Source organism: Bufo bufo, chromosome 1 (assembly GCF_905171765.1).
Source record: "Bufo bufo chromosome 1, aBufBuf1.1, whole genome shotgun sequence".
NCBI classification, from domain to species: domain Eukaryota; kingdom Metazoa; phylum Chordata; class Amphibia; order Anura; family Bufonidae; genus Bufo; species Bufo bufo.
In genome coordinates this window covers 162,403,256-162,536,105 of record NC_053389.1, presented here as the reverse complement: position 1 = coordinate 162,536,105, position 132,850 = coordinate 162,403,256, and the positions used below count along the sequence as shown (strand labels likewise).

Below are 132,850 nucleotides of genomic sequence, written 5' to 3'. Positions count from 1 at the left end.
TTTTTTTTTTGACGGACCCATTGATTTGAATGGGTCCGTCCTCCATTTTCCACTGACAAGAATAGGACAGGTTATATTTTTTGGACGGACTGGAATCACGGATCATGGACGCGGAGAAAAAACTGAGGACTATCAGTTTTTTTTCACAGCTCCATAGAAATTAATGGGACCTCCGCTAAACTTCTGGTAGAAGTTATAAGCATGGAGGAAGATCGTTTGGCCCGGGGAGGAGCACCTGCTCAGACCCAGAAAGAGGCATGGAGCGCACGTATGCGACGCATTACGTGACGTAGGGGGAAGTGCATATAAGAGCACAGGACCCAGAAGTGAGCTGCCGGCGGGTGATTACACTGAATTCAGTGTCTGCAGCAGCGTTCCTAAAGAGCGGGACCGTTTGAATTAGGAGAGCGGCAGCCACTATGGAGGAGGAAAGGAAGGACACAGCTGAAGATCCAATGTCCACTCCGGCCTTGGTGACTATTGGAGGGGTGAGAGGCCTTTGGCCATGTATATTTATAATTTTTTTCATGGCATTATATATATATGTGTTTTCCAGGGAAAGCCTTAAAAAGATTTGGCTAAAAGGCGAAATAAGGAAGGTGGTATATGTAGATGTTCCCTGGCTTTTGATTATGAAAAAAGGCTATGCCAGACCTGCATTGATAAAACGGTGGCGGAGGAGTCGCCATCATTTTATAAAGGTCTCCGCTGGTCAGATCTGAAATTGAGTCGTCCCTGGCTTCAAGAAAAATCAGTGCATCTAAGGAGCAGAGGCCTAAAAAAATGCAGGCTTCCAGTAATGTGGTTTCCTCAGATTCAGAAGAGGGGGAAGTTTTCCAATCGTTGGAGAATCCTTATTCGGATGACACGTCTTACTCTTCTGAAGGTGACGGGAAGGAGATAGGAAAGCCCTTTTTTCCAATTGAGTTAAATCAACTATGGGAATAGAAGATTTTAAAGGAACCAAAATCAGTGAAGAATATAATGTTTGGCGGCCTTGAAACAAAACATCTAAGATCTTTCCCGGTTCATAAAAATGTGTCGGCATTGATTAAAGGAGAATGGAAAAGGCCTAACAAGAGGGTTTATATTTCAAAAAATATAAAGAGAAAATATCCTTTTTCTGAAGAGGTATCAGCAACCTGGAATAAAGCTCCTAAAATAGATGTAGCTATTTCCAAAGTAGCAAATAAGACATCCCTATCCTTTTGAAGACATTGGATCATTAAAAGATCCCTTAGGCCCCTTTCAGACGGGCGAGTATTCCGCGCGGATGCGATGCGTGAGTTGAACGCATTGCACCCGCACGGAATCCTGACCCATTCATTTCTATGGGGCTGTGCACACGAGCGGTGATTTTCACGCATCACTTGTGCGTTGCGTGAAAATCACAGCATGCTCCTCTTTGTGCGTTTTTCACGTAACGCAGGCCCCATAGAAATTAATGGGGTTGCGTGAAAATCGCAAGCATCCGCAAGCAAGTGTGGATGCGGTGCGATTTTCACGCTCGGTTGCTAGGTGACAATCGGGATGGGGATCCGATCATTATTATTTCCCCTTATAACATGGTTAGAAGGGAAAATAATAGCATTCTGAATACAGAATGCATAGTACAATAGGGCTGGAGGGGTTAAAAAAAATAAAAAAATAATTTAACTCACCTTAATCCACTTGTTCGCGCAGCCTGGCATCTCTTCTGTCTTTATCTGTGAGCAATAGGACCTTTGATGACGTCACTACGCTCATCACATGATCCATCACCATGGTGATGGATCATGTGATGGACCATGTGATGAACACAGTGACGTCATCAAAGGTCCTATTGCTCACAGATGAAGACAGAAGAGATGCCGGCTGCGCGAACAAGTGGATTAAGGTGAGTTAAATTATTATTTATTTATTTTTTTAACCCCTCCAGCGCTATTGTACTATGCATTCTGTATTCAGAATGCTATTATTTTCCCTTATAACCATGTTATAAGGGGAAATAATACAATCTACACTAGAACTAACCCAAACCTGAACTTCTGTGAAGAAGTTCGGGTCTGGGTACCACAGTCAGTTTTTTATCACACGCGTGCAAAACACATTGCACCAGCGCGATAAAAACTGAACATCGGAACGCAATCGCAGTCAAAACTGACTGCAATTGAGTACCTACTGGCGCGGGTTTGCCGCAATGCACCGGGACGCATCCGGACCTAATCCGGACACGCTCGTCTGCAAGAGGCCTAAGATTAAAAAAGCAGACATTTTTTTAAAGGGGACCTGGGAAGCATCTACTTCTTCCTTCAGACCTTCTATTACCTCAACCTGTACTGCTCACTCCTTAATAATCTCGTTGTCGGAGCTAGAAGATCAATTAAAAAATAAATGTCCTAGAGAGAAAAATTTTAGCAGGACTTCCAACTATTAAAAAAGCAGCAGACAAAAAGAAGAAATTTTCTGCACAGAACTTCTTTTCCTCCAGAGGAAGATTTAGTCGGTCCTGTCAAACCCATAGAGAAGGACAGAATAGAGATAAGGACTTTAAACTTAGATCCCAGAGAAGGGGGGGCAAGCTTCTTCTTTAACAAATCCTTTAGAGACGAGAAGAAATCAAGTCAACAATGACGCCAGGTGCCATGTGGGAGGAAGACTAAAAAATGTTTTTCCTGCATGGAAACTAATTTCCAGGAGTCCCTAGATTTTAGACACTGAGTCAAGGACTAAAACTGTAATCCCGCTCTCTCCCTCCGTCGAGATTCGGAATAACAAAATCCACCTGGATAGAAGAAAAAGCTATAGTGTCAGAAGTTCTATCCCTAAAGGAGAAAGATGTACTGGTGCCAGTACCAAACTGTCAGGATGAAGAAGGTTTTTATTCTACTCTTTTTCTAGTAAAAAAAAACGGATAGGTCTTTCAGAACCATTAGAAATTTAAAAAAAGCTAAAATCGGTTCTTGCTGGTAAAAAAAATTCAAGATGGAAACTATAAAATCAGTGATAAATCTTCTTTTTCCAGAGTGTTTCATGGCAGTTTTAGACTTAATAGACGCTTATTTTCATGTCCCTGTACATCAGGAGCATCAAAAGTATTTATGGGTAGCAGTAGAGATAGAAGGAGTTATCAACCACATGCAATTCCAGACCCCTCCCTTCGGGTTATCAATGGCTCCCAGGATTTTCACCAAAGTGGTGGCAGAAATGTCGCCTCACATTCGAGAAAAAGACATACTCTTTATCCCATATCTAGACGACTTTTTATTTGTAGCAGAGTCCAAGGAGGCCTGTAGCAGAGCAGTGCAAGAGGTAATCCGGTTCCTGGAGAAATTGGGTTGGATCCTGAACAAAGAAAAATCGAAACAGAATCCTCTTCAGCTTCAACAATTCCTGGGTCTGATTCTGGATTTCAAAAGGCAGATGTGTTTTTTACCAGAAGAAAAAATCTTGAACATGACAAAGATACAGACCTTGATCAATTGTCCAAAAATTTCATTAAGGAAAGGTATGTCGATTCTGGGAAGCCTAACTTCATGCATTCCTGCGGTCATGTGGGCCCAATTTTTTTCAAGGGAACTTCAATGGGAAATATTGACAGCCTGGCAAAGGGGAAAACAGCCCTTAGAATTAAAAATAGAGATCTCAGCTCAGACGTTACGCAACCTGGGATGGTGGTTGAATGTAAACAAATTGAGTCAGGGAACACCATGGATAATAATAGATTTACTATGCTTGACGACCGATGCAAGCCCTTGGGGCTGGGGCACCCATATTCAAAATCTATCCTTTCAGGGATCATGGAAGGGGATTCTGAAATCCGCCTCCTCAAATTTGAAGGAATTGATGGCAGTGAAATTTGCAATTCTGGAGGTCCTTCCGTTAATTTCAGGCAGGATCTTGAGAATAATGTCAGACAACAGAACAGTGGTATCTTATATAAACAAACAGGGTGGTACCAGATGTCGAAGTCTGATGTCAATGCTCAGCGACATTCTTCAGATAGCCGAACAAAACTACAAGTCTATCTCGGCAGTCCACATAAAAGGGAGGGAGAACGTACAGGCAGATTTTTTAAACCGTCATTTAATTTCCTAGGAAGAATGGAGCCTAAATCTGAAAATATTCAGAAAGATAGCAGACAGTTGGGGGTCTTCAGTGTGTAGACCTTTTTGCTACGATTCAGAACAGAAAGGTGAAAAAAAAGGAAGTTGTCAGTGACGGATTCATGGGTTCTCTCAGCAACCCACGACCTTTCTTTCTCAGGGGCTGGTATTTCACCCTCAGGTAAACAGTCTTCATCTGACGGCCTGGAACTTGAAAGACAGCTTTTAGCTAGGAGAGGTTTTTCTGATGAATGAATAAATGCTCTCTTGAAAAGTAGGAAAAAAGTCACATTTTCAATCTATGCTAGAGTCTGGAATTTTTTTATTTCATTTGCAGGGTTACAATTTACGGACCTCCCATGTCCGGCGCCAGTTACTAAGATCTTGGAGTTTCTTCAGAATGGGTTGCAGTTAGGGTTGTCCCCCAACACCTTAAAGGTTCAGGCTTCAGCACTTTTGGCTCTTTTTAATGAACAGATTCCAGCAAATACATGGGTCATAAGATTCTTTAAATCAGTCACTAAAACAGCTTTGAACTTGTCCCCAAGAGTAGCTCTGTGGGATTTGAATCTTGTTCTGAGTGCCCTTACTAAACCTCCTTTTGAACCCATTGAGCAGATTGCGATTAAGATGCTATCTCTTAAATTATGTCTCATAGTGGCTCTTACTTCAGCCCGTAGAATTAGTGAGCTTCAGGCGATCTCTATTATTGCACCTTACACTACCATTTTAGATGATAGGGTTGTTATCAGACCTGACCCAGCATTTATTCCAAAAGTGGCAACTAGGTTTCATAGGTCTCAGGAAATTATCCTTCCATCTTTCTTTGAAAATCCAACCTAAGAGGAGGAAAAGGCTTTCCATTGCCTAGATGTTAGGAGATGTTTACTCCATTACTTATCTAAGACTAAAGATTGAAATAAGTCCTCCTCGATGTTTATTCTTTTTCAGGGATAGAATAAGGGTCAGCAAACATCTAAAAGAACCTTGGCAAGATGGATTACTTCAGCGGTATCTCTGGCCTATTCATCTTCGGGAATTGAACCTCCAGAAGGCCTTTACACTCATTCTACTAGAGCAATCTCTACCTCTTGGGCGGAAAAAGCTGCTGTATCTATCGAGGATATCTGTAAAGCAGCAGTCTGGTCTTCACCTTCTACCTTTTTCAACCGCTATCGTCTGCAGTTGAATTCACCTTATGATTTATCTTTTGGTTCTAAGGTGCTTTCAGCTGTTATCCCACCCTAGGAGTTCCTTGGTTTTCACTCTCGTGGTGCTGTCGTGGGTGAGGGGAAAAATGAAGATTACTCTTAACGGTAATTTTTTCCATCCCTTTTTTTCTAGGTGATGGGGTGATTATTCACAGGTGTTGCAGTAAAAATAAAAATAATAATATATATATATACACACACATGATACTAACCTTAAAGGATAACTGTCAGACTTAGACCCTAATTTCAATTTTCATATATGTAGTTACTAATAACATGATATTCCAGAATCAGTTACTATTAGACTGACTTACCCCATATTTAATAGGATTCAGCCCTTAGCAACCAGTCTGCATAAAACTGCAATTTCACTATTCAGTTAAGATGGCCGCCACTGCCCTCACCCTGAGGCTAATCCCGCCTGCCCTCACTAGCCAGTAACAATAGCCCCCCAAAAGTGTCAGTAACCAGAGCCCTCCCCCTAAAGGGTTAATCTCCTGCAGCACAAAGGGGTCCTCTTACCACATGTTGCTTTCATTTATACACTGAGCAGATGGCAGATCTCCCTTCCCTGGTCTGCGCTGGTTCAACTCTGCCTTCTCCCAGTCTGCTGAGTGAGGGAGCGTCTGCCAAGCGCAGGGACAGGGAGAAGTGCACACAGCCCAGGCACTGTTATCAGCTGCTGGGGAGGACCTGGCTTTAATCATTTACTTACAGTCCCTGGCTGTCAGTAATCTGACCTTGCACGCAGCCTGCTTCTGCGTCCTCCGTCCTTCAACAGATAGACGGACCATGCCTAGCAACCCTATTTTAAGCACAGGTAAAAGTAGGCAGTGCAGGGAACAAAAATGTGGAATTAAGGGGTAATTGTATACACAGTGAAAAGTTGAAATAGGGCCACCAACGAGATATTAATCTCCACAATCCAATACTCCAAAAAAAAAAAATACGACAGTTATACTTTAAGGGGCGGAGTTCCTCAAATTCTTAGAGAAAACATACTAAAGTTGGAAGGAAGTCTCCGCCAATCTTCATTTTTTGGCCAAAAATGCCTAAAAAAAAAGCAGTTTTTCAGCAGTTTTTGTAGCCTTTATTTTCGGGCGTTTTTGAGTCTTTTTTTGCCCATATTGTGTGTTTTGTGTGTTGGCTTTTTTTATTTATTTTTTATTAACCCCTTTAGTACCGAGCCACTTTTCTTTCACCTTAAATCCCAAGCCGATTTTTGCAAATCTGACGTGTCACTTTATGTGGTAATAACTTTGGAAAGCCATTCTTAAATTGTTTTCTCGGGACACATTGTACTTCATGACAGTGGTAAATTTGAGTCGATATATTTCACCTTTATTTATAAAATAATCCCAAATTTACCAAAAATTTGGAAAAATTCACAATTTTCTAAATTGTAATTTTTCTGCTTTTAAAACATATAGTAATTCCTCATAAAATAGTTATCAGTCTACATTCCCCATATGTATGCTTTATGTTAGCATAATTTTGTAAATGTAATTTTTGTTTTTTAGGACGTTAGCAGGCTTAGAAGTTTATTTTTCAACAAAATTTCCAAAACCATTTTTTTTAAGCACCAATTCAGTTATAAAGTGATTTTGAGCGGCTTACGTAATGGAAACCACCCATAAATGACCCCATTTTAGAAACTACACCCCTTAAATTATTCAAAACTGATGTTTCAAACTTTGTTAACCCTTGAGGTGTTTCACAAGAATTAAAGGAGAATGGAGGTGAAATTTCTAAATTTCACTTTTTTGGTAGATTTTTTTATGTTAATCAATTTTTTCTCACACAGCAAGGGTTAACAGCAAACTTCAATATATATTACTCTGATTCTGCGTTTACAGAAATACCCCATATGTGGCGTAAACTTCCCTATGGGCACGTGGCAGTGGTCAGGAGCGCCATATGGATTTTAAGGGCAGATTTTGCTAGAATGGTTTTTAGGCACCATTTTGTATTTGAAGAGACCCTGACGTACCCCTACAGTGGAAACCCTCAAAAAGTGACTCCATTTTGGAAACAACACCCCTTAAAGAATTTATTAAGGGGGGTACTTTGACCCCCTAAGCGTTTTACAGAATTTAGAAACACTTGGCTGTGAAAATGAAAAGTTGCTTTAGCCCAAAATTTTTCATTTACACAAAGGGTAACAGGAGAAAAAGCACCCCATAATTTGTTACCCATTTTCTCCTGAATACGACAATACCCCATATGTGGTGGTAAACTGGTCTGGGGGCACATGGCAGGACTCAGAAGGGAAGGAGCGCCATATGGCTTTTGCAGTGCAGATTTTGATGGATTGGTTTACAGATGCCATTGGTTTTTATTTTTTAAGTGATTGTCTTATGTGGGGGCTCATTTTTGGCGAGATAAGGTGATTTTTCCATTGGTACCATTTTGGTACATAAGACTTTTTGATTGGTATTGCACTTTTTGTGAGGCAAGGTGAAAAAAATTGCATTTTTTTTTTTTTTTTACAGAATTCACCTGAGGGGGCATATAATGTGAAATTTTTATAACGCAGGTTGTTACTGATGTGGCGATACCTAATATGTCTATCATTTTTATTTTTGTTAAGTTTTACACAGTGAAAGCCTTTTTGAACAGAATAAAATCTTGTTTTTGTTTTGCCATTTTCTGAGAGCCATATTTTTTTATTTTTTGGGCGATTGTCTTAGGTAGGGTCTCATTTTGGGCTAAATATGCCTTTTTGATCACTTGGAATTACATTTTTTGTGAGGCAAGGTGACCAGAAAAAGGCTGTTTTGGCACGGTTTTTATTTATCTTTTTTTTTACGGTGTTCACCTGACGGGGTGGATCATATGATATTTCTATAGAGCCAATCGATACGAACACGGCGATACCTACTATGTTTACTTTTCTCTTTTTTTATTACAATTTTATTTTAACTTGAAACTATAAATTTTTCTTGTAAAACTTTATTTTTATTACTTCTTTTTCAACTTTATTTTTTGTCCCACACTGGAACTTCAATTTTTTCGGGTCTGGTCTCCTTTACAATGCATTACAATGCTTCTGTATTGTAATGCATTGGCTGTAAGTGTCCTTACCAGTGAAATACACTTACAGCTTCCTGCCTGTGAGATCCAGGGGGCTGGATCTCACAGGCTGACACGGATGGCAGCCACAATGCCTAAGGAAGGCATTGGGCTGCTGTCCAAGCCCGATAGACACCCTGCACCCGGCAGGATACTGCACGTGCCACGGTCAGCGCTGACCGCGGCAGTGCAAAGGTTAATGCGCCGGCATCTGTGTTTTCACCGATGCCGGCGCATACAGCAGGGGTCCAGATATCAGTGACTGCCGGACACCTGCAGCTGATTGGGCGGGCGCAGCTCCTGTAGCTGTACGGCGCTGGTATCCTACGGGTTAAAGGGTTTTTCTGAGATTTTTATACTGATGACCTATCCTCGGGGTAAGTTATCAGTACGTGGTCGGTGGTGGTTGGACAACCGGGACTCCAACTAATCAGCTGTTCGAGAAGACAGCGGTGCTTGCAGTAACGCCGCAGCCTTCTTGCTGCTTTCCCTAGGCCAGTGACATCACATTCATCGGTCATGTGGCCTAAGCTGCTATACAATGTACGGCGCTGTGTTTGGTGAGCTGCGAGAAGGCCGCAGTGCTACTGCGAGCGCCGATGCCTTCTCAAACAGCTGATCGTGGTGGTCCCAGGTATCAGACCCTCACAAATCAGATATAGATGACCTAGCCAGAGGATAGGTCATCAGTATTAAAATCTCAGAAAACCCTTTTAAAGTAGGTGCGATGTCACTTCCTCTGTATAGTTGTATGGGAAGAATAGCATTGTTAAAAAAATGCCATTAAAAACTGCCAACACACACATGATTCGATTAAAAAAGCCTATAAAAACCCAATGGAGGTCTTTGAGAGAAAAACACCAGTCGCAGAGTATATAATAAACATCAGCAAAAAAAAAACATGAAAAATCACAAAATGCCAGCCTAAGGGTACCTGCACACAAGTGCAGGTAAACATGCAGAAGATCTGCACAAATTTCAGTGCATTTCCGCACACAAACCATAACAAAAACGGCATGTGTTACTTGCTGTTTTCAGTGCGGAATTACCGTATCTCACCCTTCCATTGCAAAGGGTGAAATCTACACCAAATATTGCAAACATAATTAACATGCTGCAGATTTCTAAATCCGCACAGAATAATGGCTCATGCACACAAACTTATTTTTTCTGCGTCTGTTACTTTTTTTTTTTTGTAGCCTGTACGCGGAACCAGTCACTTCAATATGGCTGCAAAAAAAACGGAAATGACTCCATGTGCAGTCCATGTCCATATGTCAGCATGAAACGGGGCAGTAACTACTAAAATATCACTTTTATTAAATAATAGGAGTAAAACGACGGCCCCTACAGACAAAACAACAAGTAAGACACGTACATACACGAACTGGTACAGAGAGACCAGTAAATACAAATATTGGTAAGGTGTTATAGGTGGGCTGGACCATGGATGGCAAGCCGGGCACGGCTATGTCAGAAGAAGTTAGCAAACCCTAGTGACTCCCTGCTTGGCCTGGTCCACCCTGTAACAAATATCCTCAGGACGGGGTCCAAAAAGCCCCGCAAGGGGTGGCCCAGACAGGAACTCTTAACCTAAATAGATGACCCTAGTGAGGCCCTCACACATCAGGAAGAAAAATCCGTCCAGAGGAGCAAAAAAACACATAGGTGTACCAAAATAAACGTAACCCCACCACAGAAATTATCCACAATGGGGGATAAAAGTGAGAGGAATACTCAAGTGTCCCGACGCGTTTCTTCACAAAGAGTATGCCCCAGGATTCATCAGGGGACACGGGGCAATACTACAGTCAGGTTACGGCTGAGTCTAGAAATCATATCAGAAACAAAGACTGAATAAGTAAAACAGCATATGCGTGCTTCCATACCATCAGCCCATATCGGGCCATGAAGGCAGGTTACTTACTTTTGTATGGCAGCGGTCAGGCGTATGGCTATAGTGCCACCAGCAGGCTGTGACCCAGGGTGGTGGTGTCCGCAGTGGTGGGGTGACCGGCAGCCATTGTGGCGATTAACGCCCCTTTTATAAGGCTGTGGGGCCCTGTGCGTTATCCAAACAAGCCCCCGGCGCCCCCGTATGACGTCGCAGCCAGTGCGCCCGTCATCCGGTCTTGTGGCCGGAAGTGACGCACTTGCGCATGCGCAGAGAGCTCTCCCTGCGTGTCACAGGCCCGAGGTGGAACGCACAGAGGCGCTTCCGCATCACGTGACTGCCGCAGACTGCCCGCATCACAGGCCATCATAGCATCGCGGGGGTCACGTGATCGGAGCGCAACAACAAGCAATTCCAGGTGAACTGATAGGAGCCGTGTCAGGCACCATGCCCAGACGGGATAGTATCACCATGGAATATTTACAATAATATGCACGACCACTCCTCCGGTCTGCATGCAGTAGAAACTTGGTTACCCCCCTCATTAGGGATTACCGATAGGAGGGGCTTATGAACCCAAGCATTACAAAGCTGGGATTAAGAATCTAACATAGGAATAGGGGGGAGCGATGCATCGCTCTTTGGTCTGGTAGGACCTCAACCTCCCCATCCTTCATATCTGAGGGGGACATGGCAGTGTCTGGCCACAGTTCCCCTAATAAGACCAATGATACAGAGGTTATATGACCAGGATAAACTGATACCAGGAATATGACTAGGAAAAATTGGTATTTACAGAAAGCACGAGAAGTTTAATTGTTCATTAAGGCCCTGAGGGGTGACTGTGTTGAGGGTGAAGGTCCACAAGCACTCCCTCTGTAGAATACGCCTATTCCAGTCTCCCCCTCGTAAGGGTCTTGGCACCCGCTCAATGGCCATAAAGGTGATGGCCGAGGTGCGTCCGTCATGTGCCGTCTGTACGTGGCGTGCTACGGGGGTATCTTTGTTGTTACGGATGTCCCCGAGATGTTCCCCCATGCGTTTGCGTAGCTCCCTAAACGTTTTTCCTATATAGCGGAGTCCGCAAACGCATGTGACCAGATAGATCACGCCCGCCGTACGACAATTCATAAAGTCCTTCACCTGATACACAGTATCATTAGGTTCCCCAGTGAAGGACTTACCCTGTGAGAGGCTGCCGCAGAAGCTGCAATGTCCACATCTGTGGCAGCCCGTCACGGGTGTGTTCAACCACATCCGTGGTTTCGCCAAAGGGGCAAAGTGGCTGTGCACGAGTCTGTCCCGCAAATTGTTGCCTCTTCGGAAAGTTAGTGAGACACTAGGGCCCAACACATCCGAAAGATCCGGGTCCATGAGAAGTGTCTTCCAATGTCGTGACAAGATCCCCCTCACCTGAGAGGCCGCGGCATCAAATGTACCTATCACCCGGACAGTACCTTGAGATTCCTTCTCCCTGGTGGTAACAGGATGGAGAAGCTCTGTCCGAGTCCGTGATTTGGTCTTCTCATACGCCAGTCTGAGGGTCCTGTCAGGATACCCCCTCTCCTGAAATCTCGCTCTTAGGTCCCTCGCCTGGCGCCTGAAATCACCGGACTCAGAGCAGTTACGTTTTAATCTCAGGTACTGTCCGGTCGGAATACCTCTCTTAAGGGGCACAGGGTGGCAACTATCCCATCTGAGAAGAGAGTTGGTGGAGGTGGGCTTACGATAGATGGAGGTGCTGAGGCCGCCCCTCCCGTCCCTACAGATCACCACATCCAGGAAGGGGAGGCGGTCCTCCACAATCACCGAGGTAAACCTCAGGTTGAAGTTATTTGTATTCAACTCCGAGATGAACCTCTCAAAGTCGCTCTCTGGTCCGCTCCACAACACGAAAATATCGTCAATGTAGCGTGACCAGAGAGCGACCATATCGGCGAACCATGGTGACGGTTCAGCAAACACAACAGACTCCTCCCACCAGCCCAGGAGCAAATTAGCATACGATGGGGCACAAGAGCTACCCATCGCAGTGCCCCTGAGCTGGTGGTATATACGTCCATCAAACAGGAAGAAGTTGCTCACCAATATAAACCTCAAAAGTTCAAGAGTGAAGGTATTATGCTCCACATATTGTTGGCCCCTGGTCTTCAGGAAATGGCTGCTCGCTTCCAAACCTCTTTCGTGTGGAATGGAGGAGTACAACGCCTCCACATCCACAGAGGCCAGAAACCAGTGTGGCTCGATGCAGATGTCCTCCAGTTTTCCTAATAGATCCCCCGTGTCTCTGATATGAGACGGCAGAGATGACACAAAGGGGCGTAGCACCTTGTCCACGTAGATACCGCAGTTTTGGGACAGACTTCCCACCCCCGAGACAATAGGGCGTCCCCTGATTGGGGTGGTTTCCTTGTGTACCTTCGGCAGACAATAAAATGTAGCCGTGACCGGGTGGAGTGGATATAAAAACTCAAATTCCTCACCACTAATGAGGGAGGCTTTCTTTGCTCTATCCAGAATGTGTCTCAGAGTCCCCTGTAGGCCGGTGGTAGGATTACTGGGAAGTATTTCATATCCCATCCCATCCTGGGACATCCCATCCCATACTGACGGACAACGGTTCACGGACCCATTCAAGTCAATGAGTCCGTGAAAGAACACGGATGCACACAAGATTGGCATCCGCGTTCGTGATCCGTGGCCGTAGGTTACTTTCATACAGACGGATCCGAAGATCCATCTGCATAAAAGCTTTATCTGAGCTGAGTTTTCACTTCGTGAAAACTCAGATCCGACAGTATATTCTAACACAGAGGCGTTCCCATAGTGATGGGGACGCTTCTAGTTAGAATATACTACGAACTGTGTACATGACTGCTGTGATCCGCACAATTAACCCCTCAGGTGCTGCACCTAAAGGGTTAATTGTGCATATCATAGCCCCCTATAAGAGATTAGGGGCTGCCAGGCAGCAGGGGGCAGACCCCCCTCCCTCCCCAGTTTTAATTTCATTGGTGGCCAGTGCGGCCCCTCCCCCGCCCCCTCCCTCTATTGTAATATCATTGGCCACCAACACTGGCCACCAATGATATTAATACAATAGAGGGGGGGCCGGGGGGGGCTGCACACTGGCCACCAATGATAATACAATAGAGGGGGGGGGGCCGCACACTGGCCACCAATGAAATTGCAATAGAGGGGGGGAGGGGGGCCGACGGAGGCCGCACACTGGCCACCAATGAAATTACAATAGAGGGGGGCTGACGGAGGCCGCACACTGGCCACCAATGATATTACAATAGGGGGGGGGGGGGGCCGCACACTGGCCACCAATGATATTACAATAGAGGGGGGGCGGGGGGCCGCACACTGGCCACCAATGATATTCAAACTGGGGAGGGGGGGGGGGGGTCTGCCCCTGCTGCCTGGCAGCCCCTGATCTCTTACAGGGGGCTATGATCCGCACAATTAACCCCTTCAGGTGCGGCACCTGAGGGGTTAATTGTGCGGATCACAGCCCCCTGTAAGAGATCGGGTGCTGCCAGGCAGCAGGGGGCAGTCATGTACACAGTTCTCAGTATATTCTAACTAGAAGCGTCCCCATCACTATGGGAATGCCTCTGTGGTAGAATATACTGTCGGATCTGAGTTTCACGATGTAACTCAAATCCGATAGTATATTCTAACATAGAGGCGTTCCCATGGTGATGGGGACGCTTCAAGTTAAAATATACCATCGGATTGGAGAAAACTCCGATCCGATGGTATATTAACTCCTGACTTTACATTGAAAGTCAAAGGGGGACGGATCCGTTTGAAATTGCACCATAATGTGTCAACGTCAAACGGATCCGTCCCCATTGACTTGCATTGTAATTCAGGACGGATCCGTTTGGATCCGTTTGGCTCCGTACGGCCAGGAGGACACCAAAACGACTTTTTTTTTCATGTCCGTGGATCCTCCAAAAATCAAGGAAGACCCACGGGCGAAAAAACGGAACCCGTTTTTGCGGACCGCAAAAAAAAAAAACTGTCGTGTGCATGAGGCCTTACGCTGTGGTTTTTCTGCATGGAAAAAACGTGCATAATCCGCAACATGTGCAGGTATCCTAAAGGTGACAATGCAAAAGATATACCTATCAGGAAAGTATGTGAATCTAAAATGAAAATAAAGGCACACTTCTCCTGTGTGTATACAGCTCCTGTACGCCATAGTGCCCACGGAATTTAAAGACAAACTAAAATGCTACATAAAAAAAAACCTCGATTTTGACACCTGGTTGATACATGATAGACCAACCAATCACTGACCTGTTCAGCAACCCTTTATTTAATCAGTTTATTAATTATCGAAGAGCAGTTCAAGGTGAAAGCTACACGGTGCAGCCACAAAAGCAGAGGGGCACTGGTGTGAGTGGCGTGAACAGGCTAGCGATCAGACCTATCCTTTTAATAGAATTATTAGTAATCTGCATAGTTGTCATTGTGTGCACCCACTGCTTCCAGCAGATCTTTCAAGGTTTTCATTATTCCCTCAATTACACATTTAAGAATTTAAAAAAGATGAAAAAATTAATTTGCTGAGACCCCCCACCGTTCCCCCGCCCCAAAAAAAAGGGATCAGTTGAAGTACTTGATGAAGAGCGGTGCCGGGAGCCTCCCATGGACACTGTATATTGGACACTGTTTGTATTCACAGGGCCAATCGGACCAGGCGTAACGGACCGCAGAGATGTGACTGCATCCTTTGAATGTGACTGTGACTACTTTAGAGGATGGTGACTCTGCTGGAGCCGGGACCCAGGTGTATTGAGATTCTCCTTTCACATTGACCCCATTGCTGCAAAATACCTGTTGGCAGAAATTGATAAATCTGTTATAATAACTGTAGGGGAGGTGACACCCTATCTACAATGGTTGGTGGATCCCGCTGATAGCATTTGGATCTTCTGACATCAGCACCCCTCCCTGGCCCAACAACTGCTACTACTTTGATGATTCTCTTTTCTTGCCCGTAGTCACCTCAAAAATTTGGTCACAGGCGTGGGTGATGAGCAGCTCCTGGTTGTAGGTTATGTTCAAGTATGAATAGTTGTAATAGATATCAATCGTCTCTGGAAATGGACCCTGGAAAGGGACGCGTTGATCACCATATGCGATGGCACGTGCCCCCAAATACAGTCTGAACGCCACAGTCTGCTTATCCCGTGGGTGAACACTGAGAGAGAAGAGAGAAGAGACTCAACATATAGTTATATGTATGATATATACAGTGGTATAGGACAATGACACACTGACCCACGGAGTACAGGACAATGACACACTGACACACGGGGTAAAGGAACCATGCCATAGTGACACTCGGGGTACAGAACAATGACACACTGACACTTGGGGTGCAGGGCAATACCACACTGACACTTGGGGTGCAGGGCAATGACTCACTGACACTCGGGGTGCAGGGCAATGACACACTGAGACTAGGGGTACAGGACAATGACACACTGACACTTGGGGTACAGGACAATGACACACTGACACTTGGGGTACAGGACAATGACACACTGACACTTGGGGTACAGGACAATGACACACTGACACTTGGGGTACAGGACAATGATACACTGACACTCGGGGTGCAGGGCAATGACTCACTGACACTAGGGGTACAGGACAATGACACACTGACCCACGGAGTACAGGACAATGACACACTGACACACGGGGTAAAGGAACCATGCCATAGTGACACTCGGGGTACAGAACAATGACACACTGACACTTGGGGTGCAGGGCAATACCACACTGACACTTGGGGTGCAGGGCAATGACTCACTGACACTCGGGGTGCAGGGCAATGACACACTGAGACTAGGGGTACAGGACAATGACACACTGACACTTGGGGTACAGGACAATGACACACTGACACTTGGGGTACAGGACAATGACACACTGACACTTGGGGTACAGGACAATGACACACTGACACTTGGGGTACAGGACAATGATACACTGACACTCGGGGTGCAGGGCAATGACTCACTGACACTCGGGGTGCAGGGCAATGACACACTGACACTAGGGGTACAGGACAATGACACACTGACACTTGTGGTACAGGACAATGACACACTGACACTCGGGGTGCAGGGCAATGACACACTGACACTTGGGGTACAGGACAATGACACACTGACACTTGGGGTACAGGACAATGACACACTGACACTTGGGGTACAGGACAATGACACACTGACACTTGGGGTGCAGGGCAATGACACACTGACACTCGGGGTACAGGACAATGACACTGACACTCGGGGTGCAGGGCAATGACACACTGACACTCGGGGTGCAGGGCAATGACACACTGACACTCGGGGTGCAGGGCAATGACACACTGACACTACGGGGTACAGGGCAATGACACACTGACACTCGGGCTACAGGGCAATGACACACTGACACTCGGGCTACAGGGCAATGACACTTGGGGTGCCCACAGTTCATACAGTACATAGTAATCAGGTTCTTGTGATTTTACCTTCCATAAGGAGAGGTCTCATCCCCAAGGTCAATGGCCACAGCCATGAATGTATTGGGCATCTTGGGGTTCGGCGCGTAGCCGTAGTCTGCTGTTTGATGCCATCTAATTACTGGGTAGTTATCCTTTGGTTGTGTTTTTTGGCATGTGCTGAGCTGGAGAAGAGGAACAGAATTTAAATCTCTTCATGTCTGGCCCTTCCCACAATATTCGCCTATTGAATGTTATTACCTGGACAAATCCAAAGGGGAAGTTGGGGTCTGTTTGTCCCATAGACCCCTCATGGAAGGAGCGTCTCCAGTCCTGGATGAGAGCCGGGAAAGTGCAATTATAGAGATCGGTGTTCATGCCAGTGTTCTGCTCCCCTGAATACAAGCGGACAATGTAGCAGTAATGTCTATCAGATGGAGCAGAGAGTTGTGCAGCATCCATCAGATGGAGCAGAGAGGTGTGCGGCGTCCATCAGATGGAGCAGAGAGGTGTGCGGCGTCCATCAGATGGAGCAGAGAGGTGTGCGGCGTCCATCAGATGGAGCAGAGAGGTGTGCGGCGTCCATCAGATGGAGCAGAGAGGTGTGCGGCGTCCATCAGATGGAGCAGAGAGGTGTGCGGCGTCCATCAGATGGAGCAGAGAGGTGTGCGGCGTCCATCAGATGGAGCAGAGAGGTGTGCGGCGTCCATCAGATGGAGCAGAGAGGTGTGCGGCGTCCATCAGATGGAGCAGAGAGGTGTGCCGCATCTATCAGATCAAGCAGAGAGATTTGCGGCATCAGATGGAGCCGAGAGGTGTGTGACATCTATCAGATGTATCAGACAGGTGTGCGGCATCTACTTGATGTAGCAGAGAAGTGTGCAGTGTGTAACAGATGAGACAGGTAGGTTACAGTGTAGTGTGCTTGAGATGATTTGGGGATTTTGTACCTTGATACCATATGGCTCCCTTTATCGTCATGTTCAGGAGGGGGTGGATCATGGCGTTCCACAGCACGGAGTAGTCACATGGACCGGTCAATGTATCTGTAAACTCATATCTGTAAGAGCATAGAGAATAAGTATTTACCTCAATGGCGACTTGTGACAGAATTGCCGGTTACTTCAACTGTCACCCAGTGAGTGTTATCAGTCACCTCTGGATCATCTCTTTGGGGGTCTCAGAAAGCCCACATTTGGAAAGCGCTGTTTTTGATGACCAAGCTTCGACCGGTGTTCCTCCCCACACCGATTCCACCAACCCTATTGGATACTTCAACTTTCGCGCCAAATGTCGTCCAAAGATCCAGCAGACCGCAGAAAAATATGTGAAATCACCACTTCCAAGGTTTTCTGTCCAAAAAATAATAATGTGATGAAGACTGGATAATAAAGAGTGTTTTCCAATGCTTTTGGTATCTCATAATTTAGTAAATCTGACAGTCCTATGGTAGCCACACTGTCTCCCGTTTAACCCTTCATACTTAAAAAGGTCACAATTTCTTATGCACATACAGCTTGCGCCAAAAATTTTTGATAAACAGCCCAGACCCCAGAAGGATGCATTGTACCTGCACTGATACATTGTGACAAAATCAGGACAGGAGAGATATCTGTGCTGCTGATGTGTTTAACCTCACAGAAGATTGTCTAGACTGGATACAAACTGTAACGAACCCCCAGCTGCGAAAAATCAGGATGTGTTTTCAGCCTTTGGATGTCAACAAAAATGTTCCCATTCACTGACAGCACAGATGACTTTATTGCCATGATCAATCATTATGTACAGAACACCGGTGCCTATAAGAGTCCGGCATTTTTAGTTGAAAGAGGAGATGCTTACTGGGTGTGGGTACCGACCACTCCAGATCCACCTTGGCAAGGTCCAGCAGTTCTGTATCTGATGTTTCTAGTGAGGTGGTGAATAGCCGGACATAGGGGTAATGTGCGCCTCGTGCCAGCTCCTGACTGGCATTAAAAATCTGAAGAAAAAAAAAGAAAATGTGAAGACAATGAGATACCAGGGAGCTGACAATTGGTTTTAGGAGCCACCTACCTGGGACACGGTCATCTCCATATTACTTTGTCCCCCGCAAATCCAGACATCACCGAACAGGACGTCATCCAGGTGGATGCTTGTAACTTCTTGCTTGAAGGTTTGTTGGGCGATCAAGTGATAAGGCCCCCCGTAATCCACAGGGTCCAGCAACACCTTCCAGATTCCAACATCACCTGGTGGTCACAATGACAGGCAGGACATTAAGGGTTGGACCACAGCTTGATATCAGTGAATCGAAACCTGACCTAGCCCAGTTCAAAGCTGAGGGGTTGTTACAGTTGACCAGTGGTGACAAACAACCGTCTATGAGCTATACACATTAGCAGCTGTACGCCAGCTCCTAAAAGGGTTGTGCCATGATAAAAATAGAGGAGTAAGTATCTCAATGGTGGTAGTCTGACAGGACCCCCACCTATAACGAGAACTGGGGTCTTGTGCTCCATATGAATGTCTCTATGGGAGTTACCCGAGCGTTGTTGCTGGGTTTTTAGGTTCAGTTCTGAAGAAGTTTTCTGTTGCAGAAAGTGAACAAGAAAGGTTTCCTTTTACTGACAGCAAACAGAAATCTTGAGAGGAAACACAAGGAATGAGATTCGCACTACAGAATTCTGGCCTCAAAATCACAAAATAGTGCTTTAAGAGTTTTTGGGTTTACTTGTGCAAAACTTGTGCGACATTATGCATGCTAACACCACTCACTCCAGTCCATGAGAAAGAGGCCATGGTTAGCCAGCCGTGCTGATTTAAGCCAGATTTATCAACAGCGACTTTTTAAAAAAGTCCGAAAATTGGAGCAGCAACTCAGGCGAGATATTTGACTACTATTAATGGATTAAAAGGACACTATTCTGCACCAGAAGAGATACTGCCTTTGCTTTCTTTTTTTCTGTGGATTTAACAAGAAGCCTTTGGACACGGCCCCAAAAAGGCGTGCATCTGGAGACGCCGGAGGCAACTAATGGTGGGTGCTGTATATACACATCTCTTTGCATGTACTCCAATCTGGGGCTAGGGAAGTTTTCACTCCAGGCGCATGGAGTGCTGAAGGTGCGCTTAATTTACGAGGAGGAGCACGGCTCGTCATAAATTAGGCGAATCCTCTGGCAGTGCAGGGGGAACAAAGACCAGCTTAAAAAGCCGCTTTTTGTAAATGACCCCCATGCTTCTTTTTCCTCCATTGCCTGACATGACACAATCAGGGCACATGGCTTGTTTCAATGCGTTTCTCTAATAAATACTTTTTTGATTTCGTATATTTGTTTTTGTCAGGACGCCTGTACATAGTGCGAATTATGCACAATTTTTCTGTGTGGAAAAACTTCGATAAGGGCTCATGCATGAGACCGTGTGCCAGCCAGGTCCGCAATATACGGGCCCCTGCTGTTTTTGCACCGCATCACGGATGTAGAGTGCTTCTGTGGGGTTTCTCTCCGTGCCTCCGTACCGCAAAAAGTAGTGCATGAACAATTTTTTTTTTGGTGCGGACGGATCACAGACCTATTCAAGTTGAATGGGTCTGGATCCGTCTGTGGAATCTGCATGGATGGTGCCCGTGCATTGGGGACCGCAAATTACATTCCCCAATGCACGGAACGGCCGATCAACGGCCATGTGCATGAGGCCTAATACAGTACCTGCAAACTGTATGAGATTAGACAAATCTTGTGTCTACTTTTCTATTTTAAATCTGTGCAGATTTAGGGCTCATGCACACGAGCGTATTTTCTTTCCGCTTCCATTCTTTTTGCGGACCGTATGCGGAACCATTTACTTCGATGGTGCTGTAGAAAATACAGAAGTTACTCCGTGTGCATTCCATTTCCGTTTGTCCGCATGGGCGTTTCGCAAAAAATGCATGTCCTATTATTGTCCACAAATCACGGTCCGAGGCCCCATTCAAGTCAATGGGTCCGCAAATACGGAATACACACAGAACGCATCCGTATGTCATCCGTATTTCGCGGATCCATACTGTAGAAACGCTATGCCCAGCCCATATTGCTCATGTGTTTGGTGATTAATAAGTTACTGTTTCTGTATACAATCTGCAAAAAACGGATCAAATACGGAAACCATACGGATATGTTTTGTGCAATAACGGAACGGAAGAGGACTTAAATCAGAAAGATAAAAACCTCAGATATTGAACAACGGATCAGTGAAAAACGGACCTGCCATGTGGATTCAGAAATCTGCAGCATGTGAATTGTTACTGAGATTTGTTGTGTGGATTTTACCTTTTGCAATGCAAGAGAGATCTACAGCACATCTGCATCAAACCAGCAAGTAACATATGCGGTTTTTGGTGTGGAAATGCACAGAAATCCACATGAAAATCCACCCAGGAATTCTGTTACACAACCCACACCTCTGTGGCAGGTGACCTTAGACTCTTGATAAATCTCCCCAAAGTATATTGGAAATAAAAACTTAAAGGGGTTGTCCAGGATTAGAAAAACTTGGCTGCTTTCTTCCAAAAACAGCACCTCCCCTGTCCATTGGTTGTGTTTGGTATTGCAGCTCAGCTCCATTGAAGTCAATGGGGCAGAACTGCAATACCGCACCCAGCCTGTGGACAGAGAGAGTGCTGTTCTTTTTAAGAAAGCAGCCATGTTTTCTAATCCTGGACAACCCCTTTAAAAAATGTGCTAAAATGTTCTAATATCATTACCATTGACTTTCACTGCCGTCTTTGAGATGGTGTCTATTCCTTGTATAAGTGACACTGTCACCAGGGCCCCCACTTCTCCATACCCCCACACAACCGCCTGGGTTGGCTTCTGCTGCAGAACCATGTGGTCTCCATAATAGGACGCAAATCGGAATACAGCATCTGGAACAAACAGAAACACAAAGTATCATGTTATTATACCGTTCCATGCGCTGGTTTACCACTTGTTACTGCAAGGGTTAATCATTCGTTTTCAGCACCAGCAAACCTGTTTATCAGACTTGTTTTACAACTGCAATCTCAAAGACGGGAGTGTTTCACGGGCGTCTGCATTCCAATAATCCTTTTTTTTTTAGGTCATATGAAAATCCTCCTCTATTAGCTCAAATTTGGGGCCACTGCCACCCCATTTATCAAAATGAAAATTTTTATGATTTCTATGCAGGATAAACATTGTAGCCCCCCTTCCCCTCACCACCACCACCACCACTACAAAAATTGTGTCGGAGGGATAAAACAGTGGGAATCATTCACAAAGACAAGCTTTTTACACCGTTTTTTGGGATTGCTGTCTAAAGCTATGTTCACGTAGCGGATTTTGACATTGAATATTCCATGGCGGAAACCACCACCAAATTCAGTGCTGCGGACCCAATCGTGTTTTAGCCCCATTGAAAGGAGTTAAACTGTAAGCAGGAAACCGTGCCAGGAATGGGAATGATGATTCTTGCCATGGTCTGGAAGAACCACACATAAATAATCTGCAGCCACATAAACACAAACAGTGCGGACGCCCACTGAAAACAAAGTGAGGCCTGGAGCAGCAATGCGAAAACAGGTTACCCTAATGACACCTGTCACTGTGGGGAGGCGTCCGAATGGCATGTAAAGGAGCATGGGACTGAAAGAGTTAAATCTATAAGAGGAGGCCAATGGTATAAATCAGGCTCATTATTATAACTTGCACAGAAGACCGGCACTCGCTATGGTAATAATTTTAAAGTATTTTAATGGTCACATACAGGAGGCAAGTGACGCGTTTCGGCTACTATGAGCCTTTCTCAAACATGATGTGCAAGTTTGTGTGGATTCTCCCTGGACGCGCGCACCGCATCACTGATATATACGGAGTGCCGACTGTATCTTCTCTTGCTCATTATTATAACATGTTATAATCCCATTAGAGGCAACGATCTGGTCACTGGCTACAAGCAGGCAGGAGCTGGAAGGGTTAACAACGATCATGTGATCTTCCCCATCGGTCATATGACCCGGGCTGTGATTTTTCTTCCGCAGTTACTGGGTGGATGCAGAGTTATCCCAGCGACAAATTCACTCACTCTAAACCAGAGACACTTTCCAGTGACTTTACTCCTTGCTGCAGAAGAGCTTATAGTCTATTATTCCATTTCTGAGTCTAAGGAGGAAACACATAATTACAGGAAAATCCCTATCCAAGCACTGCAGGCAGCGGTCTGCAAACTGCAACTCTGTCAGACTACAACTCCCATTATGTCATGACAGCGGGATATAATTCTGGATACATCCAGTGCATTGTGCCTGACTGAGCCCCAGGTATCCCCAAGATCTGCTGTAATCCTGTATCCTGCAGGAGACAGCTCGGTACCTGCACTTGTGAGCAGCAGCAGCAGCAGAACTTGCGGCAGCAGAGGCATAGCAGTCATATCACCGACACTGCTGCTACATCAGGAAGTGCAGCCTTCTAAGTAGAGATAAGAGGTGGGGCCCCAGCATAGGGACACAGTCCAGGATACTAAAGTATGAGGATACTCATAAAGCTGCCTTCACCACTAAGAGCGTGTCCTACCCCTCATCTGCATACAATAGCAGAGCTTCAGCAATGAAAGGGACACCAGCTCTGCCACATTTCCCTGTGCATCTACCTGAATACAGTCGCAACTCTTGGAACAATAAATAGGGGGGCACATAAGATACCACAGTCAAAAATGGGGGGAGTGTGACGAATACCACACCTCGTGCCCGCTTGACGTCACCTACGTCGAGCTCACGAGACGCAGTATAGTCACTTGTGACCAAAGCGTGACGTTACGCCCTCCAGAGGAACATGTAAGGTGAGCTTGGTACAGTTTACACAGACACCTCCTGTCCACACGGGCACAGAGAGGCAACAAGCTGAGAGAGCCTGGTCACTGCCGCAGTGAAACAGCGCTTTCTCACCTCGGGTAAATCTGCCACCAGCTTCTCGTTTGATATAAGCCCGGTCCGCTAACGGGATTATATAGGGTGAGAAACCAACCCGCAGTAGCTTATAACTAGGCCGAAACACGGACATAGGGATTCGTGATCGAGATACAAGATAGCACAAGATTAAATTATATATTTAATCGCCTTAAGGGCGCACTAGATAACACAATATACACAAGGAATATACACAGTGGTCGGAGGTTACAGATTCAGGGGATATTGGTACAACAGGGATAGGCTGAATGCACACGGCCGTGTTCCGCGGCCGAGAGCGGTCCGTGGCAACCGGTCCGGGATTCCTGCTGACAGCAGGAGTGCACGGCATCATTGGTTGCTATGACGCCGTGCGCTTCATGCAGCCGCTGCTGTACAGTAATACACTCGTATAGATCATACGAGTGTATTACTATAGTGCAGCGGCGGCATGAAGCGCACGGCGTCATAGCAACCAATGACGCCGTGCTCTCCTGCTGTCAGCAGGAATCCCGGCCGGGTTACCACGGACCGCTCTCGGCCGCGGAACACGGCCGTGTGCATTCGGCCTTAAGTAGAGCAAAAGTCAGTTACCGGGTAGATGAAAGTTCCTTTGGGTAATAATGGTGGAATAGTCCTTGGCTGCAGTCACGTGGGGGCAGTGAGGTCAGCTGGTTCCTGGTCTCTCCAAACACATTGGCACGATGTGACCCCCTTCAGAAAAGACACAGCCCGCTGGCTTGCACAGGCTTATGACCTGTAGCTGGCCGCTTTCCTCCCCGCCTATGGGTAGGGTCCACCCCTCCTTCTCTGGTGCTGACAGCAAATGACCCATAAAAACCCTTAGGGCTCATAGCCCCAGACCAGAATGTCGCAGGAAGATGGTTCCGGGCACAATTGATCTGCCTGGGTTACGGCTACAACTAGAGTTCAAACATGGTGCCGCTATTTGGTTTCTGTAGGGAGATATGTATATCTCCCTTCCCAGGCATCTTAGCATCAAGCCAGGACCACGTGGATGTTTGGCTTTGCCCCAGGATCGCAGAAAGATAACCGAATTATGCCTGGGATGGACGGACGATTCATAATTCCTTATGAAATGTAGGTGCCAACATGTCTGGGAGGTATCATTGATCCTGGGCATGGGCTGAGACCTCCTGCTGGGGGTTTTCCTGCAGGATTAGCTTGCCTCCAAACTGGCTGGTTGAGGTGTGACTTTATCCACCTGGGGCCTCCTTGAAGCCTGGACCCCTGGGGCTTTCTCCCTTGCTGGCTGACAGCCTATGGTTGGGGGAAGGTACACTGACTGTGTACATGCCAAAAGGTGAAACAAATGACAATCAGGGTTGCCAGTAAATAATAATCCATATTTCTGACACCTCCCCCCTTTAGAGGGGGCGCTAGGGGAAGCACATTCCTGTGTTTCCCCGTGCGCCCATCCGCACCCTCTCCGGTGGCGAATGGCAACGTGGTACACCCAGACTGAGCGTGACACCAAGGCTGAAATTACTGGCGTCAGTTGGTACTATTAACGGCCGCGTTAAGTCGGCTGCCTGTAGTACCTGGAAGCTGAAAAGGGCAGCCTTCAGCGCCTGGAAGGCCGTCTCGCATTCGGTTGTCCAATCGACTGCAGCGGGCAGCTTTTTCCTGGTGCGGTCTGTCAGGGGCCTCACAAAGGCTACTATAGTGGGGCATGAACCCCCCATGGTACCTGGCGGTGCCCAGGAAGGACATCACCTGGCTCTTGTCCTGGAGGGTGAGTCAGGATGCGCTGGCATCCACTCTCCCGGGCTCCGGTTCCGAAGCGTCCCCACCTGCCCGGGGCTCCTCACTTATGCCCAGCTGGCACTTTCCTGGCATAATGGTCAAGCCTCCCTGGCAGATCTGCCCGAGCATCTGAGCCAGATACTTCCGGGGATCCTCCCCTGTGGGACCGAAGACGGCAACAATCTCCAGGTATGCGGCCTTGTACCCTTCGAGTCCCCTAAGCAGGTGGACCATCCGCTTAGAAGTGACAGGGGCATACTCCATGCCCAAGGGTATCTCGGTGGACTCCGTCCTTACGGGCTTTTTGGTTAACATTTCCCAGAAGGGGTGGCATTCCGGGAGGGCACCTGCCTCTAGTTCCTGATGCGCCTTCAACAGGTTCACGGGGAAAGCCTTCTGCCTTCCCCGGGCGTGGTCCAGGGTGACCAGGTACATCCTGGCATTGAGCCGCTGGTGCGCAAGGTACGGGCCTTCCCAGGCCGCCTGAAGCTTGTCCTGAGGTACGAGAACCAGTATCCACGCTTGCTGACCCACGTGGGGGTCCTCTCACAAGCCTCCTGGTTGTACCCCCGCTTCTGGTCGGTATGGGCCTGCCCCATACTGTCATGCACCAACCGTGACAAGGCCTGCTCCTTTTCATGGAAGCGCATGACACACTCGATGACCGACGCCCCAGGGGTGGCTACGTCTGCCGTCCAGGCCTCTGTCTTAGCGGCCCCTGGGTATTTGGTCACTGGAATCTCATGCGCAGCCCACAGAAATTCTACCCTGAACGGATAGGGTACCACAAATTGCCGGTCCCTAGGCCACTCCTCCGGTGAGCCCTGCTGGACCATGGCCCAGCACAGCCGTCTTTGTTCCCAGGCCACCTGCTCGAGGTATGAGTCCGAGGGAGGCAGTGTCGCTTGCTCCCTGAGAACGTACAGGCTGGTGTCAGCCACTAACGCCACCTGAAACCCCTGACCGGGCGTGGTCAGAATAGACGAGACTGCCACGTCCTCTGTCAGGTCCCTGGGAACTGTCTCCGGGCCTCAATCTGACTCGGCAGCCACTTGGTCGGAAGTGGGAAAGCCATCAGAACCCTGAGGGGACCCTAGGGCCCCAGCACTCCCACTGTGCGTGACAGCAGCTATGGCCGCTGCCACCGCTGGTAGTGCCTGCTTCCCCTCGGCTTCCGACCAAGTCGCCAGTCCAGACGGACTAACCTGGCCCTCTGACATCCCAGTGGTGGAGGAACCCTGCACTGAGGCTTCACCTGGCAGCCCTTCTTCTCCTGGGACAGCCCTGAACTCATTTGCATCCTCCTCCGCCACAGCTGTCTTCCCCCTGAATGTCACCTCAGCCACCACACCGGAGGACAACAGAATCCAGCAGGCTTGCTGGCCACACCCTGGGGCTTCAGCACAGCTGGCAGGAATGCCCCCCCCCCCCCCCCACATTACATTACATCCCCCACCCCCACATCTACATCAACAGGCATGTTACGAACATTCACAGTATCATCAGGGGTGGACATGCACTGTGTGCGCCGTCTCCTCATACAGCTGATCGGTGGGGATGTCAGACCCCGCCGATCTGATAATGATGATCTTTTCTGAGGAGAATCCCTTTAAACATAGAAACATAGAAACATAGAATGTGTCGGCAGATAAGAACCATTTGGCCCATCCAGTCTGCCCAATATACTAAATACTATGGATAGCCCCTGGCCCTATCTTATATGAAGGATGGCCTTATGCCTATCCCATGCATGCTTAAACTCCTCCACTGTATTTGCAGCTACCACTTCTGCAGGAAGGCTATTCCATGCATCCACTACTCTCTCAGTAAAGTAGTACTTCCTGATATTACTTTTAAACCTTTGCCCCTCTAATTTAAAACTATGTCCTCTTGTAGCAGTTTTTCTTCTTGTAAATATTCTCTCCTCTTTTACCTTGTTGATTCCCTTTACGTATTTAAAAGTTTCTATCATATCCCCTCTGTCTCGTCTTTCTTCCAAGCTATACATGTTAAGGTCCTTTAATCTTTCCTGGTAAGTTTTATCCTGCAATCCATGTACCAGTTTAGTAGCTCTTCTCTGAACTCTCTCCAAAGTATCAATATCCTTCTGGAGATATGGTCTCCAGTACTGAGCACAATACTCCAAATGAGGTCTCACTAGTGCTCTGTAGAGCGGCATGAGCACCTCCCTCTTTCTACTGGTAATTCCTCTCCCTATACACCCAAGCATTATGCTAGCATTTCCTGCTGCTCTATGACATTGTCTGCCTACCTTTAAGTCTTCTGAAATAATGACCCCTAAATCCCTTTCCTCAGATACTGAGGTTAGGACTGTATCACTGATTTTATATTCTGCTCTTGGGTTTTTACGTCCCAGGTGCATTATCTTGCACTTATCAACATTAAATTTTAGTTGCCATATTTTTGACCATTCCTCTAGTTTTCCTAAGTCCTTTTCCATTTGGTGTATCCCTCCAGGAACATCAACCCTGTTACAAATCTTTGTGTCATCAGCAAAAAGACACACCTTACCATCGAGGCCTTCTGCAATTTCGCTGATAAAGATATTAAACAATATGGGTCCCAGAACAGATCCCTGAGGTACCCCACTGGTAACAAGACCTTGGTCTGAATATACTCCATTGACTACAACCCTCTGTTGCCTGTCCCTCAGCCACTGCCTAATCCATTCAACAATATGGGAGTCCAAGCCCAAAGACTGCACTTTATTGATAAGCTTTCTATGTGGGACAGTATCAAAAGCCTTACTAAAGTCTAGATAAGCGATGTCTACTGCACCTCCTCCATCTATTATTTTAGTCACCCAATCGAAAAAATCAATAAGATTAGTTTGACATGATCTCCCTGAAGTAAACCCATGCTGTTTTTCATCTTTCAATCCATGGGATTTTAGATGTTCCACAATCCTCTCCTTAAGTATGGTTTCCATTAATTTCCCCACTATTGATGTCAGGCTTACTGGCCTATAGTTGCCCGATTCCTCCCTACTACCTTTCTTGTGAATGGGCACAACATTTGCTATTTTCCAATCTTCTGGGACGACTCCTGTTGCCAGCGATTGGTTAAATAAATCTGTTAATGGTTTTGCTAGTTCAACGCTGAGCTCTTTTAATAGCTTTGGGTGTATCCCATCAGGCCCCTGTGACTTATTTGTATTAATTTTAGACAGCTGACTTAGAACCTCTTCCTCTGTAAAGACACATGCATCAAAAGATTCATTAGTCTTCTTTCCTAACTGAGGTCCTTCTCCTTCATTTTCCTTTGTAAAAACTGAACAGAAATATTCATTGAGGCAGTCAGCTAGTTCTTTATCTTCTTCTATATAGCTTCCTTCTTTTGTTTTTAATTTGGTAATTCCTTGTTTTAGTTTCCTTTTTTCATTTATGTATCTGAAGAATGCCTTCTTGCCTTTTTTCCCTGACTGAGCTAATTTCTCTTCTGCCTGTGCTTTGGAAGCTCTTATAACTTGTTTGGCCTCTCTCTGCCTAATCTTATAAATTTGTCTGTCATCCTCGTTTTTTTTTTTTTTTATAATTCCTAAATGCTATCTTTTTGTTTTTAATGATTTTGGCCACTTCTGCTGAGTACCACAGTGGTCTCTTCCTTTTTTTGCTTTTACTGACAAGCCTAATGCAATTTTCTGTTGCCTTCAATAGTGCCACTTTTAAGTAGTCCCATTTCTCCTGGACTCCAATGAAACTGTTCCAGTCTGATAGAGACTTGTATACCACTAATCTAATTTTAGAAAAGTCTGTTTTTCTAAAATCTAAAACTTTTGTTTTTGTGTGGTGTGACTCAGTCACTGTACTTATAGTAAACCACACTGACTGGTGATCACTAGATCCCAAGCTTTCCCCTACAGTAATATCAGATACCAAATTCCCATTTGTGAATACTAAATCTAAAATGGCCTCCTTCCGGGTTGGCTCCTCCACTACTTGCTGTAGAGATAATCCCAGTAGGGAATTTAGAATATCTGTACTCCTGGCAGAACTAGCTATTTTGGTTTTCCAGTTTACATCTGGAAGATTGAAGTCTCCCATAATGATAACTTCCCCCTTCAATGTCATTTTAGCTATTTCCTCAACTAGTAGATCATCTAATTCTTTGACTTGGCTAGGTGGTCTATATATCACACCTACACGAGTTACCTTATGATTATCAAGCTGCACGGTAACCCAAACTGACTCTAAATTGTTCTCGCTAACTTGTATCAAATTAGATTTTATGTTATCTTTCACATACAGGGCCACCCCTCCCCCTTCTTGCCTTCTCTGTCTTTCCTGTATAGAGAGAACCCTGGTATTGATATATCCCAGTCATTACTCCCCTTGAACCACGTCTCAGTAACAGCCACTACATCTATATTCTCAGATGCCATTATAGCCTCAAGTTCATTGATCTTATTCCCTAGACTGCGAGCATTTGTAGACAAGACTCTGAGCTTGTCATTCCTTAACCTTTGTGCTACTGGCCTCTTCTGGCATTGTTCCGGGGGGCAGTTGGACTGCTGGATTATCACTCTTTTGCCCCCCTTTCCTAGTTTAAATGCTTCTTAGCAAATACCTGGAACTGTTCACCGAGGACATTCGTTCCTTTGAGAGAAAGATGCAAACCATCTTTTTTGTACAGTTCTTTTCCATTCCAACAAGAGCTAACATGAGACACAAAGCCAAACCCTTGGTTCAGACACCATTCACCAAGCCATACATTGAATTCCTTAATGCGCATCTTCCTGTCATGCTGAAGGTTATGCACAGGCAAAACTGCAGAGAATGAAACAGTTGATGCAACCTCCTGTATATCCTTTCCAAGTGTGTGAAAAGCTTCTTTCACCTTTGAAACCTCATTGCAAGCCAGATCGTTTGTCCCAAGATGGAGAATAACATCCACTTCCCTTTCCTGCTTTGCTTGCCTAACAATATTAAGGATCCGTCGTCTATCCCTGCTAGCGGTTGTCTCTAAAGGGGTTGTCTCTTCATAGACAATGGGGGCATATCGCTAGGATATTCCCCCATTGTCTTATAAGTGCGGGTCCCACCGCTGGGACCCGCACCTATGTCGAGAACGGAGCCCGGCAAGGTGGTGGCTGGAGGACTCCGGTCCAGCCACCACCAAACCGGCTCCCCATAGAAGTGAATGGGAGCGTACCGCGCATACGCGGCCCCCGCTCCCTTACATTTCTATGAGGCCGACAGAAATAGATGAGCCAGAGCTCAGCTATTTTCGCCGGCCCCATAGAAACTTTATGGAGGGCGGCTGCGCATGCGCAGTGTGCCCTCCTTCACTATCGGGGCTCTGTACTCAATATAGGTGCGGGTCCCAGTGGTGGGACCCGCACCTATAAGACAATGGGGGCATATCCTAGCGATATGCCTCCATTGTCCATGATGAGACAACCGCTTTAAGTCATCGCACCTGCTGAGCTGTGGAGGAGAGCACAGAGATTATGATGGTGAAACGGCCTGTGTGCTCCCCAGCTCAGCTCATCAGGTGCGATCACGTCACCACAAGTGGACATAACTACTGTGTGGGGACACTAATAGGACATAAGTACTGGTTGGGAACACTAATAGGACATAAGTAATGTGTGGGGGCACTAATAGGACATAAGTACTGTGTGGGGCACTAAGAGGTCATAGCAACTGTGTGGGAACACTAAGGAGACATAACTACTGTTTGGAGACACTATGGGGACGTCACTACTGTGTTGGGCACTAGAAAATTTATGGAGGGCGGCTGCGCATGCGCAGTGTGCCCTCCTTCACTATCGGGGCTCTGTACTCAATATAGGTGCGGGTCCCAGTGGTGGGACCCGCACCTATAAGACAATGGGGGCATATCCTAGCGATATGCCTCCATTGTCCATGATGAGACAACCGCTTTAAGTCATCGCACCTGCTGAGCTGTGGAGGAGAGCACAGAGATTCTGATGGTGAACCGGCCTGTGTGCTCCCCAGCTCAGCTCATCAGGTGCGATCACGTCACCACAAGTGGACATAACTACTGTGTGGGGACACTAATAGGACATAAGTACTGGTTGGGAACACTAATAGGACATAAGTAATGTGTGGGGGCACTAATAGGACATAAGTACTGTGTGGGGCACTAAGAGGTCATAGCAACTGTGTGGGAACACTAAGGAGACATAACTACTGTTTGGAGACACTATGGGGACGTCACTACTGTGTTGGGCACTAAGAGAACAAAAATACTGTGTGGGGCACTAAGGGGACATAACTACTGTGTGGGAACACTAATAGGACATACTGTGTGGGTGCACTAAGGGGACGTCGCTACTGTGTAGGGACACTAGGAGGACATAACTACTGTGTGGGGGCACTAAGAGGACATAACTACTGTATGGGGACACTAATAGGGCATAAATACAGTGTGGGGGCACTAAGGCGACGTCACTACTGTGTGGGGACACTAATAGGACATAACTACTGTGTGGGCGCACTAAGTGGACATAACTACTGTGTGGTGGCACTAAGTGGACATAACTACTGTGTGGGGGCACTAAGGGGACATAACTACTGTGTGGGGACACTAAGAGGACATAACTACTGTGTGGAGCACTAAGGGGACATAACTACTATGTGGGGACACGAATAGGTTGAAAGTATAGGATAAGTGATCAAATTTAAAACTTAACGTTTAATACACAAAATATAGAAAATTTGGTCCCATGATAATATGATACAATTATGGAAACTTAAAAGGAGCAGCGCGGTGGTACACCAACGGAGATCAGGTGCAAATAGCCAGAACCCATATGCAAAAAACGGTGCTCGGCGGCACTCAAATTAAACCCGGTGGTCCTACCGCTTAGATGAGAAGCTCCTTGGAATCGCGACTGCACGTCCAGTGCTGATACATGTGCACACCAATGATGACGGCAGACGTGTAAAACAGGGTATAGGGGTGCTAGGATTGCTGGCCCTAATGATACCCTAGGGCCCTACAATGGCCTAGATGGCACGACCACGGATCCCCGCGATCAGCCAATGCAGGAACCTACCCCTGGAATTTGTGCGCCCTAATTAGCCCTCAGCTGCCTAGTCCCTACACGCATGTTTCGCAAACATAGATGAGTGAATGGCTCATCAGGGGAAACACGGAGCCTGGGCTAAGACTGTGCAGGGAACGCTGACAATATGTCAGAAGCGGACACTGCACAGAGGCAAAGTTCGACCACAATCCAGATATAGAAAGAGTGTGGCCAAACAAATCACAGGATGGAGAGGGAAAACTGATACTTGTCCTAACCACTGCTATATATTTCTGGCGCATGGGCTGATGTAGCCTGACACGACATAGGACATAAATACTGTGTGGGGGCACTAATGGGACGTCGATACTGTGTGGGGCACTAAGAGCACATGACTACTGTGTGGGGCACTAAGAGGACATAACTACTGTGTGGGGACACTAAGGGGACGTCGCTACTGTGTAGGGGCACTAAAAGGACATAACTACTGTGTGGGGACACTAAGGGGACGTCGCTACTGTGTGGGGGCACTAAAAGGACATAACTACTGTATGGGGACACTAAGGGGACGTCGCTACTGTGTGGGGGCACTAAAAGGACATAACTACTGTATGGGGACACTAAGGGGATGTCGCTACTGTGTAGGGGCACTAAGGGAACGTCGCTACTGCGTAGGGGCACTAAGGGGACATAACTAATGTGTGGGGACACTAAGCGAACGTCGCTACTGTGTGGGACAGTAAGGGGAAATAACTATTTAGTAGGGTACTAAGGAGGCATACTGAGTGATGGCACTGAAGGAGGATTGGGCATGTATAGTTAGGCGTCGGGTGGAGTTAGAGGCATGACTTGGTGTAAAAAAAAATTGTAGCGACATTGCTGCTGTTGTCCCTCCTTAGGCGTTTCACAAGTCGGGAGGTCTTGGAAAGTTGAATACAATCTGTTGCTCCTGTTATCATCCGTTTCAGGCCGGGGAGTGGATGACTGTAGTGTTATTCAATGAGACAGAGCAAAGGATGTGCGTTGCTCTGCCACGTGGCAAGTGAGTGTTCACACTAGTGGGGTGCCGACACTAAATAAAATCCCTCCCTTCACCCAATTTTGCTAGGAAATCCAGGGTGAAGCAGGGGCCCTGATTCTAAAAATGTAAGTGGTTTTCCAAGATTTAGATATTGATGACCTGTCCTCAGGATTAGTGTTGAGCGAATCGAAGAATTCAGACCGAAGTTTAGGAAAACTTCAGTTCACAATCAAGTTGAATTTCCTTGCACTTTGTGGTAACAAATCAGTTTTTCCTGAAGTGGTGGCTGCACGTGTTACAAAGTGAAAGTAAGAAGCCTGGGAATGCGAGATCACCCATAATGTTGTGCAGCCAGCCAATCCGCAGATCCGCCATCCATCAGCCCTATAAATGCCTCATCCAGCGCGGTCTCCACCATTGTCCTATGAGCTGAGCATAGGCAGAGACGTGACAAGTGCGCATGCGCTAGGGACAGTGTAGGGACAGCTGCAAACTGTTAATAGGACAGTTTTGGAGACGTTGACTGCAGGGAGTGTATCACAGTGTGCATCGACATTCAGACTTAATCTGTTAGTTTAGTGATACAATTAGTGTGCCTCAGTATTAGGGTACATTCACACAACCATATTTCTGGGTCTGCATCAAAATTGCGGTCAGACCCATTGATTTCAATGGGGCCGCAAAAGTAGGGTGACCACATTTCCAAACTGCCATTCAGGGACACCCGCCCCGGCCCCCCCGCACCCATGTCCACTCCCCAAAAAATATGATTTTTGATACTTTTTTAAAAAAAATTAAGTCACTTAGTGACAGCGGCGTACTTTGTACTTACGCTGGCAAGTTCATTGCATCGAAGTTATGCTTGAGATTGCTATAAACATAACTGCCTGTGCATTGTTCAGTAATTTGTGATTGTGCCCTGCACACAATCACTGGCTACCTAAAACAGGTCATATTTTTAATGTGTTAGACATCTCTTAAGGCTAGTTTCACACTTGCGGCAGGACGGATCCGACATGCTGTTTAGCATGTCGGATCCGTCCTGTGGCTGTTCGCCGTGCCCCCGCTCCGTCCCCATTGACTATAATGGGGATGGGGGCGGAGCTCCGGCGCAGCACGGCGGTGCACGGAGAAAGCCGCCGGACTAAAAAACCTGACATGCAGTAATTTTAGTCCGGCGGCCTTAAGCCGTGCACCGCCGTGCTGCGCCGGAGCTCCGCCCCCATCCCCATTATAGTCAATGGGGACGGAGCGGCGGCCCGGGGGCACGGCGAAACAGCCGCAGGACGGATCCGACATGGTGAACAGCCTGTCGGATCCGTCCTGCCGCAAGTGTGAAAATACCCTAAGAAAATAGAAATAAGAAATAGAAAAAACAAACAGAACAAGTTGCAATAAATTAACAGATTATTTTTTTGTTTTTTTTTAACAAGAGACATGGCAATATGTTTAATTGCCAATTACCTGTACTGACCTGTAGATAAGCAGATAACACACGACCACCCCAGGTGGAATATTGGCAATTTCTCCTGTCGACCGGAATCTCCTCTGTACTTATCTGCCAGCTGGTAAGATCTTCTCGAGAGACATATATAAAGAGAGAGAAATACGGAAGGTGCTCAGTCTTTTTTATAAAATTTTCATGAGAGAAACACATGGTCTGCCATTGCTGACCTCTCCTCCTGAAAATGCTGTTAGTCTAGCATGGTGATTCTCTGGCCTTGAAACATTCAGGCACTGAAAAGCAAGCATTTTTATCTGCGTATGTGTTTTGTGTCAGTGATTTATAAAGTAGTTTAAGCATCAAGCTTAACATGACAGCCAGGCTGCTAGCACTCTCAAAATGAGGTCAGCATTGTCATGCTTGGTATTTGAATTTAAATTTGATTTGATTTAAAACAAATTCACCCTGTTTAGTGTCCCCTCAGTTCTCTGTGTGTCTCCTTTATTAGTGTCCCCTCAGTTCTCTGTGTGTCTCCTTTATTAGTGTCCCCTCAGTTCTCTGTGTGTCCCCTTTATTAGTGTCCCCTCAGTTCTCTGTGTGTCTCCTTTATTAGTGTCCCCTGAGGTGTCTCTGTCTCCTTCATCAATGTCCTCTCAGTTCCATGTGTGTCACCTTTATTAGCGTCCCCTCTGTTCCCTGTGTCACCTTCATTACTGTTGTCTTAGCCGGGACTTACTAGCGGGAGCCGAGGTCAGGAGGACTCAGAGGAGGAGGAGGTCTTGGTCTGTGCCACTGCCGCGGTACTGGTAGGTGACGGTGAGTGACTCACTGCCTGCCCTGTACGAATCGATGCTGCTGCGCTGGCTCTCTCTGCTGCAAGAACCGCGGCGGCAGCTGGAGGAGGAGGAGGTGGGGGTGGAGTCGGAGCCGCAGAGAGAGCGGGACATGGTGACGTCACTGGTTGCTACACGCCAAGCGGGGCAGCCGTAGCAACCAGTGATTTAGGATGAATTAATTACAACAGCACTGCGGCAGCAGCGGCAGTCAATGTTGCAGACTGGCAGGCAGTTGATTCCGGGACTCTCTATTGTCCCGGTTTGAAGGCTCCCGGCACATGGGACAAAAACGTAAATTACGGGACGATCCCGGGCAAACCGGGACACGTGGTCACCCTACGCAAAAGATGCAGACAGCACACATTAAACTATATATATATATTGCAATAATGCTGGTTTATACTGTATAATGTACCTTTAATGTTGGATTATATATATAAAACCTGCACCACTGCTGAGTTATTCTATACATAATGTACCTTTGGTGCAGGATTAAACTTATATATATATATATATATATATATATAATCCTGCACCAGTGCTGAGTTATAATATATATATTGTACCTTTGGTGCAGGATTATAATGTTCAGTAATAGGAACGCCTCACAGTTTTGAAAGCAAAGCAGTCTGTGAATCCTTTTCTGAGCCATGTCCCGCCCCATACGTCCGTCACGTGATCGCCCGGTTGTCATGGAAACAGATAGTAACAAGGAAGAGGCTTCCACCTGAGTAACTGACTATAAGCAGAAGGAGTCGTGGATCAGGTACCGGGAACCCTGTGTCATGTATACAGTATAGTTTTATGTGTAGGAGCATAGTGCTATATTACCTAATGCATATACCACGTATTACTCTGCAGTTCTCTCATTATATCTTATCCTATACTAATTATATCATCATAGAAGGTAAATGCCGTTAATGGTATAGCTGTTGTATGTATATATTTCTATTGCATTATTGTATCTTACTATATATTACAAGTTTATGTTATTATGCTATTATTGATTAGTATTTTCACTATATATTGTTATTATTCATAATAGTATGCAGTCTATCAACAGTACTGATTTATAAAGAGATCTACATTGCTTATGATTGGCACTCTTCAGAACAGAGCTGCAGTGTAAAGCATGAGGGAGGTGCAGAGCTGAGCTTCAGATGAGACATGATGTGGATTTCAGACTACTTCATCCTCCAATAGACAGTGCAGCTCAGCTGCAGTCACTGATCATAGCTTCTTGGGCTACTTTCACACTTGCATTTGTAATTTGAGTATTGAGATCCGGCAGAGGATCTCAATACCGTAATTAAACGGATCCGTTTTGATTTTGCACATCAGGATGCATCCGTTCCGTTAGGATGTGGTTGTGTGAAATCAAAATGGAAAAAAACGGATTTGTCACTACGTACATTGAAAGTCAAAAAAATGGATCCGTCAACATTGACTTACATTGTTTTCAATGCCAGATCTGTTTTCTTTCCGTCTTTATGACCGGACACAAAACCGCAGCTTGCAGAGGTTTTGTGTCCGGTCACAAAACAGAATACTGCAAAAACGAAAGACGCCCTGATGTATCCTGTATGGATCTCTTTCCATTCAGAATGCATGAGGGCTAAATGGAACCGTTTTTTTCCGGTTTTGAGATCCTCTGCCGGATCTCAATACCGGAAAACAACAATGGAAGTGTGAAAGTAGCCTTGTGGACCAAACAAGCACAAGGCTGATAAAAATCAGCTCCATCTGTCAGGACATTGATTGGAATATATGAGGAACATTTTGCAGCTTTATAAGAGACTTTATCTCAAATTAAGGCCTCATGCACACAACCGTTTTTTTTTTCGGTCCGCAAAACGGATTTCCGTTGTTCCGTGATCCGTGACCGTTTTTTCTTCCGTGGGTTTTCCTTGATTTTTGGAGGATCCACGGACATGAAAAGTGAAAAAAAAAACTAAGTCAAGTTTGCATTGAAAATGATAGGGAAAACGGACACGGATCACGGACACGGATGACTATCTTGTGTGCATCTGTGATTTTTCACGGACCCATTGACTTGAATGGTCCGTGAACCGTTGTCCATGAAAAAAATAGGACAGGTCATATTTTTTTCACGGACTGGAAAAACGGATCACGGACGCGGAAGCCAAACGGTGCATTTTCCGATTTTTCCACGGACCCATTGAAAGTCAATGGGTCCGCGGAAAAAAACTGAAAACGGAACAACTGCCGCGGATGCACACAACGGTCGTGTACATGAGGCCTTATCCAGAACGGCGCCTGGCACAGACGTTGTCATATATATAGGGGGATTTATCATTCCCCATACGCCATGAATTTTGTGTTAAAAAGTTGCAAAACACGGTTTTGTGACTTTTTAAATGCCATTGTGACTAGATTTAGTTGCAACTGGTATTTTAACGCTGCCCTTGCCAGTTTCCGAAAATGGGGTGCGTGTCATAAGTAGAGTGTGGGCGGGGCCATCAGCCCCAGAACATTTAGGCCCCTTTCAGATGAGAGAATTCCACACTTCGGACTTGCAGCGTGAGTATGCGGCAGCTCCCGTTCTGACCTCCCAGCACTGACGGGGGTCGCATAGCATTATATTGATTTATTATGATATGTAACCCTTACAGTTCTGGAATGTATTGGATAAGGGCTCTTTCACACTTGCGTTGTTCTGTTCCGGCATAGAGTTCCATCGTCGGGGCTCTATGCCGGAAGAATCCTGATCAGGATTATCCCCATGCATTCTGAATGGAGAGTAATCCGTTCAGGATGCATCAGGATGTCTTCAGTTCCGGACCGGAACGTTTTTTGGCCGGAGAAAATACCGCAGCATGGTGCGCTTTTTGCTCCGGTCAAAAATCCTGAACACTTGCCGCAAGGCCGGATCCGGAATTAATGCCCATTTAAAGGCATTAATCCGAATACGGCCTTAAGCTAAACGTCGTTTCGGCGCATTACCGGATCCGACGTTTAGCTTTTTCTGAATGGTTACCATGGCTCCCAGGACACTAAAGTCCTGGCAGCCATGGTAAAGTGTAGTGGGGAGCAGTATACTTACCGTCCGTGCGGCTCCTGGGGCTCTTCAGAGTGACGTCAGTGCGCCCCACGCGCATGGATCACGTCATCCATGCGCATGGGGCGCTCTGACGTCATTCTGGAGCGCCCCGGGAGCCGCACGGACGGTAAGTATACTGCTCCCCCGCTCCCCACTACTACTACGGCAACCAGGACTTTAATAGCGTCCTGGCTGCCATAGTAACACTGAACGCATTTTGAAGACGGATCCGTCTTCAAATGCTTTCAGTTCACTTGCGTTGTTACGGATCCGGCGGGCACCTCCGGCAAATGGAGTGCACAACGGATCCGGACAACGCAAGTGTGAAAGAGCCCCAACACTGAGATAATGCTGTCAGTGTTATCCAATACATTCCAGATCTCTAAGGCCCCTTTCACACGGGCGAGAATTCCACGCGGGTGCAATGCGTGACGTGAGCGTGTTGCACCCGCACTGAATCCGGACCCATTACCTTCAATGGGGCTGTGCAGATGAGCGGTGATTTTCACGCATCACTTGTGTGTTGCGTAAAAATCGCAGCATGTTCTATATTCTGCGTTTTTCACTCAGTGCAGGCCACATAGAAATGAATGGGGCTGCGTGAAAATCGCAAGCAAGTGCGCATGCGGTGCGATTTTCACGCATGGTTGCTAAGGAGATGATAGGGATGAGCAACCCTGGACCCCATTAAAGTCTGTTTACTGTATTATTTTCCTTTATAACATTGTTATAAGGGAAAATCATAGCATTCTTAGTATAGAATGCTTAGTAAATTGTGCCTTGAGGGGTTAAAAAAAACAACAAAAAACATAACTTCCCTCATCCACTTGATCACGCAGCCGGCATCATCTTCTTTCTTCTTCTTTCAGGACCTGCAAAAGAACCTTTGACGTAATCGCGCTCACCACGTGGTGAGTGCGGTGACGTCAGTGCAGGTCCTGCTGAATGAATATAGAAGATCCTTCTATCTTCATTCAGCAGGACCTACGCTGACGTCACCGCGTTCACCACGTGGTGAGCGCGATTACGTCAAAGGTTCTTTTGCAGGTCCTGAAAGAAGATGATGCCAGCTGCGTGATCAAGTGGATGAGGGAAGTTATGTTTTTTTTTAACCCTCAATTGACATTATACTTAGCATTCTGTATTAAGAATGCTATTATTTTCCCTTATAACAATGTTATAATGGAAAATAATAAAATCGACAGAATACCAAACCCGAACCTCAGTGATGAAGTCCGGGTTCGGGTCTGGGTACCACATTCAGTTTTTTCTCACACGCATGCAAAACGCATTGCACTCGCGCTGAAAAAACTGAACATCGGAACGCAATCGCAGACAATACTGACTGTAATTGCGTGCCTACTCGCGCGGGTTTCCCGCAATGCACCCTTAATTCATTCGGCCCTCACACGAGACACCCGTGTGAAAGACGCCTAAGGGTTACATAGCATCATAAATCAATATAATGCTATGCGACCCGGTCAGTGCTGGGAGGTCAGGATGGGAGCTGCCGCATACTCACACTGCGAGTCCGGAGTGAGGAACCTGCTCGTCTGAAAGGAGCCTTATGTCAGAAGCTGGTGTAAATGATGATTGACATCTATGGAGGATGCGCTTCATTTATACTGAGGCCTTCCCTTTGTCATTAATGAAATGCCTCCTCCGTCAGCACAGGGCCCATCAAGACTGGAGAAGCACACACCGGTCTTAATAATTCGGCATAAATGTCTGTGCGCCAGACTCCAGCTTGGACGTAGGTTTTAGGCATCATTTACGCCAGTTTCGGGAGTAAATGATCAATGTGCTAGAGACTATGGCCTCACTCACACTCCAATATCGCCATGCCCCCTTTCGGAAACTGGCCAGAGTGGCGTAAAAGCACCAGTTGTGACAAAATGTAGTAACAATGGTGTTTAAAAAGTCGCAAAACCCTGTTGTGGCAATTTCTGATGCCAAAAACACAGTGTAGGAGGATGATCATCATCGGACTGGCCCAGCAGAGCAGGGGAGGATCCTCCGGTGGGCCATCTGTCACATGACCTCCTGTCCGCTGCCCATTTACAGTGCTGTGAGCGTGGTGCCGATTAGTTATGATGCCCAGGCCCTTCAGCGGTGCTGCCTATGTGTTTTTGCGCTGTCTTTACTCTGCTCATTGAGAGTAAGCAGAGAGGAGTGAGGGGCGGATGGATGCGGAGCTAGGTCAGCCTCAGGCAGGACTATGTTGTGTGTGTGACAGTGACGATCACATGCGCGCACACGCACAGCAGACTAATTTGCTGCCTGGGGGTGGGCCAGCCTGCAGACATTCCCGAAAGTGGTATAAGTTAAAGGGTGCATTCACACGACCGTACCTGTTTTGTGGTCTGCAGATCCGCAAAATCAGATGCAGTTCATATGCATCCTGACTTTTCACTGTCCCATTGAAAAAATGCCTATGTTTGTCCGCAAAGAATGCAACATGTTCTATAATTTGCGGAGCAGCCACACCGATGCAGACGGCACACGGATGAGATCCGTGTGCTGTCTGCATTTTTTTACGGCCCCCATAGAAATGCGATCCCCAATGCTCAGGCACTATCCGTGCGGCTGCAGAGACAGATCAACTTGAATGGGTCCGTGATCCGTTAGCACCACAAAAAAATATAACATGTTCTATTTTTTTGCGGTGCAGAGAAGTGAATGGGTGCCCGTATAGTGTGGACCCGCTGTTTGGCTGGTAAGTATGGCCACTGTTCTGTGGTTGATGTAGATTCTGCTACATTATCTGTACTCAAAGAGCTATCACTGTGTTATATGTGATGTTACATGGGACTGCAGGGAACATCCACTACATTACTTGTACTCAGAGAGATATCACTGTGCTATCTGAGATGTTACATAGGACTGCAAGTAACATCTACTACATTAGGGCTCATTCCCACAAACGTAAGGGCTCCGTTCCCGTGCTGCGGACTGCAAATTGGGGTCCGCAATGGACGTGCACCGACCGTGGGGCAGCCGCGTGCGGATCGCAGACCCATTTACTTGAATGGGGTCTGTGATCCGCATCCGACGGTCCGCACCGGAAAAAAGTAGTGCATGCACTACTTTTTTGCGGTCCGGAGGCACGGCCAGAAACACCACGGAAGCACTACGTAGTGCTTGCGTGGGGTTCCGATCCGTGCTTCCGCACCACATCCGTGATGCGGAATGCACACGGCCGGTGTCCCGTGTATTGCGGACCCGCCATATGCGGGCTGCAATACGGCCACGGCGGGGCAACGGCCGTATGCATGAGCCTATACTTGTACTCAAACAGTTATCACTGTGCTATATGAGATGTTACATAGGACTGCAGCTAACATCTACTACATTATCTGTACTCAGAGAGTTATCAATGTTATCTGTGGTGTTACATAGGACTGCAGCTAACATCTACTACATTATCTGTACTCAGAGAGTTATCAATGTTATCTGTGGTGTTACATAGGACTGCAGGGAACATCTACTACATTATCTGTACTCAGAGAGTTATCAATGTTATCTGTGGTGTTACATAGGACTGCAGGTAATATCTACCCCTTTATCTGCTTCCTCTACATTGCTGTGTCCATCAAATTATCATTTTGCTACCAGTGCAGCTTATTAATTCCTGCTGGAATTTAGGCCATAATTGTCTGATTAGTGGGCGTCCAGTGTCCCCGCCGATCATCACACTGAAGGGGCCACGGTGCTCCTACGACTTGATCTGGGTTCGGCACAGCTGTCATATAGAGGAGCCATTGTGTCTGAGTGAATAAAAAAGAAAATGGGGCGCATGACTTGCATAATGCTGAAGCTCCTTTCCCTGTAATGTTTGGGGGGGACCTGGATTGCAGACCCTGTGGTCAGTTTTGAGGTATGGCAGGGCACACTACAGTTTGGGTCAATGTTCATGTGTTAAGCCCTAGAAAACGAACAGTGGAGAGTACGTCCGCATGTAAATCTGCAGCAGCAAAATCACCCCAAATCATGCCGCTGATTTAAAATCTGCACTGCTTTTAATCCTGTGAATTTTATTCAATGCATGTGGAGGAGATTTCTTAAAACTTTATCCACTTTGCAGTTGCGGAAACACCGTGGATTTTCCGCCATAGATTTGCGTGCGACAAATCTGCAGCGTTTATGTCCTATGTGGACACACCCTAATATTTCTATGTAGCTATAGGGTTCCTCGGGTGGGCCCTAGGTATATAAATTCCCCCCTTTGTGTTTCAATTCTTTGCCAATTTCAATATCTCTGCTTGCTGTCGGTGAATGGGAGCATTCTCCTTTCTAGCCCTGATACTTTGTGGACCAGTTGTTTACCAGCCACTTGGGAAAGCAGCAGAATATGGAGATGGAAAAAGGGATACAGTGATCTAATAATTGCACAGTATTGATGCTCACAATAGGAAAGATAGATACAGTCAGGTCCATAAATATTGGGACATGGACACAATTCTAACATTTTTGGCTCTATACACCACCACCATGGATTTGAAATGAAACAAACAAGATGTGCTTTACCTGCAGACTGTCAGCTTTAATTTGAGGATATTTACATCCAAATCAGGTGAACGGTGTAGGAATTACAACAGTTTGCATATGTGCCTCCCACTTGTTAAGGAACCAAAAGTAATGGGACAAAATAATAATCTTAAATCAAACTTTCACTTTTTAATACTTGGTGATAGACAGTCGTCGGCTAGACATGTGGAGAGCCCCAATGTGATGTTTGCACTGGGGCTTTAGGATATCCATGAGCCGCCTCCTGCTACAAAGAAATAAGGGTTGTGATACAGCCCCACAGTGGAGTAACCACGTAAGAGGGTTATAAGCAAGGATGAATGCGTCGGTCACACAGTCACAGGGTTAAACATGGCTGTAATGTGACAAGAACATGATCTGATGGGAAAAGACCATTACTTATCAAAAGGACTCCATTGTGGTATAAACGTCACTGAAGGCAATTTCCTAAAACGTACTTTTAATCTACATACTATAAAAATCGAAAATTAATCAAGCAGCCACAGGCTGAATGTGATACCTATAGTGCAAAAAGCTGTCAAAGCAATGGACGGTTAGCAAGAGTCAGGGGTAGGATACAACAAGATATACTATAGCTGTCCCTAATTTTGCCCTTATCCGCATTGCTCAGCCCAAAGATACACCTTAAAGGTAGATGTACTCTGTCCACGTGCCTAGGATGGTTAGCAAATAACAGGGACAGGGCGAGAGGCTATCCCCAACAGGTCCTAAGGAATGCTTTCCAGAACACTGTAGGACGAGAGCAGAGTACCCTTTTGGTTCCTAAGGAACCTGATCCTAGGAGGGGGGGAGGTATTAGAATTATCTCCACTTATGATACTGAAAATCAAAGAATAAGGGAGTTAATCAATAAATCCTGGCCCATCCTCCTAATGGATCCGGATGTGGCTAATGTGGTGTCACCCCGCCCAAGTATCACCTTTAGACGTGGTAGATGCATGCGAGACCGGCTAGTTCATAGCCATTTTTCACGTCTGGCCCCAGTGGGTACCTGGATGGACACGAAACCACTGAATACTTTCCGTTGTGGCACATGTTCGGCGTGTCGCTTTGTTAGGAATTTAAAAGTCAACATATGTTCAGCCACAAATAAAAGTTATTTTGTAAGGAACTTCATCAACTTCATTTTTTGCACCAAGGACCAGTTTCATGCAAGACAATTATCCCAGGGACCAGGTGTGGGTCTGGGGCGGGGCTTAGGGGTTTTATTTTATTTTTCTGTTACGGCGCTCACCACATAGGAAATATTTTTGATATTTTAATAGTTTGGACTTTTCAGATGTGGTGATATGATATTATAGGTTTATTTATTTATTGTTTATATATTTTATATGTAAAATTGGGAAAGGGGGTGATTTATACTTAATATATTGGTTTTTATTTAATAACTATTTCCCCCCTTAGGGGCTAGAACCGTGGATCTTTTCATCCCTTGTCTTATTCACCCTGAGCTCTATTAGGGTGAATAGGACCTCACACTGTCCCTGCTGCCCTCTGCATAGTACACACAGAAGCAGGGAGATTACCATGGCAGCCAGGGCTTCAGTAGCATCCTGGCTGCCATAGTAACCGATCGGAGCCCCAGGATTACACTGCTGGGGCTCCAATCATAAGCTGCCACTGCACCACTGATTTTAATACTGGTGGGGGGTGCGCTGCGCCACCAATGTTTTTAATACTGTGGGGGGGGTGCACTGCGCCACCAATGATAATTAACCTTTAATACAGATACAGGAGGTGGGTGCGGCAAAATCACATAGCCGGCACCTGACCTCTAACAAGAAGCTGCGATCAGCAGCAGTTAACCCCTCAGGTGCCACACCCGCCTCCTGTATCTGTAAGAAGACCTTTCATGGGTCCATACTTTATTAACTAAGCAGCAGGACATGTAGAGCGGCGCCCAGGGATCTCCCTGCACTTAGTATTATATCTGGGCACCGCTCCGTTCGCCCGCTGTGGCCCACATTACCATCTCCTGCGCTGTATGCTAATCAGGGCTGTGGAGTCGGAGTCGAGGAGTCGGAGTCTGAGGCAATTTTGGGTACCTGGAGTCGGAGTCGGCAAAAAATGAACCGACTCCAACTCCGACTCCTACTAGATTTAAATTGGAATAATAAAAAAAAAGCAAGTTTAAATGTCCCAATTCACAAAAAGTTATAATTAATTACCGTATTTTCGCCCTATAAGACGCACCTGCCCATAAGACGCACCTAGGTTTTTGAGGAGGAAAATAAGAAAAAAAATATTTTGAATCAAAAGATGTGCTTTTGGTGGGTTTTGAACTAATGGTGGTCTGTGGATGACACTATTATGGGGGCATCTGTGGATGGCACTGGTATGGGGGCATCTGTGGATGGCACTGTTATGGGGGCATCTGTGGTTGGCACTGTTATGGGGGCATATGTGGATAGCACTGTTATGGGGGCATATGTGGATGGTACTGTTATGGGGGATCATTGTGGGGTCATCTGTGAAATGCACTGTTATGGGGGCATCTGTGGATGACACATATATAGCATCTTATCTTATGTGTCATCCACAGATCCCCCCCATAACAATGTCCCTGTGTAGTGAATGGGGGCCGGCATCTGTTTCTGTAATGGCAGCGGGGCCTGGTGCCTGCTTCATTCATAAAGTGGGCGGAGCAGGCGCGTGACGTAGTGAGCTACACTACGAGTGCCCACCTGGCCTCCTGACTGCCAAGAATTTAGTACTAAGTAGTACAGCGCTAGATTTAGGATGATTGGAATACTTTAACAATACCCACAAGTTAGATATGATTACCGTATACTACAGTGAGCGGGGCCCGGTGTAGTAGAATACAGTGACTGCACCGGGCCCCGCTGCCATTACAGAAACAGATGCCGGCCCCCAGCCCCTCCTCCCTCTCAGCCTATTTACCGGACGGTCGCAGCATTCGCCCCCCATAAGATGCACTGCTATTTTCCCCCCACTTTTGTGAAATATACGGTACTTCTCTACTGTAAGAATAAATGCCAATGCATGCAGTGCGTCACGTTACCGCAAAACAAACAGGTTAAGTGACCATGAAGAAGCATGCTTTTCATTTGCTTCACTATATGGCACGCAACGCACAGTTAAGGAGCGGCAATACTTATACTTTCCATTGTGTTGTGTTCCGCTGTTACAGGGAACGCAACGCCCATTGTTAACCTAGCCTCTCACTGATAACTGATCAAGTAAATATGTTTTTTGCAGGACTAGACACTTGTATAAGTGAAGGGAATGGATAGTCAATAGTTCAAGACTGTAGCTGTAAACCATTTGAAAAACTGCTGTCATTCAGCTAAGGCTATAAAAACTTGTAAACTCCGATTGTTAGCTTAAACTTTAAACATGACTATGGGATTCTCCTAGGGAAATCATGTTTTACAATAAATGCCCCTTCCTGGATCCCCCCACTGCCCGATCTTCAGCAGAAGATCAGCACACAAAGAAGAAGGCAGCGGCTCCTAGCCAGTAGTTCTGTGGTAATGACATGTATGTTGCCTTTCTTTCCTTCAAGGAATGTATAAAATACATTCGCATATTAAATACAGTCGAGTTGGAGTCGGAGTCGGGAGTACCAAAAACTGAGGAGTCGGAGTCGGAGTTGGAGTCGGAGCATTTATCTACCGACTCCACAGCCCTGATGCTAATTACTACTATCGGAACACCAGGGAGCAGACATCAGCTTCTCTCCCTGGGCGTTCCTTCTCCCTGGCTGTAGCTCTGTCCAATCTCAGCGCAGAGCGTCACAGGGAGAAGGTGAGTTGTTTTTTTTTCTCCCTGGCTGTGACTCTCTGTACAGTGATTGGACAGCGCTACAGCCAGGGAGTAATTATCATACAGCACGGGAGAATGTAAAGGGTGCCACAGCGGGTGAACGGAGCAGCGCCCAGGAATAATAGTAAGTGCAGGGAGATCCCTGGGCGCCGCTCTACATGTCCTGCTACTTAGTTAATAAAGTCTGGACCCATGAAAGGTCCTCTGGCTAATAATCATTGGTGACACTGTGACCACAGTCCCTCCCCTCCTCCGCCCACTCTCTCCTCATTGGTGGCAGTGGCTGTCCAGCATCACAGTTGGAAGGAAGGAACGCTCTCCTTCCTTCCCGCTGTACGGCCGCGCGCTGATTTCTTGTAAAATTGGCTTTTCCTCCTTTGCCAGATGAAAATAAATATTGGCGCATGAAGCGCTAATTTCATCTATTTTTAAAAATGGTCCATTATTTGACCGTTATGGCAGTATCAATTTGAACCAAAACTATAGTCACACATTGTGTCAGGGAAGTGGTCCTTTGTTTTTACCATCAACTTTTGTGGTTGTGTATAGTAATGGGCTGCCATTTTTCTAATATCTTGTGGGTGTGTATCGTTTCGAATTGGAAGATCCACTATATGATTTTGTCTTTGATTATTTCTCATGTCTACATTCTCCCTTCCCTCTTTGTGTTAAACCTGGTATTGGTACCTTTAATGCACAACACCGTAGGGTTTTCAAAATCCTACAAAAGCATTGGCATGTATTATGCACGGATAAGGTCTTAATCATCCAAGCCCATGATTACGTATCGGAGGGGCAAAAATCTAAAAGATTTTCTGGTGCACAGTTTCCATAGTACTGACCCACCGAAAACAACTTGGTTGAAGTCCAATACAGTGGGAACCTACCCCTGTGGTAGATGGAGTTTCTGCCCATACCTTCAGAAGCTAAAAATGTTTACAAATCCTCTGGATGACAGAAAATATGAAATCAGAGAATGTATTAATTGTCAAACAATGGGCATCATTTATATTGCACGTTGCGCGTGTTCCAAATTGTACGTGGGCAAAACATCCCAAGAATTCGGACGGCAAATTTGTCAACATATAAGCAGTATTAATACGAAGTCTGATACGACAATATCAAGACATGTCAGAGCTTTCCATAATGGCGATCCGAGATGCTTTCAATTCTGGGGTGTGTGCAAAAATACATTAGGAGCACGTAGAGGAGATCTAGACAGAATTCTCCTACAAGAAGAGACTGCCTCAGCCCTAATGGCCTCAATGAAGGCTTTACCTATTCATCATTTCTCTAAGATGAAGACAGCACAATATACTTTGTAGTTAAAAATAGAATATACTGTGAGCACGTACGAACGCTGGTTTACTTACTAAATGCCAGTAATGATTTGGTGGGCATCAAATAGAGCCCATAGAGGTAGTTGTAGTTGGGTAAAAACAAACTCGTATTAATGTCAATTACATATGTGAGCTAAAAAGACAGCGTGGATGCGATGTATGACTGCTGGCTTAATGCTGCAAACCATCGTAATCATAACTATATCAATGAAAAATAATACGGTCTCAAAAACTAGGAGATATTAAATTGGAGTATCTCAACCCTATACGACTACCAGCACAATATAGTGTATATACTTAAAGACCTCACAAAGAGTTAGAGAAATGATGTCGTCTTAAGGGGTGTGTTCATTGAAGGTATAGCTGCTAGAATAATGTATGATGCATACACCAATATTAAAATACTTACAGAGGCATAATAATCGCAATATATCACAGTAGGAAATAGGATAATAATCGCAGGATACCACTGCAGAGGATAAGATCATGCGCAGGCGCAAGGCACCATAAAGATGGAATAAGTACTAAGTGTAGGCGCAAGTGCACTACATGCCCTACTACGTTTGCAACTATGAAGTTTCAGCACATGCGCATATAACTAATTGGTATATGCGAACAAAGTATGGGCGCAGCCACAGTAGTGTTCTTTGTTGGCGCTTTACTATTAAGTTCTGCCGCATGCGCAATGGTGACTAGTTGGCACGCGCACATAAACATTTGGTATACACAAACTAAGTATAAGCGCAATCGTACTACTTGCCCTACGATGTTTTCAACTATGAAGTCCCAGCACATGTGCGTATAAACCATGGGTACATACGAACAAAGTATGGGCGCAGTCGCAGTAGTACCTTCTGTCGGCTTTTTACTATTAAGTTCTGCCACATGCGCAATGGTTATTAATCGGCACGCGCATGCGCATACACACTTTCTGTATATACGAACTAAGTACAGCCGCAGCCGCAGTATCATTCTCTGCTGCTGTTTCACTTTTAAGTTCCAGCGCATGCGCAGTGGGAAATAATAGTTACGCACGGAGGGTAAGTTCATGCGGCGATCACTACTGCGCAGCGGGTCATACAGGACCTCCCCCTATGGGTGACGCTGTGAGCCTGTCATAGCAACAACATCTACACCTATAGGGTAAAACTAAGCAGGTAGCTGTATACCCCTTTAGGTAGTGGGAGAGTAGCCTATAAATTCTCTACACCAGCGTTGGACACTCAAGTCTGCCTGATACCCCTGATGAAGCCAGAGTAGCTGGCGAAACATGTTGGGGGGCAGAATTTAGGTTTTAATTTGCTGCACTCCAGCTAAAATCTGTGTGCTTGATGCAAAACACTCATTGCCAACAGGTCTATACCATAATTTACACCCCAAGTATGGTGGTTAAGTAGACATCAGGCACAGTAGAATACCCTATGGAATACAGCAGGGACGGTGGTGTTAGGTAGAGCGTGCAGTGTTTTTAATCCTTTAGTCAGCTCACTTATTACACCTTTTTCTCACGTGTTTTAATAAAACAAGGGAAAGTTAAGTTTTATTAGTCTGGGACAAGAGTGGTTAGTAGCCGGTTAGGCATAACTGGTTGTTATATTTTATTTGTTGAGTCAAGTCAATTATACTAATAAAATGTATAACATACAAAACAATAAAATACAAGAAAGGTAACAGTATATGCTTCTTCTTGCTGAGTGACATCTTGACTGACCAGTCCTTGACATATGTTTCATCGATTTTAATTATTAGGGAAGTGTAATAGGGACGTTTCCCACTTCTTTTTCAAAATGTCTCTTTTACCCATACACACCGCATATAGTTGTTCATTGATAAAGTTTCTTGACACCATGTCTATAATGTCTTTGATTTTTGGAACATTTTCTGTTTTCCAGTTTTAAGGGGAAACGCGTTGGGACAGTGCACGGTGTGTCACAAAGTGATAGGGCTGTACTAGGACAGGTTAGCCTAGGCACGTGGACAGAGTATATCTACCTTTAAGGTGTATCTCTGGGCTGATCAGCGTGGATAAGGGCAAGAATAGGGACAGATGTATCATATACCTATGGTCTGTCCTAAATGCATTCTGTCCTAGTTTTTTGCTAACCATTCTGTTTTTGACAGTTATTGTTGCACTACAGATACTCATATTCAGCGTTCTTGCTGTATTAAGGGATACTGTATGTGGTGTTAGAAAGTGATAGAGCTGTATAAGGACAGGTTAGCCTAGGCACGTGGACAGAGTATATCTATCTTTAAGGTGTATCTCTGGGCTGAGCAGTGTGGATAAGGGCGAAATTAGGCACAGCTATAGTATGTCTTGTTGAATTGTCCGAGTTGTATCCTACCCCTGACTCTTGCTAACCGTCCATTATTTTTACAGCTTTTTGCACTATACAGGGAGTGCAGAATTATTAGGCAAGTTGTATTTCTGAGGATTAATTTTATTATTGAACAACAACCATGTTCTCAATGAACCCAAAAAACTCATTAATATCAAAGCTGAATATTTTTGGAAGTAGTTTTTAGTTTGTTTTTAGTTTTAGCTATTTTAGGTGGATATCTGTTTGTGCAGGTGACTATTACTGTGCATAATTATTAGGCAACTTAACAAAAAACAAATATATACCCATTTCAATTATTTATTTTTACCAGTGAAACCAATATAACATCTCAACATTCACAAATATACATTTCTGACATTCAAAAACAAAACAAAAACAAATCAGTGACCAATATAGCCACCTTTCTTTGCAAGGACACTCAAAAGCTTGCCATCCATGAATTCTGTCAGTGTTTTGATCTGTTCACCATCAACATTGCGTGCAGCAGCAACCACAGCCTCCCAGACACTGTTCAGAGAGGTGTACTGTTTTCCCTCCTTGTAAATCTCACATTTGATGATGGACCACAGGTTCTCAATGGGGTTCAGATCAGGTGAACAAGGAGGCCATGTCATTAGATTTTCTTCTTTTATACCCTTTCTTGCCAGCCACGCTGTGGAGTACTTGGACGCGTGTGATGGAGCATTGTCCTGCATGAAAATCATGTTTTTCTTAAAGGATGCAGACTTCTTCCTGTACCACTGCTTGAAGAAGGTGTCTTCTAGAAACTGGCAGTAGGACTGGGAGTTGAGCTTGACTCCATCCTCAACCCGAAAAGGCCCCACAAGCTCATCTTTGATGATACCAGCTCAAACCAGTACTCCACCTCCACCTTGCTGGCGTCTGAGTCGGACTGGAGCTCTCTGCCCTTTACCAATCCAGCCACGGGCCCATCCATCTGGCCCATCAAGACTCACTCTCATTTCATCAGTCCATAAAACCTTAGAAAAATCAGTCTTGAGATATTTCTTGGCCCAGTCTTGACGTTTCAGCTTGTGTGTCTTGTTCAGTGGTGGTCGTCTTTCAGCCTTTCTTACCTTGGCCATGTCTCTGAGTATTGCACACCTTGTGCTTTTGGGCACTCCAGTGATGTTGCAGCTCTGAAATATGGCCAAACTGGTGGCAAGTGGCATCTTGGCAGCTGCACGCTTGACTTTTCTCAGTTCATGGGCAGTTATTTTGCGCCTTGGTTTTTCCACACGCTTCTTGCGACCCTGTTGACTATTTTGAATGAAACGCTTGATTGTTCGATGATCACGCTTCAGAAGCTTTGCAATTTTAAGAGTGCTGCATCCCTCTGCAAGATATCTCACTATTTTTGACTTTTCTGAGCCTGTCAATGCCTTCTTTTGACCCATTTTGCCAAAGGAAAGGAAGTTGCCTAATAATTATGCACACCTAATATAGGGTGTTGATGTCATTAGACCACACCCCTTCTCATTACAGAGATGCACATCACCTAATATGCTTAATTGGTAGTAGGCTTTCGAGCCTATACAGCTTGGAGTAAGACAACATGCATAAAGAGGATGATGTGGTCAAAATACTCATTTGCCTAATAATTCTGCACGCAGTGTATGTATCACATTCAGCCTGTGGCTGCTTGATTAATTTTGGATTTTTATTGTATGTAGATTAAAAGTACGTTTTAGGAAATTGCCTTCAGTGACATCTATGTTAAATTAGCCATTTTTCCTTGGGACATCTTGGCATTCAGTGAATTGATTGTGGAATAAACCCTATGATGCACATAAACTGTAGTATTGTAACAGAACACAGGGACGGTTACCTTTGATGCAGATATTGTGTAGTGTTTGTCCCTTTTAATGATCGGTATAGGACTGTGATGGCTAACCTCCGGCACTCCAGCTGTGGTAAAACTCAGATTCCCAAGATGTACACTTGCTTGGCTGTTCTCAGAGCTCCATAGAAATCTATCACTGGTATAGGAGCTGTCTGGCCAGTCTGACAGCCTGTGACAGAGCATTCTGGAGCACAGCCACAGCACAAGTGAAAATAGTGACACCCAGCTTCCTAAACTCAACAACTGAGGAGCTTATATTTACTGGAGATGTTTTCATTTTTAAGAAGCTTTGCTTAAATTGTGGATAATTACTTAAAGTTCACATTAGCACCACTAGAGGGAAACATTTTTCCACGTTTATATGTTTTCCTTTTCTTTCAATCATTACAAATGCATCTCTTATACAACTAGAGCACCTGTCAGCCCCCTACAATTAGAAGTCCATTTAGCCCAGACAACTAGTGCCCCTGTCAGCCCCGACAACTAGAGCCCCTGTCAGCCTCCTACAACTAGAAGTCCATTCAGCCCAGATAACTAGCGTACCTGTCAGCCCCCTACCACTAGAAGACCATTCAGCCCAGACAACTAGAGCCCCTGTCAGCCCCCTACAACTACTCCATTCAGCCCAGACAACTAGAGCCTGTAACGGATCTCCTGGCACCCCGACCAGGTACCTCCGTTGAATGATGCTCCTAGTGCTTCCCGAGGACTCCAAGCACTCCACTTGACACCGTAAGCACTGCAGACCCCACGAACCGCCGAAGCTTGGTTGAGGTCTCACCGTCTCCTACCCACCCTGGACCTACGACAAGGCTCCAGGCTCCAGTGGGTGAACCTCTCCTAAATCCAGAGAGCAGGAACTGCTCTTACAAGAGCTAGGAGTTATAGCCAGGGGAGTATACAGCGTATAGCAATCCACATACACATGAGACGAGGCTCTATGTTGAATGCAAAACAGGAACTCTTTATTGAACACACAGCATTGACTTATATACACATGACATACTGAGGACATGACATAGCAGCCAATCCTGTACAGTTTAAACACAAAACTAACACTATTCAACAAACACAATGGCATTGTCTGTGACGCGATTAACAAACACACTGGCATTGTCTTTGACGCAATCAACAATGAACATGCAAACAGATATCTTCGCCCCCTCCATAATGAATGAATGGGAAGAGGAGACACATGTGATGGGATTATCTCCTGAGTGTATCATATGGTGATCGGCTGCTATTATAATCAACTATCTTAATCCCATCACTAACACAATCAGTGGGAGTCTCAGTACAGAGTTAACCCTTTTTGTGTTGCTGAATCCACACCATGCCTTTTTAATGGGCAATAGGAAATATGTGGCATATAAATTACACACATAAATCAGGGTATCATAGTTCCTTGTAACTCCAAAAGGTCTGAGGGGGTCTCCATAGTTCTCGGTCCATAGTCTGTAGGTAGAAGGATGGCCCTCAGGCTTCTCCAGCAGCCCCAGTGACGGTTCAGTCCGCCACAGAGCCCCTGTCAGCCTCTTCAACTAGAGCACCTGTCATCCCCCCACAACTAGAAGCCCATTCAACCCCGACAACTACAGCCCCTATCAGCCCCCTACAAGTAGAGCATCTGTCAGCCCCCTACAACTAGAAGTCCATTCAACCCAGAAAACTAGAGCCCCTTTCAGCCTCTTACAACTAGAGCACCTGTCAGCCCCCTACAATTAGAAGTCCATTCAGCCCAGACAACTACAGCCCCCTGTCAGCCCCCTACAACTAAAAGCCCATTCAGCCCCGACAACTAGAGCCCCTGTCAGCCCCCTACAACTAGAAGCCCATTTAGCCCCGATAACTAGAGCCCCTGTCAGCCCCCTACAACTGGAAGCCCATTCAGCCCCGACAAACAGAGCCCCTGTCAGCCCCCGACTTTTAGAGCCCCTGTCAGCCCCCACAACTAGAGCACCTGTCACCCCCCCACAACTAGAAGCCCATTCAACCCCTGACAACTACAGCCCCTGTCAGCCCCCTACAACTAGAGCATCTGTCAGTGCCCTACAACTAGAGCATCTGTTAGCCCCCTACAACTAAAAGTCCATTCATCCCAGACAACTAGAGCACCTGTCATCCCCCTACAACTAGAGCACCTGTCATCCCCCTACAACTAGAGCACCTGTCAGCCCCCTACAACTAGAGCACCTGTCAGCCCCCTACAACTAGAGCACCTGTCAGCCCCCTACAACTAGAGCACCTGTCAGCCACCTACAACTAGAGCACCTGTCAGCCCCCTACAACTAGAGCCCCTGTCAGCCGCCGACTTTTAGAGCCCCTGTCAGCCCCCACAACTAGAGCACCTGTCAACTCCCCACAACTAGAAGCCCATTCAACCCCGACAACTACAGCCCCTATCAGCCCCCTACAAGTAGAGCATCTGTCAGCCCCCTACAACTAGAAGTCCATTCAACCCAGACAACTAGAGCCCCTGTCAGCCTCTTACAACTAGAGCACCTGTCAGCCCCCTACAATTAGAAGTCCATTCAGCCCAGACAACTACAGCCCCCTGTCAGCCCCCTACAACTAAAAGCCCATTCAGCCCCGACAACTAGAGCCCCTGTCAGCCCCCTACAACTAGAAGCCCATTCAGCCCCGATAACTAGAGCCCCTGTCAGCCCCCGACTTTTAGAGCCCCTGTCAGCCCCCACAACTAGAGCACCTGTCACCCCCCCACAACTAGAAGCCCATTCAACCCAGACAACTACAGCCCCTGTCAGCCCCCTACAACTAGAGCATCTGTCAGTGCCCTACAACTAGAGCATCTGTTAGCCCCCTACAACTAGAAGTCCATTCAGCCCAGACAACTAGAGCCCCTGTCAGCCCCCTACAACTAGAGCACCTGTCAGCCCCCTACAACTAAAAGCCCATTCAGCTCAGATAACTAGAGAACCTGTCAGCCCCCTACATCTATAGCCCCTGTCAGCCCCCTACAACTAGAGCCCCTGTAATCCCCCCTACAACTAGAAGCCCATACAGCCCCTAAAACTAGAGCTCCTGTCAACCCCCTACAACAATAGCCCCTGTCAACCCCCTACAACAATAGCCCCTGTCAACCTCTACAACAGTAGCCCCTGTCAAACCCTACAACAATAGCCCCTGTCAACCCCTACAACAATAGCCCCTGTCAGCCCCCTACAACAATAGCCCCTGTCTGCCCCCTACAACAATAGCCCCTGTCTGCCCCCTACAACAATAGCCCCTGTCTGCCCCCTACAACAATAGCCCCTGTCTGCCCCCTACAACAATAGCCCCTGTCAGCCCCCTACAACAATAGCCCCTGTCAGCCCCCTACAACAATAGCCCCTGTCAGCCCCCTACAACAATAGCCCCTGTCAGCCCCCTACAATAATAGCCCCTGTCAGCCCCTTACAACTAGAGCCCCTGTCAGCCCCTTACAACTAGAGCCCTGTCAGCCCCTTACAACTAGAGCCCTGTCAGCCCCTTACAACTAGAGCCCCTGTCAGCCCCCTACAACTAGAGCCCCTGTCAGCCCCCTACAACTAGAGCCCCTGTCAGCCCCCTACAACTAGAGCCCCTGTCAGCCCCCTACAACTAGAGCACCTGTCAGCCCCCTACATCTAGAGCCCCTGTCAGCCCCATACAACTAGAAGCCCATTCAGCACAGACAACTAGAGCCCCTGTCAGCCCCGTACAACTAGAGCACCTGTTAGCCCCCTACAACTAGAGCCCCTGTCAGCCCCCTACAAATAAAAGCCCACTCAGCCCGACAACTAGAGTCCCTGTCAGCCCCCTACAACTAGAAGCCCATTCAGCCTCGACAACTAGAGCCCCTGTCAGCCCACTACAACTAGAAGTCCATTCAGCCCCTAAAACTAGAGCCCCTGTCAACCCCTTACAACTACAGTAGAGCACCTGTCAGCCCCCTACATCTAGAGCCCCTGTCAGCCCCCTACAAATAAAAGCCCACTCAGCCCGACAACTAGAGTCCCTGTCAGCCCCCTACAACTAGAAGCCCATTCAGCCCCGACAACTAGAGCCCCTGTCAGCCCCCTACAACTAGTCCATTCAGCCCAGACAACTAGAGCCCCTGTCAGCCCCCTACAACTAGAAGTCCATTCAGCCCCTAAAACTAGAGCCCCTGTCAACCCCTTACAACTACAGTAGAGCACCTGTCAGCCCCCTACATCTAGAGCCCCTGTCAGCCCCATACAACTAGAAGCCCATTCAGCACAGACAACTAGAGCCCCTGTCAGCCCCGTACAACTAGAGCACCTGTTAGCCCCCTACAACTAGAGCCCCCTGTCAGCCCCCTACAAATAAAAGCCCACTCAGCCCGACAACTAGAAGCCCATTCAGCCTCGACAACTAGAGCCCCTGTCAGCCCACTACAACTAGAAGCCCATTCAGCCCCGACAACTAGAGCCCCTGTCAGCCCCCTACAACTAGTCCATTCAGCCCAGACAACTAGAGCCCCTGTCAGCCCCCTACAACTAGAGCCCCTATTAGCCCCCTACAACTAGAGCCCCTGTCAGCCCCCTACAACTAGAGCCCCTGTCAGCCCCCTACAACTAGAGCCCCTGTCAGCCCCCTACAACTAGAGCCCCTGTCAGCCCCCTACAACTAGAGCCCCTGTCAGCCCCCTACAACTAGAGCCCCTGTCAGCCCCCTACAACTAGAGCCCCTGTCAGCCCCCTACAACTAGAGCCCCTGTCAGCCCCCTACAACTAGAGCCCCTGTCAGCCCCCTACAACTAGAGCCCCTGTCAGCCCCCTACAACTAGAGCCCCTGTCAGCCCCCTACAACTAGAGCCCCTGTCAGCCCCCTACAACTAGAGCCCCTGTCAGCCCCCTACAACTAGAGCCCCTGTCAGCCCCCTACAACTAGAGCCCCTGTCAGCCCCCTACAACTAGAGCCCCTGTCAGCCCCCTACAACTAGAGCCCCTGTCAGCCCCCTACAACTAGAGCCCCTGTCAGCCCCCTACAACTAGAGCCCCTGTCAGCCCCCTACAACTAGAGCCCCTGTCAGCCCCCTACAACTAGAGCCCCTGTCAGCCCCCTACAACTAGAGCCCCTGTCAGCCCACTACAACTAGAAGCCCATTCAGCCCCGACAACTAGAGCCCCTGTCAGCCCCCTACAACTAGAGCCCCTGTCAGCCCCCTACAACTAGAAGCCCATTCAGCCTCGACAACTAGAGCCCCTGTCAGCCCACTACAACTAGAAGTCCATTCAGCCCCTAAAACTAGAGCCCCTGTCAACCCCTTACAACTACAGTAGAGCACCTGTCAGCCCCCTACATCTAGAGCCCCTGTCAGCCCCCTACAAATAAAAGCCCACTCAGCCCGACAACTAGAGTCCCTGTCAGCCCCCTACAACTAGAAGCCCATTCAGCCCCGACAACTAGAGCCCCTGTCAGCCCCCTACAACTAGTCCATTCAGCCCAGACAACTAGAGCCCCTGTCAGCCCCCTACAACTAGAAGTCCATTCAGCCCCTAAAACTAGAGCCCCTGTCAACCCCTTACAACTACAGTAGAGCACCTGTCAGCCCCCTACATCTAGAGCCCCTGTCAGCCCCATACAACTAGAAGCCCATTCAGCACAGACAACTAGAGCCCCTGTCAGCCCCCTACAAATAAAAGCCCACTCAGCCCGACAACTAGAAGCCCATTCAGCCTCGACAACTAGAGCCCCTGTCAGCCCACTACAACTAGAAGCCCATTCAGCCCCGACAACTAGAGCCCCTGTCAGCCCCCTACAACTAGTCCATTCAGCCCAGACAACTAGAGCCCCTGTCAGCCCCCTACAACTAGAGCCCCTGTCAGCCCCCTACAACTAGAGCCCCTGTCAGCCCCCTACAACTAGAGCCCCTGTCAGCCCCCTACAACTAGAGCCCCTGTCAGCCCCCTACAACTAGAGCCCCTGTCAGCCCCCTACAACTAGAGCCCCTGTCAGCCCCCTACAACTAGAGCCCCTGTCAGCCCCCTACAACTAGAGCCCCTGTCAGCCCCCTACAACTAGAGCCCCTGTCAGCCCCCTACAACTAGAGCCCCTGTCAGCCCCCTACAACTAGAGCCCCTGTCAGCCCCCTACAACTAGAGCCCCTGTCAGCCCCCTACAACTAGAGCCCCTGTCAGCCCCCTACAACTAGAGCCCCTGTCAGCCCCCTACAACTAGAGCCCCTGTCAGCCCCCTACAACTAGAGCCCCTGTCAGCCCCCTACAACTAGAGCCCCTGTCAGCCCCCTACAACTAGAGCCCCTGTCAGCCCCCTACAACTAGAGCCCCTGTCAGCCCCCTACAACTAGAGCCCCTGTCAGCCCCCTACAACTAGAGCCCCTGTCAGCCCCCTACAACTAGAGCCCCTGTCAGCCCCCTACAACTAGAGCCCCTGTCAGCCCACTACAACTAGAAGCCCATTCAGCCCCGACAACTAGAGCCCCTGTCAGCCCCCTACAACTAGAGCCCCTGTCAGCCCCCTACAACTAGAGCCCCTGTCAGCCCCCTACAACTAGAGCCCCTGTCAGCCCCCTACAACTAGAGCCCCTGTCAGCCCCCTACAACTAGAGCCCCTGTCAGCCCCATACAACTAGAGCCCCTGTCAGCCCCCTACAACTAGAGCCCCTGTCAGCCCCCTACAACTAGAGCCCCTGTCAGCCCCCTACAACTAGAGCCCCTGTCAGCCCCCTACAACTAGAGCCCCTGTCAGCCCCCTACAACTAGAGCCCCTGTCAGCCCCCTACAACTAGAGCCCCTGTCAGCCCCCTACAACTAGAGCCCCTGTCAGCCTTTTACAACTAGAAGCCCATTCAGCACAGACAACTAGAGCCCCTGTCAGCACCCTACAACTAGAGCACCTGTCAGCCCCCCTACAACTAGAAGCCAATTTAGCCCCTAAAACTAGAGCCCCTGTCAGCCCCCTTCAACTAGAGCACCTGTCAGCCCCCCACAACTAGAGCCCCTGTCAACTCCTTACAACTAGAGCCCCTATCACCCCCTTACAACTAGAGTCCATGTCATTCCCCTACAAATAGAAGCCTATTCAGCCCCTACAATCAGTACCCCTGTTATCCCCCTACAACTAGAAGCCCATTTAGCCCCTACAACTAGAGCACCTGTCACCCTCCTACAACTAGAGCACCTGTCAGCCCCCTACAACTAGAGCCCCAGTCAACTGCCCACAACTAGAGTCCCCATCAACCCCTTACAACTAGAGCCTACTTCAGTCCCCTACAACTAGAGCCTACTTCAGTCCCCTACAACTAGAAGCCCTGTCAGCCCTCTACAACTAGAGCGATAGCGATCACCTACAACTAAAGCTTCTTCCAGCTACTTATATCTTTAGACCATCAGACCTCTACAACTAGAGTTCCCATCAGCCCCTTACAAATAGAGCTCTTCTCTGTCTCCTACACTAGAGGGCCCATCAAGTCCCTAAAACTAGGGGTCAGTGGTTAGCAATGGTGCCTTGCAGCGCTTGGGTCCATGTTTCAAATCCTACCAGGAATAACATCTGAGTTTGTATGTTCTCCCAGTGTTTTAGTTTCCTCTGGGTTCTCTGGTTTCCTCAAACACAAAAATTTACAAATAGGCAAATTGTCTTCGTACGAAACTGACCTTAGTGTGCACTATATGTTTGGATTCAGCCCCTATATGGCAGCCACTGACTTCCCAGGGAGTCTCTACTACTAGAGCTCCTGTCACCTCCTTACTACTAGAGCTCCTGTCACCTCCTTACTACTAGAGCTCCTGTCACCTCCTTACGACTAGAGCTCCTGTCACCTCCTTACGACTAGAGCTCCTGTCACCTCCTTACTAGTAGAGCTCCTGTCATCTCCTTACTACTAGAGCTCCTGTCATCTCCTTACTACTAGAGCTCCTGTCACCACCTTACTACTAGAGCTCCTGTCAGCTCTCTACTACTAGAGCTCCTGTCAGCTCTCTACTACTAGAGCTCCTGTCATCTCCTTACTAGTAGAGCTCCTGTCACCTCCGTACTAGTAGAGCTCCTGTCACCTCCTTACTACTAGAGCTCCTGTCACCTCCTTACTACTAGAGCTCCTGTCACCTCCTTACTACTAGAGCTCCTGTCATCTCCTTACTAGTAGAGCTCCTGTCACGACCTTACTACTAGAGCTCCTGTCACCTCCTTACTACTAGAGCTCCTGTCATCTCCTTACTAGTAGAGCTCCTGTCACCTCCGTACTACTAGAGCTCCTGTCACCTCCTTACTACTAGAGCTCCTGTCACCTCCTTACTACTAGAGCTCCTGTCATCTCCTTACTAGTAGAGCTCCTGTCACCTCCGTACTAGTAGAGCTCCTGTCACCTCCTTACTACTAGAGCTCCTGTCACCTCCTTACTACTAGAGCTCCTGTCACCTCCTTACTAGTAGAGCTCCTGTCACTTCCTTACTAGTAGAGCTCCTGTCACGACCTTACTACTAGAGCTCCTGTCACCTCCTTACTAGTAGAGCTCCTGTCACCTCCTTACTACTAGAGCTCCTGTCGCCTCTTTACTAATGGAGCTCCTGTCACCTCCTTACTACTAGAGCTCCTGTCACCTCCTTACTACTAGAGCTCCTGTCACCTCCTTACTACTAGAGCTCCTGTCATCTCCTTACTAGTAGAGCTCCTGTCACCTCCTTACGACTAGAGCTCCTGTCAGCTCCTTACTACTAGAGCTCCTGTCACCTCCTTACTACTAGAGCTCATGTCACCTCCTTACTACTAGAGCTCCTGTCACCTCTTTACTAATGGAGCTCCTGTCACCTCCTTACTACTAGAGCTCCTGTCACTTCCTTACTACTAGAGCTCCTGTCATCTCCTTACTACTAGAGCTCCTGTCACCTCCTTACTAGTAGAGCTCCTGTCACCTCCTTACTAGTAGAGCTCCTGTCACCTCCTTACTAGTAGAGCTCCTGTCACCTCCTTACTAGTAGAGCTCCTGTCATCTCCTTACTAGTAGAGCTCCTGTCACGACCTTACTACTAGAGCTCATGTCACCTCCTTACTACTAGAGCTCCTGTCACCTCCTTACTACTAGAGCTCCTGTCGCCTCTTTACTAATGGAGCTCCTGTCACCTCCTTACTAGTAGAGCTCCTGTCACCTCCTTACTAGTAGAGCTCCTGTCACCTCCTTACTAGTAGAGCTCCTGTCACCTCCTTACTAGTAGAGCTCCTGTCACCTCCTTACTAGTAGAGCTCCTGTCACCTCCTTACTACTAGAGCTCCTGTCATCTCCTTACTAGTAGAGCTCCTGTCATCTCCTTACTAGTAGAGCTCCTGTCACGACCTTACTACTAGAGCTCATGTCACCTCCTTACTACTAGAGCTCCTGTCGCCTCTTTACTAATGGAGCTCCTGTCACCTCCTTACTACTAGAGCTCCTGTCACCTCCTTACTACTAGAGCTCCTGTCACCTCCTTACTACTAGAGCTCCTGTCATCTCCTTACTAGTAGAGCTCCTGTCACCTCCTTACGACTAGAGCTCCTGTCACCTCCTTACGACTAGAGCTCCTGTCAGCTCCTTACTACTAGAGCTCCTGTCACCTCCTTACTACTAGAGCTCATGTCACCTCCTTACTACTAGAGCTCCTGTCACCTCTTTACTAATGGAGCTCCTGTCACCTCCTTACTACTAGAGCTCCTGTCACTTCCTTACTACTAGAGCTCCTGTCATCTCCTTACTACTAGAGCTCCTGTCACCTCCTTACTAGTAGAGCTCCTGTCACCTCCTTACTAGTAGAGCTCCTGTCACCTCCTTACTAGTAGAGCTCCTGTCACCTCCTTACTAGTAGAGCTCCTGTCATCTCCTTACTAGTAGAGCTCCTGTCACGACCTTACTACTAGAGCTCATGTCATCTCCTTACTACTAGAGCTCCTGTCACCTCCTTACTACTAGAGCTCCTGTCGCCTCTTTACTAATGGAGCTCCTGTCACCTCCTTACTAGTAGAGCTCCTGTCACCTCCTTACTAGTAGAGCTCCTGTCACCTCCTTACTAGTAGAGCTCCTGTCACCTCCTTACTAGTAGAGCTCCTGTCATCTCCTTACTAGTAGAGCTCCTGTCACGACCTTACTACTAGAGCTCATGTCACCTCCTTACTACTAGAGCTCCTGTCGCCTCTTTACTAATGGAGCTCCTGTCACCTCCTTACTACTAGAGCTCCTGTCACCTCCTTACTACTAGAGCTCCTGTCACCTCCTTACTACTAGAGCTCCTGTCACCTCCTTATGCACTTGCAGCTCCAACATCGTGAATTTCTAGATTTATTAATTAATGCAGCGTACGAGGAATCCAGTTACCAGTTGCGTCCGTTTTGCATTTGCTGTTTGTTTCTGGCTGTGTGATGTCTTGTGTGTTGATGCAGCGTCTTCCATGATATTCCATGTTTTGTATTTTGTGTTTCCAGGAAGGTGCTCAACACTAGCAAGATGTCAATTCCTTTTTCCAATACACATTATCGTATCCCGCGAGGCTTTGCTAATCTCCTGGAAGGACTGACCAGGGAGGTGCTGAGGGAGCAGCCACAGGATATTCCACAATTTGCTACCAGATATTTTGCAGAACTTCTTAAAAAGAGACAGGGTGAGTTCCCTTCCACCGCGCCCCAAAACAATATCTGCAAAATGTTCTTACTGCAAACTTACTACCTTAAACCTATACTCAATCCACTGAGGAGCCACCGATGTGGTATAAGACACTGGACAGAATGCAACTCACTTGTAGCCATTAAAGAAGTTATTCCATGATTAATGTAAAAAATGTATTACTTGATAATCTCGTTTTAACAAAGCTAGAACCAGCCCTGTACCTCACATGGATCCAGAGATCTCCCCATTCATTGCTTCAGTTGCTCTGCTAGATTTATATCAAGCTGGCAGCTCAGATGGCGTGTCCTTTTTGCTGCAACTCAGGCAGCATGTCCTTTCTGCTACAGCTCTCTCTCTCTATCCCAGTTCAGGGGGAAGTTGAAGGATGGAATTGAACATGTTCTTCCATCTCAGTGAGATGGACTGAGAAATAAGAAAAAGAACAAACAGCAGGTGGCGCTATACAGATAGATTTTATTGAATAGCTCACTGGCTATGCTAAAATTTCAATTACCTGCAATTATAAAAGTATTCAGATCCAGGTGCTGGTTTGAAGTGATCCACAGTGTCACAGGCAGAGGGCAGGTCAAGGAGGACAGAGTAATGTTGTTTGGCATTGGCAGTTAGCAGTTCATGGATGGCTTTGGTTAGGGCGGTTTCAGTTGAGTGGTGGAGTCAGAAGCCGGATTGTAGTTGGTCAAAGAGGGACCAGAAAGAGAGGTGGGAGGACAGTTCAAGTAGCTTTGAGGCATATGGAAATAGTAATATGGGGTAATAGTAATTATATTCCTGTACATAGGGGGCAGTATTATAGTAGTTATATTCTTGTACATAGGGGGCAGTATTATAGTAGTTATATTCTTGTACATAAGGGGCAGTATTATAGTAGTTATATTCCTGTACATAGGGGGCAGTATTATAGTAGTTATATTCTTGTACATGATAGGGGGCAGTATTGTAATAGCCATAATCTAGTATATAGGAGGCAATATTATGGTATTTACATTTTTGTACATAGAGGCAGTATTTTAGTAGTTATATTCCTGTACATAGGGGCAGTATTATTGTAGTTATATTTTTGTACATAGGAACAGTATTCTTATACATGGGGCAGTATTATAGTAGTTATATTCTTGTACATAGGGTCAGTATTATAGCAGTTATATTCTTGTACATAGGGCCAGTGTTATGGTAGCTATGGGGGTCATTTACTAAGCTGGACTATGCCTAAATTTGCCCCTCTCATGCCAGTTCTAAAATTGCGGGCATGGTAGGGGAAGGGGGACAGGCCGGCAGACCCACCTCATTCATGGGTTTCTACGCCTGTTTTAGGCGTGGAAAATAGTGTAAATGTAAGACCACCAGGAAGGTGTCTTACAGTTAGAACTGGCGCTGGATGTGCCGAAGTTATGGAGAGGCTGACTCTTCTTCATAAGTTCAACGGATCCTCCGCCAGCTAAAACGCCGGTCTTAATAAATGCGCCCCTATATACTTGTACTTAGGGGCAATAATATAGTACCGGTAGTTTCATTCTTATACATGGGGTAGTGTTATAGTAGGTATACTCTTGTGCATAGGGGCAGTATTATGGTAGTTATATTCTTGTATACAGAGGCAGAATTATAGTAGTTATATTGTTCTACATAGGAGGCAGTATTATAGTAGTTTTATTCTTATACATAAAGGCAGTATTATAGTAGTCATATTGTTCTACATAGGAGCAGTATTATAGTAGTTATATTTTTGTACATAGGAGCAGTATTATAGCCGTTATATTCTTGCACATAGGGGCAGTATTATAGTAGTTATATTTTTGTACATAGGAGGCAGTATTATAGTAGTTATATTCTTGTACATAGAAGGCAGTATTATAGTAGTTATATTGTTCTACATAGGAGCAGTATTATAGTAGTTATATTTTTGTACATAGGAGGCAGTATTATAGTAGTTATATTCTTGTACATAGAGGGTAGTATTATAGTAGTTATATTCTTCTACATAGGAGCAGTATTATAGTAGTTATATTCTTGTACATAGAGGCAGTCTTATAGTAGCTATATTCTTGTACATAGAGGCAGTATTATAGTAGCTATATTCTTCTACATAGAGGCAGTATTATAGTAGCTATATTCTTCTACACAGGAGCAGTATTATAGTAGTTTTATACTTATACATGGGGGAGTATCTTAGTAGTTATATTCTTGTCCATATGAGTTCACAGTACATTGGATTATATGTGTTAAGTACCTTTAATCAATTATGATTGTAATTGCTGTTTTGTCATGGCTGTATGAGGCAGGAAGCATCTTATCTCTCAGCTGTCACTGAACTCTAGTGAAGGGTCTGCCTGCACTTTCATGATTTATGGGTTGGCAAACAAGATGGCCGCCTACACTTGAAGTAGGTGACAGACTCATTGTAATGCAATTTTCATAATTTTCGCTAATGATAGAAAAAGCTTTCTCTCAGAACCTGCTTCCCGTGTCTATGATTCTGAATTATTTCTCAGTGACTGGAAATGAGTCATTAGTCACTTTAGGTAATTAGGGCTGAGAATGTTTAGGATTTTAGTAATATTCCAACCTGGAGTTTACAGCAGAGCTGTGGGTCTATAAAGTATCCAGAATGTTCTGGTTTCTCACAGAGAGACCCTGTTAGCCACTAGTTAGATCCTTCTTGACAAGTCTGTTTTTTGTTTCCTCTACAGAGTCAGGCTTTGATCCAGCAGAATGGGGCGCCGCCCTAGAGGACAGATACTACAACAACCATTCCTTCCAGGTAAATTATCCCCTTACACCAGCAGGACAGGAACAAACTGGGTAATCAGCCCAAGTGTAGCTTTTGCATTGATTTACGTTTAGGATTTTGTAGCAACTATTTGGCGATTGAGCTGTAAAAGTCTCACAATGTAACTGTAACCATAAAGTGAAGCTCCGCCTGGAGCCAGGCTCATTATTGCATAAATGCACTATGTAGGTATTAGGCCCCTTTCACACAAGTTTTCAGCGCGGGTGCAATGCGTGACGTGAACGCATAGCACCCGCACTGAATCCTGTGTACATGAGCATTTTTATTCATGCATCAGTTCTGCGTTGCGTGAAAAACGCAGCATGTTCTATAGTCTGCGTTTTTCACGCAGCCCTGGTCCCATAGAAGTAAATGGGGCTTCAGTGAAAAACGCATTGCATCCAGAAGCAAGTGCGGATGCAATGCGTTTTTCACTGATGGTTGCTAAGAGATGTTGTTTGTAAACCTTCAGTTTTTTATCACAACGCATCAAAACGCATTTTTCACTGAACGCACCCCGAACGCATCCGGACCTAATCCGTCACGCTCGTGTGAAAGAGGCCTTAGGTTTCACTTACATGACAGTGAAAAAAAAATGGCCTTTAAAAAAACGGACACAGAGTTTTTCATGGCCATTTTGCATCCATGTGTACATCTGGCCGTTAAAAACAGGTACATTTCATTGTCTTTTTTTTTTAACATCCCAACCACTGCAGTGTCCTGACAGTATGCATAGTGCCTCCTATAGTGCCCCCTGAACATCATATGGCCCCTTTAGTGCCCCCCTAGTATAAATAATGACCCCTATAGCCCCATTGACTTAAATTGGTTCTGAAAACGACCGTGTGATGGCAGTTTAAAAAAAACAGCCGTCAGACAGCTCTTTTTCGTGTGAATTTAGCCTTAGGTTCATCAGACTACATGAATGTTTATGTATTAATAAGTCAGGCTGTCCAAGAATGTCACAGTATAAGCTGTCAGTAGAAGTAGAAGGTCTGAATCTTTCCATGTAGCCACATATGTCCAATTAGGTCATATGGAAGTAATAGGGGTCACTGCCCTCTGTTAGCTGGGGTGTAGGGATGCTACACTTCTGCTGGCAGGCAGCTCATTGGTTAATTAAGTTGAGTTACAGGTCTGCAAAATGAGCATTAAAGACTTTTCTGTGATCAAACGTCTTGTGCAGCCCCAACCCAAGATCTACTGGGAGCTGTAGAGTCTGTAGATTGCTTTTTGTGTTCCCAACATCAGCAATCTCTGACATATGTCACCGAACGCGCTGCCCCCTCTCTTCTCCCGTCACAGCAGGAAGATAGTTTGTATCCGTCGCTCCTGCTGAAAAATGTCAAGAAAAGCAAAGTTAAAAATCTCACTGAAGAAATCACAGTAAAATTAGATTTAATTATATTAACTCTCCATGTGCCTTGAGAGATGGTGTGGATACAAGCAAGCAATTGGGTGGGTTCAGATTAAGAAAAAGTTTCAATGTAGAACAGCTGTCAGTGGAGGAAAGTCCCATATGCTGCAGGGGAGAGGTGGGACGTTGTTATTGTGTCATTGACAGAAATTTGGTGTGCTGCTTCTAAATTTTGCTAAATTGGAAGCTTGTACAACAGATATGGTCTGCCGTAGGCATAACTATAGGATATAGCTTGATACATGTATTTTAGATTGTCAGTTGTGAAGTGGTTTGACATATATATATATATATATATATATATATATACTGCTCAAAAAAAATAAAGGGAACACAAAAATAACACATCCTAGATCTGAGTTAATTAAATATTCTTCTGAAATACTTTGTTCTTTACATAGTTGAATGTGCTGACAACAAAATCACACAAAAAAAAAAAAATGGAAATCAAATTTTTCAACCCATGGAGGTCTGGATTTGGAGTCACACTCAAAATTAAAGTGGAAAAACACACTACAGGCTGATCCAACTTTGATGTAATGTCCTTAAAACAAGTCAAAATGAGGCTCAGTAGTGTGTGTGGCCTCCACGTGCCTGTATGACCTCCCTACAACGCCTGTGCATGCTCCTGATGAGGTGGCGGACGGTCTCCTGAGGGATCTCCTCCCAGACCTGGACTAAAGCATCTGCCAACTCCTGGACAGTCTGTGGTGCAACGTGACGTTGGTGGATAGAGCGAGACATGATGTCCCAGATGTGCTCAATTGGATTCAGGTCTGGGGAACGGGCGGGCCAGTCCATAGCATTAATGCCTTCGTCTTGCAGGAACTGCTGACACACTCCATCCACATGAGGTCTACTATTGTCTTGCATTAGGAGGAACCCAGGCCCAACCGCACCAGCATATGGTCTCACAAGGGGTCTGAGGATCTCATCTCGGTACCTAATGGCAGTCAGGCTACCTCTGGTGAGCACATGGAGGGCTGTGCGGCCCTCCAAAGAAATACCACCCCACACCATTACTGACCCAATGCCAAACTGGTCATGCTGGAGGATGTTGCAGGCAGCAGAACGTTCTCCACGGCATCTCCAGACTCTGTCACATCTGTCACATGTGGTCAGTGTAAACCTGCTTTCATCTGTGAAGAGCACAGGGCGCCAGTGGCGAATTTGCCAATCTTGGTGTTCTCTGGCAAATGCCAAACGTCCTGCACGGTGTTGGGCTGTAAGCACAACCCCCACCTGTGGACGTCGGGCCCTCATATCACCCTCATGGAGTCTGTTTCTGACCGTTTGAGCAGACACATGCACATTTGTGGCCTGCTGGAGGTCATTTTGCAGGGCTCTGGCAGTGCTCCTCCTGTTCCTCCTTGCACAAAGGAGGAGGTAGCGGTCCTGCTGCTGGGTTGTTGCCCTCCTACGGCCTCCTCCACGTCTCCTGATGTACTGGCCTGTCTCCTGGTAGCGCCTCCATGCTCTGGACACTACGCTGACAGACACAGCAAACCTTCTTGCCACAGCTCGCATTGATGTGCCATCCTGGATAAGCTGCACTACCTGAGCCACTTGTGTGGGTTGTAGACTCCGTCTCATGCTACCACTAGAGTGAAAGCACCGCCAGCATTCAAAAGTGACCAAAACATCAGCCAGGAAGCATAGGAACTGAGAAGTGGTCTGTGGTCACCACCTGCAGAACCACTCCTTTATTGGGGGTGTCTTGCTAATTGCCTATAATTTCCACCTGTTGTCTATCCCATTTGCACAACAGCATGTGAAATTGATTGTCACTCAGTGTTGCTTCCTAAGTGGACAGTTTGATTTCACAGAAGTGTGATTGACTTGGAGTTACATTGTGTTGTTTAAGTGTTCCCTTTATTTTTTTGAGCAGTGTATATATATATATATATATATCAGGTGAAACTAGAAAAATTAGAATATCGTGCAAAGTTAATTTAATTCAGTAATGCAACTTAAAAGGTGAAACTAACATATGAGACTCATTACATGCAAAGCGAGATATTTCAAGCCTTTATTTGTTATAATTTGGATGATTATGGCTTACAGCTTATGAAACCCCAAAGTCACAATTTTGAGGCACCCTTTGCTCAGGGGGTATGGATAAATTAGGGTACTTTCACACTAGCGTTTTTCTTTTCCGGCATAGAGTTCCGTCACAGGGGCTCTATATCGGAAAAGAACTGATCAGGTATATCCCCATGCATTCTGAATGGAGAGTAATCCGTTCAGGATGCCTTCAGTTCAGTTATTTTGACTGATCAGGCAAAAGAGAAAACCGTAGCACGCTACGGTTTTATCTCCGGCGAAAAAAACTGAAGACTTGCCTGCGGCATTTTTCCCCATAGGAATGTATTAGTGCCGGATCCGGCATTCAAAATACCGGAATGCAGGATCCGTCCTTCTGGTCTGCGCATGCGCAGACCGGTAAAAATGTGAAAAAAGATACAAGACGGATCCGTCTGTCCGCATAACATGCGAAGAGACGGATCCGTTCTTGCAATGCATTTGTGAGATGGATCCGCATCCAGATGCGTCTCACAAATGCTTTCCGTCACATCTAGATCGGCGGATCCGGCAGGCAGTTCTGACGACGGAACTGCTTGCCGGATCACACTGCCGCAAGTGTGAAAGTAGCCTTATTTAGCTGACTAGAGTGTGACACTTTGAGCCTAGAATATTGAACCTTTTCACAAAATTCTAATTTCAAGCTGCATTAATGCATTTCCTTTTAATTTGCATTACTGAAATAAATGGACTTTTGCACAATATTCAAATTTTTGGGAGTTTCACCTGTATATAGTGCGCATTGTGATTAGCATGTTTTCCAACACAGTTGTGCCATTTTTATTTAGATGGATACACAGGCCCTGATTTATTACACCTTCACTCCACAATTCTGGCGTCAAAAAGTCACATAAATAGGGCTTTTTCTACTTTTTGCACTCAAGTGTGCAAAATTTAAGTGATTGCGCAAAATTTTGTGACTTTTTGAATTTTTACACCACTCACTCCAGTTTTGTATTGTGGGTGGGAAAGCGGGTCTGGTTAGCCATGTTAATGAGTTTCACTCTAGATTTATCATTGAGACTTAAAAAATAAAATAAAAAATGTATCAAGTAACATGAGACATTTGATAAATGTGGCATAAAGTCCTCCAACGCAGACTCAAGCAAAACTGACTTCAAATTTTCCCTTCATGATAAATTCCCCCCATAAGGTTTTGTCGGTATAGGGCTTCTTCACTCTCCCCCAGAATACTGTATGTATTGATGACATATACAAGGAGAAAATGGTGTTTGTATCATCTGCGTACATCCCCAGTGTCTCATCACCATCCCAATGAGATTAACTCGCAACACAGGGAAATTTTCCATCACACTTAAAGCCCCAAAGAGTTCAACATCCTGTTGTGTCTGTGTCACTTTCTGTTGGAAGTGTCTTGTTCGGAAAATACTGGTTTATTGCAGTAATGATGCCTTGTTGTAATTGTAGAACCCAGAGGATAAGATTTTCACTGCGCACACACAAGATATCTTCTCGAGCGCAGCAGATGTTCAACTGTCTCAAGATCTCACCTCATCTGTCCAAGAAAAAGAGAAGGATGAATATCAGGTAGAGTAGTAGCAGGAGGACTATAAATTGGTCAGTGTTCTGGGGTATGAACCTCTAGTTAGGCAGTGTTCTAGAGTGTCATCCTCTAGTACAGGTCTTAAATTGGTCAGTGTTCTGGGGTATGAACCTCTAGTTAGGCGGTGTTCTAGAGTGTCATCCTCTAGTACAGGTCAGTGTTCTGGAGTGTTGTACTGTAGTACATGTCAATGTTCTGGAGTTTCATAGTGACATTTTGTTGTGATTGTAGAACCCAGAGGATAAGACGTTCACTGCACGCACAGAAGACATCTTCTCCAGCGCACTGGATATTCAGCTGTCTCAAGATCTCACCTCATCTGCAAAAGAAAAAAAGGAGGATGAACATAAGGTAGAGAAATAGCAGGAGACCAATAAATTGGCCAGTCTTCTGGGGAGTCAACCTTTAGTCAAGTGAATTTTCTAGAGTGTCATCCTCTAGTACAGGCCATTATTCTAGAGTGTCATCCTCTAGTGCAAGTCAGTGTTCTGGAGTGTTGTAGTGTAGTACAGGTCAGTGTTCTGGAGTGTCATCCTGTAGTACAGGTTAGTGATCCTCAGTGTCAACCCGTGATGCAGGTTAGTATTCTGCAGTGTAAGGCTACATGCACACGACCGTGCTGTTTTTTGCGGGCCGCAAACCGCGGATCCGCAAAAAACGGAAGCCGCCCGTGTGCCTTCTGCAATTTGCGGAACCAAACGGGCAGCCCATTGTAGACATGCCTATTCTTGTCTGCAAAACGGACAAGAATAGGAAATGCTATATTTTTTTTGCGGGGCCACGGAATGGTGCAACGGATGCGGACAGCACACGGAGTGCTGTCCGCATCTTTTGCGGCACTTTTGAAGTGAATGAGTCCGCATCCGAGCCGCAAAAACGGCGGCTCGGATGCGGACCAAAACAACAGTCGTGTGCATGAGGCCTAAGACTGTAGGACAGGTCAGTGATCCTGAGTGTCACCCTCTAGTACAGTTCAATATTCTGGAGTACAAGTCTGTAATACAGGTCAAAGTTCCAGAATAATAGCCACTAGTACAGGTCAAAGTTCCGGAGTATCAGCATCTAGTACAGGTCAGTGCTACTGAGTGTCAGCATCTAGTACAGGTCAATATTCTGCATTGTAATCCTCTGGTACAGGTCAGTGTTCCAGAACATCAGCCTCTAGAACAGGTCGGTTTTTCAGAGAGTTAGCCTCTAACACAGGTCAGTGTTTCAGAGTGTCAGCCTCTAGTACAGGTCAATATTCTGGAGTGTCATCTTCTAGTACGGGTCAATGTTTTGGAGTGTCATCCTCTACTGCAGGTCAATGTTTTGGAGTGTCTTCCTCTACTACAGGTCACTGTTGTGGAATGTCAGCCTTTAGTACAGCTCAATATTCTGGGGGGTCACCCTGCAGTAGATGATATTGTTTTTGCTTCTAGTACATGCTGAAAGATTCCAATTCATCTGTATTTTGGCTTTGACAGTAATGATGGTTTGTGTTGATTTTTAGGTTGTTGAGGACAGCACCCTCCCTGCCCACATTGAGGATGTAAGTGATAGAAGAGAAAGTGTCCCAGTCCTGGACAACTCTGAGGACACTCTGGAGTCACACCATCCATCATCCTCCCATTTAGCAGAAGTGGAACACGAGGTATGAAGACCAGAGATATGTGGAGCTAATGTCCATAGGTGGCAGTTATATCACGGATTACCTAACAAATGAAGATTGGTGCCTGTGGACATCTCTTTGATGTTTTCTATGCAGTATGAGCAGATTCAAACTTCTCAAACAGATGTAAGTGCTATAGAAACTTAGAAAGAGAAAGCAAAAGACGGAAGTGTGCTATACAGGGAATTGTACAAGTACATTTTTAAGCTTTAAAGTATAAATGAAAACTAGTAATAGGAAACAAAAAGTAATATGAAAAATTTGAAAAACTTTTCTCCTAGAGCCATAGGACATGTTGCAGTCTCAGGACTCTTTGATTCATACAGATAGTCACCAGAGCCTCCCTCTGTAACTGTATTCACAGCGCCAGATTGGGAACAAACCTATTCTCCATAATGGATTTTACACGTCTAGCACTCAGCGATCCTTCTCTAATGTCATTGCAGTTTAATGAAATGCACTTTCTAGCTCCTCATGAAATATGCATGGCATTGGCTGAATTAGACATCTTGAGATATGATTTTTCATATGCACCAATTATATCAAGATACGAAAATGGGTTTTGTCCTAAAATGGTGCTACTTAAAGGGACAGTGACATATAAAATATGTCTTAGTTTCATCTAGAATCCATGGCTTTGCTGCCCACAAATGTGAGATTCTGCTGATTGGTTCAGTCAGTTCAATAATATTCTTTTCCCTGAAGATTAGTGTCACCAGAGGTATCTGGTAACTGCTCAACCCTTCCCTACCAAAATCGTATATATACCGTATTTTTGGCGAAATGACATTTTCCGGTTTATGGCATTTGTTTGATTGACACCGATCAGCTATCTATAGATGAGTATAGAACACCTTCACATCATAGATAGAGCTTTACTAACACTAAGGGGCAAATGTAGCCCAGTACCCTCCAAAATGCCAGTATGAAAAAGGACGGAATATTTGGCCACACCCTAACTTCTCCCATGCTGCAGCTCCCCCAAAAAATATCCTGACCCCCTCCCACCTTAGTATTCACTTTTATTCTTTAAGCGGGAATGCAGATCAGTCTCATCTGGATAAAATGTCTATTCTGTTTCCCTCTTAAACTAGGACACAACAAAAGGGACATATCCTAGCTCACAGCTTGTAATTATATTAATTGTCCTCAGCATTTAATTAGTGACCTTTCAGGACTTGTACCGTGACACAGTAACGAGAAAATCTCACATTGCACAGCGTATGCTATTAATTCGCTGATCCAGGGGCTGATCTTAAAGAGAACCAGTCTCCTACATATAATGATCCTGCATGTGGGGTTTGATGGGAGGATCTTGGATGGTATCAACCTATAACTTATCATGTCTCTAGATCAGGGATCAGCAATCTGCGGCACTCCAGGTGTTCTGAAACGACAACTCCCAGAATGATGCTCCATTCACTTTTATCAGAGTTAGGCCTCCTGCACACGACCGTTGTGTGCACCCGTGGCCGTTTCAATGGGTCCGTGGAAAAAACGGAAAATGCACCGTTTTGCAGCCGCATCCGTGATCCGTGTTTCCTGGCCGTGAAAAAAATATGACCTGTCCTATTTTTTTCACGCCCAACGGTTCACGGACCCATTCAAGTCAATGGGTCCGTGAAAGAACACGGATGCACACAAGATTGGCATCCGTGTCCGTGATCCGTGGCCGTAGGTTAGTTTTTATACAGACGGATCCGAAGATCCGTCTGCATAAAGCTTTTTCAAAGCTGAGTTTTCACTTCGTGAAAACTCAGAACCGACAGTATATTCTAACACAGAAGCGTTCCCATGGTGATGGGGACGCTTCTAGTTAGAATACACTACAAACTGTGTACAAGACTGCCCCCTGCTGCCTGGCAGCACCCGATCTCTTACAGGGGGCCGTGATCAGCACAATTAACCCCTTCAGGTGCGGCACCTGAAAGGGTTAATTGTACTATCATATCCCCCTGTAAGAGATCAGGGCTGCCAGGCAGCAGGGGGCAGACCCCCCCCTCCCCAGTTTGAATATCATTGATGGCCAGTGCGGCCTCCCCCCCCTCTATTGTAATAATTTGTTGGTGGCACAGTGTGCGCCCCCCCCCCCTCCCTCCCTCTATTGTAATAAATCGTTGGTGGCACAGTGTGCGCCCCCCATCGGCCCCCCCTCCCTCTATAGCATTAACAACATTGGTGGCCAGTGTGCGGCCTCCCATCTTCCCCCCCCCCCCCCCATCATTGGTGGCAGCGGAGTTCCGATCGGAGTCCCAGTTTAATCGCTGGGGCTCCGATCGGTAACCATGGCAACCAGGACGCTACTACAGTCCTGGTTGCCATGGTTACTTAGCAATAGTACAATAGTAGAAGATTCATACTTACCTGCTGCTGCGATGTTCGTGTCTGGCCGGGAGCTCCACCTACTGGTAAGTGACAGCCTCGGGTCTGTGCGGCGCATTGCTAAATGAACTGTCACTTACCAGTAGGAGGAGCTCCCGGCCGGACACGAACATCGCAGCTCCCAGGTAAGTATGAATCTTTTACTATTGTACTATTGCTAGTAACCCGCTGCCACCAATGATCGGGGGGGGGGGGGGGGGGGAATGGGAGGCCGCACACTGGCCACCAATGTTGTTAATGCTATAGAGGGAGGGGGGGCCGATGGGGGGCGCACACTGTGCCACCAACGATTTATTACAATAGAGGGAGGAAGGGGGGGGGGGCGCACACTGTGCCACCAACGATTTATTACAATAGAGGGAGGAAGGGGGGGGGGCGCACACTGTGCCACCAACGAATTATTACAATAGAGGGAGGAAGGGGGGGGCGCACACTGTGCCACCAACGATTTATTACAATAGAGGGAGGAAGGGGGGGGGGGCCACACTGGCCACCAATGATATTCAAACTGGGGAGGGGGGGGTCTGCCCCCTGCTGCCTGGCAGCCCTGATCTCTTACAGGGGGATATGATAGTACAATTAACCCCTTCAGGTGCGGCACTTGAGGGGTTAATTGTGCTGATCACGGCCCCCTGTAAGAGATCGGATGCTGCTAGGCAGCAGGGGGCAGTCATGTACACAGTTTGTAGTATATTCTAACTAGAAGCGTCCCCATCACCATGGGAACGCCTCTGTGTTAGAATATACTGTCGGAAATAAGGTTTCACGATCTAACTCATATCCGACAGTATATTCTAACATAGAGGCGTTCCCATGGTGATGGGGACGCTTCAAGTTAAAATATACCATCGGATTGGAGAAAACTCCCATCCTATGGTATATTAACTCCTGACTTTACATTGAAAGTCAATGGGGACGGATCCGTTTGAAATGGCACCATATTGTGTCAACGTCAAACGGATCCGTCCCCATTGACTTGCATTGTAATTCAGGACGGATCCATTTGGCTCCGCACGGCCAGGCGGACACCAAAACGACTTTTTTTTCATGTCCGTGGATCCTCCAAAAATCAAGGAAGACCCACGGACGAAAAAACGGTCACGGATCACGGAAAAACGGGACCCGTTTTTGCGGACCGCAAAAAAATACGTTCGTGTGCAGGAGGCCTTATAAGAACAGCTGAGCAAGTTTGCATGCTGGGAGTTGTAGTTTCACAGCAGCTGGAGTGCTGAAGGTTGCCGATCTCTGCTCTAGATCAATAGGGTTAAAGGGACTATGCCCCCCAGATCTAATGTGGCACGTTCCTAAAAAGTTCAGGTGACCCTCTCTATGAGAGGTCAGAAGACCTGGAATAGAGACCCTGTCACATGCAGCCGCAGTTTGGCATATGCACTGATGTCTTTATACTTGTCTGCAGCTGCTCATGGGTATTTGTGAAATTCTGCACTCATTCATTAATGACTTGTCTGGTGGTTATTTATGCAGCAGCAGGAGGCAAACGACACGGACAATCTGCTCCAGGAACAGTCCGCCACCATGATACAAGCTGCGTTCCGAGGTTATCAAGTCAGAGGAAGAGTCCGGCAAATGAAGGAAGAGTCTGGAGAAAAGTGAGTGTAGTGTGAAGGATGACGTAAGGACTGTGAAGAGCAGGACCAAGAGCAATCACACTGTTACTTTACTATACTACTATACTATATTACTGCCTTTAGACACCGCTGCGTTCTAATAAAACTCTTTCTGTGATTCTGCTTGTGCCGCCTTTCTTTCACATTTCATGCTGTCTTCAGAAATCTCCAGTCACAAATGAAAGCTTCTGTCTCCTGTATATTCCTCCTGCATGCCTTCCTTGCAAATGATCAATGCTTTGCGGCTGTTACAGTATGGTTTCTACATTGTAGCAGATTGCGGTTGTTATCTTCACAGCACCTATATTCCCACACCAGCAAATAGATGGCAGGCTTACTTACACAAGTAGCGTCAACTGGCGAGTTCACACAGTCATGTGACAACTAAGCTCCATCCAAGGTGGGAAAGATCTAGGCTGGAAGTGATGCCACAAAGAAAATGTTAATGTGTTCTGCTATTTAAAAATTTGCCATTCCACATATGACCAGCAGATGGCACCAGATGAGCAGCTTCCATTGTGGTTTGCAAACTACTCTAAAGGCAGATACGTCTATACCATAAAATTACTGGGGCTGGAGGACTATGCAGTAAAACTCAGAAGAACAGTTCTAATACTACTTACCACTTGTATCAGCAATGCCATGTGCCTGTTTCACATATTTACAGATTTGATCTCAGGCTGCCATTACATTAGGGTGGGTTCACACGTAGGTTTTCACTGGCGTTTTTCTGCACTTTTGCGTTTTAGTGTCGTTTTTTGCTGTAAAAATGGCAACTCTAGATATTAGCTGAAAGTCTAAGAGAAATAGGAGATGCAGAACACTTGTTTGCTACTGCCATTTTTGTTCATTAGGTGCAATTTTTTTTGTCTTTCTAGCCTTTTAAAAAAAAATAGCAGCATGTTGTAGCTCTTTGTATTTTTTTGTTTTTTTTCAGGCTCTTTCACATCAAATCAAGCTAGTGGGCAAAAAAATGTCCGAAAAGCACAACATATAAAAGTGGCAAAAAAAAAAAAACAACAACAAAAAAAAAAAACAGAGGGTCAAAAAATGCAAGGACTTTATCTGGCATTTTTTTTTACTGTTAAAGAAAAAAAGCCAGACAAAATTTTTGGGGAAAAATGCCTCAGTCTTTGTGGCCGTTTTATGCAGATTATTAAGTCAGAAGTGGATTTGAAAGGAATGGGAAATGTAGAACTATTTAGTTTTTTGTTCAAAAGATGGATAAAACTGCCGAAAAGATTTAAAAAAATAAAAATAAAAATTGCTTTGTGTGAAACCACACTTAATTCTGCAGAATGAACCTTATAGATCATCGTGATGGATCAGCTTCAAGCTGTTGGGATTGCGTATATTTGCAGGTCAGTTTTTGAAGGGCACGCACGTCAGCCGCAGTCTGTTCATACTTTCGTTTTTCTGGAAGATCAATTGGGGCAAAAAAAAAAGAAATGTAGCCAAATAAAACATATTGTAGATTAGTGACAATGAGATAACAGCAGCCATAACAGAAGAAGTGATCAGCTATTCATAAAAGAACAGGAAAATCCAAGGTTTATTTTTAGGATTTCTGCAGGCAGATCAGGAAGGCCTGCAGGGGGCAGCACAAAGATTGGAGGGCAGAGAGCTTGGTGATACGGCAGCAGTGTTTAATGACTTCTAGCACTTTCTCTACTGTGCTATTTAGTTTCTGCATCCAGATGTACAGTGTAAGTAGATATTGTTACACTTACAACCTATAAGAATCCAAGGGAAAGATTGCGTGTTACCCTCTGCATCCAGTAATAGCTAAGAAATGACATTAAATTCCAATTATTGTACCTAGGTGCAGATAGAAATGTCACCACCAGACACTAGAGGGAGCTGCAGTGAATGTGCAACAAGGTAGTCTAGACTGGAATGTACCACTGTCATCTGAGGGAGGTGTGGGAATGTATATTAATACATGGGTGCAACTATAGAGTTTGCATCTCTGCAGAAAGAAGTAGTGAATAGTGATCTGGATTAATTAAGACTTAACTTTTACTTTTGATACGCTATAAAATATATCCCTCAAAATATACTAGAGGTTGAATGTAAAATACAGTTTTCCACAGTCCCACACTCAGGGGGGCTCCTTGGAAACAAAAACAGCTGTGTCTACACTTATACAATCAGTGTCAGACACTGAAGGGTGACAAGAGCTGATATGCACAAAGACGAGGTAGCAGTAATCAGTGTATACTGGCCCCCTATGTGCACAATTCAAGCAATAATGCGGAGGACAACACATAGCAGTGTATACATAATGCACAGCGGCATAAAGAAAAAACAAAAAAAACACACAATGATTAGGTGCAAGAAGATACCGTGCAATGGAAATGCACAGCTGCAACTATATCATGAAGGTGCACGGCGGCACCATAGAAACCCAGTGTCCTACCCTACAGGTGATGGGCTCTTCAGACACCTCCGTTCCGTTGTTTTTTAGTAGGGTGGTCCGTTTCGATGGTAGGGAGTCTTCACGATATGGGGGGATCACAGGAAAATATTCCTATTTATCCCTAGACGACCCTCAGGGCCCTACAATAGCCCTGTTAGTCTAACCACGGGGTGTCCCACTAGTTGGGCCCCCGTCCGGAACCTAACCCTGGAATTGCGTTCCCTATTTTGCCCTGAAAAGATCCCAACATGCACGTTTCTGAGGCAGAAACAAACCTCTCATCAGGGGAATATGAAAAGTGGGCTAAAGTATGTTTCGCTTGCCGGAGACGATATTCACCACCAAGCATTTGCTGGGAGGAGTACTCACCAGCAGGTATAGGAACCACTGGGAAAAATGGCCTTGAGGTAACATCAATGCCTGCGGCCCCAATTGTGTACCGCAATGAAGGGAGGGGGTCTTTCATCTGTCCCTTTCTCTTTTTCCTTTTTGTTTTGCACCTACCTGTGCATTCTGTTCCACTTGGGAGCCATTTTTCCCAGTGGTTCCTGTACCTGCTGGTGAGTACTCCTCCCAGCCAATGCTTGGTGGTGAATATCGTCTCCGGCAAGCGAAACATACTTTAGCCTACTTTTCATATTCCCCTGATGAGAGGTTTGTTTCTGCCTCAGAAACGTGCATGTTGGGATCTTTTCAGGGCAAAATAGGGAACGCAATTCCAGGGTTAGGTTCCGGACGGGGGCCCAACTAGTGGGACACCCCGTGGTTAGACTAACAGGGCTATTGTAGGGCCCTGAGGGTCGTCTAGGGATAAATAGGAATATTTTCCTGTGATCCACCCATATTGTGAAGACTCCCTATCATCGAACCGGACCACCTTACCAAGAAACAAGGGAACGGAGGTGTCTGAAGAGCCCATCACCTGTAGGGTAGGACACTGGGTTTCTTCATGATATAGGTGCAGCTGTGCATTTCCGTTGCACGGTATCTTCTTGCACCTAATCATTGTGTGTTTTTTTTGTTTTTTCTTTATGCCGCTGTGCATTATGTATACACTGCTATATGTTGTCTTCCGCATTATTGCTTGAATTGTGCACATAGGGGGCCAGTATACACTGATTACTGCTACCTCGTCTTTGTGCACCTTCAGCTCTTGTCACCCTTCAGTGTCTGACACTGATTGTATAAGTGTATTGTAATAAGTGTTTCCAAGGAGCCCCCCTGAGTGCGGGACTGTGGAACACTGTATTTTACATTCAACCTCTAGTATATTTTGAGGGATATATTTTATAGCGTATCAAAAGTAAAAGTTAAGTCTTATTTAATCCAGATCACTATTCACTACTTCTTTCTTATGATTCATGCGAGTGATCATTTATGAACATCATTTCTCTGATTTATGTTTTTGCATCTCTGCACCATATGAGGAGACCAGGACTATAGATAGGACCATTTACAGATATTGCATTGGGCAAAAGAGCTTTACACTTCTGCATATATAAATCTAATTTTTGAGACAGCATTCTTGCCGTGGACTTAGAAACATTTGGAGAGTCTTTTATTAGTGCAATGTTCCCTTCTCGTGACTAGAGGCTTTAAGATTACCCCAGCCTTTATGTTGCCTAGCAACAGCAGAAACAGTACCTTAGGCTTAGCAGAATGTGTCACTGACACCAGGGAAGGGGTGTCCAACATTTAGCATTTTAGCAACGGAGCAGAGAGTGCATTCACTAACTGTACAGTTGTGGAGAGGTGTGCTAGATCTCCACCGCCATCATGTTGCCTAGCAGCAGATTATACAATCCTTGGTAAGCATGGTGGAGAGCTGTTTTACATTCCTCAATTGAAACATTACCTATGAACCACACTAAGAGAGAGATTTATCAAAACTATTGCAAAGGAAAGCCATAGTTGCCCATAGCAACCAATCAGATTGATCCTTTGATTTTTCCAAAGGTGAGCTGAAAAATGAAAGGCGGAATCAGCACCAGTACTGATAAATTTCCCCCTTTTTCTTTGCTGACTGTACCATTGTCAGACAGGGAAGAGGTGATGTTTATTGCCTGGCAACAAGCCATACTGCCTAGCAACCGCCCAGGAAATTAGACCATATTACTGTCACCTGATGTCTTGTCTGTGGACGTTACCGAATGAACCAAAATATTTGGAGGGGGAAGATGCTGTATATGGTGTATGTAACTGCTGCCATTTATGTATATTGAATGGTTTACATTCGCCCATGTGAATTTATGGCAATATCAATACTACTGGAATAAAGGGTAATTCTGTCTTCTCCATTCACATGCAGGACTGCATTCAGTATTATGCTGCGTTTCTGCTAGCTCTCCGGTTGCAGGAGCCCATGTGTCCGTCCACCTGTGCGAACAAGCTGCTGTGTTGCATTATGGGAGATAGACTATAGATACTGTGCAGTGTATAGGTGTGATGGCAAAGAAAAGATACAAAATCTACCAGAATGCAGTGCGTCAAGTTGCATTTTATCACAGGAGCTAAGCTTCTAGGCAGGGGCGTAGCTAAAGACTCATGGGCCCTGGTGCAAGAGTTCAGCTTAGGGCCCCCTTCCCTCAGTGCTTTGTGGCCAGGGGCAGGGAAGCACAGAGGGCCAGATTTATCATGACTCTGACAGCTCACTCCACTTTCACATATGGCTAAAGTCAGTTTTAGCCAAGTCAGATTTATGATCGGCCCTTTAAGACTGTAATAAATGTGGTTTGACGGTAGCAGTTTATCCGTCAGTAAGCAGCTTTACAAAAGTCGCACATCTTTACGAAAAAGTCGCATGTTTTTATGAAAAAGTCGCATGTTCTATTAAAAAGTCTCATAAGATAAGCATGGTCCTCACTGGAGTGAAATTGGGACTTTTTTGCGACTTTTTTGCGACTTTTTTAAATAGTCCCAATAGTAAATCTGTCTAGAGATTCATTTACATAAGAAAACACGCCCACTTTCAGAAAACTGGCGAGCATAGTGCAGAGCAGAAAAAAGTCGCAAATTTGTGCGCAGTTTTAGCGTTTGGGACTTTTTTGGGACTTTTTCACTCCATTATTCTGACCTGAGCTAATGATAAATCTGGCCCATAGTCTTCATGCTGCCTGAGGCCAAAACTGAAACCTTCCTCCCATGCCAAATTCTTGACCTAACCCCTTTCCTCCTGCCAGTGGTGCTCCTGGGCCCGATAGTGACTGCGTGTCCTCCTGCAGAATGTTGAATCATACTGAAGCATAATGCATAAGGTATCTAGTGATCATTCAAACAATGTCCACATCATAATTATAACAATTATTATTTTATTTATTTCAGCAACGAGTTGTCTCTCCAAGAGTATCCAGCTTCAGATGTGACCTCAGAAGAAACTGCCCCACATCAAGAAAAAGATCAGAGTTTGGAAGAAACAGGTGCAGGTCATGTGGAAGATCTAATAGAGATCCCACAAAAAAACTCCACTCCAGTGCAATCTCATGACAACCTCAAAGAAACAAGACCATTACTGAATGATGCTGCAACAACAGAGGATATATTTGGTGGAGATACCACAGTGGATGAAGACCTGGAGAGTCAGGCCAAACAAACACAAAGTCTTCAGGATGAAGAACAGAATGAAGACAATTCAGAAAACCTGTTCATAAAAGATGAGGCTGAAGATCACGATGGACTCCAGTTTCAGGGTGAGGAAGACAACCTGGCCATAAAAGAAGACTTGGGAGATCATGATATTCAGCAGATTCACGATGAAAATGAATTCAGAGAAGATAACTCAGATAATAAAGAAGATGTAGAAGGTCAGGGCATGATGCAGACTGACAGCCTTAGAGAAGACATGCAAGAAAACCTGGATAAGATGGCCACAGAAGATGATAATGAAGATCATGATGTGCAAGTTCATGAAGAAGTAAAGAATGTAATGGAATCTCAGGGACTTGAAGCTGCAGAAGGCCCTTCCTCTGCTGAGGGACCAGATACCAGTGTGACAAAGGACACCCAAAGCCATGAAAATAATACTGAGGAACAACAAGAGTCAGTAAACAATCAGGACATTGAGACTGAGGGGCAACTAGAGGATGAAGGGGGTAAATCTGCAGATGCTACAATCAAGATCCCTGGAGAAAAGCAAGAAGATGGGGAAGATACAAGAGAAGAGGTAACATCATAGAATATTCTTATCACCCTGTCACTTCTCCAGAAGACCTTCAGTGACTTACAGTTATAAACACATTTTTAGATAACAATTCACAAGTAACTACTGATAGGACCTTGTACAATATAAATCCTTGAGTCTTCTTCCGTTTTGTGGCTCTGTTTGTCTATGAAAAGCTTGGTGACAATTTACTTGGCCACCTGTACATCTCTCACAGAGGGCAACCCAAGGACTTATATTTACTGTGATCTTCTAATTTTTGGAGGCAAAGTTCTTAATAATACTATCTATCTATCTATTTATCTATCATCTATTTTTCTCATATCAATATCCCTTTTTTTCCCCTCCATACCGATCTATTATTTGATTCTGTTCCTTGTACATTTTCTCAAATTCTCATGTTCTTTTCAAAGAATAACACCAATAAGATTATTTTTTCAAAATAAAAATATATTGTACATAACTATCCCCTCATTCCCTCATTTGTGATGTACACATATAGCTCAGGAGTAGTCACATCTATATAACCACTGTATTGTTCATATTCTGCCTCCCATCAGACAGTGCGAGGTCCCTCATCAGTAATCTAGTGCTGTATTCTGGCTCATTCCTTCAGTTCTGTAAGCCTTGCCGGTTTCTCACTTCTTGTCAGTTATGTAACAGACAATATGTTACTTGAGGTTCGGGGAGGCAGAAAAGTTGCATTTCCCGGTTATTAATTTAATTGGCAGCAGTGGGATTTGAAGCTGTGAGAGACGCTAAATTTGGGAGCATGTTACATGATTGTAGATGTTTGTTGGGAACATATTGAGGGTGGAAGTGATGAGCTGTCAGTCATGGAAAAGTTATAGAAATGAAAAAATGGGTGGAGATTAAATACATGGGGGCAACTTTTTTTCTCTCGACTTAAAAACCCTACATACAGAAACCTTGCATAATTGCTTTGCCAGGATAGGAACAGAGGATCTTTTACCTTAAATTCTTGGATTGAGAGCTTAACCTTAGAACCTGTAACATTTTGGTGCATTTTATATCCTATCAAACTCAATACCTCACAAAAATAGTTAAATTACAAACCAATAAATGGGCCCCTCCACTGTGTCCTGTGGTAACCGGTTCATCGGATTCAGTTGTGCCTCTAGTTAAGCATTATTAGGGCATCTGAAGGATAATATTATGGTTTGGGGATTTATGGCTCAGCCCAGTCATCTAAGTTTTTAGGATAGAATTGCCATCTCCGTGAAAACACAGGTTACACATTTCATGTCTTTCATTTCTGACTTCATAGTTTTTGGTTCAGTCAATTCTACTCAGTCTACAGAAGCACCAGAAGGCAGAAAAAGACAATCATTCAACCCCTTTTTTCAGTTTTATCAGACAGACTAGACATTCTTTGAGAGTGTAAACCTGAGGCCACATGGCAAAAAAAGAAATAAAGGTACTCTCCTTCTTCTCCTGCTGGGCCAGCTCCATTGATCGTCTTTACATGTTCTTCAGAAACCTATCATATCTGTGAAATTCCTTTAATAGGACTCTTTCACTTCAGATCAGCCCTATTACCTATAGTAATGCATGAATAGTACACCTGAATCTGACTTTACATCAGTGATTTTTATCCCTATACTCCGGTTCCTCCTCCATGTGCCACAAACTGAGCATGCAAGGACTGGAGTCCTCTCCATTGTGTGCGTGCTCTCTGGAATCTTCTCTATGTGTTGTACGGCCACTTAGCGGGCGTTCATCGGGGTAACTGGAGTGATTATAAAGATAAAATTTACTGATGTGAACTCAGTTTAGGTTTACTTTTTATGCATTACTGCAGTCTCTTTAAGAGGCTTTGCCATGTTTTTAACACATTATGGCTCCCCCTCCCTGATCCATTCTGTCTCCTTCAGACCACTACTGCATTTGACCCTCTCCGGTCCCCTCTTGTAAACATCTGGCATGGACAGGGGTCACATGTGCCACTGCAGCCAATGACACATTACTGCTGCTGCCAGTCATTGGCTGCAGCAACAAAGATGACCCCCATCCGGCCGAAAGTGGTTTCCAAGACTTTTTAAAAAGTGTCAGAGAGCAGGGGACTGTATGAAATAAATTAAAGACCCACACCTGTGAAATGTCCTGCAACTCCCACGTGGCCGCTCCAGTCCTCACTGCTCAGATTCTCCCTGGACCTGCGGCCTTCGCATGCTGTGTATCATGTAGGTGAAGTTCATCTATCATGTAACCACTGCAGCCAGTCACTAGACTCAGTGGTTACATATGGTTCATTCACACATGACTGAAGCCAGCAATGGATGAATGGATGGATGATACGTGACCGCAGAAGGCCCAGTGGGGATCGGAGTGAGGGTTTCCTGTATTTCATATAGCACCATGCTCTCTGGCACAACGCCTTTAATGAGGTTTTCCAGAGGATTTAAAAAAATAAAAAAAAGTGTTGAATGGGTAAAAAATAAAGACAAATCATTACTCACCTCACCAGTTCCCTGATGCTGCTCTGGTCCCAGCTGCTGTCTACTGCCTCTGGTCCTTATTTTAACACACAGCAAATGGCTTGGATTGCACACTCAGCCAATCCCTTGCTGCAGCGACAACCTGCTTCAGCCAGTGATTGGCTAGGTGGGCAGTCCAAACCGTGTGTAGAACCGGGAACATAAAGTGAAGGTCAGCATTAGGGGATCGCTGATTTTATTTTTTATTTTTAATCTATTCCGCCACCTTTAAAAAAAAAACAAAAAAACATTCACTTGAAAAACCCTTTAATCTGCCATTGATAATCCAAGACAGGACTGCCACAGCATGTGGAATTAGACCAAAAGCATAAGACATTCTGAAATGATATCCGACTTTCTCTGTATTTGCTTCCTTCCACCCCAACTCTCCATTCTTTCACTTCTCCACCCTCTTCATATCTGTATCTGGACCCAACTGAGAATCTCCTGGGAGGACAAATAGGATTCATTCAAGGTCTCCAGCGATTCAAGGAGTTTCATCCAAATAAAAATGGGTAATCACCTAGACTCTGGATGTCATTTTTGTGCAATGTTTTTTTAATTTTGGTGTAGCAATATCAGATGGTATTCACTAAGATAAACTGCTTTCACAATGCACATGATCCAATTTCCAACAAAGGGGAAAAACTGGAACAAGAAGGGACTTTTGACTGGCCTTTGGAATGTAAAAGTTAGCGGAATAAGACAACTAGAGCATCCTGTTCTAGCTTAGATAAGGGAATGAAAGGGACAATGAGGCTGTTGCTTGGGGAGTAAATTGGAGGCAGTCATACCAGGGGTCAGTCCAGGTTTGCCTGATATCTCCTGTCTGTCCTGGAGAATATAGGTAAAATCTTGTTGACTATATACCATGACAGGCAGAGAAGTCTGGTGTCATTTTTTTCCAAGCAGTTTCTATGGTTTGCTTAGTGGCCAGGAAGACATCAGAGATAAGGGTTTGGGCTGGTTTGGGAATGTTGGGGTGGGTCTTTTTAACATGGCCTCCCAGGGGTGCTTCATTCATATAGGAATAAGTGTATGGGTACAACCACACGGTACAGTCTTGTCACAGTCATGCTACATTTAGGAAACGCACATAGTTACTGCGTGCTTTTAGGGTGCATTTTTTGTCTGCGGTCGTTTATGAACTGTTGTGAATTTTTGTCATTTTTTAGCATTCTGATTAACTTCAAATAGTGATACATGTGGTAAAATATGTTGTTCATCTGTTTGTGGTATATGGTTAACTGTGGTCAGCAGTCACAAGTGGGTAGCCATGTTTTATGTGTGGTCGATCACATGTACAACAGGTGCAGTCATCAGAACATGGAAATTGCCAGGCCTGTCCTCATTGAGACCTATTTCTTTATTGACGTCTATTGGGAAATGAGATGCTGTGGTTCCCAACTGTAGCATGACCGTGCAGGGCTGCTATCAGAAATTTCAGGGCCCCATATAGGCAAATTTTGTGGTGCTCCACGCTTTGACCCACAGCCCCACCCCAACCATTGGCCCCACCCCCACTTAAACTCCCAATTTCACACTCACCCCACATCCTCTCCAGATCACACATTAAAGGTTCCCATCCTACACCATATCACATACATAACTATTAGCATTTGTTTTGGCTAAAGGATTTTTTAAGCAAGCAATGAGATTCCACCTTTCATTTTTCAGAGCTCCTTTGAAAAATGACAGGTGCAGTCAGTTTTCCTTTCCACCAGTTTTGATAAATTTCCACCATTGAGTCCTTCAAAGTTATGAGAAAATTTACTAATCAGCTAAAGGACAGATTTTCCCTTTTATGATCTAATAACGATTAATGTCTTATATGATAGAAATAACTTAATTTATTAGACCTAATAAAAATATACTGTAAGGCTGCTTTTTGGTCCCAGATACTGTAATGTCAAGATCATTCCAATCTACTATGGAGGGAGTGTGAAGCGAATGACATTTGCCTGTAGGGATGACTCTATCCAAAGTAAAGTGAGTGTAGCCTACATCATGTCCACAACCTTCCCCCTGGAATGTGCAGTAGCCATCCCAAAGCTGGCGTCTTGATGCCGGGGCTCAAGCCCCGAATGTTTTTACTGATGGCGGCCCTGCCCTATAGGTATTACTTGCCCACATATCCAGAGGCAAGAGACATGTTCACCAGGTCTGGGGCATATCATATGGAGTCAGGCAGCTCTGTAAACAATGACGGGAATATTTGGGAATTGCTCAATCCTCCTGGGAAGGAGTTAGGTACCAGAGCTTTAGCACTCGTTTGGATTAGGAGACCTGGATCCTATTTTCTAATGCTTTGTTCCAAATAAAAATAAAAACCTTTACAAAATGGTGTGACTCTGTAGGTTATGGTTGAATCCTACACCATTATTGAACATGTTCCTCCAGAATAACCCCTTATGGCAGGAGCAGTGGCCACTACAATGTCCCTCTCACATATGTCAAAGATCCTTTTATTTGCCATTTTTCTCGGCCTTGTTTCCAATCCTGCTTCCAGTGTAGTCCTAGGTTCTTAGGCTCCTTAATCTGGATCCTTCATCTGACAGAAAAAACAAGAACCTCTATAATTAGTAAGATGTATGTTGTAAGCCCATACTTTCTTCACACTCTACTCCTACTAGTCAACATTGAGAATGTAACGGAGCACATATACTGTATGTTTACTCTGCTGTGCTATACACATGGTGATAACAGCCCCTATTCAAAGTACTAAAGGAGGGAGAGGAGAGAGCTTGAGGAACTGACTAGCTAAAATTCAGCTTCCTATCTGCACTTGGCATAGGTGGAGGAAGAACCTGTCTGCTCAATGCCCTTATTAACCTGTTTGTGGGACTGTACAGGTTTGACGTCTTAGGCTGTATTCATACGCTATAAATGCATGTTCCTTTGTCACTACCTCAATCTTCTAAGGGCTCATACACATAACTATATTACAGGTCTGTACAAGTTTTGAGTTGTACAGAACCATAGTATGGTGTTATTCTATGGAGGTTTTCCTGCGTGATGCAGTATGCATATATGGCTTTTTGTCGTATTGTGCATGGTGATTTTCTTGATGATGTTAATGAATGTTAAAAAATTGCATCCATGTTTATGGACGCCATGAGGAAGATACCATCAAAGCTGCTTTACGTTACTGATTTTCATATGGTTGTGTGTTTGTTGCCTTAATGTTAATTTTTTCCCTAGTGGTATAAAATCATTCAAGCGGGATGATGTGTTTCACCACAACCAACTGATGACACAATATTGTGGATGATCTGACAAGGAAGGTTGGGGCAGTAATATTTACACGTGTTTCCACCCAAAAGTGATTTGTTCTGTCACTCAGAGACGTAGCTATAGGGGGTGCAGACCAGGCCCAGGAGCCTCAGGGGGCCCAAAGACCCTTGTGCTACATAAGAAGACACCGGTATTATAGAAAGTGCATGCTGGTCAAGTTACACCTCTGGCTGGAGGGAAAGGGTTAGGTCAAGAATTTGGCATGGGGGTTTGGTGCCATTTCAATTTTTGCCCAGGCAGCACAAAAGCTATGTGCTTCCCTGCGCCTGACCACCAACCACTGAGGGAAGGGGGGCCCTAGCTGAGGTCTTGCACCAGGGCCCATGAGCCTTTAGCTACGCCCCTGCTGTCACTGATAAAAAGTTAAAAACAAACCTCTGTTCTGATCAGGGGTGAAACTCGTATGAAAAATCTTCCATTCTTCGGTGCTACAAAATTGACTCTTTATGATCATGAGCTACAATCGGAAGGGTTTTCATTGTCTGTAGATATTTGGGTGATGGTTGAACCTCCCCAATATTGAAAAAATATAAGAACCCTCAACTGGTCGTCTGAACTGGAGAACGCCGCCGTAAATGTGTTTTTATAGCAAACGCTCATATTCTGCTGCTAGGATCCTGTGTGAACCCACAATTCCCAAATCAATGTTACAATTCACTTGAAATGGTAAGGAAGAAAAACAAGTCAAAGGCGGCAGCAGCAGCAGCACATGATGTGTTTGGAGTAGGAGGCTCTCACAGATCCCAAGTGATGTGAGTCTGCAGCTCCTAGGAAAAACAATCAGGAGATCTCAACACATAGCTCTGCTGCCTGGTCCTGTGGATTTCGGAATGAAAGCGACCTTCTGCTGAGCAGGCTGAGTGAAGGATGGGAATTTAGCAATACCAATTCAAGACAACGCAGTGCTAAAGACTCCAGAAGAAACTCCAGGAAAGGAGCACATAAGATTTTTGTATCAAGACCGAAGATACTTGGAAATCCTATACACCATGGACTGCTGTCATGTATGTAGCCACCACAGCACATGATACAAACGCTTTATATGTTTGCATGAGATATGAACGTAAGGAAGTTTTTGCTGTTGATGACACAAGTCATGTCAAGTGCACCCCTCTTGGCATTATTTGTGCTTTAGGCTTAATCTGTTTTAAGTGGAATTGATTTTGTTGCTGTGGTTATGTTGTTGTGTGGGTGGATGTGGCTTGTAACACAATTAAAATCACTGAGAGAAGCTGGGCACAGCTCAGTACCCGCTGACAGATCTTGTAGCGGGTCAGGCAATTCCTCCCATAATATGGGTCCTTCTTGTAATCATTTGCCGAAATGTAAAAAAAATAATAATAATGTAAAACTGTCATAGAGAATGAGATTTATCTGCTGAGTGCAATGTGTTCACCTGGTCACTAGTTCCAATCACTGGAGGGGTAGGAATCATTTTGGAGATAGATTCTTGATGATTTGGTTGGGTGTGTGGTTTGAACAGGGTGACCTGGTTGGGGTTGGTGTGATGCGACACAGAGATAGGGTTGATGGTTTAGGTGTGATCTGAGAAGAAGGTTGCTTCTCATAATTGCGTGGGTGAAGTTTGATTTTGGTTGGTTTGATCTGAGTATGTAGGGGTTGGTGATTTGGTTCACTTGTTATTTGGGCAGTGAGTTGTGGGTGATTTGATTTTGCATGGTTTGACACCCAGACATTGGTGTTGGTTGATTTTGTTGTTTTGAGGTCTGAGAAGATTTAGTGGGGGTGGGTTTACGGTTTGGGGAATAAGTTGCACTTGATTATATTGGGAGTGATCTGTTCTTTATTTGGTGGTGGTAGGTGAATGATTAGGGGTTGGTGGTATTTTGTGTGTTTGTGGGGTTTTTTTTTACAGTAAAAAAATGGCATATGTTTTTTTTATTGTAAAACTTTTTTCCCCAGAGTTTTTTCAAATCTTATAGAGATGCCTAAGGGAGAAACACATGGGAAAAATGGATGTTGCTTGTTGCTTTTTTACAAAAATGCCTAAAATGTTGAAAATGCATAAATGCAACACAAAAACACCTTGTAAAACAAAAATTCACTATAAACTTTAAAGTAACATCTGGAAAAACACTGCCCCTGTGTACAAGAATATACCACAACTACTATAATACATCTGCCTACCTACAAAATTATAACTACTATAATACTGCCCCCTATGTACAAAAGTATGACTATAGTAATACTGCCCCTATTTACAAGAATACAGCTACTATATTACTGTCCCTATGTATAATAATATAACTACAATAATACTACTTCCTATGTACAAGAATATATCTACTATAATACTTCCTTCATGTACAAGAATATAACTACTAAAATACTGCCCAGTATTTTAGTAGTTAAATTCTTGTACATAAAGGCAGTATTATAGTAGATATATTCTTGTACATAGGAAGTAGTATTATATGTATAGTAATATAACTACTATAACACTGCTCCTATGTACAATAATATAACTACTATAATTCTGCCCCCATATACGAGAATACAACAACTAAAATGATTCCCCCCTATGGACAGGAATTTGGGATTGAATACGGTATTCTTATGTGAGTAGAGCAGCTGTTGCATGTACTTGCACTGGGGTCTCAGTCATGGGGAACCATATAGCTTCTCCCACCAGTATAACCCAGGCACAGACAGCATGACGCTTGAGAAATGAAGTGTCTCCTGCAGGCTGTGATCTCAGTAGATGCTAAGTCTTACCGCTGAACAGTATAATCAGGAAGTATTCATGTGAAATACACAAAATAGTTGCACAGAATTGCCGTACACTGATGTGAAAGCCGTTCCTGCACAAAGAAAATATAATGTGTGTCATTCTTCAGCTTCAGAACTGTTTAATTGCAGCTGGCTCTGCACCCTTAGCTTCACGCCGAGAACCTTTCAATGGTTTTGTTTGTGAAATGACATTTCGTATGTAAAGTCAGTGGCTAATGGTAAAAAAGACTGTAGCAAAGAGCTGAAGAAAGGGTGGGGGAATTATGCCTCCACGTACTGTATGAAGGGGTCTGGCATCAGCATTAAAGGGCATCTGTCAGCAGTTTTGTACCTATGAGACTGGCTGACCTGTTACATGTGTGCTTGGCAGCTGAAGACATCTGTGTTGGTCCCATGTACACAGGGCCAGTTCTAGGTGAAATGGGGCCCTGGGGCGAAAAACAATAAGGCCCCTCCCCCCCTACACGACACTTGATGAGTTTAACGTCCCCCCATCACTACAGAAATACAGCGCCCCATACCTCTTACATCCAGTGACGTCTCTTTTGATGTAGATGTTCTCTGTCCTCGTCTTCTCCTTTCAGATCTTCAGACAAGACCACCATTTTGTCGCCATTTTCCGATTCTGCAGTTTGACAAAAAAAATAATAATCTTAGTGTACTACTTTTCCATCATCCTCCCATCAAAAATACTCCTTCTTTGTGGCCTCAGTAGAAACCCCCATAGTGCCCCATAATAATGTGCCAGTATCAAGTGCCTCTCTTCCACCCCCCATGTGCCAGTAACAAGTGCCTCTCCATGCCCCCCCATGTGCCAGAAACAAGTGCCTCTCCATGTCCCCCCATGTGCCAGTAACAAGTGCCAACCCCCCATGTGCCAGTAACAAGTGCCTCTCTTCCCCCCATGTGCCAGTATCAAGTGCCTCCCCCCATGTGCCAGTATCAAGTGCCAAACCACCCCCATGTGCCAGTATCAAATGCCAACTCCGCATGTGCCAGTTTTAAGTGCAAACCCCCTCATGTGCCAGGATCAAGTGCCAGCACCCCCCCATGTGCCAGTATCAAGTGCCAAACCCCCACCCCACCCCCATGTGCCAGTATCAAGTGCAACCCCCCACCCCCATCTGCCAGTATCAAGTGCCTTCCGCTCCCCCCATGTGGCAGTAAAAGTCTGGTATTAAAAAAAAAAAAAAAAACACTAATACTTACCTGCGATGCAGGCCTCTTCCAGTATGTGTCCCGCGCTGTACGGCTCAGGCAGCGCGATTACATCATTGCGCCGCCTGAACAGGCCTCTGATAGGCTGCGGGCCTTCTGCCTGCGGCCTATCAGAGGAACAGGGAAAGGAGACGCCTCTCCCTCACCTGCCCCACAGCACAGGCATCTGTATCGTTGTCCTGAGGACGGCGATACAGATGACTATGGAGATCAGCACTTCCACAATGGAAGCGTTCATCTCCGCGTGACCTGCCGCCGCTGCCGCGAGCCCCCTTCCCGGAGCCAGAGCGAGGCCCCCACCAGTGCGAGGCCTCACAATAATAAAAAAAAAGGCTCGGGACCGGCCGGTGTCGGGTGGTGGGCTTGGGGGCCCCTAAGGACTGCTCCCCTTGCCTATATGGAAGCGCCGGCCCTGCATGTACATTTGTGCCCGCATTGCTGAGAAAAATGAATTTTTAATATATGCAAATGAGCCTCTATATGCAAATGAGCCCCCTTCCCGGAGCCGTTACACCTAGAGACTCTGCTCTCTCTGCAACTGCCGCACCGTCTGCACTTTAACCACCTCCGGACCGCCTAACGCAGATTCGCGTTCCGGAGGTGGCAGCGCTGTGCACAGTCACGAATCTACGCGTCATCTCGCGAGACGCGAGATTTCCTGTGAACGCGCGCACACAGGCGCGCGCGTTCACAGGATCGGAAGGTAAGCGAGTGGATCTCCAGCCTGCCAGCGGCGATCGTTCGCTGGCAGGCTGGAGATGTGATTTTTTTAACCCCTAACAGGTATATTAGACGCTGTTTTGATAACAGCGTCTAATATACCTGCTACCTGGTCCTCTGGTGGTCCCCTTTGTTTGGATCGACCACCAGAGGACACAGGTAGCTCAGTAATATGTTGCACCAAGCACCACTACACTACACCCCCCCCCTGTCACTTATTAACCCCTTATTCACCCTTGATCACCCTTGATCACCCCTGATCACCCCTGATCACCCCATATAGACTCCCTGATCACCCCCCTGTCATTGATTACCCCCCTGTCATTGATCACCCCCCTGTAAAGCTCCATTCAGACGTCCGCATGATTTTTACGGATCCACTGATAGATGGATCGGATCCGCAAAACGCATACGGACGTCTGAATGGAGCCTTACAGGGGCGTGATCAATGACTGTGGTGATCACCCCATATAGACTCCCTGATCACCCCCCTGTCATTGATTACCCCCCTGTCATTGATCACCCCCCTGTAAAGCTTTATTCAGATGTCCGCATGATTTTTACGGATCCACTGATAGATGGATCGGATCCGCAAAACGCATACGGACGTATGAATGGAACCTTACAGGGGCGTGATCAATGACTGTGGTGATCACCCCATATAGACTCCCTGATCACCCCCCTGTCATTGATCACCCCCCTGTCATTGATCACCCCTCTGTAAGGCTCCATTCAGACATTTTTTTGGCCCAAGTTAGCGGAATTTTTTTTTTTTTTCTTACAAAGTCTCATATTCCACTAACTTGTGTCAAAAAATTAAATCTCACATGAACTCACCATACCCCTCACGGAATCCAAATGCGTAAAAATTTTTAGACATTTATATTCCAGACTTCTTCTCACGCTTTAGGGCCCCTAGAATGCCAGGGCAGTATAAATACCCCACATGTGACCCCATTTCGAAAAGAAGACACCCCCAGGTATTCCGTGAGGGGCATATTGAGTCCATGAAAGATTGAAATTTTTGTCCCAAGTTAGCGGAAACTGAGACTTTGTGAGAAAAAATTAAATAAAATCAATTTCCGCTAACTTGTGCCAAAAAAAAAATATTTCTATGAATTTGCCATGCCCCTCATTGAATACCTTGGGGTGTCTTCTTTCCAAAATGGGGTCACATGTGGTGTATTTATACTACCCTGGCATTCTAGGGGCCCTAAAGCGTGAGAAGAAGTCTGGGATCCAAATGTCTAAAAATGCCCTCATAAAAGGAATGTGGGCCCCTTTGCGCATCTAGGCTGCAAAAAAAGTGTCACACATGTGGTATCGCCGTACTCAGGAGAAGTTGGGGAATGTGTTTTGGGGTGTCATTTTACATATACCAATGCTGGGTGAGAGAAATATCTTGGCAAAAGACAACTTTTCCCATTTTTTTATACAAAGTTGGCATTTGACCAAGATATTTATCTCACCCAGCATGGGTATATGTAAAATGACACCCCAAAGCACATTCCCCAACTTCTCCTGAATACGGAGATACCAGATGTGTGGCACTTTTTTGCAGCCTAGGTGGGCAAAGGGGCCCACATTCCAAAGAGCACCTTTCGGATTTCACTGGTCATTTTTTACAGAATTTGATTTCAAACTCCTTACCACACATTTGGGCCCCTAGAATGCCAGGGCAGTATAACTACCCCACAAGTGACCCCATTTGAAAAGAAGACACCCCAAGGTATTCCATGAGGGGCATGGCAAGTTCCTAGAATTTTTTATTTTTTGTCACAAGTTAGTGGAAAATGAAGATTTTTTTTTTTTTTTTATACAAAGTCTCATATTCCACTAACTTGTGACAAAAAATAAAAAACTTCCATGAACTCACTATGCCCATCAACGAATACCTTGGGGTTTCTTCTTTCCAAAATGGGGTCACTTGTGGGGTATTTAGACTGCCCTGGCATTCTAGGGGACCAAATGTGTGGTAAGGAGTTTGAAATCAAATTCTGTAAAAAATGACCAGTGAAATCCGAAAGGTGCTCTTTGGAATATGGGCCCCTTTGCCCACTTAGGCTGCAAAAAAGTGTCACACATCTGGTATCTCCGTATTCAGGAGAAGTTGGGCAATGTGTTTTGGGGTGTCATTTACATATACCCATGCTGGGTGAGAGAAATATCTTGGCAAAAGACAACTTTCCCATTTTTTTATACAAAGTTGGCATTTGACCAAGATATTTATCTCACCCAGCATGGGTATATGTAAAATGACACCCCAAAACACATTCCCCAACTTCTCCTGAATACGGAGATACCACATGTGTGACACTTTTTTGCAGCCTAGGTGGGCAAAGGGGCCCACATTCCAAAGAGCACCTTTCGGATTTCACTGGTCATTTTTTACAGAATTTGATTTCAAACTCCTTACCACACATTTGGGCCCCTAGAATGCCAGGGCAGTATAACTACCCCACAAGTGACCCCATTTTGGAAAGAATATTGGTATTCGCTGATGGGCATAGTGAGTTTCATCGAAGTTTTTATTTTTTGTCACAAAGTTAGTGGAATATGAGACTTTGTACGAAAAAAAAAAAATTAAAAAAAATCATCATTTTCCGCTAACTTGTGACAAAAAATAAAAAGTTCTATGAACTCACTATGCCATCAGCGAATACCTTAGGGTGTGTACTTTCCGAAATGGGGTCATTTGTGGGGTGTTTGTACTGTCTGGCCATTGTAGAACCTCAGGAAACATGACAGGTGCTCAGAAAGTCAGAGCTGCTTCAAAAAGCGGAAATTCACATTTTTGTACCATAGTTTGTAAACGCTATAACTTTTACCCAAACCATTTTTTTTTTTACCCAAACATTTTTTTTTTATCAAAGACATGTAGACAATAAATTTAGAGCAAATTTATATATGGATGTAGTTTTTTTTGCAAAATTTTACAACTGAAAGTGAAATATGTCATTTTTTTGCAAACAAATCGTTAAATTTCGATTAATAACAAAAAAAGTAAATGTCAGCAGCAATGAAATACCACCAAATGAAAGCTCTATTAGTGAGAAGAAAAGGAGGTAAAATTCATTTGGGTGGTAAGTTGCATGACCGAGCAATAAACGGTGAAAGTAGTGTAGGTCAGAAGTGTAAAAAGTGGCCTGGTCTTTCAGGGTGTTTAAGCCATGGATTGACAAGACCAGGCATGATAATGTTTTCACTGCCTTGTCATGTCAAAGAGCAGAGTGCTCAGCAGTTGCAGAGAGAGCAGAGCCTCTAGGTGTAATGACAACGCCCCCATTGCTCCTAGAGGCTAATTTGCATATATTAAAATATCATTAATGCGGGCACATATAACATGAGACCAACACAGATGTTCTTCATCTGCCAAGTGCACATGTAACAGGTCAGCCAGTTTCATAGGTACAAATCTGCTGACAGGTGGTAGGCAATTAAGAGTGCCGCATTTGTGTGAGGGGAGGCGGGGCGTTCACTATTTAAAACCTGGCCCTCCTCCCCCCACTTGTCGGTTCGAACGATTTCGAATCGGCTTGTGGGTTGGTGCCAGAGAAGGGCATGCGTCACTGGAGGATCGGGGGATCGGCTGCGTCCGAGCTCATCGCTACGGTGATTAGGTAGGCAGGGTGGCATGCACACCCGTCTCGCTATGTATAACATGTGGGGCTGCCGAGCATGCCGCCGGTCCCCCAGCTGCGCTGGGAGACTGCCCGCCACTCCCGATCGCTTCCGGCACCCCGAGACAGGCACCCCGATCCGCTCCAGGCCCTGCGCTAAGCACCCCCGCTCCCCACATGCAGCGTCCCCCAGGCAGGCACCCCTCACCTGTGGCTCAGCAGCGAACGGGTCACGACGTCCGCATCGCCATACCCTGAGCATCGGTCACGCCGGCCGTCGCTCCACGACGCAGCGTTATATATCACTCACTCACCCGTATCGGAACGTTCCGCCGTAGAGGAAAACGCCGTCCGCTCACACAGGGATCCATTCATTAGCTGCAATCAGTAAGCGGAGGGTCCAGCTGCAGGATCAGGGGACGGAAGCCGAAACCTATAGGCGAATAATACGCCGCGGCTTTCCCTGTACAAATAGTCAATAGCGGTGGGCACGGGATGCAATGTTCCACATGGCGGAGCGCAAATCCCTCGCAGCCGATCCTGATGCACGTTCTCCTGGTAATTACAATTAGCGAGGCTGTGAAGGTGGACATGCTTATGTGACTTTCAGTCATGTCTAGGAATCCGCTGCAGAATAAACTCGTCTTCTTTACTGCGCCAAAACTCAGGCAAGACGAGATAAGCAGATACTCAGACATGTGCACTGTATAACAAGTTATGATTTCAATGGTTAATTCTAACCTAGAAGGGAATCACTGGCTTGCTGCGCTCCAGCAGGTCCTGGCTTGAGAGAGGGCGGGGGATGGTCGACACCTACAGGCCCATACTGGTACTGCAGTCCAGGTGCAGGGCTCCTCTGCTCAGGCACAGTGGCTAGGTACTAAGGCAGGAGTAAAAAAAAAAAAATTTAAATAAAAATTTGGAATATGTTCAAGGTTCAAATATAAAGAGGGCTTCAAGGAGGGGGGCTGGCCACGTCACTTTGCGCACGCAGCCGGGCCGCCCGTAAGCCCATACGGTCAGTCAGGGGGTTGGTTCGGGTGCAGTCACAATAATCCGGTGGTTAGCTAGGGAGCGGTGGGCATGAGTGAAGTGTCGCCCAGCTGGCGTGCGCTCACTCACACGTCTGTTCTTGGTTGTTCAGGTCCACAGGTGGTGGGCTAACTTACGATACTGTGGGGTTCGTGGCTGTCATGGCCGCCAGGTGAGTCAGGGGTGGTGCATGCGGGGGCCAACCCCCTCTTTTCCTCCTGCATAGGCTTCGGGGGACGGGGATGGTGGACTATTATGTCCAGGCCTCTGGCGCATCTCTTACAGGGTGGCGCCTACAGTCGTGGCCTTTGGGGGGGGGGGAAAGAAAAAAAAAAAAAAAAAAAGAAAAAATAATAATAATGGTATAGATAGGAATGTTGCTTTGCCAGGTCTGTCACGACTACAGACTCCTTATAAAGCCCTGCCACGACTGCAGGCATCAGTCCTGTCACGACTACAGACCCGCTCTAAAGCCCTGCCACGACTGCAGGCAACAGTCTGTCAACGACTACAGAACCCGTTATAAAGTCCTGCCACGACTGCAGGCATCAGTCCTGTCACGACTACAGACCCGTTATAAAGCCCTGCCAACGACTGCAGGGCATCAGTCTGTCACGACTACAGACCCGTTATAAAGCCCTGCCACGACTGCAGGCATCAGTCTGTCACGACTACAGACTCGTTATAAAGTCCTGCCACGACTGCAGGCATCAGTCTGTCACGACTACAAGACCCGCTCTAAAGCCCTGCCACGACTGCAGGCACAAATCCGTTACGACTACAGACTCATTATTAAGACCGCCACGACTGCAGGGCATTAGTCTCATGTCAACTGACTCATGAGGTAATACTACCACGTCTACAGGCGATGGTCCGTTACGCTACTCTCGATGTAGGGTCCCCTTCAGACGACATACAGGGGCTAGTCGTCACATCCACAGACTCGGTCGCACTCCCGTTAACTACAGGCAATGGGGTGGGCATCTACGGGTAGTTGCGTCACGACTACGCAAGTGGTCAAGCACGGCCTGGGAGGTCAGCCTTCACGGTCACAGGTAGGTCCAGTTAGGCTTCAGTCTCCCAGCGGGTTCCAGCACAATAACCAGCCCCTAGGTGAGGGGGGGGGCACTCCCGCACCGGCGCACAATGCAGGGAGCTGTGCGCTCCTTACGCGGCACACGGTTTAAACCAGCGGGGGCCGGGGCCCACGGTAAAGGAGGGGCTCCCTCTGATCCGGTGCACATTGCCAGGGAGTGGCGCTGCTCCCCACGCGGTAACGAGTGTCCAGCCGGCGGTGGGTCGGCCCTAGCTGAGGAGGGGGGGCACCCCCGCACTGGTGCATTCTGCCAGGGAGCAGCGTGAGCTCCCCACGCGGCTGGGGGTAAGGCTCCTCATCTTCAATAAAGGTCTGGCAACGGGCCGCCGTGCCGTTAGGTAGGCAGGGATCAGGGGAAGGAGTACTAGCTCGTCAGGGGGATGCAGATCATAGGCGGTGGCTGGCTTCCTGCTGCCGGCCGTACATTAGGTTCCAAGGGGGTTATTTAGGCACAGGATGTTAGTTAGTCCGTGCAGGTGATCTGCGTTATACCATGCTCTTCATGCTCGTACTCAGAGCTGTGCCCATACGGGAGCTGCTTAAGTGGTTGATAGTGAAAAAAAAAAAAAAAAAAAAAAAAAAAAAATTACATTTTTGAGTCTCTCACGCATGGCTTCTCCGTTTTAGGTTTACACATACGGATCCGCCATTAGAGTCTCCTCACGCATGGCTTCTCCGTTTTAGGTTTACACTTATGACTCCGCCATCTGAGTCTCTCACGCATGGCTTCTCCGTGTTAGTTTTTACACATACGGATCCGCCAATTAGAGTCTCTCACGCATGGCTTCTCCGTTTTAGGGTTTACACTTAGGACTCCGCCATTAGAGTCTCTCACGCATGGCTTCTCCGTTTTAGGTTTACACTTATGACTCCGCCATTAGAGTCTCCCTCGCATGGCTTCTCCGTTTTAGGTTACACATATGACTCCGCCATTAGAGTCTCTCACGCTTGGCTTCTCCGTGTTAGTTTTACACATACGGATCCGCCATTAGAGTCTCTCACGCATGGCTTCTCCGTTTTAGGGTTACACTTATGACTCCGCCATTAGAGTCTCTCACGCCTGGCTTCTCAGTTTTAGGTTACACATATGACTCCGCCATTAGAGTCTCTCACGCATGGCTTCTCCATGTGAGTTTTACACATACGACTCCGCCATTAGTCTCTCACGCCTGGCTTCTCCGTTTTAGGTTGCACATATGACCTCCGCCATTAGAATCTCTCACGCCTGGCTTCTCCGTTTTAGGTTTACACATATGACTCCGCCATTAGAGTCTCTCAACGCATGGCTTCTCCGTTTAGGTTCACACATATGACTCCGCCATCTGAGTCTCACGCATGGCTTCTTCCGTTTTAGGTTTCCACATATGACTCCGCCATTAGAGTCTCTCACGCATGGCTTCTTCTCCGTTTTAGGTTACACATATGACTCCGCCATTAGAGTCTCTCGACGCATGGCTTCTCAATGTGAGTTTTACACATACGAGCCGTCTTTAGTCTCTCACCGCCTGGCTTTCTCCGTTTTAGGTTGGCACATGTGACTCCGTCATTAGAATCTCTCACGCATGGCTGCTACCGTTTTTAGGTTCACATATGACTTCCGCCATTAGAGTCTCTCACGCATGGCTTCTCAATGTGAGTTTTTACAACATACGAGTCCGTCATTAGTCTCTTCACAGCCTGGCTTCTCCGTTTTAGGTTTCCACATATGACACCGCCATTAGAGTCTCTCACGCAATGGCTTCTCCGTTTTAGGTTACACAGATGACTCCGCCATTAGAGTCTCTCACGCATGGCTTCTCAATGTGAGTTTTACACATACGAGTCCGCCATAGTCTCATCTCCGCCTGGCTTCTTTCCGTTTTAGGTTGGCACATGTGACTCCGTCATTAGAATCTCTCACGCATGGCTGCTCTGTTTTAGGTTTACACATATGACTCCGCCATTAGAGTCTCTCAGCATGGCTTCTTCCGCTTTAGGTTTACACACAGGACTCCGCCATTAGAGTCTCTCACGCATGGAGATTAAAAAAAAAGGAAAAAAATGATGATTACACTTACCGGAGAATCGGATTTTCCTGACCCCACGACAGCACCTTAGAGAGATGGCTCCGCCCCAGGACAGGAAACCTGCAAGCATAAAAAGGTGGAGCCGCTCTCCCACCTCAGTGAGTTTCCAGAGGCATGAGAGGGACTCCCCTTACGTTAGTTCAGTTTAACATTCTTCTTTTTTTTTTTTTTTTTTTTGCAACACCCGTGAACACACAGACTTACACCAACAGGGAGGGAATAAAGAAGGTGCTGTCGTGGGGGTCAGGAAAATCCGATTACCGGTAAGTGTAATCATCTTTTTCCCTCCCCCACGACAGCTACCTTAGAGAGAGATTTCAGAGATCAGCCTCAGGGTGGGAAACAGTACTCAAGACTTTTGTACCAAAGAGAAGGTCAGAAATAGAGTCCTAGTTGAAGCCTATAGTGTTTTATAGAAAGTGGACGGAGAAGACCAGGTGGCAGCCCGACAGATCTGTTCAATGGATACGCTGGCCCTCTCAGCCCAAGAAGTGGACACCGCCCTCGTGGAGTGAGCCCTCACAGAAATAGGGGGAGACACACCGGATACTGAATACGCCAAGGATATAGCTTTCTCTATCCAGCGGGCAATAGATGCCTTAGAGGCAGGTATTACCTTTCTAGCCCCGCCGAACAGAACAAATAAGGCAGAAGACTTCCTCCAGTCCTTAGTCACCTCCAGGTACTGCAAAATACACCTCCTGACATCGAGGGATGCAACTCCCTTCTCTCTGTCATCTTTTGGTTCTGAAAAGAAAGCTGGAAGAGCTACCTCCTGAGCCCTATTAGTCCTAGAAGGAACCTTCGGCATAAAGGCGGGGATCTGGTCTGAGAACTACCCTGTCTTCTCTGATGGACATGAAAGGGGGTTAATGGAGAGGGCCTGAATCTCCCCAACCCTTCTGGCTGACGTTAAGGCTACCAGCAAAACTAGTTTAAGGGAAAGCACTTTAATTGAGCAAGAGACTAGAGGTTCAAAGGGATGTTTAGTTAGGGCATTTAAACACCAAGTTAAGGTCCCAAGGAGGAAATCTAGGGCCTGCTACTGGCGTAATCCTATCTACTGCCTTAAAAAAACCTAACAATCCAAGGGTCCATGGCTAAACTCCTTCTCCCTAAGACCGATAAAGCTGACACCTGCACTTTTAATGTACTTTTTGCCAACCCTAGGGACAATCCCCTCTGTAGAAAATCCAACACCTGAACCACTGAAAATTCTAATGGCCAGGAAACACTTTCTGTGCCTATAAAGGATAGGACTTCCTCCATACCCGTGCATAAATAATATTCGTCACCTCCTTTCTACTTTTCATCAGAGTGGAAATGACCTCCTTAGAGAATCCCTGACTGGCTAAAAATGACCTCTCAAATTCCACGCCGAAAGATGCAGAGACTCTACCTCCGGGTGGAATACTGGACCCTGTGACAATAGGTCCGGAATTCCCGGCAGGATCCATGGATCCGAAACCGACATGGCCCTCAACAGGGAAAACCACGCCCTTTTCGGCCAGAAGGGAGCTATCAGAATCACTCTCGCCCTTTCGTATCTGATCTTCCTTATCACTAACGGAAATCATTTGTAGCGGGGAAAGGCATAACCTAGCGGGAAGTCCCATCTCTGGAGGAAGGCGTCCACCACCAGATGGGCCACTCTTTTGGACTGAGGGAGAAGAAGCTCCGGCACCTTTCTGTTCTCCCTTGTGGCAAACATGTCTACCGAAGGCAGACCCCATAAATCTACTATCTGGGAGAATATCTTTGGACTTAGTGACCACTCCCCCTGACGTAGCCTGTGGCGACTCAGGAAGTCTGCCTGAAATTTCTCGACCCCTCGAATATGAATGGCCGAGAGATGAAGCACTTTCTCCTCTATTCCTCCTCGAAAATCCATCTTGTCTCCTTCTGTAAGGAATCTGACCATGGTTCCTCCCTGACGATTGAGATATGAGACCACTGTCCGATTGTCGGACTTCACCCTCACATGTCTGTTCTGTATCATAGGAAGAACTGCCCTCAAGGCCAACAAAACAGCTCTCAGCTCCTTTCGATTTGACGAGAAACAGCTTCTGACCCTGGGACCACTCACTCCCTGAAAGATCTGATCCTCCACGTGAGCCCCCCATCCCCAGGGGCTGGCGTCCGTAGTCACAACTAACCGGTTCCGGAAAGGACCAGGGAAGTCCCTGAGTCAGTTTCTCTTCTTCTTTCCACCAATTTAGGGATGAAAGAGTTACGTCGGACAAACTTATAACTGACTCCAGAGACGTCCCTGCTCGCCTTGCGGCAGCCAAAATCTCTCCCTGTAACTGGCGAGAGTGTCGCAGCGCCCACTGGAACTGCCTGGCATACAGGATGTTAAGACTCCTAACAGGGACATAGCTTTCCTTATAGACAGGGTTCCTCCTGACTGAACCCGCCGAACTACTCCCTGAATCCTGGCTTACCTTCTCCTCTGTGAGGAAAGTTTTCACCAGCCTGGAATTAAAACCAGACCCAAGAAAACCTGGCTTGATGATGGCTCCATCCTGACTTCTGGGTATTCAAAAGCCACCCCAGGACAGAAGTACCTCCATCACCCGATTCAGAGCCCAGACACACTCCGCTTGAGTTTGGGCCACCACCAGAAAGTCGTCCAAGTAAGGCAGAATGTGATGTTCTCCTTCCTGATGAAGGAGGCCATCTCCGCCACTACCTTCGTAAAGATTCGAGGTGCCATGGAAAGGCCAAAGGGGAGTGCCTGAACTGGGTAATGAAGAAGCCAGTCTCGGTTCTTACAGCCACCCGGAGGAATCTCTGGTGATCCGGATGAATCGGAATAAGAATGGTACGCATCTTTTAAATCCAGAACCGCCATATGACAACCCGGAGATAAAAGAAATATTGCTGACCTGATGGTTTCCATCTTGAATTTCCTGCTTTAGGAATTTGTTCAGGTATTTGAGGTTTATTATAGTCCGGTATGACCCATCTGGTTTCTTCACTAGAAACAGGGTGGAATAAAAACCTCTCCCTATCTCTGACTCTGGGACAGGAAGTAACACTTTTTTGTTTATTAGTTTTTTTATTTCTTGCAGCATAATGATAGAAAACTTTGAAATCACAAATTTTTCCGCGGGGTATCTCAAAAATTCTAACCTTAGACCTTCCCGCAGAAGACCTATCAACCATCTGCCCGCCATCTTTTCCCAAGCAGGAAGAAAGAATCTTAATCTTCCTCCTACTGGGATCATGGCGTCATTGCTTTCCTTGTTTTCCCCCACGAGCTGCGGCTGATCTAAACAAAAAGCCCTTACTTCCTGATCTAGGCCTTGCTCCCTGCTCTCTGTCCCCCGTCTGCTTTTTATTCTGGAAATCCACTCGGGTTCCGAAAGGGCCGTCTATATTGCTTAAATTGAGTGAAAGATTCTTGGGGAAACTTTTTCTTTCTATCTGCCGCTTTTTCGAGTAAGGAGTCAAGTTCAGACCCAAAAAGGAACTGGCCATCACAGGGAATGCTACACAATCTCAGCTTGGACGGCATATCCCCCCCTTTCCAATTCTTAAGCCACAAAGCACGTCGCGCGGAATTGGAAAGGGATGCGGCTCCCGCTTCCAGCCTCACCGAGTCCACTGCGGCATCTGCAATAAAGTCCGCGGCCTTCTGGAAAGTGGGCATAGATGCCAACAATTGCTCTCTAGGGCATTTATCCCTAATCTGCCCCTGTAGCCTATCCAACCACAGTGACATAGATCTCGCAACCACTGTGGCGGCTATACTAGGCCTGAAAGCCGCCGCAGAAGATTCCCATGAATTCTTAAGGGCAGAATCTATTCTTTTATCTAAGGGATCCCTCAAGAAACCCATGTCCTCAAAGGGCAGAGAGGATTTTTTAGAAATCTTGGAAATGGCTACATCCAGCTTCGGGGCCCTGTCCCAAGATGTAGATGCCTCTTCCTCAAAGGGGTACTTCCGCTTAAAGGTTTTAGAAATAAACGGTTTTTTATCCGGTTTTTTCCATTCTTTTTCTATCACAGCTGAGACCGATTTATGGACAGGGAAACACCTACGCTTCTTTTCCCTAAGTCCCCCAAACACAACATCCTCTACAGATCTATTTTCTCTGGTATCTTCCAATTCCAGGGTAGATCGGATAACCTTTAACAATTTGTCCGTATCTTCTGCCGGAAAAAGGAACTTTCCTTCTTTGGTGTCATCCTCCGAAGAGAAGGAATCATTAGAGTCCTCATCCCCGGAGAGAGAGCCACTATCTTCCGATTCCACGTCGGACTCCTGTCTCACTTCTCTTCTTCTCTTCCTACCGGCTTTCAAGGAATTTTTGACTTCGGACATAATAGACTTAATGTCTCTTAGAAGACTCGGAGTCTCCTCGGCCACTGTCTTCTCAATGCACTGCTGACAGAGCTTCTTAGCATAAGTAGAAGACAGCGAGCACTTGCAGATAGGGCATTCCTTGTTCTTTTTCTTTGTCGCCACCTTCTTAGGCACCGTCTAAGAAAAATGGAATATACCCAATCTAAGTAACAGCCTAGACCCTGAAAGGAGCGAGAATAGGACTCACAATACCGGCGGCAAGATTTCAATATCTGCACATTCAGATCTCCCTTCTTCATCCATAATGAAAGGTAACCTGCAAAAATATTGCCCAGGTTATCTACTGCCACCAAGAATTCCTCTCACCTGAGAGATACATAGTTACTGCAAACCTCTCCACGCCAAGATAGCCCAGGAACTTGGTCCACTTCAGGCACACCGAAAACAGACAACGGCGTCCAATAACTCCAGCACCCTCATACCTGTATGTAGTTGGTTTTAAAACTGCCGGGCAGCCGAACTTCCGGTCACCTGACCGGAAGCGCACGGCCGTGGAACGCATGGCACTTCCTGTCCAGACGCCACCCACCAGCGTCTACATCCGGTGGCGTCCTGGCTGGTTTGCAGCAATACTGGGGCCTTCTGGCCACCCTAGATCCGTTGGTGCGGTCCTCCTCGTCTGAGGGACCAGCACCTTCTGCCCTTGTGACCCGGGATCTTCTCACCGGTATCCTGCCCCCGACGCCTGTGGGGATGATCGGACAGGTAAACAAGCCGCCTCCAACCCTCCGGCATCTACCGGGACTTCCAGGTCAGGACGACAACTGCAGGCTCCCGTACCAGGACAGGAAACCTCACTGAGGTGGGAGAGCGGCTCCACCTTTTTATGCTGCAGGTTTCCTGTCCTGGGGCGGAGCCATCTCTCTAAGGTGCTGTCGTGGGGGAGGGGAAAAAAAAAGGGGGTCTATCACTCACCTATTGGGCTTTGTCAGGGTTTTTGCCACTCTCAATTAAACCTGTCCTATAGCATTGTTAACTATACATGGCAGGTATTCAGCACCATTGGTACAGGCTACATCCGGACCTACCGTCACTCTTCTCCGCCCACCCGATCAAAGCGGCGTTGAAGGGTTTGCGCAAGATGTCTGTTGTGAAACGACATGGGCGTCAGCCATTTACCGGTAGCTTGTTCAGGCCGTGACAGGCAAACTGCAGGGGCAAACCGTTCGGGCCACAGGTTAGCGCTCTGGTAGAAACAGCCTTGTACCTGGCCTTCCATGGATTCCTCAGGTCAGGCGAGCTCATGGGCACCAATACGCTGGCTGGGTGCCTGCGGAAAGGTCAGCTCATCCGGCGCGGGTCCATCTATGTCCTCACCTTGGCCTCGTCCAAGACGTCACGGCCGGGGCAACCAGTGGCGGTCAGATACTTTCCCACGGACAGCAGATGGTGTCCGGTGCAGGCCTTGGAGGCTTGGCTGCGTAGTATTTAGTCCAAGCGGCATGTTCTCCCGTACTCGAACTAGGCAATGCCCGGCTAACCACCGCGGCCTTTCTTACGTACATTCAGGTTAGTTGACAGGTTCAGGGGTCTGTCCTCGCTGGATCACAGGACATTCCTTCCGCATGGGCGCGGCAGCAATGGCGTCCATGCATTAGGTGCCAGTACATGTCATCAAACGGTTGGGTCGTCGCAGTTCCGCGTGTTCCATGCGTAATATCCCGGATCCTTATACGAAATATCATTGGCTTTCGAGTTTTGGTCTGTAGTTTCTGTTATCAAGTTTTCTAACTCCTATGCATGGTTCTTTTGGCCCCTTTAGGCTACCCTTCGATAAGCAGTTCCGGCATAACTCTGCTGCTTCTAGGTTGGGGGGGTGGAGTATAGGCTTAGGTAGGGTACCCTCTCAGCATGAGCCGATCCGAGCACAAGTGGTAGGCAATTAAGAGTGCCGCATTTGTGTGAGGGGAGGCGGGGCGTTCACTATTTAAACCTGGCCCTCCTCCCCCCACTTGTCGGTTCGAACGATTTCAACCCACCCAGGAGCCCTCCCTTCTTTCAGGTCTCATCATTGGGGTAGCCCCCTTTAGGCTACCCTTCGATAAGCAGTTCCGGCATAACTCTGCTGCTTCTAGGTTGGGGGGGTGGAGTATAGGCTTAGGTAGGGTACCCTCTCAGCATGAGCCGATCCGAGCACAAATGCTATTTAACCCCTTAGTGACCGCCCATACGCTTTTTTACAGCGGTCACTAAGGGGCCTTAGGCTGTGCCGCCGCTTTTTTAAGGCGGCCCAGTCTAAGCGCTGCCGCGACCCTGCTCTGACAGCCCGGACCGGCAGGAGTGCCGATCCGGGCTGTTTAACACTTTACATGCCGCAGACAATGGCACCCACTGCATGTAAAGTGCTGACAGAGGGACCGGACTCTCTGGCGCACCCTGCTGGTCAATGTTAGAATAGCATTTCCATTAAAATGCAATGCACTATAGGGATAGTGTATTGCATTTTGAAAGCAATCAAAATACAGTCTGTTATAGTTCCCCTTGTGGGACTATTAAGTGGTAAAAAAAAAGAAAAAAAACTTTTAAAAAATTCCATGAAAAAATGACACTTTTTTTCGATTGAAAATACGCTTTTCAATGAAAAAAATAGCAAAAAAAAAATCTCCCCCATATGTTTGGTATTGTCGTGTCCGTAACGACCCGGACTACATAAATATCACATAAATTATCCCCTACATTGAACGCCGTGAAAAAAAAAAAGAAAAAATTGCTAATTTATTCTTAGTTGCCACTGAAAAATGTAATAACAAGCTATCAAAAAGCGCCATTTACTGCAAAATGATACCAATGAAAAATACAAGTCGTCCCGTAAAAATCAAGCCCTCACAAAACTCCATAGAATGAAAAATAAAAAAGTTATGGGTCTTGGGGTTTTATTGCAAAAAAGTTGTAAAACGTAAAAAAAACTAGATGTATTTGGCATCACTGTAATCGTACTGACATAGACAATAAAGATATTATATTATTTATACCGAAAAATTAACGCTGTAAAATTTATAACGTAAAAACGCAGTGACAGTATTGCTGTTTTTCCCATCTTCCTCCTAGAAAGAGTTAGAAGAGTTAGGGTGGAATGCGTGAGGTGAACGCATTGCACCCGCACTGAATCCGGACCCATTCACTTCAATGGGGCTGTTCAGATGAGCGTTGATTTTCACACATCACTTGTGCGTTGCGTGAAAATCGCAGCATGTTCTATATTCTGCATTTTTCACGCAAGGCAGGCCCCATAGAAATGAATGGGGATGCGTGAAAATCGCAAGCATCCGCAAGCAAGTTTCACGCATGGTTGCTAGGAGATGATAGGGATGAGCAACCCCATTAAAGTCAATTTAATGTATTATTTTCCCTTATTACATGGTTATAAGGGAAAATAATAGCATTCTTAATGCAGAATGCTTACTAAAATGTGGCTTCAGGGGTTTAAAATAAAATAAAAATTAACTCACCTCATCTGCTTGTTCGCGCAGCCGACATGTCTTCTTTCTTCTTCTTTCAGAACCTGCCAAAGGACCTTTGATGACGCAATCGCGCTCACCAAGTGGTGAGCGCGGTGACGTCAGCGCAGGTCCTACTGAATGAAGATGGAAGATTACGTCATCAAAGGTCCTTTGGCAGGTCCTGAAAAAAGAAGATGCCGGCTGCGCAAACAAGTGGATGAGGTGAGTTAATTTTTTAGCTTTTTTAACCCCTCATGCCACATTTTAGTAAGCATTCTGTATTAAGAATGCTATTATTTCCCCTTATAACCATGTTATACAGAACACCTAACCCAAACCCGAACTTCAGTGAAGAAGTCCAGGTTCGGGTCTGGGTACCACAATCAGTTTTTTCTCACGCGCGTGCAAAACGCATTGCACTCGCGCAGAAAAAACTGAGCAATGCAATCGCAGTCAAAACTGACTGAAATTGCGTACGCACTCGCACAATTTTCCCTTATCGCAGACGCAACACATTCGGACCTAATCCGGACATGCTCGTCTGCAAGGGGCCTTAATAAAAGTTAATCAGAAAGTTATGTGTACCCCAAAATGGCGCCATTAAAAACTACAACTTGTCCCGCAAAAAATAAGCCATCATAAAGCTATATAGACGGAAAAATAACAAAGTTATAGCTCTTGGAACGCGACGATGAAAAAAGGAAGAGTAAGGCCCAAAACAGGCTGGTCAGTGGTCAATAAGGGGTTAAGTGTCCCAAACTATAGAACATCACAGTTCCAGCATCCCAGATGTCTCCTCTCCTAAACCAGCAGTGTCTACACAACCCCCAAGATTAATATAGTTATTTTTGGGAGGGGGTGGGGGGGGGGGGGGGTGCATCATATAATAATTTCTGGTATAATGCAGGTAATAGAAGAATAAAAGTATAGGAATATTCCAATCTGGAATTTATTGTTCCTGCTAAGAACAAGATTATCAAACATTCTGGATTATTGGACACTAGTTTCTAGTGCTCTTGTGATCAGACATTTTCCATGTTATAAGCCGATCAGGTTCTGACTCCGGTTCTTTTACCATAATTTACTAAATCTCACTGGTGACGCGCTTTGCCCAGCAGTGGTTGTGTTATATGGTTGTGTTGGACTGTGAGAATAGAAGACTGTATGGTGGTGGTAACTTTTAGCTGTAAGACTTGAGGGCGAGTCCCCTGTCGCCCCCCATATTAAAGCTGTATGAGCAGATATTACTCTGAAGTAAAGGCTTCAGCTCGTTAAGCTGCATGAAATGCGTCACGCTGGGCAGGAGTTATTTAAAATCTCAGTGTGAAACAAAGGATGAGGGGTCTTTGATCTATATTACATAACTCTATTCTATCTCACTTTAGCAATTAAGCTCTACGATGTGTTTTAGGGTCTTTCACTCATTTTATGATTCTTCTTATTCTATTTTATTTCATAATCTTTTATCCATCTTATGTCATGACTACCTCTCTTGTGAAGTATGAAATCCAGCCTACTTGTGCACCCCAAAACCCATGCCTGAGCCCACGTATCTACTCTACCAACTCCACTTGAGCAGCCTAGGCTTGCAGAAACTCTCTTCTCCCTGATGCTCTATGGGGCAGTGTAATAGTGAGGCCCCTTTCACACGAGCGAGTTTTCCGCGTGGGTGCACTGCGTGACGTGAACGCATAGCACCCGCACTGAATCCTGACCCATTCATTTCAATGGGTCAGTGTAGATGAGCGTTTTTTTTTTCACGCATCAGTTCTGCGTTGCCGTGAAAAACGCAGCATGTTCTATATTCTGCGTTTTTCACGCAGCCCTGGCCCCATAGAAGTGAATGGGGCTTCAGTGAAAAAAGCATTGCTATCCGCAAGCAAGTGCGGAATGCGATGCGTTTTTCACTGATGGTTGCTAAGAGATGTTGTTTGTAAACCTTCAGTTTTTTATCACGAGCGTGAAAAACGCATCAAAGCGCATTGCACCCGCGCGGGAAAAAAACGGAGCAGCACTGAACGCAATCGCAGACAAAACTGATGAACTTGCTTGCAAAATGGTGCGAGTTTCCTGAAAGCATCCGGAGCCCGCTCATGTGAAAGAGCCTATGTTTTGTGAATTTTCCATCCTCAATTCCCCCAACACCTGACCATCATGTCATTCATACTGCACGATGTGGGTAAGAACCAGGAAGAAGATAGGGGCCAAATATGGGGAGAGGGCAGGAGCAGAGCTGTAGAGGATGCTATCATTGAATTCATCATGTGACGGCCTCTGAGACTGACCATCCCATGCCGTATATACTCTCTTGAACATGCCGAGCGGGCACATTTGTTGCCCTTATGACTATGGACTGAAACACTTTGATTATTTTCCTTTCCAGAAGGAAGCTTTCAGAAGGAGCCAGACGAAGCTGTCGATATTGACTTGAATGACCCCGATGCCAATGCAGCCGCCGCTAAAATCCAGGCCGGTTTCCGTGGTCACATGACAAGGAAGAAAATGAAAAGTGGCGATAAAGATGTAAAGCACAAAGAGGGTAAAGAAGGCAGCAGTGCGCAGGGAGAGCATGACGGGGATTAGACCAGGATTGTATGAGGTCAGTATCTGCAGGATCTATGCACTGGAGGTATCATTTATAATAATCTTTATTTATATAGCTTCACTATATTCCGCAGCTCGGCAGCCGTGTCTGATTCTAGAGCCCAAACGTTTTAGGTAATCATGAGTGTTCACCACTTAAAGGGGTTGTTCACCTTCAGAAGGGCTTTCTGCCAGACCTCCTATGTAGCCGGACCTGTGGAGGAAAGCATATTCACTGCTCTCCGCTGCTGGGTTCCAAGTCCTTTGTTCCCCTATTGCCACCTCATTCTGCTCTTCGCATGTCAATGTCTTGTTTGACACAGATCTCGTGGCCACTGCAGCCAATGACTGGCCACAGTGGTGATGTATCCCCTGTGTATCAAGTGACCCAGAGATGTGACACATAGGGGGAACTTCACCACTGCGTTCATTCATTAGCTGCAGCAGCCATGAGACCCCTATCAAACAGGATGTGAAGACCAGAGAGACTTCAGCGGTGGGGAAACAAAGGGCCCAGAACCCAGCTGTGGGGGACTGTCACGGGCTACATTGCAACTTATGGTCCCAGTAAAATTACCACAACCTGTTTCTGTATATGGAAAAAGTCGTGCAATATTTTAAAATATTCGGACATGGTCGGATTTCTTGTGATCAATGCAAATCGCCTGTGACCTTATACCCGATAGGTTAAGATTGAGGTGATGGGGCCGTATGTCTGCCATGCAGCCCGAACCGTCTTGCAGAACCGTATTGTCACTGTCCTTCACGTCAGCATTCAGGATCTGTAAAAATTCAGGCTGATCTGTGACAGCAGCATGTGGTGGATTAGTGAATGCTGGATTAAAGGAACTTTACCATACACAAGTAATTGCCCCTGTTACCTGACACAAACAATGCACTCGTTACCTTGCAGGGGTGCACAGAGTTGGGCATCAAATGAATTTTTGCCTATAGGAATCTCACCAGGCCACTGTATCCCTAATTGCTGAGAGTTAAAGGGATTCTGTCACCTCGTTTTAGCCTATAGAGATGCGGACATGCACGGCTAGATCGCCGCTAGCATGTCCGCAATATACCTGTCCCATAGCGCTGTGTGCTTTTATGTGTTTAAAAAAATTATTTTAGAGATATGTAAATGAGCCTGGTAAGGAGCCCAAGGGGCTGTACGAACCTTCCTGGTGCCCAGCCACGCCCTGTGAGGAGCCCAGCACCGCCTGCGTCTCCGAATCTCCTCCTTGCTCACAGTTAGATCGCTGTAATCTCGCGATGCGCTGCAGTGCCGGCATAGTGTTTCCCTCCCTGTGCTGGCATCAGTCTCAGGGAAGGAACTGCACATGCGCGAGCTCACACATCGCGAGATTACGGCGATCTAACTGTGAGCAAGGAGGAGATTCGGAGGACGCAGGCGGTGCTGGGCTCCTTCACAGGGGCATGGCTGGGCTCCAAGAAGGATAGTACAGCCCTTGGCTCCTTACCAGGCTCATTTACATATCTATAAAATCACTTTTTAAACACAATAAAAGGACACGGCGCTATGGAACCGGTATATTGCGGACATGATAGCGGCGATCTAGCCGTGCATGTCCGCAGCTCTATAAGCTAAAACGAGGGTGACAGAATCCCTTTAATGCAGTTATTGCATTCCTTACCTTCAAACAGTGCAGTCAAATGCCCAGAGCCGCTGCACCGTGCCGCCTGTGACCGTGAGGGCTGAACAGAAAAATGTGCACGATGCTGAGGCCTGCTGTGACCACATGCAAACAGAACCACTAAAGCGAGCAGCAGGCAGCTGGAGACCAGAACCTCCAATTACAAAAAAATCTAAAGCTCTCTGAGCAGTCACTGTACTCTGCAATGTTTTTTTTTTTGTGTTTTTTTACGAAATTAATGCAAATAGCAACAAAAATCCTGAACTGTAAATGCAACCTCACAAGTATCCTTATACAAAACAAAGAAAATGCGGGACACCATCAGCAGGAGGGAATAATTCCCAGATGCAGCAGCCAAACAGCAATATCTTCTCAATTTTTTAAATCTTATATTTTCTCCTCTACGTATCAACCAACACAGGGACTTTCTCAGATTGTACATCTGGGGCACTCTCCTACCATACAGACGCTCCCATGAACACAATCACACAGATATCAGATTTCTTTTTGTTGGATAGGAGTCAGCAACATCTTTTCATTATTGAACTCCATTAAATTAACCAACATTTATAATGGTTCTTTTATCCTGTACCAATAATCGGGCCAATTATTGGGGTTGAGCGTTTGTAGAAACACTTGTTCCCGATAATTGGCCTGCTGCGATCGCTCGCACCCATACAGCAGAGGTGATTGATGCATGTATATGTAGCCGTCATCTCTTCTGATGATCAGACAATTATTGGCAACATTTGATTTGTTCCCAATAATTGCCTGAAACATTGGTCTGTGTGAAATGACCTTAAGGCCTCATGCACATGACCATATCCACTTTGCGCTTTGCAAATCGTCAATCCACAAAATACAAATGCGATTCATGAGCCGTTGGCATTTCTTTTTGCGGACCTAATGACTTCAATGGGTCCGTGTTCTTCATTTTGCATCTTTTTGCAGAATGATTGGGTGCTTTCTGCATCCATATGTCCGTTCCGCAAGAAGATAGAACATGTCCTATACTAGGCTGCAAAATGCGGACAAGGGACCCATTGAAGTCAATGCATTCGCACCATGGACGATATCCATATTTTGCAGATCCTCAATTTGCGGACCGCAAAATACAGTCATGTCTATGAGGCCTAAGGCTCATCACTATAGCTATGAAATAGTATGCTAGCTGCTGGACTCCCAACAGGCAAGTCCAGATAACCACACAGTTCTGACTGTCAGTTATAACTTAGTTTTGGAGCACAACAGTACCATATACAGAAATTTGTTAAAGGGAGTCTGTCATAAACTTTATGATGCCCTTACTGAGGGCATCGTCAGCAAAAAGTAGTAACAGACACAGATTTCATCAGTCTGTCTAATCTGCCAGTGTTCCATGCCTGTACATCAGTTGCTGTATAATCCTTGCATCCAGTGCTGAAGTAGAGTCACAGGCTTCCAGACAAAAGTCCAGCTTATTTATGAGTGCCCGCAAACCTCGCCAACCCACACAGCCTTTCCCTAGGAGAAAACTGTCAAACAGCGGCAGGTGAGTGAGAGGCGAATTCTTCGCCGTCACGCACTGCAAGGATTTTACAGTAAGGGCTGCACAGGGATGTAACATTAGCAGATAAAGTGACAGACTACTCAGATCAGCATGTCTGCCACTATTTTATGTTGCCCTCAGTGAGGCCAGCATAAAATAAATGACAGGTTACTAGTGTTGAGCGAGGCATGCTCGCCGAACAACCTGCGCTAAATAGCTTGCAATTGTTTGGCTGCTGCAGGACAGCGACATTATTGTGTGTTTGTGTGCTGAGTCCTGCTGTCTGTGGGCAGTACATCCACATGGGTTCCAGGCTTGGTTGTCTGTGGCAGGTCTGTGTGAGTTTGTGGCAAGTACCTGCCACTGCCATAGGTTGCACTTGTTTCTCCCTTGCTTGCAGCTTGGCCAGTGAGACTCCTGTTCCTCCGGATCCAGAAGGAACAGGATGTCTTACTCTGACTCCTAGCCTAGGGACCGGCGGAGGGCGAGTAGGGATCCGAGGTCCTGCGCATGGGTCCTCCTACCTTCAAGGTCGGCCCATGCAGGTAGGAGTTAGGGTCAGGTTAGGGACGCTGTAGGAGGTGACCTGCTCCCTAATCCTGTTTGTCCTGGTCAAGCAGCGACCATCATCCTTCTGCACACGGCTGAGGGTTTCCCCCATCCTCAGCCGTGACAGCAGGGCTGCGCAGGACACCACTCTCAAAGTCCACCAGTGCGAGCAGGTGATCTATTGGATTGCAGCAGATAATGCTTCCAGTCGGTTAAGCACCACCCTGTCTTCCACAAAGTCCAGACTTAGTAGCCAAGAGTCTGGTCAACAGAATCCTCGCCCTGATCCTCCTTCCTCCCACCATGGAGAGTCTTTGCAAACAAGTGATCCCACACTTGACATTCCGACAAGCTCTTTTCAGCGCCATTCCTTAATTTGGCCTCTCGCCAAGGCCCGCTTGAAGAGGGACATAAGGAGATCTTGTGCCCTGATTCCCAACTCTTGAGCATCCACAGTCAGAAGAAGATGGCGGTGGGGAATGGCAATTAGTGTTTCACGAGGTGATAATGATGATGAGACATAGTTGCTAATAAGTCAACTGCAATTAGTGTCTCAAGAGGTTAATTATGAGGATGAGACACAGTTGTGTGAGTGAGGTTGTTGTTAGGTCAACAAGTCAGGAGGATGAGCAGAGTGAGGAAGAGGAGGTGGTGGACAATGAAATTACTGACCCAACCTGGGAAGGTGGCAAGTCGAGCGAGGACAGCAGTAAAGAGGGGAGGATCCGCAGCACCGTAACAGGCTGGAAGAGGCAGTGGGGTGGCAAGAGGAGAGGCGGGCCACACCTAACAGGCCCGCAACTGTTCCCCGTAGCACCCCTTGCGGAAATCTCCCTTGCCAAGGGTAGGTGTTCTGCAGTCTGGCGCTTTTTTGATGAAAGTGCGGATGATAAAAGAATTGTCATTTGCAACCTGTGCCGTACCAAAATGAGCAGGGGCGTGAACACTAGCAACCTCACCACCAGTATGATCCGCCTCATGGCATCAAAGCACCCTAATAGGTGGGCCGAACGCTGGGTCCACAATACGGTGTCTGCGGGGTCACACCACTGCCTCCTCTTCCCCTGTGTTACGTGCTGGGCAATCCCCTGTCCAAGAAGCAGGCCCGGATGCTGCCGTCCTGCAACCTGGACTTTCGCAAGCATCATAAGCTAGCACATTCACTTCTGTGTCCCAGTGCAGCGTACAGATGTCCATACCCCAGGCCTTTGAACGAAAGCGCAAATACCCAGCCACCCACCCACAGGCCACAGCATTAAATGCGCACCTTTCCAAATTGCTGGCCTTGGAAATGTTGCCATTAGGCCTCCTGCACACGACCGTAGGTCTCCCGTTGCCGTATTGCGGACAGCATTTGCGGATCCGCAATACACGGGCACCGTCCTGTGTGCATTCCGCATCACGGATGCGGACCCATCACTTCAATAGGTCGCAAATCCAGAGATGCGGAATGGCACAGAACGGAAGCACGGAACGGAACCCTACGGAAGCAATACGGAGTGCTTTCGTGGGGTTTCGTCCCGTACTTCCGTTCCGCAAAAAGATAGAACATGTCCTATCTTTTGCGGAACAGCTGGATCGCGGACCCATTAAAGTGAATGGGTCCACGATCCGCTGCGGATGCCCCATGGTCGGTGTTCGTGCATTACGGGCCGCAGCACGGCACGGGTAGCACACGTTCATGTGCAGGAGGCCTTAGGCTTGTGGACACTGAGGCTTTCCGCAGCCTGATGGCGGCGGCCGTCCCTCGTTACTCAGTCCCCAGCCGCCACTATTTTGCCCGGTGTGCCGTCCCTGCCTTACACCAGCATGTGTCCCGTAACATCACCCGTGCCCTGACCAACGCAGTTATTGGGAAGGTCCACTTAACGACTGACACTTGGACAAGTGCTTGTGGCCAGGGACGCTACATTTCCCTGACCGCACACTGGTTGAACATTGTGGAGGCCGGGAGCGAGCCATACCCTGGGATGGCACAGGTGCTACTGACGCCAAGGATTGTGGGCCCTACTTCCATCAGGATTTCCGCCACCACCTACATTAGTGGCTGCAACCCCCCTTCTCCTCCTCCGCCTCCTCCTCCACTTCCACCTCTGAATTGTCATCTTGCAGCACCAGTCAGCCATCAGTCAGTAGCTGGAAGCAGTGTAGCACTGCAGTGGGGGGAAGCGGCAACAGGCCGTACTGAAACTAATTTGCTTAGATGACAAACAGCACACCGCCACAGATATGTGGCAGGATATAAGGGACCAGACTGAGCTGTGACTACAATCAGGCATGGTTGTGTCTGATAATGGCCGTAAGTTGGTGGCGGCTTTGGAGCTCTGCAAGCTACTGACTGATGGCTGACTGGTGCTGCAAGATGACAATACCATGCCTAGCCCATGTGTTAAACTTAGCGGTTCAGCGGTTTCTCAAAACCTACCCCAATTTGCCTGAGCTACTGGTGAAGATGCGCCGCGTGTGTGCCCACTTCCGAAAGTCATCTACAGCTGCCGCCAGTCTGGCAACGCTGCAGCAGAGCTTGCAATTGGAACTCCACATTCCACATGTTGGCCAGGCTTTGTGAGCAGCAGAGGGCAGTAGTGGAATACCAGCTACAACATCGTCGTCGCCTTTCCAGTCAGCTTCCGTTTTTCACAAGCGACGAGTGAGCATGGATGTCTGACCTCTGTGAGGTTTTACACAACTTTGAGGAATCAACACAGATGGTGAGCGGCGATGCCGCTATTATCAGCGTAACCATCCCATTTCTGTGTCTACTGAAATGCTCGCTGCTCACAATGAAGGCGCCTTCAAGGCGGACGCTTTGCATGTGGAAGAGGTGGAAATGGGGGAAGACAGTACACAGAGTGATAGCCAGACCACCCTCAGTTCGTCTTCTCAGCGCGAATTGGATGATGAGGAGGAGGAGGAGCAGGAGATGGTTGCCTCTGCTACATAGGGTAGTACCCATAGCAGGTTTATTCCATCTATCCAGCGTGGATGGGCCGAAGAGGAGGAAGAGGATGAGGAGATTGAGAGTCATCCTCCTGATGAGGACAGCGAAGTCTTGTCTGTTGGGACTCTGGCACATATGGCTGACTTTATGTTATGCTGCTTTTCCCGTAACCCTCGCATTATACGCATTTTGGCCAACACCGATTACTGGTTGTTCACCCTTCTCGACCCCCGCTACAAAGAGAACTTCTCATCTCTCATTCCTGTGGTGAAAAGGACTAGCAAAATGGTGCAATACCAGAAGGTCCTTGTGGAAAAATTGCTCCAAAAATTTCCAGCTGACAACGCTGGCGGCAGAGTACGTAGTTCCTTGGGCAACCAAGGAGGGGAGACGAGGGGACCACACAGCAGTTCCAACAGAGGCAGGGCAACACTCTTCAAGGCCTAGGACAGTTTAATGACACCCCGCCAGCACCCTCACCCTGATGCGCAGCCTCCTGTCACAAGGAGGGGAAAATTTTGGAAGATGGTGAAGGAGTACGTAGCAGACCGTGTCTGCGTCCTCAATGATCCTTCTGTGCCTTACAACTATTTGGTGTCCAAGCTGGACACGTGGCACGAACTGGCGCTCTACGCCTTGGAGGTGCTGGCCTGCCCTGCCGCCAGCGTTTTGTCAGAGCGGGTATTTAGTGCTGCTGGGGGCATAATAACTGATAAGCGCATCCGCCTGTCAACTGAAAATGCTGACCGGTTGACTCTTATCAAAATGAACAAGGCCTGGATTTCCCCTGACTTCTCTACTCCACCAGAGGAAAGCGGCTGAACATAAAGGCACTTTAAATGTGGCTTTTATGGTGTATTGAATACGCTGTATTCCCATGCACCCCTTCCACCACAAAAAAGGGTATATGGTTCTATCTTCCTTTTCTCGTCCTCCTCCTCCATCATATCAACATGCTTTTTAGGCTGCTCTCGCTCCTAATGTTTTAGAGGGTCAGCTCAGCAGCAGGCCCTCAACCATAATGTTTTCCATGGTCAGATCAGCAGCAGGCACTCGCCCCTAATGTTTTAGAGAGTCAGCTCAGCAGCAGACCCTTAACCATAATTTTTTCGATGGTCAGCTAAGCAGCAGGCCCTCGCCCATAATTTTTTCCATGGTCAGATAAGCAGCAGGCACTCGCCCCTAATGTTTTAGAGAGTCAGCTCAGCAGCAGACCCTCACCCCTAATGCTTTAGATGGTCAGCTCGGCAGCAGGCACTCGCCCATAATGTTTTAGATGGTCAGCTCAGTAGCAGGCCCTCGCCCATAATGTTTTAGATGGTCAGCTCGGCAGCAGGCCATCGCCCATAATATTTTAGATGGTCAGCTCAGCAGCAGGCCCTCGCCTATAATGTTTTAGATGGTCAGATCAGCAGCAGGCCCTCGCCGATAATGTTTTAGAGAGTCAGCTCAGCAGCCGACCCTCACCCCTAATGCTTTAGATGGTCAGCTCGGCAGCAGGCTCTCGCCCATAATGTTTTAGATGGTCAGCTCAGCAGCAGGCCCTCGCCCATAATGTTTTAGATGGTCAGCTCGGCAGCAGGCCATCGCCCATAATGTTTTAGATGGTCAGCTCAGCTGCAGGCCCTCGTCCATAATGTTTTAGATGGTCAGATCAACAGCAGGCACTCACCCCTAATGTTTTAGAGTGTCAGCTCAGCAGCAGATCCTCACCCCTAATGTTTTATATGGTCAGATCAGCAGCAGGCCCTCGCCCCTAATGTTTTTGAGGGTCACCAGCAGGCCATCAATCATAATTTTTCAAAGGTGTGTATGATGCCCTCCTTTATGTGTAATAAAGGGTGTATTGGAGTGCCTATTCCTTGTAATTTTTGGCAGCCCTTTCACTTAGTGCATAGGCTTTATGAGTGTAGGAGTCCCACTACCTGTGCAATTGTACCACAATGTGAATGAGGCCCTCCTTTATGTGATATACAGGCATTAGCTTGGATCTTGGCAAGGTGAGTATAAGATCCTTTCTATAACCATTTGCAGTCCATTTAGTATTGTCTTAATTGTAGTGAAATACACCTTTAAAAGGGCACACTCTAAATGACAGTAAAGACCTGAGCTATGTGAGAAATATCAGATTAGGAAGTGTTTTCAGCCACTGGATGTAAATAATGTTTCCTTTCAATGGCAGCAAACAGAGATCTTGAAAATGATGAGGATCTGAAGCAATTGAAATGTTATTATGCCAGGCGCTGCTGCTGATTGTCCGTCTGCCCGGTCACTAATTATATACATAGCGCTTCCTGCATCCATACTTATTCCATACTCTTTATGTCAGATTAGTCTATAAATACGTAAAACCGATAACTGGAGACTTATGTTTTCCTGTCTGGATGACTGCCAAGGAATCATCTCCTTCTAGACAGTAATGAGGAAAGTCATGATAGACATATGCTGCCGTGAGTATTCTTACAGCGAGGAAGCTCGACGGTGCCTGTACCGGCATCTGCGGCATCTTTTACACCTACATTTTATATCATCAGGTTAGTTGTAACTTAAAGAGTAGCCATCATTTCAATTTTTCATAGATAGTACAAGTGAAGCTAGGAAACTTTGTACTGCATCTTATTCTAGAATATGCCTCCTTCTCCACCTATCAGTCTGTACTTCCGCTGCCCCTTTTAACTAACTTTTCAAATCCGTCAGCAGGTCACGGAAGGATCAGGTTACCTCTGCAGCCCACAGAACTCTAAGGGGGGTCAGGTATTAAAGGGAATCTGTCACCTGGTTTGATCATATTAAGGTGTTACTACTGCCATGTACAATAAAATACCTTGTTTCTTGCAGTAGTCTTCATTTTTTGTTTCATTGGCGATAAAATCCACTTTTTATGTTATGCAAATGAGTGTTCAAGGTGCCCAGAGGGGCGTTATTATCCTTCTCTGAGCCCAGTAACTTCCCCGTCCAGTGCCCAGCCTGCCTTCCTTTAGAGCCCAAGCACGCATCTTCCAGCATAAATAACTGCCCACACTCGAACTCTTTGCCGCTACCCCCCTCCGCTATGTGAAATCTCACGCAGGCGCAGTACCGCGGACTGCCTGCGCGATGTAGAAGCTCCTGAGGGCAACAGCTTCAAATGTGTCACTGGGAGTGCGCCGAGCATGCGCTGAGCCTAGTGACAAACTTAAAGCTATTGCCCTCAGGAGCTTCTACATCGCGCAGGCAGTCCGCGGTACTGCGCCTGCGTGAGAATTCACATAGCGGAGGGGGGCAGCGGCAAAGAGTTCGGGTGTGGGCAGTTACTTATGCTGGAAGAGGCGTGCTTGGGCTCTAAAGGAAGGCGGGCTGGGCACTGGACGGGGGAGTTACTGGGCTCCAGAGAAGGATAATAACGCCCCTCTGGGCACCTTGGACACTCATTTGCATAACATAAAAAGTGGATTTTATCGCTAATGAAACCATGAAACAAAAAATGAAGACTACAGCAAGAAATAAGGTATTTTATTGTACATGGCAGTAGTAACACCTTAATATTATCAAACCAGGTGACAGATTCCCTTTAACCAGAAATACATCTATAGTAGGTGTATTTCTGGTGCAGATTGCAGCGCAAAGGTCCTGTGTCGCAATCTGCGACTTTTTCCCCGCTCACAGCCAGGTCTAAAAAAGTGGGTGTGGACGAGAAAGGGGGGGGGTGGGGTAGACCAGTCTCATTTACCATTTTCTATGCCTGTTTTAGGCATGGAAAAGGGTTTAAATGTAAGACAGCTACTGTAGGAAGCTATCTTACATTTTGAAGCGGTGCTGGATCCACCGAAGTTATGTAGAGGACGGCGCCTGTACATAACTTCAGCGATCCCCCGCCAGCGCAGGGCCTTTTTAAAACCGGCGCCTAAAACGCATGGTACAGAGAATACATCGGAAAATACTGCTTCAGATTTCATTTTGCTGCGGATCCACAGCAAAAACCATGGGGGTCATTTATTAATCTGAAATATGCCTAAATTAGGAGTATTTCAGGCGCAAATGGTGGCGCAACGGTTAGTTACGCTGCTATCTGAAGACTTTTTCCTGCTCAAGCCAGGTCTAAAATGGTGAGCGTGGTGTGGGTGGGAAGGGGCCAGCAGGCCCATCTCATTCATCATTTTCTACGCCTGTTTTAGGCGTAGTAAAAAGGTCTAGATGTAGGACAGCTCGGAAGCTGTCTTCCGTTTAGAACTGGCGCAGGATGCGCCGAAGTTATGGAGAGGCCGACGCCTCTTCAGAACTCCGGCGGATCCCCTGCCAGTTTAGGGCTTTATTAAGATCGGCGTCTAAAACGCTGGTCTTAATAAATGTGCCCCCAAATATTTTACATACATTTTTGCCGCAAAATGGCTTTGGATTTCATCCTCTGAAGTCCACAGTGGAGATCTGCGGCATAAATGGACATGCTGCTGATTTCAGATGCACACCGCAGGTCAATTTATGTTGCAGACTTTTTACGCAGCATGTGGATGAGATTTTTTAAAATCTTTTCCACTGTACTGGTACTGTTCAATGCTATGGACTTGTCAACAAATCCGTGGTGTATCTGCTATGTGTGAACATACTCAAAGGGTATGCCACATGCCACTGAAAAGCTGTAGATTTTCTGCAGCTGAATATTGGCAGTGTTTTGACTGGAAATCCACAGCAGGGTGTTTAAAATCTGCACCAGAGGTCTGCGGTGATTTGCGTTTTGCCAGTACTGCAATGCTGTGGATTTGCTGCATTAAAAATACATGAAGGCCACTCCGCAGTATTTCAGTCACATCTGAATGTACGCTAAGCTTGAGGCTACACACAGATGGGGTCATTTATCAAACTGGTGTAAAGTAGAACTGGCTTAGTTGCCCATAGCAACCAATCACATTCCACCTTTCATTTTTCACAGCTCCTTTGGAAAATGAAAGGTGGAATCTGATTGGTTGCTATGGGCAACTAAGCCAGTTCTACTTTACACCAGTTTGATAAATGACCCCAAGAGTTTTTGCAATATTTTTCCAGTTTTATCTATCGAGCTACAGTTGTTTTCGTTAGGCACAAATTGAGGGACTTTTATTAAAGTGTTTATGCTACTATTGTGGCGTAAGAAAAGCTGCACATTATCCCTCGCGCCATAATTTTACAATAATTTGCAACTTTTCACGTCTCGTCCCTTTTTAAAATTGTCGAGAAAAGTGGTTGGAGGGGACGTGGCCTCCAGCTGCCCGCCGGATTTACTATCATTACATTTGTAATGCCAGTCTTGTATCTGCCCATTAAGATACTTGATACCACATTGATCAACGTAATGCTATTCTTGTCCACAAGTTAACCAAAAATAGTTAAAGTTAATAGTCAAAGTTAAACAGCAATTTGATAATACCAATTATTTTTATATAATAAATGGGGAAGGTTGTTTTTTTTTATTTGTAATATATATATATACCTGTTTGATTGCTTATACAATATACTGCAATAACTCTGTATTGCAGTGTATTGTGATAATTGTAATAGGAGTGCTGACATGGCTGTTCTGTGGGTGCTAACTGGCTGAGGTGATCAGAGAAGTCTCCTCTCTCAATCTAATTGCCATGGTCAAACAAATCAAGCAACTTTGTAATAGACTTTGTGTCTCAATTCCTCATAATTTTCAACATCTCTGCTTACTGGCAGTAAATGCGATCATCATTTACATCCAAAGGCTAAAAACTTGTCCTAACTTAAAACCTCTCACTGTTGAGGGTTTGTTACACTGTATCACGCTAGACAATCCTCTGTAACACACATCAGCAGCACAGTCTCTGTCCTAATCAGAATTTTTTTTTACAGTGTATCAGTGAAGGTAAAATTTGTCACTCTGGACTCACAACAGTTTAAGGGTCCATTCACACATCCGTGTGTGTTTTGCGGATCCACGGATCCGCAGAACACGGACAGCGGCAATGTGTGTTCTGAATTTTGCGAACCGCACATTGCCGGCACTAATAGAATATACCTATTCTTGTCCGCAAATGTGGACAAGAATAGGACATGTTCTATTTTTTTCGGGGACGGAATTGCGGACCCGGAAGTGCAGGTCTGCAATTCCGTATCCGGGCAGCACATCGTGCTGCCCCATAGAAATTAATGGGTCCGCAATTCCGTTCCGCAAAATGCGGAACGAAATTGCGGATGTGTGAATGGACCCAAAAGGGGTTTTCCAAGTGTTCCAGAATAGGTGATCAGTATCTGATCAGTGGGGGTCCAACTTCCGGGACCCTCTCCAATAAGCTGCTTGAAGAGGTCGCTGTGGCCTCTTCCTAGGCCAGGGACATCATGTTCATCGGTCACATGACCTAGGCACAGCTCAGTCCCATTCAAGTGAGTGGGTCTGAGCTGCAATACCAAGCACAGATGTTATCCAGTATATGGGGCTGTGCATGGTAAGCTCACTCACCGGAGCACTGCTACCTCTTCTAACAGCTGGTCGACAGGGGTGCCAGAAGTGAGAGCATGACCGATCAGATACTGATGGACTATCCTGAGGATAGGTCATCAGTATAAATCACTTGGAAACCCCCTTTAAGGCCTCATGCACACGGCCGTTGTTTTGGTCCCCATCCGAGCCGCCGTTTTGGCGGCTCGGATGCGGACCCATTCACTTCAATGGGGCCGCAAAAGATGCGGACAGCACTCCGTGTGCTGTCCGCATCCGTTGCTCCGTTCCGTGGCCCCGCTAAAAAAATATAACATGTCCTATTCTTGTCCGCTTTGCGGACAAGAATAGGCATTTATATTAAAGGCTGTCACATAAATTGCGGAATCCGCATAGATGCCATCTGTGTTTTGCGGATCCGCGATATGCGGACCGCAAAACACACCACGGTCGTGTGTATGAGGCCTAACTCACAGAGCATTGTCTAGACTGGACACAATTGTAACAAACTTTAAGCTGTGAGAAGTACAGTATCGGAGTTTTAGCCTCAGAAAATATACCGCAATGTTCCAAATTACTGACCGCAAGCAGAGATTGTAAAATGGTGAGGAACGGAAATAGTTTAGAAGGAAAGGGTTTTTAACCAAGTTGCTGCCTGGGGCATTAATTTATAGGCAAATATATGAATTTTATTGTACACTCTGTGGCGGTTTCTTTTCTTTACCATTTATGCGATCTATGCATGAAGTCAGAGCATTGGAGCATATTTAGTTTATGACCTAATACTTCTCACACCATCGAGTTTTCCGTCCAGATGCAATGCGTGTAGTGAACGCATAGCATCCAGTCTGAATCCTGATCCATTCATTTCATTTAAAGTTTTTGAACGATTCGAGTTCGGATCGATGACGACTACTTACAGTGTATCAGTTTGGCTAAGACTTGTCGGCAGAAATATATGCCCATTGCTCCGCACAGATGATTCATATATTCAGGGCATCTTTTGGCAGTTCATTATGATTTGAGGTAAATTTGCGCTATAATTTACGCCCATTTTTAGTGTAACTTATAGTAAATATTTTGGACGGATTGTTGCTCTTTTTTGAAAAGTGACACACATGAGAAAACTGTGTAGAACTTTTCATGATACAATGTTTGAGCTTTATCTATATCACATTGGTCCGGCCCTTTAACACCCGTGTCCCTCTCATTATAAAGTTGTCTACATCCAATGGGGGTCATTTACTAAGTGTGCCATGCCTGATTTAGACGTATAAAAAGTTGCAAGACCCTGTTTTGCAACTTTTTAAAATGCACATGTGACAATATTTTGTCACACAGCCGTTTTTGCGGCGCATTTGCCTCTGGGGAGTGGTGGGGGCTGGGACTTTGACCTGACAAATTTACCATTTTTTATGCTTAAAAAGAGGAGTGAAAACGACTCCAGCCAGTGGCACGGACTGCTGGAGGTGCGCCTGATTTATGACAAGAGGCATGCCTCATCATAAAACTGGGAAAAAGCAAAGACCGGCATAAAAGCCCGTCTTTGTAAATGACCCCCAATGTATCTGTTCCACCTGAAATTATCTGCATCATAGTAGTTGATTTAGCCGGCCATGCTGTGCCTAAGAGGCCCCCCCCCCCCCCCTCCCCTTTTCTCTAATGGCTCAGGCGTCCCAGTTTTGTGCAGATTCTAATGAGGTCATTAATTATCATGGAATTTCTGTGCTTCCCAAGTGGTTGGAAATTCCACTTCCAAATTTAGGTTCTCCCCTAGCAACATTATTTAATTGCTTGTTTCCATGCAGGTTCTTATTCCACAGAGCGCACACACGCCTCACGATAAAGCGCAGGGAGCAGCGACCTGGTATCAAGTGCTGGAATAACACCATATATACACTTATCTCATTAGAAAAACATAAGGCAGCTCTCACCTACCCCTCCACTGTCTGAGCTCGGATAACACACCTGGATGCGATCATTTTATGACAAAAAACTGAAGAAAAATCCAGCTCCAAGATAGCGAAGAATCGTAGCTTTATTTGCGGTTTTTAAAAAATCTTCAGATAACAGGATGAGTTCAGTTACGCGTTTCAGACCATAGGTAATTTGCGGTCCTTCCTCATGGCACCTACACTTATCTCATTACACTGTTATTCTATACGTATATATATATATACCTGTCCTGTACATTATAAGGCTACTGTCAGCATGGAAGTCTATGGTGACATCCCATACTTAAAGGAAATCAGAGACCTCCCTATCCGACTGTTTGCATAGACACATAACACAGAGACACGTGGTTCATCTGATTAAAACGCTGTTTGTCTTTTGCTGATCCGAGTTATGACACTTTTTCTTAATATGAAAATGAGGCATCGCCATTGCTCTTGTTGCACCCAAGCTTCACTCCTTTCTGTGATCAGACCCTCCCTGATTGACAGGGACAGAAAAGCATTTCTTACTAAAATGCAGCAGAAAATAAAATGGCACTTCTTTGTTTTTTGGATTCAGCTTCACTTATTTTGCACTCAGCAATGCTCATACCTGATCTTCTCATATGAAGAGGCTCAGCAGCTCTGCTCCCCCCTCCCTTCTCTCTCTACGTTTACACATTGTCATTGAAGGAAAGCCCATTTACCAACAGTTTTATCCCTCTTTTTGGCATAGAATTGTCATAGTACTCCTTTTTTTTACAAATGTTTAAAAGCCAGAGCGATAATATTTTATGCCAGGAAAAAGGCGCCTAAAAACGCCAGCCCCTGGATTTTCTGGCAGGCGCAAGGTCTACCAAAGATGCGCCTAATTTATGACAAAGTGCATGCCCCATAATAAATGAGGTGCACCATCCAAGAATTAAAGGCCGGAATTAAAGGTACAAAAATGTTCACATGGTGGATTTTGACAATTACAAATATGCCGTGTATTCAGATGCATTTTCTGTGGCATATTTTGACATTATCAATATCTGCCATGAAAACAGCCTTCAGCAATATTTTTATATGGGTTAGTTCACACAGCTGATTTCTAAAATACACGTGTAAATAATCAGCGCTGAATCCAAGCACATTTTTCTGCCTCAAAATTAGTCGTTAGGCAGTTTACAGGCGTGTTACACATCAAAATACGTGCGTAATACGCTTCAAATTACACGCAAAAAACTGTTGTGATAAATGACCCTTAAAGGGGTTATCCAAGACTATAAAAACGCCCCTCACACTGAATATACTTACCTGGCTCCCTGTGCCGCTTCTGGTCCCCGAGCCGCCGCGGCTGCTTCACCTCGTGCGCGGATGCAAAATTTATTCTGGCCAAATCCCAACACTTATGTCGGAGATCAGCTGGATCACCGCCAGATTTCATTGCAGTCAAGGGGGATCTGGCGGTGAAGGTTGAGGATCCGGCAGGCTTCTCTGTACTGGATCTGAAAACGGAGATGTAAATGAGGCCTGAGCTGAGCGCTGGCTCACACGTGACATGCTCAGCTGTGGGGCAAGTGAAAGCCGTGCATAAGTGGTATAGCACTCACTGATCGGCGTGGTTTGGACCCCCACCAATCAGATACATATGACCTATTGTGAGAATATTCAACTACTAGAGAATTTCATTTTATTTCTTAATACAGCTTTTGGCTACATGCACACGACCGTATGTGTTTTGCGGTCCATATGACGTTCCGTATGGCATCTGTTTTTTTTGCGGATCCATTGTAATAATGCCTATTCTTGTCCGCAAACTAGAAAAAAATAGGACATGCACTATTTTTTTTGCGGAGCAACGGAACGGACATACTGATGCGGACAGCACGCAGTGTGCTGTCCGCGTTTTTTGCGGACCCATTGAAATGAATGGGTCCGCATCCTATCCGCAAAAAAAACGGATCAGACACGGAAACAAAATACAGTCGTGTGCATGAAGCCTTATCGGGGTTAAAGCTCTGTTTTTTTTATTAATTCCTTGCATAAACACAGTTACATGATAAAATTCTGTCTATCTGCAGCCATCTGAGGGGGGGTTCAGGAGTCTACTGCATTTTTACTGTGGAACTTGCTGCGGTTCCACAGAAATCTCTGCAGCGAATCTGTGGCAGAATCTATGAGTTTGGCTGCTGGTTTGCAAAATTTGCATTGCATATTTGCAGCAATTGACATGCTGTCAATTTAAAATCTGCACCGCATGTTAATTTACACTGCAGATTGTTTCCACAGCATGTAAGTAAGATTTCTTCAAATCTCATCCACATGATTGGTACTGTAAAACTTAGCTGCATCTAAGCCATGTGACTGATGAATGTGACTTCACTAATTTAGGAAGAGGCTGCAGCACTCACAAGAATGCCATGGCCTCTTGAAACTGATTGGCAGTGGAGCCGGGGATGGACCCCGCTGAGCTGATATTGATGACCTATCCCTATCAGAATCTCAGACAACCCTTGTTATATGGTTTACTTTTATTTAAATTAAGGTTTATTCATTAACCCCCCTTCGGCCCCAATTTTCTCATTATTATATGATTACCTTGCACTAGACCGTAATGTGTTAATGTGCCAAACTGTAAGGGGATGTTAAGGACCCATCGCCAAGGCATATATTCTGTCAGCTGTTCATAGTTAATTATATCTGTTACGGGGAGAGCTTGGTGATCACCAATATGACCAAGAATACAGCTCTCATAAGGTTTGTTACCAAGCTTTCCTACAGTCCTGAATGACAAATCCAATTAGTTTCCATTTACCGTTTTATTTTTTTCTCATTGACATTTTTAGACAACCTGAATAAGACACAACTTGGGCCGGAAGCAAGAACTATCTCTGCAGTGAGGTGAACCTTTCACCACCCACAAGGTGCCCTCCTGTAAGCCCCTCCCCCGAGGAACGACCACCCACTCTTTGGTCACTGGAAGATTGTGTATGTTGCTTCCCTTTATGCATTCATGTTTCTTGAGTTTCGTTCATCTTAATTTTACTTTTCATGAAAAAAATATATGAAAAAAATCTGTCATTATTGATTGTGATGTGGTGCGCCATCCGCTCGCTTGCTCCTGATTTGTGACGATGTGTGCATGCTCCTCTTAGAACACAGAATGTCCCTTTATTGGTGAATCTTCCATTTCCTTCAAGCTGCAATAAAGAAATCTACAGACTAATCCCCTTCCCTCTTCCCCATCCCATCGCTTTGTGACCCGCTGCTCGGTAATCATGTATTTTGTTATATGATGTTTTCTCAAGTTGGAAAAAAAATTTGAATAAAATCCAAAAATGGCTTCATCATGACTTCTCTAACTGGGCTCTTATCACATCCATTGCAAAAAAGTCACACTGCTCACGGTGTATCATTATAACTGATAACTAGAGGAAAAATTTGCCTTTCGCCGCCACTATTACAGACTTTTATGGATCAAATCTAGATCTGAGCGCCATTGTGTCTTATACTCCTGTAAAATCCAAAGCTGCAATCGAACGTCTCTTGGTTTCCTGTTACTAGAGAGCAATGCATTATGGGAGATGGAATCTAGGTTCCATTAACAAATAAAATAGCGGAGAGATGCACCCGTACTGTACCAAAATAGATGGTAATAATATACGTTTCCATGTTGTGTTTTATTCCCATTAAAAGTAGTCTAGAAAGATGCCATAGAGAAGTCATAGATAGGACATTCTGGTGAACAAAATGCAACTGCAGAACTAGATGTTACTGGAGCATTACACATGATGTAACGGTACATCTGTGAATGCAGCTTTGGATGTGACTAGTGTGACATCATGTAACTGTAGCTATAAATGCAGCTCTGTGCGTGACTGGAGACATGATGTAAAAGTAGATTTAAAGAAGATATAGCTAAGAGGGCAGAAATGCTTTTACAAATTGACAGAGGAGGACAACGTCAGAACTTTAATTTGTTGTTTATTTAGTTTTCTTTTCTTTTTTTTTTTTTTTTTTAGGGGGGGGTGCATGAGAAGTGTCAGTATATAATATACTGTACATGCCAATAATAATCAGTTAGACCTGTGACACGTCAATACTTTGAGGGAGATTTATCAAAACTGGTGTAAAGGAAAACTGGCTGAGTTGCCCATGGCAACCAATCAGATTCCACTTTTCATTTTCCAAAGGAGCTCTGAAAAATGAAAGGTGGAATCTGATTGGTTGCTATTAGAGATGAGCGAATTTCATCTTTTGAAATTCGTTCACGCTTCGTTTGGTGGTAAAAGCAGAATTCCTTTATGGATTCTGTTACCATGGACCATAACGCAATTCTATGACGGAATGCATAACGGAATGCCTTTAGAGGTATTCTGTTATTCATTCCGTCATAATAGAAGTCTATGGGCCTGCATAACGGAAACGGGACGGATCCGTTATGCAGCCCATAGACTTCTATAATGACAGAATGAATAACGGAATGCCTCTAAAGGCATTCCGTTATGCATTCCATCATAGAATTGCGTTATGGTCCGTGGTATCGGAATACATAACGCAATTCTGCTTTTACCACCAAAACGAAGCGTGAACGAATTTCATAACATGAAATTCGCTCATCTCTAGTTGCTATGGGCAACTAATCCAGTTTTCCTTTACACCACTTTTAATTAATCTAGCTCTTTGTGTCTGTATCCACCACTGCCGCCTGCACCAAAACCGATTAAGACAGATCTGGGACAAGCGCAAAAACAATAAGAATCTGATGAATCCTCTGTTCACTTCTCAATCAGCCAAGGGCAATTACGCAAAATGGTCAGAGAAAATAGACAAATAAAAGGACCATGACCTTCTTTTTAAATGAGAATTTTAAGAGGGTGAAACCCAGAATGGTGGTGGAGCAGGAAAACCTCCCACAAGGCTGGGAATGGGATGGAACACTGTGTGGAAGCAGAGCTGGGCTGGGATGTGGTTGTGATGGGGGCACTGTGGCTGCCACTGTGAGGGCATGATCAGAGAATTGGATAGTGGAGCTTTATGTACACATTTGCATATGTGCACCACACCAAAATTCTCCCTGATAACATATCACTCATATAATCTCCATGTATAAGACTATAAGGTGTAGAAGACACTTTGCTATCTGTCTGGCTGGTATTTCAGATTTAAAGGGGTTGTATCACTTCAGCAAGTGGCATTTATCATGTAGACAAAGTTAATGCAAGGCACTTACTAATGTATTGTGATTGTCCATGTTGCTGCCTTTGCTGGCTGGATTCATTTTTCCACCACATTATACACTGCTCGTTTCCATGGTTATGACCACCCTGCAATCCATCAGCAGTGGTATAGCTTGCACACTATAGGAGAAAGTTCCGGCCGCTCTGGTGGCCGAGACCGTAGCAGCTCACACAGGCTGGTGCTTTTTACTATAGTGTACAAACACGGCCACCGCTGATGGATTGCAGGGTGGTCGTAACCATGGAAACGAGTGGCGTATAATGCGATGGAAAAATGAATCCAGGAAGCAATATGGACAATCACAATACATTAGTAAGTGCCGTGTATTAACTTTCTGTACATGATAAATGCCACTTGCTGCAGTGAGACAACCCCTTTAAGGTCCTTCATGGGTCCTTCCTCACGCCAGTGATAACATAGTCCTCATCTCCTTTTCACCAAATACAAACCACTGGCTTATCTGTAGGAGTGGGTGAAGGAATTGCAGTAGTGAAGAACATCTCAAGTGACCTGTGAGCTCTCCAAAA

The 132,850-nt window shown here is 46.0% G+C and overlaps 2 protein-coding genes across 2 annotated transcripts; one reads left to right on the top strand and one right to left on the bottom strand.

Moving 5' to 3' along the window:
* Positions 1 to 14,569: 14,569 nt before the first annotated feature.
* Positions 14,570 to 23,259, bottom strand: SIAE (sialic acid acetylesterase). Its single transcript, XM_040431227.1, has 10 exons — positions 23,136 to 23,259; positions 21,509 to 21,670; positions 18,835 to 19,010; positions 18,622 to 18,760; positions 17,936 to 18,131; positions 17,730 to 17,839; positions 17,041 to 17,174; positions 16,810 to 16,964; positions 15,285 to 15,480; positions 14,570 to 15,113 (listed from the first exon to the last, which is right to left on the bottom strand). Exons 1-10 carry the CDS (start codon positions 23,191 to 23,193, stop codon positions 14,883 to 14,885), a joined length of 1,557 nt encoding a protein of 518 aa, XP_040287161.1. The 5' UTR covers positions 23,194 to 23,259; the 3' UTR covers positions 14,570 to 14,882.
* Positions 23,260 to 36,393: 13,134 nt separating this feature from the next.
* On the top strand, positions 36,394 to 112,072 carry SPA17 (sperm autoantigenic protein 17). The gene is made up of 9 exons (XM_040431216.1): positions 36,394 to 36,556; positions 63,127 to 63,302; positions 66,016 to 66,086; positions 71,023 to 71,142; positions 71,390 to 71,509; positions 72,651 to 72,791; positions 76,677 to 76,801; positions 82,560 to 83,397; positions 111,885 to 112,072. Exons 2-9 carry the CDS (start codon positions 63,149 to 63,151, stop codon positions 111,930 to 111,932), a joined length of 1,617 nt encoding a protein of 538 aa, XP_040287150.1. The 5' UTR covers positions 36,394 to 36,556; positions 63,127 to 63,148; the 3' UTR covers positions 111,933 to 112,072.
* Positions 112,073 to 132,850: the final 20,778 nt, after the last annotated feature.

Coding starts and splice junctions, on each gene's coding strand:
- SIAE (XM_040431227.1), bottom strand. CDS start 23,193: ATGACTGCTATGCCTCTGCTGCCGCAAGTTCTGCTGCTGCTGCTGCTC. Junction 17,840..17,935: donor CCCAAAGAGATGATCCAGAG/GTGACTGATAAC, acceptor ATGCTCTTACAG/ATATGAGTTTACAGATACAT. Junction 16,965..17,040: donor TCCCCTTTGGATTTGTCCAG/GTAATAACATTC, acceptor CCTCTTCTCCAG/CTCAGCACATGCCAAAAAAC.
- SPA17 (XM_040431216.1), top strand. CDS start 63,149: ATGTCAATTCCTTTTTCCAATACACATTATCGTATCCCGCGAGGCTTT. Junction 72,792..76,676: donor TAGCAGAAGTGGAACACGAG/GTATGAAGACCA, acceptor TTATTTATGCAG/CAGCAGGAGGCAAACGACAC. Junction 76,802..82,559: donor AAGGAAGAGTCTGGAGAAAA/GTGAGTGTAGTG, acceptor TATTTATTTCAG/CAACGAGTTGTCTCTCCAAG.